Here is a 144,179-nt window from a genome sequence, read left to right on the forward strand (position 1 = left end):
CGTTTATCCCAGGGCGTAGCATTGGGGACAATATTTTGTTGGCACAGGAACTGCTCACGGGATACAATCAGGTGAGCCTCCCACCTCGTTGTACCTGAAAGTCGATATCAGGAAGGCATATGATACTGTAGAGTGGGATTTCCTACTTGCGGTCTTGCAATTATTTGGATTCCCCCAAACGTTCACCAGGTGGATTGAGGAGTGTGTAACGACGGCGGCATTCTCGATTGGTCTTAATGGAAACCCTCACGGTTTCTTTGCAGGAGCACGTGGATTAAGATAGGGAGACCCTCTATCTCTCTATCTTTTTGTTCTCGTTATGGAAGTCTTGCATTTGGGATTATTGCAACTTATTGAGCAGGATTTGCAATTCTCTTATCACTGGAAATGTGAGCTGGCCAAAGTCTTCCAGTTGGGATTCGCAGACAATCTCCTGCTTTTCTATAAAGCTGACTTGAATTCACTCAGGATCCTCAAAAGGGGGTTGGACCGATTTGCAGAATGGTTGGGACTTCGGCTGAATGTACAAAAAAGCCATGTCATTATCTCTCGATCCGCACAAGGTTGGAAGGATCAGATTTTAACAATTATGGGCTTCCAGGAGGGCCAACTACCAATGAGGTACTTGGGCCTCCCTCTACTGTCTTCCAGATTATCTATATCCGATTGTCAGCCACATTTATTGAAAATTGATGCTCGCATTAATGGCTGGGAAGGAATTTCATTATCGTATGCTGGACGTATACAAATCATTAAATCTGTACTTTTAGCAATGAGCATTTATTGGGCGTCTGCATTCATCTTACCGAAGGCTATTAATCAAATTGAGAAACGTCTCAGAACTTTTCTTTGGAAAGGCACTTCTACGTCGGGATACGCCAAGGTAGCGCGGAAGGATGTGTGTAAACCAATTAAAGAAGGAGGCCAAGGAATTAAGGATATCGGTATCCTTAACCGTTCCTTAATAGCAAAGAAGTTATGTGATGTTATTAGATGTGACCGAACATCTATATGGGTTGAGTGGTTGAAGCAGACACGATTGCACAACACTTCAATTTGGACAATTAATGAGAAGGGAGGATCATGGGGATGGCGAAAACTGCTCCGACTTCGCAGCTCTATCCTACCTATGACGGAGTTTCTTATTGGAGAGGGGAGGTCATTCTACTTGTGGAAGGACCCGTGGCACCACTTGGGCCCACTTATTGCTAGATTCCCACGAGGACCGAGCCTCTTAGGACTTGATGAATCTGCCAAACTACAAGTAGTCATTAATGAGGGGCAATGGCAGTGGCCTTTCATTACTGATTTGGAATGTATGGAGATCATTTACATGTTACCCCAGATTCATGGAGGGGATGACAGGATCAAGTGGCGGTTTTCAGAGGGACGACCCACTACATAATCCCTATACAGACTTTTCTGTCCACCTGGACCGAAAGTAGGATGGTCTTCACTTCTTTCAGGTTCTTTGAATATTCCCCGACATAACTTCATTCTTTGGTTAGCAATTCAGGAGAAGCTACCGACAACTGATAAACCATGGATGACTCATCTAGGGGGATGTATTCTCTGTGACGAGAGTACAGTGGAGACACACACTCACATGTTCTTCCGATGTCGATTTAGCAGAGGATGCCTTGCAGCTATACGACAACATATTCGATTTGCTTGGCCCAATCGTGAGTGGACAAGAGACGTGGAATGGGCATCGAGGAAGTGGAAGGGGAAGCATATTGTTAATGTTGCTTATCGAGCATTACTTGGTGCATGCATATACCATATATGGCGAGAGAGGAACTTGAGACGATTTGAGCACACCCATCGGCCGGAAACTGTATTAGCTACTTGTTTTTTTTTTTTTTTTGGTAAATGTAAGTTCATTAAGTAAAATAAAATAGTAGTATAGTACAACCTGTATTAGCTACTTGCATCATAGAAGACGTTAGACAGAGGATAATTAGTGTTAATCTTTCCAGTTCTATTAGTACATGTGCACTCTATAGACTTTGGCGTATCCCTTGGTCTGTTGGGGGACTCACCACTTGATTGTTGTATTTTACCTCTTTATTTTTTAATGAAACTTATATTTACCCAAAAAAAAATTGTGCAAAACAGCTAACTTTTGAACGTTCTCAGAATTCGACGAAACTTTACCCAAACGTAGATCTAGACCCAAGCATATGTGTTGTATATTTGCAAAGCGTAATAATAACTACAAGTTAGTATAAAAGGGAAATAAACTTGCTTTAATAAAACAGTGCAAAACAACCAAATTTTGAACGTTCTCAGAATTCGACGAAACTTGTCCCAAACATTGGTCTAGATCCAAGCATTTGTGTTGTATATTTGCTAAGCTTAATAATAACTACAAGTTAGTGTAAAAGGAAAATGAATTTGCTTTAATAAAAACCGTGCAAAACAGCTAAATTTTGAGCGTTCTCAAAATTCGACGAAACTTGACCCAAACGTTCGTCTAGATCCAAGCATTTTTGTGGTAATTTTGCAAAGCCTAATAACAACTACAAGTTAGTACAAAAGGGAAACAAACTTGCTTTAATAAAATCGTGCAAAACAGCTAAATTTTAACGTTCACAGAATTCGACGAAACTTGACCCAAACGTTGGTCTAGAGCTGAGAATTTGTGCGGTAATTTGGCTAAGCCGAATAATAACTACAAGTTAGTATAAAAGGGAAATAAACTTGCTTTAATAAAATCGTGCAAAAGAGCTTACTTTTGAACGTTGTCAGAATTCGACGAAACATGACCCAACCGTTGGTCTAGACCCAAGAATTTGTGGGGTAAATTTGCTAAGCGTAATATTACCTACAAGTTAGTATAAAAGGGAAACAAACTTGCTTTAATAAAACCATGCAAAACAGCTAAATTTTGAACATTCATAGAATTCGACGAAACTTGACCCAGCCGTAGGTCTAGACCCAAGAATTTGTGTGGTAAATTTTCTAAGCGTAATAATAACTACAAGTTAGTATAAAAGGGAAACAAACTTGCTTTAATAAAACCGTGCAGAATAGCTAAATTTTGAACGTTCTCAGAATTCGACGAAACTTAACCCAACTGTATGTCTAGACCAAAGAATTTATGTGGTAAATTTTGTAAGCGTAATAATACCTATAAGTTAGTGTAAAAAGAAAACAAATTTGCTTTAATAAAATTGTGCAAAACAGCTAACTTTTGAACGTTCTCAGAATTCGATGAAACTTTACCCAAACGTAGATCTAGACCCAAGCATATGTGTTGTATATTTGCAAAGCGTAATAATAACTACAAGTTAGTATAAAAGGGAAATAAACTTGCTTTAATAAAACAGTGCAAAACAACCAAATTTTGAACGTTGTCAGAATTCGACGAAACTTGTCCCAAACATTGGTCTAGATCCAAGCATTTGTGTTGTATAATTTCTAAGGTTAATAATAACTACAAGTTAGTGTAAAAGGAAAATGAATTTACTTTAATAAAACCATGCAAAACACCTAAATTTTGAGCATTCTCAAAATTCGACGAAACTTTACCCAAATGTTCGTCTAGGTCCAAGCATTTGTGTGGTAATTTTGCAAAGCCTAATAACAACTACAAGTTAGTATAAAAGGGAAACAAACTTGCTTTAATAAAATCGTGCAAAACAGCTAAATTTTAACGTTCATAGATTTCGGCGAAACTTGACCCAAACATTGGTAGCTGAGAATTTGTGCGGTAAATTGGCTAAGTGTAAAAATTCTCTCTCCAACACACACTAGCACACCTTCGATTTCACACAGAAGAACCTAATCTACAATTTTTCGGCCGGCGACGACGGAAAAACGACCGGCCATATGAAGGACGACGGTGGCTTCCTGGCGGAAGGGGACGTGGATGACTAGGATGGTTTGGATGGCTCTGGTGAGGAAAATAAATCGCGATTTTCCGGTGAGGAATTTGAAGAGACGGGTTTGGGGATTTTGACCGGAAAAGACACTATTTCGCCGGCTGTTGAGACGAAAATCATTGGGGAGATGAGCAGTGATGATTCTACAACGTTTGGGCGTGTTTTGGAGTTGGAAACGATGACTGGTTCGTCACCGCCATTACTAGGGTTTCTAGGAGACGAAGGGTCACGTCGGAAAAAATCGATGGAAACCTGCGTTTTCACGGCCGATGAAGGTAACCAAGGGTCTGTGGAGATGGCAGCATAGGAGAGAATTTGGCATCTGAATCGACTCGTTCAAAGGCGCCGCAAAAACTAGGGTTTGACGAAGCTTCCATTAATGGCGGATGACTGGAAGAACCTTTCAACCTTGACGAATTTCTGAGATTAGCCAACGCTGTCATTGACAAAGGCGACGAACAAACAGTTGCAGCCCTCAGAGATCTGAAAATTAGATGGAGAATGCGATTTAGAAGCTCACCATCGCTGCGTTCGCTGGTCGAGTTACATGGAGGAGGCGCGCCACCACGTCGTCAGGCTCGGAGGTGTCTTTTGCCGTCCGGAAAGAGCAATACGACGTCGAAAATGGCTAGTAAACGGACTGGTTCAGACGTACAGGCGCCGGCGAACTTGATTCCTCGGGAAAACAAAACGTAGGTCTAGACCCAAGCATTTGTGTTGTAAAAAATCACTAACCGTAAGTTTGCACGGTTTGTCTGATGGACACCCACAATTCTCTCTCTTCTCTCTCACACACTAGCACATCAAAACTTTCACACACTAATGTCTCTTCCACCATGCAAATCGCTGGCGAGATGGAGGAGGAAGATGAAACGCCGGCTGATGTTGACGGTGGTAAACTGGCCGGCTGTGGTGAGAAGCGCAGCCATGAAAAACGGCGACATTCCGGCGAGGAAGTTGAAGCATCGTTGGACGGTTTTCCGGCGGAAAAACTCAGTTTTTTGCCGGCAGTTGACGGCCCAAGCGTCGTGGATATGAGTTGTGATGAACTACCGGCGTTACAGCGTGATTTGAGGCGTGGGGAAGTTGCTGTAGTGAAACCGCCATTTTTAGGGTTTCTTGAAACTGAAACGTCACGCAGCGAAAAGGTGCCGGAAAATTGCATTTTTCCGGCCAAGGATGGCAACCAAGGGTCTGTAATGGAGGGGACAAGGATTCCGAACACTAAAGGAGGCGTCTTGGGCACTGGTTCACCGAAAAACGTAGCGTCGCCATTATTAGGGTTTTTTGAAGTTGAAGAGTCGCGATGTGAGAAGACGGTAAACAATGAGTTCCAGACCAACAATGGCTGTACTAGCCTCGTCGATGGTATTCCCATGGCAAAATCTGCAACCTTGATGACTGAATGTGAGGTTTCAAAACTAGGGTTTCATGGCGGCGCACCTAAAAAACCTGTCAATGGAGGTTGTGAACATAACCTTTCACCGGAGGACTTCAACATCGATGAATTTTTTAGGCTAGCCAACAGGGTTGTGGATGGATCAGCCTTAGCTGCGCTCAAGGATTTGAAAAAACGATGGGAAATCAAGTTCAACCGAGGCATTTCACAAACAGCAAAAGGCGCCGGTGGCTGGAGGTGTTCGCAAACCTTGGAGAAACCTGTTACCGGTGCCTAGGATCAGTCTTGCCGGAAATCCGACGGGGGAGATGATGAATGTTACTCCTCCACCAGCGACAACTGTTGGGAACGTAACAGCAACTAGATCTCCGTCGCTTACAATTCTCCCGGTGGACAAAACGCCACGGCGACGAGAGGCAGGCGTGCAGCGGTTATGGAGGTTTTCCGACCAACTTGCCGGTGAACATAGGTGCTGACGTGGAGACGGTTGGAGAAGAAGGTGATGACATGGCTGCTGAATCACGTGTTGACTTTTTTTTGGGTAAATGTAAGTTTCATTAAGTAAAAAATGGTACAGTACAGCAAAGTGATCATCAGGTGGTTTCTCCCTCTACAGGCCAAGGGATACGCCATAGTCTATACAAAGCTCGTGTACTGACAGAACTAGCGAATAAAATACTAATGATCCGTTGCTTGACATCATCAACTATCAATAGCGCCATAGTGTTCGGAGTCCTCTCAACGTGCTCAAAACGTCTCAGGTTTCTCTCCTTCCAAATGTGGTAAACAGAAGATGCTAGTAGTGCTCGATAAGCTATGTTAACGATGTGCTTACCCCTCCATCTGCAAGAAGCCCACTCAATGTCGTTCGCCCAGTCTCTATTGGGCCAATGAAATCATACCTTTCTTCGTATTGCTGTGAGATATTGTCGGCTAAATCTGCACTGGAAGAAAAGGTGTGAATGTGTCTTTGTTGCCCCCTCATTACAAAGTATGCAATCGCCAAAGTGAGATAACCATGGTTTGTCTGTCGTAGGCAGCTTGCCAAGAATAGCAAGCCATAGGATGAATAAGTGACGTGGAATCTTTAGCGAGCCCGAAAGTAGTGAAGCCCAACCTACTTTCGGTCCTGGGGGATCAAATAAGCTGTAGAGAGCCTGTGCTGTGGGTCGACCCTATCAAATCTCCATATGACCTGGTCATCCCCTCCACGGATTGTGGGTAATACATGTGTGATCTCCAAGCACTCGAAATCTGTGATAAGCGGCCACTGCCATTCCCCTCCAATAATCACCGTGCTGAGCTTAGCTGTCTCCTCAATTCCAAGGAGCCTCGGTCCACGTGGAAATATCTCAATAAGTGGTCCGAGGTAATGCCACGGGTCCTGCCAAAGATGAAACTTTTGCCCATCTCCGATTTGGTAGTCCACCATAGGACGGAGAAAAATCCGTAGACGTAGGAGTTTCCTCCAACTCCATGAACCTCCTTGCTCTTGTATTGTCCATATGGAAGTGTCTCATAACCGGCCATTGTATAGCCATTCAACCCAAATAGAGGTTCGATCACACCGAATGATATCACAAAGTTTTTTAGTCATTAAGGCTCGATTCAAGGTAGTAATGTCCTTGAACCCAAAACCTCCCTCGTCCATCGGCCGACACAATTCTTTCCATGCTACCTTAGCATAGCCACTATTTGTTGAGCCCTTCCATAAGAAGTTTCGCAGCCTCTTCTCAATTTCGTTCGTAACTCTCTTTGGTAAAATGAACGCTGAAGTCCAATATAAGCTCAATGACATGAGTACAGATTGAAAAATTTATACCCTACCGGCATATGATAGCTCCATACCCTCCCAACCAGCAATACGTTTATCGATTTTCACCAATAATGGTTGACAATCAGCATTAGTTAATCTGGAGGATAGTAGAGGTAGACCTAAATACCTCAGTGGCAGGAGTCCCTCTTGGAATCTAACTGTTTCCAGCATCTCCTCACGTAAACCTTGTGCTGACCGCGAAATAATAAGATTACTTTTCTGTACGTTCAATCAGAGGCCCGACCAGACGGCAAATCGATCCAGCCCTCTCTTAAGGACCCCAATAGAGTCCATATCAGCACGGCAGAATAACAACAAGTCATCAGCAAATCCCAGCTGAAAAATCCGAGCTGAATCACACTTCCAATGATAAGAAAAGAGTCCATCCTGGTCAATCATCTGTAGGTATCCCAAGTGTAACACCTCCATGACGAGGACAAAGAGGTACGACAATAGAGGATAACCCTGTCAAAGTCCTCTTGCACCCGAAAAGAATCCATGTGGCTTTTCATTCAATCCCACTGAGAAGGATGGTGTAGTGACACATTCCTCAATCCACCTGATGAATGTGGGTGGAAACCCAAAAAGTTCCAAAGCCGCAACTAGGAAGTCCCATTCAACTGAGTCATACGCCTTTCTAATGTCAACTTTTAACGCGCATCTGGGAGGTAGGCGTGACTGACTCACGTGTTGACTTTGCTACTGCCGCTGACGTCACTGATGACATCATTACGCCTGCTGACATCACTGGTGACATCATTTCTCCTACTGACATCACTGGTGACATCATTTCTCCTGCTGACATCACTGGTGACATCATTGCTCCTGCTGACATCACTGGTGACATCATTGCTCCTGCTGACATCACTGATGATGCTGGTGCTGACATCACTGTTGATGCAAGTGCTGATGTCAGCAGATTCATAGAAAAAAACAGCCATTTTGTTGCAAAAGAGACTCCGTTTCCTACTGGATTATTTGTCGGGAATATTCCACTGAACGCAAATTCAAATGTGATCGTTGACGATAAAATTGCCCGTGTTTTTAATAATTCGTCTCGCAAAACTCTATCATACATTGCTCCAACGGTTCAAAATGGGGAAGTAGTGGTTCGTTCGTCATTGGAAACTATGCGTGATGGGTCCAAACGTTGGAAATCTACGGCTGTTGGATATTTTTTGGGAAAACGACCGTATTATCACCACCTCAAGCAATATGCTCACTCGGTCTGGCTGGCATTACGAGAGGTCACAGCGACCAATAATGGATTTTTCTTCTTTCAGTTTAAGATGGTTATTGATATGGAAGATGTGATTGAAGGGGGCCTGTGGCTGTTCCAAGGGCAGCCGATAGTACTTCAAAAGTGGGAACTGGGGATGACCATGAGAAAGTTGCAGCATACACAAGTGCCTGTTTGGATCAAATTACGGCATCTTCCGATGGAATTCTTGATGAGGCACAACATTTGGTGAGCTCGGATAGACAGAATGAGCTCTATTTACTTCTAGAACATTGTTGTCGAATCGTTTATGCTAAAGCAGCAAAGCTTGAACAAATTATGTTGCAACAGAGAGCCAAGATGCAGTGGATGAAAGACGGAGACCAATGTTCCAGGGTTTTCTTTCATAAGATTGCACAGAGACGAGTAATGAGAAGAATCCTGTAGATCAATGATGAGAATGGTACCACACTCAGATCAAGAAGAGATCGCTCATGAGTTTGTTTCATACTGTCAGAACCTCTTAGGAGGTACCAAACGACGATGGACAGTGAATATTCAATACCTTAGACCATGGGCGAGACACTGTATTACTGATGAGGAAGCCAATCATTTACTCCTACCTTTCTCACCGGATGATGTGAAGAAAGCTGTGTTTGATATTGCTGAAGACAAGGCACCCGAACTTGATGGATACTCGTCAGGGTTCTTCAAAGCAGCCTGGCCAGTAGTGGGGGAAGAAGTTAAGAGGGCGTACTAGATTTCTTTTCTAACGGAAAACTTCTGAAGCAGATGAACTCCACGATCTTGGCTCTGATCCCAAAGGTACACACTCCTATGTCGGTTAATAACTTTAGACCGATTTCATGCTGTAATGTTTTATACAAGATCATTGCGAAACTAGTTGTCCAAAGAATTAGTGTGTTACAGGACAAGATAGTTAGCCCCTGCCAGACAGCATTTATTCCGGGAAGAATCATCGGGGACAACATTATGCTAGCCCAGGAATTATTCGCGAAATATAACCAGATGCACCTACCTCCCAGATGCGCACTTAAAGTGGATATCAGGAAGGCCTATGATACGGTGGAGTGGGACTTCTTATTAGCTATTTTGCAGTTATTCGGGTTTCCACCTACATTCACAAGGTGGATTGAGGAGTGTGTCTCCACGACATCTTTCTCGATTGGGCTCAATGGAAAACCTCATGGGTTCTTTTCTAGAGCGAGAGGATTACAACAGGGAGACCCACTTTCTCCTTATCTATTTGTTCTTGTTATGTCAGCGTTACATTTGGGATTCTTGCAACGAATTGAACAGGACATGGAATTCACTTATCATTGGAAGTGTGAAAGTTCCAAGGTTTTCCGGTTGGGATTTGTAGACGACCTTCTCCTCTTTTGTAGAGCTGACTTTGACTCCATCAGAGTCTTCAAGGAGGGATTGGACTAGTTTGCGGAGTTGTCGGGCCTTTAGCTGAATGTTCATAAAAGTCACTTAATCATTTCACGTTCGGCTCAAGATTTGAAAGACCATATGTTGGAGATTTTGGGCTTTCAGGAGGGACACCTTCCAATGAGGTATCTGGGTCTTCCCTTAATCTCCTCTAGACTATCTATCTCTGATTGCCAACCGCTCATTTCAAAAATTGATGCACGTATTAATGGATGGGAAGGGATTTCGTTATCATATGCTGGGCGGGTACAAATCATAAAATTTGTGCTTTCAGCATTGAGTTTATATTGGGCATCTGCGTTCATATTACCTAAGAAAGTCATCAATGAAATTGAGAAGAGGTTGAGGACTTTCCTATGGAAGGGTACGACATCTAGTGGTTACGCCAAGGTAGCCTGGAAAGATGTGTGTCGACCAACGGATGAGGGGGGACTTGGATTCAAGGACATCTCTACTTTGAATTGCGCATTAATGAGCAAGAAATTATGTGATGTTATCCGGTGTGACAGGACATCCATATGGGTCCCGTGGCTTTACCAAGACCGGTTACATGACACATCGATTTGGACTGTTCGTGAACATAGAGGTTCTTGGGGATGGCGGAAAATGCTCAAACTCTATCCTTTCCTTCGCTCTATCGTGAACTACCAGATTGGAGATGGAGGGAGATTCTATGTATGGCAGGACCCATGGCATCACTTGGGACCACTTATCGAGCAGTTCCCATGGGGTCCAAACAATCTTGGTATTGAAAAATCAGCAAAACTCAGTTCGGTGATTTCAGCAGGAGAGAATGGCAATGGCCTCCCATCACGGACTTTGAATGTTTGGAGATTACATATAACTTGCCGTTTATTTTTGGAGGTGAGGATCGAGTGGTGTGGAGATTTAACGGAGGGCAGCCTACTACACAGGCCCTCTACCAACTATTTGACTCCCATGAGCCGAAAGTAGGATGGTCTTTGCTACTTTCAGGCTCTTTGAAGATCCCTCGTCATTCATTCATTTTATGGCTTGCAATCCTTGGCAAATTACCATCCACGGACAAACCATGGTTATCTCATCTTGGAGCGTGCATCTTGTGCGATGAGGGAGCTACGGAAACTCATTCACACTTATTCTTCCGATGCAGATATAGTCGTTAGTGCCTGCGTGAGATTCGCAGACGGATTCGATTTCACTGGCCTAACAGGGATTGGACAATAGATATAGAGTGGGCAACGCGAAAATGGAGAGGTAAGCACATTGTTAATATAGCTTACCGCACACTACTTGCAGCATGTGTCTACCACATATGGAGGGAAAGGAACTTGAGGAGATTTGAACACTCCGAGAGGACACCAACCACTTTGAGTATCCTGATCACTGATGATGTCAAACAGAGGATTCTTAGTGCCAATTTAACTTCATCAGTCAGCACACGAGCATTGTATAGATTATGGCGTATCCCTTGGATTGAGGGAGAAACCAATTGATGAACACATGTTGTACTATACCATTACTTTATTAATGAAATTTACCTTTACCAAAAAAAAAAGGATTGAGTACTGTGGCGAGTGGTGTGGGAAAGCCCCTTTACCCAGACGCGATTACAAGAGCATGCACGAGACTGGACTTTGCTCGTGTATGTGTTATGATTGACGTCACACATAAGATGACTAAACATATTATTGTCATGGCACCTGATGAAGATGGAGGGGAGACTCCTTACAAAGTCGATGTTGAGAATGAATGGCTCCCGCCAAAGTGCACTACGTGCATGTCATTGGGACACGCGGCAAAGGAATGTGCACTGAACAAACCCCACAAACCGACAGAGCCACCAGTGAATGTGTACGTACCAAAAGTTAATGTACCACCACCAAAATCACCGGCTAAGGAACAAAGGAAGACGAAACCAGTGGCTGTTGATTTACCCAGAGCAAATGCGGGTGATATGCATGTCGAACGGAATTCCTCAAAACAAAATGAGAGGGGTAAGGCAATTGTCATTTCTAATGCCTTTGATGCTTTGCACTTAATTGATGACGCAGATGAGCATTCGTGGGGTCCTAATACAAGCAACCCCATGTGCAATGATCCATGTTGAACATCGCTGTGTGGAACGTCCGTGGGCTGAATAAACGAGACCATCAGCTCGCTTTAAAGGACATTGTCTCTGAATACAGGTTACATTTCCTGGGCATTCTTGAAACTCGTGTTCGCTTGAGTAATGTAGTGCATATACAATCTTCTTTACTTCCGCAATGGAAATGGTTTGTTGATTATACTTATGTTGGAAATCGTATTTGGCTTGCTTGGGATTAAAATTATATTGATGTCCATATCTTAGACTTGGGAGATCAATTTATTCTTTTTTGGGTAAATGTAATTTTCATTAAGTAAAAATGGTACAGTACAACAAAGTGATCATTAGGTGGTTTCTCCCTCGACAGGCTAAGGGATACGCCATAGTCTATGCAAAGCTCGTGTACTGACAGAACTAGCTAATGAAATACTAATGATCCGTTGCCTGACATCATCAACTATCAATAACGCCATGGTGCTCGGAGTCCTCTCTCTTTACTCAAAACGTCTCAGGTTTCTCTCCCTCCAAATGTGGTAAACAGAAGATGCTAGTAGTGCTCGATAAGCTATGTTAACGATGTGCTTACCCCTCCATCTGCGAGAAGCCCACTCAATGTCGTTCGCCCAGTCTCTATTGGGCCAGTGAAATCGTATCTTTCTCCGGATTGCTGTGAGACACTGTCGGCTAAATCTGCACTGGAAGAAGAGGTGTGAATGTGTCTCTGTTGCCCCCTCGTTACAAAGTATGCAATCGCCAAAGTGAGATAACCATAGTTTGTCTGTCGTAGGCAGCTTGCCAAGAATAGCAAGCCATAAGATGAATAAGTGACGTGGAATCTTTAGCGAGCCCGAAAGTAGTGAAGCCCAACCTACTTTCGGTCTTGGGGGATCAAATAAATTGTAGAGAGCCTGTGTTGTAGGTTGACCCTGATCAAATCTCCATACGATCCGGTCATGAGATCAATTTATTCACTGTCGGGTTACTACTATGGCTGTCAATGAACCTGTTATTATCACGGTTGTTTATGGTGCATCTGAGGTTATCGACCGTCGAAATTTATGGACTGCACTAGAGACATTCGCCCAGCAATGCGCTGACATCCCATGGATGGTGGGAGGGGACTTTAATGCAGTACGAGACCTTAATGAGGTATGTGGCATTTCAGGAGATATAAGGATGCCCACCGAAGAATTCAATGCCGGTATTCTAGAGGAAGGACTAATTCCACTTCCTATGCAAGGCGAATGGTTCACGTGGCATAATTGCAGTACATCCGCGAGGAGTTTATGGAAGCGGTTAGATCGGATTCTTATTAATGACCGTTGGCTGGCAAGGTTCCCTAACTCAATCTATCACAGCCTTACTCCACGGACATTTGACCACTCGCCACTGGTTTTACATGGGGATACACAACAATATAATGGAGGTATGTTTCGATTTGATAACTATCTTGCCCTTTCATCCGAGTTTATCCCCACTGTTTAGAACATTTGGCACCATGATGTTGTGGGTGTGCCTATGTATGCCGTGACTCGTAAACTGAAGGCTCTAAAACCGGTATTCAGACTACAGAGGAGGAATAAGGGAGATCTGACGCTGAATGTCCAATTAGCCAAAGGTTTTCTTGATGAGGCACAACAGCTGGTGAGCTCTGACAGATAGAATGAGCTCTACTTACTTTTGGAGCATTGCTGTCAAATCGTTTATGCGAAAGCGGCAAAACTCGAACAAATTATGTTGCAGCAGAGAGCTAAAATGCAGTGGATGAAAGACGGCGACCAATGTTCCCGAGTTTTCTATCGTAAGATCGCTTAGAGACGTGTTATGAGGAGAATTATGCAAATCAATGATGAAAATGGTACCACACACATGGATCAAGGGGAGGTCGCCCAAGAGTTTCTCTCATACTATTAGAACCTCTTAGGAGGCACCAGACGACGGTCGACTGTGGATATTCGATATCTTAGACCATGGGCAAGACACTGTATTACTGATGAGGAAGCTAACCACTTACTCCTACCATTCTCGCCGAATGATGTAAAGCAAGCAGTGTTTGATATCGCTGAAGACAAGGCGCCGGGACCTAATGGTTACTCGTCAGGGTTTTTCAAGGCGGCTTGGCCTGTGGTGGGGGAAGAAGTTACAAGGGCGGTTCTGGATATCTTTTCTACTGAAAAAATTCTAAAGCAGGTCAACTCCACGATTCTAGCTCTGATCCCAAAGGTACACACTCCTATGTCGGTCAATGATTTTAGACCGATTTCATGTTGCAATGTTTTATACAAGATCATTGCAAAACTTCTTGTTCAAAGACTTGGTGTGCTACTGGACAAGATTGTTAGCCCCTGTCAGACAGCTTTTATTTCGGGAAGAATCATTGGGGACAACATAATGTTAGCCCAGGAACTATTCTCGGGCTACAACCAGAAGCGACTACCTCCAAGATGCGCTCTTAAGGTGGATATTAGGAAGGCCTATGATACGGTGGAGTCGGACTTCCTGTTAGTAGTTCTGTAGATGTTCGGCTTCCCATCTACGTTCACAAGGTGGATTGAGGAGTGTGTATCCACGACATCATTTTCGATTGGGCTCAATGGCAAACCTCATGGGTTCTTTACTGGAGCGAGAGGACTACGACAGGGAGACCCACTATCTCCGGCGGGTACAAATCATAAAATCTGTGCTTTCAGCATTGAGTTTATATTGGGCATCCGCATTCATATTACCTAAGAAAGTCATCAATGAAATTGAGAAGAGGTTGAGGACTTTCCTATGGAAGGGTACGACGTCTAGTGGTTACGCCAAGGTAGCCTGGAAAGATGTGTGTCGACCAACGGATGAGGGGGGACTTGGATTCAAGGACATCTCTACTTTGAATCGCGCATTAATGAGCAAGAAATTATGTGATGTTATCCGGTGTGACAGGACATCCATATGGGTTCAGTGGCTTTACCAAGACCGGTTACGTGACACATCGATTTGGACTGTCCGTGAACATGGAGGTTCTTGGGGATGGCGGAAAATGCTCAGACTCCGTCCTTTCCTTCGCTCTATCGTGAACTACCAGATTGGAGATGGAGGGAGATTCTATGTTTGGCAGGACCCATGGCATCACTTGGGACCACTTATCGAGCAGTTTCCACGAGGTCCAAACAATCTTGGTATTGAAAAATCAGCAAAACTCAGTTCGGTGATTTCAGCAAGAGAATGGCAATGGCCTCCCATCACAGACTTCGAAAGTTTGGAGATTCTACATAACTTGCCGTTTATTTTTGGAGGTGAGGATCGAGTGGTATGGAGATTTAACGGAGGGCAGCCTACTACTCAGGCCCTCTACCAACTATTTGACCCCCCTGAGCCGAAAGTAGGATGGTCTTTGCTACTTTCGGGCTCTTTGAAGATCCCTCGTCATTCGTTCATTTTATGGCTTGCAATCCTTGGCAAATTACCATCCACGGACAAACCATGGTTATCTCATCTTGGAGCGTGCATCTTGTGCGATGAGGGAGCTACGGAAACTCATTCACACTTATTCTTCCGATGCAGATATAGTCGTCAGTGCCTGCGTGAGATTCGCAGACGGATTCGATTTCACTGGCCTAACAGGGATTGGACAATAGATATAGAGTGGGCAACGCGGAAATGGAGAGGTAAGCACATTGTTAATATCGCTTACCGCACACTACTTGTAGCATGTGTCTACCACATATGGAGGGAAAGGAACTTGAGGAGATTTGAACACTCCGAGAGGACACCAGCCACTTTGAGTATCCTGATCACTGATGATGTCAAACAAAAGATTCTTAGTGTCAATTTAACTTCATCAGTCAGCACACGAGCATTGTATAGATTATGGCGAATCCCTTGGATTGAGGGAGAAACCAATTGATGAACACATGTTGTACTATACCATTACGTTATTAATGAAATTTATCTTTACCCAAAAAGAGACTCACTATCTCCTTATCTATTTGAACTTGTTATGGAAGTTTTACATCTGGGATTCCTGCAACGAATTGAACAGGACATGCAATTCACTTATCATTGGAAGTGTGAGAATTCCAAGAGTTTCCAGTTGGGATTTGCAGACGATCTCCTTCTCTTCTGTAGAGCTGAAGGTGACTCCATCAGAGTATTCAAGGAGGGATTGGACAAATTTGCGGAGTTGTCGGGTCTTCGGCTGAATGTTCATAAAAGCCACTTAATCATCTCCCGTTCGGCTCAAGAATTAAAAGATTAGATGTTGGAGATTTTGGGTTTCCAGGAGGGACACCTTCCAATGAGGTATCTAGGACTACCCTTACTCTCTTCTAGATTCTCTATCTCTGACTGTCAACCACTTATTTCAAAAATAGATGCACGTATTACTGGATGGGAAGGGATTTCGCTATCATATGCTGGGCGAGTACAAATCATCAAATCCGTACTATCGGCAATGAGTTTATATTGGGCATCTGCGTTCATATTACCTAAGAAAGTCATTAACGAAATTGAGAAGAGACTGCGGAATTTTCTATGGAAGGGTACGACATCTATTGGCTATGCCAAGGTAGCTTGGAAAGATGTGTGTCGATCAGAGGATGAGGGAGGACTTGGATTCAAGAACATCTCTACCTTGAATTGCGCACTAATGAGCAAGAAATTATGTGATGTTATTCGGTGCGATAGGACATCCATTTCGGTTCAGTGGCTTTATGAAGACCGGTTACGGAACACATCGATTTGGACTGTGCGTGAGCATGGAGGTTCTTGGGGATGGCGAAAAATGCTCAGACTCCGACCATTTCTTCGCTCTATCGTGGACTACCAGATTGGAAATGGAGAAAGATTCTTCATTTGGCAGGACCCGTGGCATCACTTGGGACCACTTATCGAACGATTCCCTCGTGCTCCACACCATCTTGGAATTGAAAAATCAGCAAAACTCAGCTCGGTGATCTCAGCAGGAGAGTGGCAATGGCCTCCTATCACGGACTTCGAATGTTTGGAGATCACTCATAACCTACCGGTTATTTCTGGAGGTGAGGATCGGGTTGTGTGGAGATGTGACGGAGGGCTGCCTACTACCCAGGCCCTCTACCGAGTATTTGATCCCCTTGAGCCAAAAGTAGGTTGGGTTTCACTACTTTCGGGCTCGCTAAAGATTCCACGCCACTCATTCATCCTATGGCTTGCTATTCTTGGCAAGCTGCCTACGACAGACAAACCATGGTTATCTCACTTTGGCGATTGCATACTTTGTAACGAGGGGGCAATAGAGACACATTCACACCTTTTGTTCCAGTGCAGATTTAGCCGACAGTGTCTCACAGCAATCCGGAGAAAGGTACGATTTCATTGGCCCAATAGAGACTGGGCGAACGACATTGAGTGAGCTTCTCGCAGATGGAGGGGTAAGCACATCGTTAACATAGCTTATCGAGCACTATTAGCACCTTCTGTTTACCACATTTGGAGGAAGAGAAACTTGAGACGTTTTGAGCACATTGACAGGACTCCGAGCACCATGGCGTTATTGATAGTTGATGATGTCAGGCAGCGGATCATTAGTATTTCATTAGCTAGTTCTGTCAGTACATGAGCTTTGTATTATGGCGTATCCCTTGGTCTGTCAAGGGAGAAACCACCTGATGATCACTTTGTTGTACTGTACCATTTTTACTTAATGAAAATTACATTTACCCAAAAAAAAAAAAGAACTTGATTCCTCAGATTTTTGCCGGAAACGCGTCAGATGTACTAACGTCGGCGATGGAAATTCCGGCGATAGGCGACCGGCCATCAGATCCGGTGACTGTTACATAAACGGCTGACGTGGCACATGGGTGTGACGTGGAAGATGATGTGGCAGATAGGGTGGCAGTTGACAAGGATGATGAAGTCATTGATGATGTAGGCATGACCTATGCTGCTGACATCACTGCTGAGGCAAGCATGACCTATACTGCTGACATCACTGCGATGCAATCATGATACCATCAGTTGCTGATGTCATAGATGACATCACTCTGCACAAGAAGACAAAAAATCTGCATTCTAACCTTAATTCTAGTGCTCCAATGGGATTGTTCGTCGGAAACATACCTTTGCATGCATGCTCGGACACAATTATCGATGACAAAATCGATGACAAAATAGCTCATGCATTTCATAATTCAACTCGCAAGACACTATCTTATGTGGCTCCATCGGTACAAAATGGAGAGGTGATAGTCCGACCAACATTGGATATTATACGAAACGGATCCAAACGATGGAAGACTACCGCGGTGGGATATTTCCTAGGAAAAAGTCCATATTTTCACCATCTGAAAGAGTTTGCAATGTCGGTATGGCCGGAATTGAAGAAGGTCACAGGAACAAATAATGGATTTTTTTCCTCCAATTCAAATCAATTGCTGCTATGGAAGATGTCATTGAAGGAGGACCGTGGCTATTTCAGGGGCAGCCGATTGTTCTTCAAAAATGGGAACCAGGGATGGTATTAAGGAAACTTTAGCATACACAGGTTCCTGTGTGGATCAAACTACGTCACCTTCCATTCTGGACAGAGGAAGGCCTTAGTACGGTGGCCAGTGGAGTGGGTAAACCACTTTACCAACCAACAAGGCCTGAACAGAATCGGAACCATCCTAGGAAGGATGATGATACTACTAATATACCATCCCGGCCACCACATATGCCTGATCGGAACAAGAGCAGACCACCACCAGCCCCAGTGGTAGAAAAGCAGAGGGAGGGACGTGAGTACACTAGAGATACAACCGGCCCAAGTCGTGAGGAAAGGGGTAAGGCGCTTGTTATATATAATACTTTTGATGCACTTCACCTACTAGATGATACAGATGAGTCGTCTCGGGGTCCTACGCATAGCAGCCCCATACCTAGTGATCCATGTTGAATGCAGCAATATGGAATGTTCGTGGCCTGAAAAAACGAGACCATCAATATGGAATGTTCGTGGCTTGAATGCAGTCAAAGACATCGTTGCTGAGTTCAGGTTACAATTCCTCGGTCTCCTTGAAACTCGTGTTCGTATTAATAATGCAGCTCAAATTCAATCTTTTCTATTACCCCAATGGAAATGGTATGTGGATTATGGATCTTCTGGTAATCGTGTGTTGATTGCATAGAATGATAGTTTTATTGATGTTGCTGTGGTTGAATGTGGAACGCAATTTATACATTGTCTTGTTACTGTCCGTGCAATACATGAGTCAGTTGCTGTTACTGTCGCTTATGGAGCTACTGAGGTGGTTGATAGGAGAGAATTATGGAGTGCCCTAGAAAATTTAGCTATACAATGTGGTGATATCCCATGGTTGATTGGAAGGGATTTTAATGCAGTTCGCGACCTCAGCGAAGTATGTGGCACATCAGGGGATATCCGAACAGCTATGGAAGACTTTAATACATCCATTCAGAATATAGAATTACTACCACTACCCATGCAGGGAGAGTGGTACACATGGCACAACCACAGTGCGACACCTCGGAACCTCTGGAAAAGACTGGACCGCATGTTGATAAATGATAGATGGATGGCACGGTTCCCTAACACATTCTACTCGGTCCTTACACCACGCACTTCAGGACACTCACCGATGGTACTATATGGGGACCGACAGCAGCAATATGGAGGTATGTTTCGATTCGATAACTACCTCGCTCGTTCATCTGAGTTCATTTCTAGTGTGCAGAATATATGGCAACATAATATTATTGATACGCCTATATATGCTGTGACACGCAAACTCAAAGCATTGAAACCAATCTTCCGAGAGCAAAGGAGGAATAAGGGGGATCTATCGCACAATGTCCAAATGGCGAAAGGGTTTCTTGAAGCAGCACAATACTTGTAAGCTCAAGAAGGCGAGATGAGCTATACATACAACTAGAACACTGTTGTCGACTCGTACTAGCCAAAGCAACAAAATTGGAGCAGATTATTCTACAACAACGAGCGAAGATGCAGTGGACGAAGGGAGGTGATCAGTGCTCCCGAGTGTTCTTTGGGAAGATTGCCCGACGAAGATCATCAAGAAGGATCTTCCAAATCAACGATGACCAGGGATCCACTCACACTGATCCAGAAGAAGTTATTAATGAGTTTATCACATATTACCAAAACCTGCTAGGGGGAGACAGACGACGAACAGGTATTGACATTCAGTTTCTCAGACCGTGGGCTAGGCACATTTTGAGTAATGAGGAATCTACCGCTTTACTGTTACCGTTCACATCAGCAGATGTCAAACAGGCGGTTTTTGACATTGATGAGGACAAGGCCCCAGGCCCGGACGGATACTCATCGGGCTTCTTCAAAGCAGCATGGCCTATTATAGGATAGGAGGTGACTTCGGCAGTACTGGACTTCTTTAGTACAGGCTGACTTCTGAAGCAGATAAATACTACACTTTTGGCGCTCATACCAAAAGTACATTCCCCTATGACAGTTAGTGATTTTCAGCCCATAGCACGCTGTAATATGATTTATAAGATCATTGCAAAGCTCATTGTCCAAAGGCTGAGTGTGCTAATGGACAAACTGATCAGCCCATGCCAAGCGGCATTTGTGCCGGGACGCTGCATTGGAGATAACATCATGCTAGCACAGAAAATCTTTACGGGATACAACCAGACTCGTCTACCTCCTAGATGTGCCTGAAAGTTGACATTCGGAAGGCATATGACACAGTGGATTGGGATTTCTTGATAGCAGTTATGGAGATGTTTGGGTTCCCTATTACTTTTGTGAAGTCGATTGAGGAGTGTGTGACAACACCTTCATTCTCTGTTGGGCTAAATGGGAAGCCCCACAGATTCTTTCGAGGAGCCAGAGGACTTAGGCAGGGTGACCCTTTTTTTTTGGTAAATGTAAATTTCATTAATATCAGTAATGGTACAGTACAACATGTGTTCTTCAATTGGTTTCTCCCTCAACCCAAGGGATACGCCATAATCTATACAATGCTCGTGTACTGAGCCATAAAATGAACTCGCACAGGGTGACCCTTTATCACCCTACCTATTTGTGCTTGTGATGGAAGTCCTACACTTGGGCTTCCTACAGTTGATTGATCAGGAGGAGATATTTTCCTATCATTGGAAATGCGAGGCAGCCAGAATTTTTCAGTTGGGGTTTGCTGATGATGTGATATTATTTTGCCGTGCTGATATGGACTCTCTAGGAATCTTTAAAGCAGGTCTGGATCGTTTTGCTGAATGGTCGGGTCTTAGACTGAACATGCAGAAAAGCCACTTGATTATCTCACGCTCTGCGCAAGCATTGCGTGAGGAGATGTTGGCACTACTCAGATTTCAGGAAGGGGTTCTTCCAATGAGATATCTGGGGTTACCACTTATATCATCTCGACTAACTATTGCAGATTGCCACCCACTATTACTAAAGATTGACAAACGGATCGCTGGATGGGAAGGTACCACTATATCTTATGCTGGTAGAGTACAAATTATTAAATCTGTACTTATAGCACTGAGTCTTTATTGGGCATCGGCATTTATATTACCGAAGAAAGTTATTAATGAAATTGAGAAAAGGTTGCGAGCTTTCTTGTGGAAGGGAACGACGAATAGTGGCTATGCCAAGGTTGCATGGAAAGATATATGCCAACCTAAGGAGGAGGGAGGACTTGGATTCAAGGATATCAGTACCTTGAACCGTGCATTGATGACAAAAAAAACTATGTGATGTCATTAGATGCGACAGGACATCGATTTGGGTTGAATGGTTGTACCAGGGACGCCTACAACACACATCTATATGGACGATTACGGACCATGGCGGCTCATGGGGATGGAGGAAAATCCTCCGATTACGGATGTTTCTCCGAACCATGGTAGACTACCGGATTGGAGATGGGAGGAATTTCTTCTTGTGGCAGGATCTGTGGCATCACCTTGGCCCTCTTTGTAACTCCTTCCCACGAGGACCGAGACTACTTGGACTAGATGAGTCATCCAGACTAAGCACGGTGATTCATGAAGGAATATGGCAGTGGCCCCCTATCACGGATCTTGAGTGTTTGGAGATCACACATGTACTACCCACTATTTTTGGAGGGGAAGACCGTATAATTTGGAGATTTGAGAATGGTCGACCAACAGCACAGGCTATTTATGAGTTATTTGACCCACCAGGACCGAAAGTAGGCTGGTCTTCACTACTTTCGGGATCACTTAAAATTCCACGTCACATCTTTATTCTATGGCTTGCCATCCAAGGCAAGTTGGCTACGGCAGATAAACCATGGCTTGCTCACCTTGGCCCATGTATCCTATGCAATGAACGAATGAAGAGACACATGCACATTTATTCTTCCAATGTAGATTTAGTAGAAGATGTCTCACGGAAATCCGAAGAATGATACGATTCTTGTGGCCCAATAGAGAGTGGAAAGATGACATTACATGGGCTTCACAGAGATGGAGGGGTAAACACATCATCAACATGTCTTATAGAGCACTACTTGCAGCATATGTATACCACATTTGGAAGGAAAGAAACCTGAGACGATTCGATCACACCGAGAGGACGCCTACTACCATAGCATTACTGATCATTGAGGACATTAGACAGCGAATCCATAGCATCCCACTATCTAGATCAGTCAGTACACGTGCTTTATTTCGATTATGGCGAATCCCTTGGCCTGTCGAGGGATAAACCATTTGGGGACCATATTGTTGTACCAATTTTACTCAATGAAACTTACTTTTACAAAAAAAAAAAAAAAATTGGCTAAGTATAATAATAACTACAAGTTAGTATAAAAGGGAAATAAACTTGCCTTAATAAAATCGTGCAAAAGAGCTTACTTTTGAACGTTGTCAGAATTCGACGAAACATGACCCAACCGTCGATCTAGACCCAAGAATTTGTGGGGTAAATTTGCTAAGCGTAATATTACCTACAAGTTAGTATAAAAGGAAAACAAACTTGCTTTAATAAAACCGTACAAAACAGCTAAATTTTGAACGTTCTCAGAATTCGACGAAACTTAACCCAACCGTAGGTCTAGACCCAAGAATTTGTGTGCTTAATTTTGTAAGCGTAATAATACCTACAAGTTAGTGTAAAAGGAAAACAAATTTGCTTTAGTAAAATTGTGCAAAACAACTAACTTTTGAACGTTCTCAGAATTCGACGAAACTTTTACCCAAACGTAGATCTAGACCCAAGCATATGTGTTGTATATTGGCAAAGCATAATAATAACTGCAAGTTAGTATAAAAGGGAAACAAACTTGCTTTAATAAAACTGTGCAAAACAACTATATTTTGAATGTTTTCAGAATTCGATGAAACTTGACCCAAACGTTGGTCTAGACCAAAGGATTTGTGTGGTAAATTTGGTAAGCGTAATAATAACTATAAGTTTGTATAAAAGTAAAACAAACTTATTTTAATAAAACCGTGCAAAATAGCTATATTTTGAACGTTTTTAGAATTCGACGAAACTTGATCCAAGCGTTGGTCTAGACCAAAGAATTTCTGTGGTAAATTTACTAAGCGTAATAATAACTACAAGTTTGTATAAAAGGAAAACAAACTTGCTTTAATAAACCGTGCAAAACAGCTATATTTTGAATATTTTCAGAATTCGACGAAACTTAACCCATATACAAAATTGCTTTATAAAAACCGTGCAAAACAGCTATATTTTGAATGTTTTTAGAATTCGACGAAACTTGACCCAATCGTTGGTCTAGACCAAATAATTTGAGTGGTAAAATTTTCTAAGTGTAATAATAACTACAAGTTTGAATAAAAGGGAAACAAACTTGCTCTTATAAAACCATGCAAAACAGCCAAATATTGAATATTCTATGAATTTGACGAAACTTGACCCAAACGTTGGTCTAGACCCAAGAATTTGTGTGGTAGATTTGCTAACCGTGATAATAACTACAAGTTTGTATAAATGGGTAACAAACTTGCTATAATAAAATCGTGCAAAACAACTAAATTTTGAACGTTCTCAGAATTCGATGAAACTTGACCCAAATGTCGGTCTAGACCAAACAATTTGTGTGGTAAGTTTGCTAAGCATAATATTTACTACAAGTTTGTATAAACGGGAAACAAACTAGATTTGATAAAACTGTGCAAAACAGCTATATTTTGAACGTTTTCAGAATTCGACGAAACTTGACCCAAACGTTGGTCTACACCAAAGAATTTGTGTGGTAAATTTGCTAAGCATAATAATAACTACAAGTTTGTATTAAAAAGGAAACAAACTTGCTTTAATAAAACTGTGCAAAACAACTATATTTTGAACGTTTTCAGAATTCGACGAAACTTGACCCAAACGTTGGTCTAGACCAAAGGATTTATGTGGTAAATTTGCTAAGCGTAATAATAACTACAAGTTTGTATAAAAGGAAAACAAACTTGTTTTAATAAAAGCGTGCAAAACAGCTATATTTTGAGCGTTTTTAGAATTCGACGAAACTTGATCCAAATGTTGGTCTAGACCAAAGAATTTCTGTGGTAAATTTGCTAAGCGTAATAATAACTACAAGTTTGTATAAAAGGAAAACAAACTTGCTTTAATAAACCGTGCAAAACAGCTATATTTTGAATATTTTCAGAATTCGACGAAACTTAACCCAAACAGCTATAAAAGGAAAACAAACTTGCTTTAATAAACCGTGCAAAACAGCTATATTTTGAATATTTTCAGAATTCGACGAAACTTAACCCAAACGTTGGTCTAGACCAAAGAATTTTTGTGGTAAATTTGCTAAGGGTAATAATAACTACAAGTTTGTATAAGAGGGAAACAAACTTGTTTTAATAAAACCGTGCAAAACAGCTATATTAGAGGGGCCAGAGGGCTTCAACAATGTAATCTCTATCGCCATACCTGTTCGTGCTTGTGATGGAAGTCCTACACTTGGGTTTTCTACAGTTGATTAACCAGGACGAATTATTTTCCTTCCATTGGAAGTGTGATACAGCCAGGGTTTTTCAGTTGGGATTTGCTGATGATTTGTTGCTATTCTGTCGTGCTGATATGGACTCTATTGGAGTATTTAAGACAGGATTGGATTGCTTTGCTGAATGGTCAGGGCTCAGGCTGAATGTGCAGAAAAGCCATCTTATTATCTCACGTTCAGCACAAGGATTACGCGAAGAGATGCTGACAGCACTCGGGTTTCAAGAGGGAGTCTTAGCGATGAGGTATTTGGGGCTACCTCTATTATCTTCTCGATTAACGATTGCTGATTGTCGTCCATTATTGCTGAAAATTGATAAACGTATTGCGAGTTGGGAGGGTATGGTTATTTCATATGCTGGTAGGGTACAAATTATAAAATCTCTACTCATGTCGCTGAGTTTATATTGGGCTTCGGCGTTCATCCTGCCAAAGAAACACTACAAGAAAAACAGGTATCAGAGACAGAAATTTCCGTCTTTGAAAGTAGGATTTCCGTCTCTAAAGCAAATTAGCGACGGAAAAATCCGTCGCCGAAGTCCGTGGCTGGAAGCCCCGTGGCTAAACTATTAGTGACGGAAACATTCTGTCTCTAATTCTGAGACGGAAAATTCCGTAGCTAATTCCGTCGACAAAGGAGAAGAAAGTTGAAGTGTAATCCGTCTCTGATTTCCGTAGGCAATCCGTCTCTGATTCCGTCGATAAATAAAAGAACTTTCCGTCTCTAATCCGTCTCTAAAGGTAAAGTATTTGTTTGCTATTTTCCGTCTCTAAAACGCAGAAAATGTTCCGTCTCTAAAACATTACAAATTTCCGTCTCTAATTCGGCCTCTAATTTTTCAAATTTTTCGTCTCAAATTCGTCTCTAATTTTTTTTGTTTTTTTTTTTGGATATATTTTTTAATTTCTGTACCCAAATTAATATCCTGGTCATATATCATCAAATACATTCCATCAATACCAAAAATTTGAATTTCCCAAACAAGAACAACAAATATTAACAAAAAAGATACTCATAATACAACAACACTAATATAATTGATGTCATCATTCAAATACTACCAAATAATATCAATGTCTGCACTTACAAGTCAACAAACATAAGTCAAAGTACAACCGAAAGCAACATACACTAAGTCATAAACAACGAATAGAAAAAATAAACTAATTATCTTTCCTGGAATGTTGTTGCTCCTGTTGTCCAGACCCACCAGCAAATTAATGGTTTGTGTATCCCACATCTTGAATTAGTTTTCGAACTAATTCTTGTAGGTCTGCCTCCCTCTTCCGAGCCTCTTCCTCCCTCTTTCGAGCTTCTTCAAGAGCACTTTCAAAAAACTTTCTATTTTCTTCTTCTCGTCTTGAAAATTCCTCCACAGCTTTTATTAACTCATTAATCTTTTGGTCAGATGCTTTAACAGTAGAACTAACTGAACTTGAACTTGTAGATGAGGAGCTACATCCAAATCCATATAAGCGTCCTTTATAAGGACCTCCAGTGATATCATACCAAGTTGAGATATCGAAAGAAGACTGTGAAGAAACATCAGTACAACCCGTTTTTGCAAGGTATTCTTCCTGTAAAAGTACATTAGATACAAAGGAAGTGATTGTGCGTCCAACTCTGAAACTTGACCCAAACGCAGAAACAAAATTTGTAGATCAGTAGGAATACTCAAAAAAATTCTCTCTCTAAAAAAATGCTCTCTTCACTAGCACACACTAACACACCAACAAACGCACACACTAATGCAATGTCCATGCAAACTCCGACCGGTGACTTGGGAGACGGAGAGGACGGTCAGGCCGATGAAGGGGCAGTGGGGGAGAGTGGTGGTTGCCGGCAGAGAGACGGCGGTGGTGGAAATTCGGCAAAAAACCAGATCTCGCGCAAGGAAGATGAAGGGACGGAGTTTTCAAATGTAGCGATTCTCGTCGGTGTTTCGATGGGAAATGGACGGGAAGGAAGCATGGAGGATAGTGGTAACGTTTCTGTGCTGGAAAAACGAAGGTTGAGTGTTGTTACAGGTTCAAAAATGGCGCCGCCATTTTTAGGGTTTTTGGAACCTGAAACGTCGTTGCCTGAAAAGTCGTCGGAATCTGATGTTTTCCAAGGCATCGTTAGGGGTGTAGGAGAATCACCCATGGAGAAAGATGCAACCTTGCAGCTATTGGAAGGAAAAAAAAATTAGGGTTTGGAAGCTCCAAAGGCACCGTCAATGGAGGACGCGATTCTTCTTTGCCGGTGACAGAGTTTAACTTTGAGGAATTTCTGAAGCTAGCCAACCGTGTTGTCGATGGAGATGAAGCCTCCATGGCTGCCCTCAAAAAACTCCAGAAACGATGGAAAGACAAGTATGGTAAGGGCGATTCAAAAATGGAAGCAGCAGCGGCGAAACTTCGCCCGTTATTGCGCTGCTCTGTACCTGTTTCGCTGACCAGAAATCAAACGGGGGAGATCCACCTTCCACCAGAAAATAGGACTGCAGTTCCTGGTTTCGCGAAGAAGACAACAGATCGAGTTTCCGGCGACTGTGCAGCTTGGAAAGCAAACGCGACGATGGACAAACGGGCTGAGGAGAAAGCTGTCGTTTTTCCGGCCAGTTCGCCGGCGAACGGGCTGGATGAAGCTGGTGATGATGTGTCAATGGATGCAGGTGATGTGGCGCTGTGTGGAGGTGATGTGGATGATTACATGGAGGATGACATGTATGATGATGTCACTGATGATGCTGTCAATGATGATGTCATTGCTGATTATGTTGAGATCACTAATGACATCACTACTGATGTCACTCCTGACATCACTGCTGATGTCAATGCTGACATCACACTTGGTCAAAAAGTTGAAAAAACAAGCCTTCTAATTCAACAACCGGTTGCCATTCCTACGGAATTATTTGTCGGGAATATTCCATTACACGCATATTCATCAAGAACAGTTGATGACAAAATTGCCCAAGCATTCAATAACTCAACTCGTAAGACACTTTCCTATATAGCTCCTACGGTACAAAACGGAAAAGTGATTGTGCGTCCAACATTGAAAATTGTTCGGGATGGTTCCAAAAGATGGAAATCTACGGCAGTCGGATACTTTTTGGGGAAAAGGCCGTATTACTACAACTTGAAGGAATATGCGCATTCGGTTTGGCCGGCATTACATGAGGTTACGGCGACAGTAAATGGTTTTTATTTTTTCCAATTCAAAACAGTTATCGACATGGAGGAAGTAATAGAAGGGGGCCCGTGGCTATTCCAAGGACAGCCGATTGTACTGCAAAAGTGGGAACCGGGTATGGCTATGAGAAAGCTTAAGCATACATAGGTGCCCGTCTGGATTAGACTTCGCCACCTTCCAATGGAATATTGGACGACGGAAGGATTGAGTACTGTTGCAAGTGGAGTGGGTAAACCTCTATCCAGATGCGATAACGAGAGCATGCACGAGACTGGACTTCGCTCGTGTTTGCGTGATGATTGATGTTGCACATGAGTTGAAAAAACATATCATTATCATGACACCGGATGAAGAAGGAGGTGAAACACCGTGTAAGGTGGACATTGAATATGAATGGCTCCCCCCAAAATGCACAGGCTGCATTACATTGGGACACACGACGAAGGATTGTTCACTGAACAAAACCCAGAAACAATTGAAGCCACCGGTTACGATATACGTGCCAAAAGTTAACGTCACCACCACTACCGCACCTGAAAAGAGACATGGTGCAAGGAATTCAAAACGTATGAATGCTGCTGTACAAGAACAAGGGGCAGACACCGAGCATGCTGAACACAACATTCCCAAACACAGCGATAAGGGTAAGGTAATAGTTATATATAATGCCTTTGATGCTTTGCATTTAATTGACGACGCAGATAAGCCTACTGGGGGTCCTAACACAAGCAGCCCCGTTAACATTGATCCATGTTGAACATAGCTATGTGGAATGTCCGTGGGCTGAATAAACGAGACCATCAACTCGCGTTGAAGGACCTTGTCTCTGAATACAGGTTACACTTCCTGGGCATTCTCGAAACTCGTGTGTGCTTGAATAATGTTATGCATATTCAATCTTCTTTACTTCCGCAATGGAAATGGTTTGTAGACTATACTTATGTTGGTAATCGTATTTGGTTAGCCTGGGATGAGAATGTTGTTGATGTCCATATATTAGATTTGGGAGATCAGTTTATTCACTATCGGGTTACTAATATGGTTGTCAATGAACCTGTTATTATCACTGTTGTTTATGGTGCATTTGAGGTGATTGACCGACGGAATCTGTGGATTACACTGGGAACACTCGCTCAGCAATGCTCTGATGTCCCGTGGATGGTGGGAGGGGACTTTAACGCAGTACGTGACCTAAACGAGGTATGTGGCATTTCAGGAGACATAAGGATGGCCACTGAAGAATTTAATGCCGGTATTCTAGAGGCGGGGCTCCTTCCACTGCCTTGCAAGGTGAATGGTTCACATGGCATAATTGCAGCTCATCCACGCGGAGTTTATGGAAGCGATTGGACCGAATTCTTATTAATGATCGTTGGTTGGCACGGTTCCCTACCTCATCCTATCACAGCCTCACACCACGGACATCTGACCACTCTCCACTTGTGTTACATGGGGATACACAGCAACATAATGGAGGTATGTTTCGCTTCGACAACTATCTTACCCGATCACCTGAGTTTATCCCCAATGTGCAGAACATTTGGCATCATGAGATTGTTGGTGTACCGATGTTTGCTGTGACACGTAAATTGAAGGCTCTCAAACCAATCTTCAGACTACAGAGGAGAAATAAGGGGGATTTGACACTGAATGTCCAACTAGCCAAAGATTTTCTTGATGAGGCACAACAGTTGGTGAGCTCGGATAGACAAAATGAGCTATATTTACTTTTGGAGCATTGTTGTCGAATCGTTTATGCTAAAGCGGCAAAACTCGAACAAATTATGCTGCAACAGAGAGCCAAGATGCAGTGGATAAAAGAAGGAGACCAATGTTCCCGGGTTTTCTTTCTTAAAATTGCACAGAGACGAGTAATGAGAAGAATCTTACAGATCAATGATGAGAATGGTAACACACACACGGATCTAGGGGAGGTCGCCCATGAGTTTGTCTCATACTATCAGAACCTCTTAGGAGGTACCAGAAGATGGCTGTCAATGGATATTCGTTATCTTAGACCGTGGGAAAGGCACTGTATCACTGATGAGGAAGCTAATCAATTACTCCTTCCACTCCGGCGGATGATGTGAAGCAAGCAGTGTTTGATATTGCTGATGACAAGGCACCGGGACCTGATGGTTACTCGTCAGGGTTTTTCAAAGCGGCTTGGCCTGTGGTGGGGGAAGAAGTTACGAGGGCGGTACTAGAATTCTTTACTATCGGAAAACTTCTGAAGCAGATCAACTCCACGATCTTGGCTCTGATCCCAAAGGTACATACTCCTATGTCGGTTAATGATTTTAGACCAATTTTATGCTGCAATGTTTTATACAAGATCATTGCGAAACTACTTGTCCAAAAAATTAGTGTGCTGCTGGACAAGATAGTTAGCCCCTGTCAGACAGCTTTTATTCCGGGAAGAAGCATTGGGGACAACATTATGTTAGCCCAGGAATTATTCTCGAGATATAACCAGATGCGCCTACCCCCGAGATGCGCACTTAAAGTGGATATCAGGAAGGCCTATGATACGGTGGAGTGGGACTTCCTGTTAGCAGTTTTGCAGTTGTTCGGGTTTCCACCTACATTTACAAGGTGGATTGAGGAGTGTGTTTCCATAACATCATTCTCGATTGGGCTCAATGGAAAACCTCATGGGTTCTTTTCTGGAGCGAGAGGACTACGATAGGGAGACCCACTTTCTCCTTATCTGTTTGTTCTTGTTATGGAAGCTTTACATCTGGGATTCTTACAACAAATTGAACAGGACGTCCAATTCACTTATCATTGGAAGTGTGAGAGCTCTAAGGTTTTTCAGATGGGATTTGCAGATGACCTCTTCTTATTGTGCAGAGCTGACTTAGACTCCATCAGAGTCTTCAAGGAGGGATTGGACTGGTTTGCGGAGTTGTCAGGTCTTCGGTTGAATGTTCAAAAAACTCACTTAATCATTTCACGTTCGGCTCAAAATTTGAAGGACCAGATGTTGGAGATCTTGGGCTTTCAGGAGGGCCACCTTCCAATGAGGTATCTAGGTCTTCCCTTAATCTCGTCTAGGTCGTCCATCTCTGATTGCCAACCGCTTATCTCAAAAATTGATGCATGTATTAATGGATGGGAAGGGATTTCATTATCATATGCTGGGCGGGTAGAAATCATCAAATCTGTGCTCTCAGCATTGAGTTTATATTGGGCTTCTGCATTCATATTACCTAAGAAAGTCATCAATGAAATCGAGAAGAGGTTGAGGAATTTCCTATGGAAGGGTACGACGTCTAGTGGTTACGCCAAGGTAGCCTGGAAAGATGTGTGTCAACCGATGGATGAGGGGGGACTTGGGTTCAAGGACATCTCCACCTTGAATCGCGCATTAATGAGCAAGAAACTATGTGATGTTATCCAGTGTGACAGGACATCCATATGGGTTCAGTGGCTCTACCAAGAACGATTACGTGAAAGATCGATTTGGACTATCCGTGAACATGGAGGTTCTTGGGGATGGCGGAAAATACTCAGGCTTCGTCCTTTCCTTCGCTCTATCGTGGATTACCAAATTGGAAATGGAGATAGATTCTTTGTTTGGCAGGACCCGTGGCATCACTTGGGTCCACTTATCGAGCGGTTCCCTCAAGGTCCTCGCCATCTTAGACTTGAAGAATCAGCAAAACTCAGTTCGATGATTTCAGCAGGAGAATGGCAATGGCCTACCATCACAGACTTTGAATGTTTGGAGATCACACATAACCTACCGCTTATTTTTGGAGGTGAGGATCGGGTGGTGTGGAGATGTGACGCAGGGCAACCTACTACTCAGGCCCTCTACCGATTATTTGATCACTCTGAGCCGAAAGTAGGATGGGCTTCACTACTTTTGGGCTCCTTGAAGATTCCTCGTCATTCGTTCATCTTATGGCTCGCAATCCTTGGCAAACTACCTACCACGGACAAATCATGGCTATCTCACTGGGGGTGTGCATATTGTGCGATGAGGGAGCTACGGAATCTCATCCACATTTATTCTTCCGATGCAGATTTAGTCGTCAGTGCCTTTATGAGATTCGCAGAAGGATTCGCTTTCACTGGCCCAATAGAGATTGGGCAACAGATATTGAATGGGCGACACGGAAATGGAGAGGTAAGCACATTATTAATAGCTTACCGTACACTACTTGCATCGTGTGTCTACCACATATGGAGGGAGAGGAACTTGAGGAGATTTGAACATACTGAGCGGATACAGGCCACTTTGAGTACCCTAATCATCGATGACGTCAGGCAGAGGATTCTTAGTGTTGATTTAGCAGCGTCAGTCAGTACACGAGCATTGTATAGATTATGACGTATCCCTTGGGTAGAGGGAGAAACCATTTGATGATCACATGTTGTACTGTACCATTACTCTTTATTAATGAAATTTACATTTACCAAAATACTCCAATTCTATAATTTCTTTCAAAATTCCATAATAATCCACTTCATATTCATTGTAGGTACCCCCCAAAACACATACACCATAATTTGATGTTGCTTTAGAATGCCCGTACTCCAAAGTGTGGAACTTGAATCCATTCACAAAGTATCCTTTATAGCAAGAAACACGTCGACTGGGACCATAAGCCAACTTTTTTATGAGGTCGTCAACTTCGTTACGGGTATCTCGAATATAAGAAAAAAAAATTATAAAATAACATAATTTTCAATATGGTAATATATACATTGTTAGAAAGTAATCCATTACTTACATGAGCAAGTAGCCACCGAGAAAAATTTGTGTCCCGCAATGTTTCAAGTTCCATATCAGTTATTCTTGGAAATTGTTTTCTATTTTCTTCATCAAATTTCCTACAGAATTTGTGATGATCATATGTTAATTATAGACACAAGTCATAAGAAACATTTGTGAGGACATAATGCATGAGTTAGATCACTCACTGCAAGAATGGATCAATCTTCTCATAATTCATCAAGACATATCTATGTGCAGCCTTCATCTCATCCTCATCCAGATATCTAACTGCAATTCTAAAACCAAGTGGTCGTCCAGGATGTGTAGAAAATAGACTTTCACAAGAATCTATCATTCCTCCATCATCATTTCGTGGAACCTGATTTAATTTGGATTTTACATGTGGTTCAAAATATGAAGAGCAAAATGTTGAGACTTCTTCAATCATATACGCTTCAACAATTGATGCTTCAACTCGAGCTCGATTTCCAACCTTTTTCTTCAAATGGTATAGAAACCTAAAATTTGTTAAACTTTTAATTTACACAAGATAACTTATATTTTCTAATTATATAAGATAATTGAACTTAAAAAAATTACCTCTCAAATGGACACATCCATCGATACTGTACAGGTCCACCAACCTTAGCTTCATACGCAAGGTGAACTGGTAGATGTTCCATAGAATCAAATAAGCTTGGGGGAAAATTTTTCTCAAACTTACACAATATCTCAACAATGTCCTTCTCAAGTTTTTGCATGTGCTCCACACGCAATATAGTTGCGCATAGATCCTTAAAGAAACTGCTGAGTTCAGTCAGTGCTTCCCAAATAGGTTTCGATAGTAGATCTCTAAATGCAATTGGGAGTAATTTTTGCATGAACAAATGACAGTCATGACTCTTCATTCCATAAAATTTGCATTCCTCTTCATTCACACAACGAGCAATGTTTGAGGAATACCCATTAGGTAACTTTAATGATTTTACCCAAGAGCACAATTTTTTCTTCTGTGTTTTAGTTAAAGTATATGGTGCCTTGGGTTTGTAGATTTTTCCATTTGCACCTTCAAACAAATGCATCTCAGTACGACTACAATACAACTCCAAATCTTTTCGAGATCTGACATTATCTTTTGTTTTATCTTTAACGTCCATAATGGTGTTAAAGATATTATCAAAGACGTTTTTTTCGATATGCATGACATCCAGATTATGTCGGATAAGATTTGTGTGCCAATATGGTAACTCCCAGAATATGCTCCTTTTAACCCAATTATGTGTCCTGCCAAATCCATCAATTGGGTGTGTACCACCTGGTAGTTTTCCAAAGATGGTTTCAGGAAGCTTATCCACCCTTTGTCGCATGTCTTCTCCAGTTAAGCGCATAGGTGGAGAATCATTTTCATATTTTCCCTTCCGAAACATGTAGGCTTGTCTTCTATAAGGATGGTCAGGAGGCAAGAACTGAAGATGACAATCAAACCAACATGCCTTCCTTCCATAACGAAGTCTGAAAGATTTTGTCATTTCCATATAATAAGGACATGCCAACAACCCATGAGTGCTCCATCCAAATACCATCGCATTTGCAGGGAAATCACTGATCGTCCATAAAAGAGCAGCTCTCATGTTGAAATTTTGTTTTTTGCACACGTCATAAGCTTGCACCCCAATTGTCCATAATATTTTCAACTCATCTATTAATGGACGTAAAAATATATCAAGATTTTTTCCTAGACTTTTTGGGCCCGGTATAACCATATTCAGGAATAAGAAAGGCTTTTGCATGCACATCAATGGGGGAAGATTATATACAGCAATAATAACAGGCTAACAACTATAAGGAGTAATAGAATTCCCAAATGGACTGAAACCATCTGTGCATAACCCAAGGCGCACATTTCGTGCATTTGAGGCAAATGATGGATGAGTGCGATCGAAATGTTTCCATGCCTCTCCATGAGATGGATGTGCCATACTTTCCTGGCTCAAAGGATTATTTGCATGCCATGTCATGTGCTCACAGGTGTAGTTAGATGCATATAGCCTTTTGAGCCTAGGTATCAAAGGCAAATAACGCAACACCTTGAAAGGTACTTTTTTCCGTGATCCTGCCTTGATTGGCTTATGTCGAGGATGATAACATATAGGGCATTCTTGAAGGCCATTGTTCTCTTTGTAATACAATACACAATTGTTTACACAAGAATCAATTTTTTCGTAACCTAGACCAAGTTTACCTAGGTGTTTTTTGGTCGTGTAGAAGTTATCTGGCAACTTTTCATCTTCAGGCAGCATGCTTTTAATTGTTGACACAAGTCGATCATAGCAAGCTTCAGGTAAATTGTACTCTGATTTGATACTTAATAGTTGCGCCACAACAGAGAGTTTTGTGTGATTTTTGCAGCCATCCCATAATGGTTTGTCAGCATCTTTTAATAAGTTAAAAAACTTTTGTGCTTCTGGATTAGGCAATTGTTCAGCACACGTGAAGTTTGAGCTGAACTCATGGCCTATTGCATCCATCACCATTGTTCTATAACGAGACGTTTCTACCTGAGGAGCGGTTGAAGAACCCCCCACATCATCTCTTATGTTCAAGGATTCACCATGTGCGTACCAGATATTATAACCCCGAGTAAATCCATTTTTTACTATGTGTAAATGCGCATCACTTCGATTCAAAAATCTTATGTTGCCGCATTTACAGCATGGACATTTGATTTGTCCATTATTCAGAAATCGTGGATTATTAAAGGCAAAGTTCAAGAACTCCTGATCAACCCTTGTTACGAATTCATCTAAAAGAAACCCATTATCATCCAAGCGCCTCCACATCCAACTATGGTCAATATTCATTAGTCTGCAATTTTTAGAGAAAGGAGGCTAGATGAATTAACCATTATTTTGAAGATCAAGATTTTTTTTCTACTGATATAAGAAATAGGAATAAATGATCTCAGATTAGGCCTAATTATAACATTTAAATACATGTGTATTAAAGTATCTCAATCTTAATGAAGAATAAGATAGTCATTTAATGAAAGGTTTTATCATCATCAGTTCTAGATCTTCTTCACCAATTGCCCCACATACAGAAAAATGCAATCAAGAAACTCACAGGCCAACCCATCAACTAAATGGCCACCACGTTTCAGCATAAACCCCCAAAAACTATATTAGCTTAAGCTCAGAATTCACAGCAATTCGCTCCAACAACTAAAATAGGAAAGAAAAGAACGCTTAGAACCAAAAGAAATTGTATTCAAGAAATTTGCAAGTCGAAAAACTAAAAAAAGAACAAACTTTCCAGCTCTCTTCAGATCTTAGTATCACACAACCCGCGAACCAACACTGGTAATAAAGTTTCAGCCCAAAGCTTGCAGCACCAAGATTCTTCAACAAGCAAAAACCTGGCAACTAAAAACCGATTTTTCCTTAACGAAATTCAACTGTTTTGCCTCAAAATTAAGCATATACTAAGCCATTTATCCACTCAACCAGCACAAAGAGTGTTGTACTCCAGCTCCAAGCACAGATTTTCACACAAGACTAGAATTTTTCAGAAATTGCAGAAATTTTCCAGAAATTCCAGAAATTACAACATTAGATACAAAAATTTTCAAAAATTTTGCTAAAAACAAGATGCTAAAAACACATCCAAACCCAAAAAAAAAAAAGAAGAATAAGTAAAATGCAACAAAGAAATAAGGATTACCTGGAGAATCCGTACTCGTCGCCTTCCTCGTTGCCGATTTACCGTCCTTGTTCCCGTGAGTTTGGGGCTAGGGTTCTAAGAGATGGGTTTGTAGAAAAAATGAGAGGAGAAAGATGGAAGCCGTACTCGTCCCCGTCCTCGTTGTCGACCTGCTGTCCTTGTTGCCGTGAGTTTGGAGTTAGGGTTCTACGAGATGGATTTGGGGAAGAAATGAGAGAGGAGAAGGAATGGAAAAGAAACACAAGTGAGAAAGAAGGAGGAAGAAAAACGATAACAAGAGAGAGAAAGAGATGACTTTTTGATTTTTGACTTTTTGTATAATAATAATAATAATTATTATAATTATTATTATTATTATTACTGTTATTATTATTAGTATTTGTATTATTATTATTGTTACTATTATTATTATTATTGTTAGTATTACTATAAATTATTATTATTATTGTTATTATATTATTATTGTTGTTGTTATTATTATTATTGTTAGTATTATTATTATTATTATTATTATTATTATTATTATTATTATTATTTTAAATCATGAGATCGAATCATAAAATTTTTACATAGATATAGTTGAAATTAATATATGTTCACAATCTGCAAAATTTATATATTTATAAATGTTAGTATAACATTGATATAACTATCATCATATATTGTTGAACAACATAGATTAATCTGGCCATCAAAATTTAGATCAGACCGTTAGATATGATAAAACTTACAAAAAAATACATTTGGTAAAGTTTTAGACTTATTGGATATACGGATGTCGAGATATCGTACTCAAAACATAAGAGTAAACATTCAAGAAGGTGTATCGTTGAATCAGACCATGTGATTTTAAATCATACCGCCCGATATGATCTAATGGACATAGTCTTGTATATATTTAAATTTCGTATGAATCAGGTGCCCGAATTTTAAGATATCGTAATTATTGATTAAACTTTTTAATCTCATTATATAAAATAAAATAATAATTAGAATTATTCAACTATCATCATCATCATCATTATTATTGTTGTTGTTATTATTATTATTATTATTATTATTATTATTTTTAGATTAATTCATAGGAATTACTAAATTTTGACATAAATTTATAAATAATAAAAAATTATAAATGAATTACTTGTCAATTTAAGAAAAATAAAAAGTTTACTTTTAGTTTTATTATTATCCAAATATGATATTGATTAATAATCACAATATTATTATTCTCCAAATATGATATTGATTAATAATTATAATATATGGTCAATTTTGATTATAAAATTTATCAAATATTAAATATAAAATAATATATATAAAAAATTCAAAATAAAAATATATATAAAAAAATTAAAAAAATTAATAAAAAGTTTACTTTTAGTTTTATTGTAATTAATTAAAACTAAAAATACATTATAATTATACAAATATATATATTATCATGTCATATAATTACAACTTAATTATTATTACATAAATAAAAAAATTCTTATTTTTGTGTTTTAATATTTTAATAAATTAAAAAATTCCTATTTAGACCATGAGAGACGGAAATTTCCGTGCTAAATTAAAGAAAAAATTAGCTACGGAAACAGAGACGGAAATAACCAATTCTCAGCCATCTCGGTTTTTAAGCAATCATTTAACAGTATCAGAGACGGAAATAGAGACGAAATTTAGTGAAATTATAAATCCGTCTCTAAATCCGTCTCTAAAATAAAAGTTATTAATAATTTATCATAAATAAGAGTTCCATCTCTAAATCCGTCTCTGATAAAGACGGATTTTGTTCCGTCTCTAAATTTTGGTATCTGATACCCTGTTTTCTTGTAGTGAAAGTTACTAACGAAATTGAGAAGAGACTGCGTACTTCTTGTGCACGGGGGACAACAACCAGTGGTTATGCCAAGGTAGCCTGGAGAGATCTATGCCAGCCAAAGGATGAGGGAGGATTAGGATTCATGGATATTTCGATCTTGAATCGTGCATTAATGACTAAGAAACTCTGTGATATCATCTGGTGCGATAGGACCTCGATTTGGGTCGAGTGGCTATACAAGGGTCGATTACGAAACACATCCATCTGGACGATTCAATTGCATGGGGGTTCATGGGGTTGACGGAAAATCCTCCGTCTACGGGTTTTTCTCCGACCTATGGTGCAATATCATATCGGAGATGGGAAGAGATTCGATGAAACTTGACATAAATATCGGTCTAGATCAAAGAATTTATATGGTAAATTTGCTAAGGGTAATAATGACTACAAGTTTGTATAAAAGGGAAACAAACTTGCTTTAATAAAACCGTGCAAAACAGCTATATTTTGAACGTTGTCAGAATTCGACGAAACCTGACCCAGACGTTGGTCTAGACCAAAGAATTTGTGCGGTAAATTTGCTAAGCGTAATAATAACTACAAAAAATTTGTATAAAAGGGAAACAAACTTGCTCTTACAAAACCGTGCAAAACAGCTAAATATTGAACTTTCTATGAATTCGACGAAACTTGACCCAAATGTTGGTCTAGACCCAAGAATTTGTGTGGTAAATTTGCTAAGCATGATAATAACTACAAGTTTGTATAAATGGGTAACAGACTTGCTCTAAGAAAACCGTGCAAAACAACTAAATCTTGAACGTTCTCAGAATTCGACGAAATTTGACCCAAATGTCGGTCTAGACCAAAGAATTTATGTGGTAAATTTGCTATGGGTAATAATAACTACAAGTTTGTATAAAAGGGAAACAAACTTGCTTTAATAAAATCGTGCAAAACATCTATATTTTGAACGTTCTCAGAATTCGACGAAACTTGACACAAACGTTGGTCTAGACCCAAGAATATTTGTGTGTAAATTTGCTAAGCGTAATAATAAGTACAAGTTTGTATAAGAGGGAAACAAACTTGTTTTAATAAAACCGTACAAAACAGCTATATTTTGAACGTTTTCAGAATTCGACGAAACTTGACCCAAACGTTGGTCTAAATCAAAGAATTTGTGTGGTAAATTTGCTAAGGATAATAATAACTACAAATTTGTATAAAAGGGAAACAAACTTGCTTTAATAAAACCGTGCAAAACAGCTATATTTTGAACGTTCTCAGAATTCGACGAAACTTGACCCAAACGTTGGTCTAGACCAAAAAATTTGTGTGGTAAATTTGCTAAGCGTAATAATAACTACAAGTTTGTATAAGAGGGAGACAAACTTGTTTTAATAAAACCGTGCAAAACAGCTATATTTTGAACGTTTTTAGAATTCGACGAAACTTGACCCAAACGTTGGTCTAAACCAAAGAATTTGTGTGGTAAATCTGCTAATAGTAATAATAACTACAAGTTTGTATAAAAGGAAAACAAACTTCGGGAAAGGTAAGTTGCATTAAGTAAAAATAAAGAAAGAAAATAAAACAATTCGATCAACCAGCGGTGTTTCCCTTGACAGGCCAAGGGACACGCCTCAGTCTAAATAAAGCACGTGTACTGATCTATCTAGGCAAAATGATGCTATGCATTCGCTGTCTAGTATCCTCGACTATTACTAACGCTATGGTGGTAGGTGTTCATTCCGTGTGTTGAAGTTGTCTGAGATTGCTCTCCTTCCAAATGAGGTTAACACATGATGTAATGTCTGTATTTCAGTCTCCGGTCTCAGTATATGACCACAAGGTGTATCTTCTGCATCATCTAGCAATTAGAGCATCAAACCTATTATACACGACAATTGCCTTACCCTTTTCCTCACGACTCAACCTTCTTTCACGAGGACGCTTTCGTCCCTCTCTTTGGTTGTCCTCCTCTTGGGTCGGCGGCTCATGCTCTCGTTCCTTTCGCTGGTTGTCCACCCCTTGAGTCGGCGGTATTCTCTCTTGGTCTTCCCCGTGAGGAAGCTCTCGTCCCTCTCTCTGTTTGTCCATCCCTTGAGTCGGCTGCATGGGTGGTGGCCTTGCAGGTATCGTTTTAGGAACATAGACAAAGACTGGTGGTTTAGCTGGGTTGGACGGCTTGGTGAACGCACAACCTGTATATTTAGGAGGTAGCCACTCATATTCAACCTGTACATTCCCCTATGTCCATTGGTGACTTTCGACCTATTTCTTGTTGCAATGTCCTCTACAAGATTATTGCCAAACTTATAGTCAAAAGATTGAGTGTGGTATTGGACAAAGTCATTAGCCCTTGCCAAGCAGCATTCGTTCCTGGCAGAAGTGTCGGAGACAATATCATGCTAGCTCAGGAAATTTTCTCGGGATATAATCAGTCACGCCTACCTCCCAGATGTGCACACCACACCATCCTTCTTAGTGAGATTGAATGGAAAGCCACATGGATTCTTTTCGGGTGCAAGAGGACTTCGACAGGGGGATCCTCTATCGCCGTACCTTTTTGTCCTCGTCATGGAGGTGTTACACTTGGGATACCTACAGATGATTGACTAGGATGGGCACTTTTCTTTTCATTGGAAGTGTGATTCAGCTCAGATTTTTCAGCTGGGATTTGCTGATGACTTGTTGTTATTCTGCCGTGCGGATGTGGACTCTATTGGGGTCCTTAAGAGAGGGCTGGATCGATTTGCCGTTTGGTCGGGCCTTCGACTGAACATGCAGAAAAGTCATCTTATTATCTCGCGGTCAGCACATGGTTTACGTGAGGAGATGCTGGAAGCACTTGGATTCCAGGAGGGACTCTTGCCACTGAGGTACTTAGGTCTACCTTTATTAGCCACCAGATTAACTATTGCTGATTGTCAACCATTATTGGTGAAAATTGATAAACGTATTACTGGTTGGGAGGGTATGGCGCTTTCATATGCCGGTAGGGTACAAATTATTAAATCTGTACTCATGTCGTTGAGCTTAATTGGGCTTCAGCGTTCATTTTACCAAAGAGAGTTACGAACGAAATTGAGAAGAGGCTGCGAAACTTCTTATGGAAGGGCTCAACAAATAGTGGCTATGCTAAGGTAGCATGGAAAGAATTGTGTAGGCCGATGGACGAGGGAGGTCTTGGGTTCAAGGACATTACTACCTTGAATCGAACCTTAATGACTAAGAAACTCTGTGATATCATTCAGTGTGATCGAACCTCTATTTGGGTTGAATGGCTATACCATGACCGGTTACGAGACACTTCCATATGGACAATACAAGAGCATGGAGGTTCATGGAGTTGGAGGAAACTCCTACGACTGCGGATTTTTCTTCGCCCTATGGTGGACTACCAAATCGGAGATGGGCGGAAATTTCACCTTTGGCATGACCCGTGGCATTACCTCGGACCTCTTATTGAGACATTTCCACGTGGACCGAGGCTCCTTGGACTTGAGGAATCAGCAAAGCTCAGCACGGTGATTAGTGGAGGAGAATGGCAGTGGCCGCTTATTACGGATTTCGAGTGCTTGGAGATCACACATGTATTACCCACAATCCGTGGAGGAGATGACCGGACCGTATGGAGATTTGATCAGGGGCAACCCACAACACAGGCTCTCTACAGTTTATTTGATCCCCCAGGACCGAAAGTAGGTTGGGCTTCACTACTTTCGGGCTCGCTAAAGATTCCACGTCACTTATTCATCCTATGGCTTGCTATTCTTGGCAAGCTGCCTACGACAGACAAACCATGGTTATCTCACTTTGGCGATTGCATACTTTGTAACGAGGGGGCAACAGAGACACATTCACACCTCTTCTTCCAGTGCAGATTTAGCCAACAGTGTCTCACAGCAATCCGGAGAAAGATAAGATTTCACTGGCCCAATAGAGACTGGGCGAAACACATTGAGTGGGCTTCTCGTAGATGGAGGGGTAAGCACATCATCAACATAGCTTATCGAGCACTACTAGCATCTTCTGTTTACCACATTTGGAGGGAGAGAAACCTGAGACGTTTTGAGCAAAGAGAGAGGACTCCGAGCACCATGGCGCTATTGATAGTTGATGATGTCAGGCAACGGATCATAAGTATTTCATTAGCTAGTTCTGTCAGTACACGAGCTTTGTATAGACTATGGCGTATCCCTTGGCCTGTCGAGGGAGAAACCACCTGATGATCACTTTGTTGTACTGTACCATTTTTTACTTAATGAAAATTACATTTACCCAAAAAAAAAAAAAAATTGCATGGTATTTCTCCTCCTTCCTCTTTAGGCATCATGATAATAATATGCTTTAGTAAGTTGGAACTCACATCTAGCATCACGCATACACGCGCGAAGTCCAATCTCGTGCATGCTCTCGTGATCGCATCCGGATATAGGGGTCTGCCTATTCCACTCGCCACCGTGCTAAGACCTTCAACCGTCCACAGTTCAACCGGCAAATATCTCAATCTTATCCAAACTGGGACTTGTGTATGTTTGAGTTTTCGCATTGCCATTCCCGGTTCCCACTTTTGGAGTACAATCGGTTGCCCCTGGAACAACCACGGTCCTCCTTCAATTGCTTCTTCCATATATGCAATTGTCTTGAATTGGAAGAAGTAAAATCCATTTGAGGTGGCCTTAACCTCCCGTAAACCAAGCCAAGCTGACAAGGCGAACTTTTGGACATGATAAAAATATGGTCTCTTTCCCAGAAAGTAACCAACCGCAATGGATTCCCATCGCCTAGCTCCATTTTGTATAGATTCTATCGTACGTCGGACAATAATTTCATCATTTTGTATTGTAGGGGGGACGAATGAGAGAGTCTTACAAGATGAATTGTTGAACGATAAAACCGTGCAAAACAGCTAAATTTTGAACGTTCTCAGAATTCGACAAAACCTGACCCAAACGTTGGACTAGACCCAAGAATTTGTGTGGTAAATTTGCTAAGCGTAATAATAACTACAAGTTTGTATAAAAGGGAAACAAACTTGCTTTAATAAAACCGTGCAAAACAGCTAAATATTGAACTTTCTATGAATTCGACTAAACTTGACCCAAATGTTGGTCTAGACCCAAGAATTTGTGTGGTAAATTTGTTAAGCATGATAATAACTACAAGTTTGTATAAATGGGTAACAAACTTGCTCTAAGAAAACCGTGCAAAACAACTAAATTTTGAACGTTCTCAGAATTCGATGAAACTTGACCCAAATGTTGGTTTAGACCAAAGAATTTGTGTGGTAAATTTGCTAAGTGTAATAATAACTACAAGTTTGTATAAAGGGAAACAAATTTGCTTTAATAAAACCGTGCAAAACAGCTATATTTTGAATGTTTTCAGAATTCGACGAAACTTGACCCAAATGTTTGTCTAGACAAAAGAATTTGTGAGGTAAATTTGCTAAGTATAATAATAACTACAAGTTTGTATTAAAAGGAAACAAACTTGCTCGAATAAAACCTTGATAAACAGCCAAATTTTGAACGTTCTCATAATTCAACGAAACTTGACCCAAATGTTGGTCTGGAACCAAGAATTTGTGTGGTAAATTTGCTAATCATAATAATAACTACAACTTTTTATAAAAGGAAAACAAACTTGCATTAGTAAAACGGTGCAAAACAGCTAAAATTTGAACGATCTTAGAATTCAACGAAACTTGACCCAAACATTGGTCTAGACCAAAGAATTTGTGTGGTAAATTTTCTAATCGTAATAATAACTACAAGTTTGTATAAAGGGAAACAAACTTGCTTTAATAAAATCGTGCAAAACAGCTAAATTTCCAACATTCTCAGAATTCGACGAAACTTGACCCAAACATTGGTCTACACCCAAGAATTTATTTGGTAAACGTAATAATAACTACAAGTTTGTATAAAAGAGAAACAAACATGCTCTAATAAAACCGTGCAAAACAGCAAAATTTTGAACGTTTTCAGAATTCGACGAAACTTGACCCAAATGTTGGTCTAGACCCAAGAATCTATGAGGAAAATTTGATAAGCGTAATAATAATTACAAGTTTATATAAAAGGGAAATAAACTTGCTTTAATAACACGGTGCAAAACCGCTAAATTTTAAACGTTATCAGAATTTGACGAAACCTGACCCAAATGTTGGTATAGACCCAAGAATCTGTGTGGTGAATTTGCTAAGCGTAATAATAACTACAAGTTTGTATAAAAGGAAAACAAAGTTAGTTTAATAAAATCGTGCAAAACAGCTAAATTTTGAACGTTCTAATAATTCGACGAAACTTGACCTAACCGTTGGTCTAGACCCAAGAATTTGTATGGTTAATTTGCTAAGCATACTAATAACTACATGTTTGTATAAAAGGGAAACAAACTTGCTCTAATAGGCGGCCGACGACGCCCAAATGCACGGTGGGGGGAGGGAATGGGAGGGGGGAGGAAAGGTCACCGGGAGGAAGGGGGAGGGAGGGAAGAAGATATTGGGAGGCGGGGGGGTTATAATTGTTATTTTGAATTTTTTTTACAAATTATAATTATATATATTATAAACATATTTTAATAATTATAAATTATATATTATGAATTTAAATAATTATATATGAATAAGCCTAGTTTACCCATTGACTAGAAGGGGTATTTTAGTCATTCTTTTTAAAAAAATAGACTCAAATTGACCAGGGAGCGGTGTGATTATTTATTCGTAACATATGGGTGATTTTCTACATTAAAAATTTCATAGGGGGATTTTTGATATTTTGTTATATCACAGGGGTCAAAATGGATTTAACCTTATATTTTTATTTTTATAAGTGTAAAATTAAAATTTTATCAATATTTTTGGACAATTCCTAATGGATTAAGTGTGAAAGTTTGAATGGTGTGTGTAATTTTATAACTTTTTGGAAGAAAGTGTAATGTCTCATTTTTAAGTTAATGTTGCTTATTATTATGTGGTTAATTACTATGTAATTTATTAGACATAGGGGGTGTTTTGCCTATTTTCAAATCAGAAGGGGGGCTTTTGCTGAGTTTTTTAATCACATGGGGGTTTTATGCAATTTGGCCCAAATAATTACACTGTCTTTCCCTGAGATCTGGTATAATTACACGTGGATCTCCTGTGGTTTGGAAATTTACATTTAGTACTTATGAGGTTTGCTTCCATCTAATAAATTTACCTATCCGTCACTTAAGATTCATAAAAATTGCTGATATTTTTTTAAAAAAAGGATGACAATTCATATTTATGCCCAATTGACTTATTATTGACTTATTTCAAGTAAAATTATACTTTCTGACTAAACTAGAAAATATACTTCCTTACATGCATTAACATGTGAAGATGCAGGGTAGTTTGGCTATAAAAAGATTTGTTTAACCTGCAATAAGTTAATAATAAGTGAACTGGGGGTAATAATGGATTTTCATTCAATTTTTTATTCATATTAGCAAATTTTGTGAACTTTGAGTAACATAAACAAACTTTAGGAATACTAGATTTAATTTTTTTAAATTACATAAAATTTACGTGTAGTTACACCAAACCTTAAAAATGGGAGGTGTAACTATCCCATAAAATATATGTTATCACACATAACTTTGTATCAAACATTAAGAATGGCCAATGTAATTATCCCCATAAAATATATGTTATCACACTTATTTTGTGTATACATATATAACTAAAGATTTAGGCGTTATGCAATTATCGAGATAGTCACCCCAATAATTTATAGTGGTTTGCATGCAATTTTGTGAGGACTATGTTTTGAGGGTGTTTGCTTGTGGAATAATGCATTCGTTATGTTGAAAATTTAAATATGGTGTTTGGATTCATTTTTAAAGTGTTTTATTGTACTTGTGGAGATAAAAAGAGAAAATAGAAATAAATAAGTATATATTGGAAATAGTGTGTATGTGTTATCAGCTTATTATTGAAAATAAATTTAAAAAAATATTTTATTTTATAAATTTTATTTTTAAATTAAATTTTTTCAAAGTTAAAAATTATAAGCAATTTTGTATCATAAAATAATAAATATTAAACTGTTTTTTGGAAATACTCAAATTTTTATAATTTTAATAGACTCTATTACAATTAATTTTTTCTTCTCTCTCACATTCTCTATATTTATTTTTCTTACAAACTTTCATATTTTTAATAAACCAACAATTATAATTTTTTTCCCTTTTTTATCTGAACCCACATTTCTTTTTTCTCACATACTTCTTTCTTTATGAGGCAAATAATATAAATTAAACCTACAAAGTAAAATTCAGTCACACAATGGTCAGAATAGTTAGAACATTGATGATGGGCTTTCATAGTAAACCCCAACCAGTACCCCACGTTTAGGGTTTGAAAAATACATCATTTCATAAAAAAAAAAACAGAAAAGAAATTGAGAAAAATATATTTCATATTATTTTGTAAAAAAAATTATTTAATTACCTCTTTGCTCTTTATTCGCCATAGCAGTAAAAGCCAGAGTAGAGTAATGTTCGTTTAGTCTTCACAATAATAAGAAGGGAAAAGATCCTTTAAAATCATTCCTTCATTTATTCCCAATTTTCAAAAATCCTAAACCGCTATTTCTTCTTCTCCTCTCTGCTCTCTCTCTCTCAACTCACTGCTGCCACAATGACACCGGCGACGTCTTTGGATGAAGAAACTGCGAAGAAAGTCATTCGTCAGGTGATTTGCAAGACGTGTTTTTCTTTTTTTAGATGATGAACAATATTCATTGTGTTTGGATTTGTGTTTTAGTTTTTCTGTTTTGTGTTTTGAAACTAGAGAGAAAAAATAGAGATAAGTAATTGTGTGTTGAAAATAGATGATATGTTTGGATTTATGTTTTGGGGTAATTTAAAATATTTTAAAATAAGTGATGTAGGTTTGATGTTGGGATTTAAGAGACAAAAATTACTGTTCATTGTCAAATCATATATTTTTATATATAAATATGTATATATAAATATTTTATTTTAATGTGTATTTTTTGGAGACAAAAATTATTGTTTATTGTCAAATCATGTCTGTTTTATATTATGTATATAAATAAATGTAATATATATATATATATATTATCTATAGAAAATTGAAAAATAGAAAGACATACATATATTTGGTACAATAATATTAGAGATTTTCTTTGCTTCAACAAAAATATCAACATACACATATTTATTCACCAAAGTGAAAAAAATTGCACATCCCGATCTATCTTAATTGGCAACACTATTTTCCGTCTTCAACAACTTATATGTTTTATATTTAAAATATATCTGTAACTTAAAATTAATCCTAAAAAAACCAAGTTTTTCATACAAAATCGACTCTAGTTCAACAAACGTAGTACTATAATATATTTTCATAAATATAACTAAAGAGTGATCATAACTCACACAATCATATGAATCAATTTGTTGACCTCTAAAATAAATAACAATAGCAATATAGTTTTGCTATGCCATATTTTCACAACAAAATAATATATATATATATATATATATATATATAAACTTGAGTTAATAACATTTATAACAAAAACAACCAAATGTATAAATATAAAAAAAATTTAGTAAAAAGGAACTTAATATACTAGTTTTGATTGTAAAAATTCTCGATTGAAAATGTCAAATAAAATAAAATAAAATTTTGGGTCAAATGCACTTTCCACCCCTAAAGTATACATAAAATCGTCATATATACCCCTTTAAACTATAAAATATAACAAACTCCCTCATAATATGGACCAAAAACTTTATAACAAAAATACCCTTATTGTTTGCACCCTCTAAAAAATATGTTTATTATAGTCATCACCAAAAAACGTAATCTGAATTATTATAATTTTTATTTAAAATAAATATTATCCAAAATTTATAATTTTTGTAATTAGTATGAAAATTTGAATAAGCTCTATAAATTTTCAATTCATTTATTTTATATAATTTCTAAAAGATTTACATAATTTTTATTTTGTATTGTTATATATAGTGAACTTTTTTTCTAGAGGAATTGTCAACATCATCTAAAAAATTATTTTGAACATTTATATATACGTACTATAAAATATGCAAATCTATTGATATAATTAATCTATAATATTTTATTATTTTATGAGTGATGATATGCTATTTTTAAATATTTGTGCATGTAATTTAATATAAAAATATATAAGTTATATAATATTTTATTATTTTATGAGTGATGATATGCTATATTTTAAATATTTTTGCATGTAATTTAATATAAAAATATATAAGTTATATATAACATACTTTTTTATAAAATTAAATTGAGCTTGTAAATATTTTTCTTTGTAAAACATATTTTCATGAACTTGTAAATTTTTTTTCATGTATTATATAGTTTATATAAAGCTATACATTTTGGACAATTGAGTAAAAATTTTAAAATTACTAAAAGTAGTTTTGAGAGAGATTTTTTAGTTAAATATACTTAGGAAGTGAAAAATATAAAAATATATAAGTTATATATAACATACTTTTTTATAAAATTAAATTGAGCTTGTAAATATTTTTCTTTGTAAAACATATTTTCATGAACTTGTAAATTTTTTTTCATGTATTATATAGTTTATATAAAGCTATACATTTTGGACAATTGAGTAAAAATTTTAAAATTACTAAAAGTAGTTTTGAGAGAGATTTTTTAGTTAAATATACTTAGGAAGTGAAAAAAAAATATAAAAGCAATTTACAAAGTTAAAAATTATAAGCAATTTTGTATCATAAAATAATAAATATTAAACTATTTTTTGAAAATACTCAAATTTTTATAATTTTAATAAACTCTATTACAATTAATTTTTTCTTCTCTCCCACATTCTCTATATTTATTTTTCTTACAAACTTTCATATTTTTAATAAACCAACAATAATAATTTTTTTTCCTTTTTTATCTGAACTCACATTTCTTTTTTCTCACATACTTCTTTCTTTATGAGGCAAATAATATAAATTAAACCTACAAAGCAAAATTCAGTCCCACAATGGTCAGAATAGTTAGAACATTGATGATGGGCTTTCATAGTAAACCCCAACCCGTACCCCACGTTTCGGGTTTGAAAAATACATTATTTCATAAAAAAAAAACAGAAAAGAAATTGAGAAAAATATATTTCATATTATTTTGTAAAAGAATTATTTAATTACCTCTTTGCTCTTTATTCGCCATAGCAGTAAAAGCCAGAGTAGAGTAATGTTCGTTTAGTCTTCACAATAATAAGAAGGAAAAAGATCCTTTGAAATCATTCCTTCATTTATTTCCAATTTTCAAAAACCCTAAACCGTTATTTCTTCTTCTCCTCTCTGCTCTCTCTCTCTCAACTCACTGCTGCCACAATGGCACCGGCGACGTCTTTGGATGAAGAAACCGCGAAGAAAGTCATTCGTCAAGTGATTTGCAAGACGTGTTTTTCATTTTTTAGATGATGAAGAATATTCATTGTGTTTGGATTTGTGTTTTAGTTGTTCTGTTTTATGTTTTGAAACTAGAGAGAAAAAATAGAGATAAGTAAGTGTGTGTCGAAAATAGATGATATGTTTGGATTTATGTTTTAGGGTAATTTAAAATAAGTGATGTATGTTTGATGTTGGGATTTAAGAGATAAAAATTACTGTTCATTATAATTTTTATTTAAAATAAATATTATCCAAAATTTATAATTTTTGTAATTAGTATGAAAATTTGAATAAACTCTATAAATTTTCAATTCATTTATTTTATATAATTTCTAAAAGATTTACATAATTTTTATTTTGTATTGTTATATATAGTGAACTTTTTTTCTAGAGGAATTGTCAACATCATCTAAAAAATTATTTTGAACATTTATATATACGTACTATAAAATATGCAAATCTATTGATATAATTAATCTATAATATTTTATTATTTTATGAGTGATGATATGCTATATTTTAAATATTTGTGCATGTAATTTAATATAAAAATATATAAGTTATATAATATTTTATTATTTTATGAGTGATGATATGCTATATTTTAAATATTTGTGCATGTATTTTAATAAAAAATATATAAGTTATATAACATACTTTTTTATAAAATTAAATTGAGCTTGTAAATATTTTTCTTTGTAAAACATATTTTCATATTGAACTTGTAAATTTTTTTTATGTATTATATAGTTTATATAAAGCTATACATTTTGAACAATTGAGTAAAAATTTTAAAATTACTAAAAGTAGTTTTGAGAGAGATTTTTTAATTAAATATACTTAGGAAGTGAAACAAAAAATATAAAAGTAAGTTGAAAGGGTGTTTTTGTTCAGCCAACACTAAATTATTTTTTTAGGGGGACTTTTGTTATAATAAACATAATTTAGGGGTCAAAATGTATAATAAAAATTTTATAGTTTTGTAATAGGTTTATTAGCTGTAAGATGGTCGCATGGTAAAACATATTTCAACTCTCTCCTCTTTCTCTCTCTCTAGGGTTTTGTTTTTCATCGATTGCACGAAAAATTCCCCAATTGTTCGTATCTATTCGATCGAAATGGTAAGCAAATGCGCGATCCTGATTTCCAATTGGTTTATACGCTATTGTTGGCTTCCCCATTTTGTATCTCGTGCTGTGATTTATCGAATGTTTTGGTTTAATTTTGTAGGAAAATGGAGGCGGAGATTTGGAGGCGAAAATTGAGATGTTGATGAATGTGGAGAGCAGATGAGGCAAGTGGGTGATGTTGCAGGTACGAGGAAGGCCGTCACACCTCTTGCAATTCTTCTTCTCACACCTCAAACAATACCCCTCATTTTCTCCCTCCAAGAAAGCCAAAGCCGGCGAAGGAGAGACGCCGCAGTTCCCTCCTCCCACCGCCAAAATACCCTCACCCAACCCCACAATCAAACCATTTCCCTTCTCCTCTGGTCACTTCTCCGAGGAAAAAAGTTAAAGAAAGCAGGTGAAGTCATTTCTTTTTTCTTGTGTTCATTTCTCACCCAAAAGACAGAGTAAAGAAAACCAAGAAAAGCAGGGGGAGAGACAGAGCGCGAAGGAGGCCTCAAATTATGGTATTGCGAAATGTTACTGCTGTTTGAACAATCCTTCTTGGCCCAATATTTTCTCATTGTTCATATATTGATAGATAAAGAAGGAATACTGGAATACCCTCTGTTGATGTCCTAAGTTTGCTCTCACTGTAATGTAAAATATGAGCAAGAGTGGAAACATAATTTTTCAATATGCAGGCCTTTCCCTCTTTTTTTTTTTTTTTTCTTTTTTTCATAATACCCAAACCTGAGGGTACATGTCTGTATAATTATCCCGTAATCTTCCTTTGTTATTCCAGCTCTTAAGATGTGACAATTTGTAGGATGTGAACATTTATCTAAATCATGAGTGTTCCATGGTTGCTCAGGTGTCATTGCTAAGAGGATATGAATCAGACAGGAGACCTGCAAACTTGACAATGATGGCTTTCAGAAGGCATATTCCGTTGATTTCAGACCACTCAATGTACTGCCCGCTGCTGCATTCCAAGGGGCTCATTATATTTCACCATTGAAAAGGCAAATAATCTCGTATGCATCTGGTGAGCAGAGATTTCCGCTTTTCTTATGACTTGTAACAGTTAATTTTCAGAACCATGAATGATGGCTTCCATTACATGAAGTTTTAATGGAAGCCACTTTTTTTTTTATGATGTTTGGTCCCCTTGACCTGTCCAAATCCAATTTTCATCCCTCTTTATCTTCTAATTCAAGAACCAGCTTCAATTTCTGATGGTTTTAAGGGCCTTCACAGTTTATCATTGTTGGTTATTACCACGAACAGTTCAGTCTCCTTTCCAAGTGGAATACATTCATCATCTAATACCATATTGTGAGTGAGAGGGTGTTTCTGCTGTTTGAACAATCCTCAAATTAGGATTTTCTGTACAGTTTGGTCTGATGTAGACGTTATTCGTGATATTCCTGTATTTAGTCAGTTTGGGTAATATTGAAGCTGATGAGCTTCTGCTCAAATATTGTTTCATTTGGTAATTTACTGAGTTGTGGAGCTTTGTGAGTACATGTATCATGAATGATTATGCTACTCAAGATTGATTTATGATCAGCTACCCCCAAAGCACTTTTATTGTATTTGTTCTCGAAAATGTGTAACTTGTTAATAGATCTGAAACTTATGCAAACCAATTCATTAGTTCATTGGTAGTGCTAGCTATTCTTTTGAGTGGATGGGTGGGCTGGTCCTCGTCCTACATTTATCTTTTTGATGTTGTTCAAGGGTTGAAGGAGTATAATATTTGGGCATGGAGATTGGGTGGTATTAAGTTAAGCACTAGTAGCACAATGACATTGGGAGGAGATAAATGGAACATAAGTATTGTCAAAATCTTTTAGATACCTTTGAGGACTTACCATGTTGGCGATCAACATAACAAAGCACGACGGTCTTGTATATAAGAGTGTCATTTTTTCTGTGTTTATGCGTATGTAATGAATCATGTTGTTCTTAGTTGTATGATGCCCTTATAAGTCCATGATTGATGGTTGGTTAAGGCTTCGTCTTAACAACTACTTATCTTTTTAAGCAATGCATTGGTTGTTCATATGTGTATATATATATGTGTGTGTAGACATTTGCCACATCTAATGCATTTGTCAATGTCTTTGTGTTTCAATGTTTCTGGACCACATAGGTAACCAAGCTTGTACACTCGTTTAAGGAAGGTTCGGAGGAATGGTCCAAGAAGGCGGTAGAGCTTGAGGAGTCATGAAGACTTTAGAAGTAAGTTCTATTTGTAATTTATTTATCCAACAATGGCGAATGATGCACAGTACACTAATTCCTCTTGTGAACATGCAGTTTGGTTGTGGAATTTCAAAATTATCTGTTTGTCTTATGTCTTAATGCATGCTGGATCCGAATGGAAGGTGTATGAGGTGGCTAAGACGGTCTTTGAAAACAATGACACAAAAACTAGAAAGTCTTTGCAAAGTGATAATGGTGGTAAAAAGTCGATCATTTTCTTCGCTTTCACTCTTCATTTCATCCATCAAGCATTCCTTCCTTTATATGTTTGCATTGTTATCTTGAGTTCTTGATATTTATCATCTACATTATGGGGTTGTGATTTTCTTTTTATCTATGGCAAGTTTGTTCCTTTGATAAATAGTGTTGGATGCTTTTTAAGTGGTTTTCAATTACTTTACTACTGTGGTGTGGGTGTTTCTCATCTTGTTTTATTTGGTTGTGCTTTTATGTTATCTCATTCAAGTAAACGATGTGTATTGTTCTTTGTGGTATATGAAGCTCTGTGAGACATATTTTGTTGTCGGGATGTCTGTAATTGTTTAGCATTTTAGTAAACGATGTGTATTGTTTAGCATTTTAGGATTACATGAAACTTCTCATATTCTAATTTTGATTTGAACAGCCCAATTCACCTTCCAAATGAGATAAAACCATTTCGAAAGTAAAGAATTCCATGACATATATGTAGTGTTAATTAACACATAGGAACCAGAGGGTAACTTCTTTTTAAGTTTTCATTTATCTTTTGTTATCCTATCAAACTACTTTTGTTTTGTTTTCTTTTGCCAGTTACTATCAAGCTACTTCTGTTTATATTATTTTTTAGTAATTTGACAAATAAATGTGATTTAGGAAGTCATAAGATTGAGACATGAATGTGCACTAGCGTTATGTGATTGTTGCTTTGATTAACTGTTGAGTCGTTGAGGCATAATTTCATGCATTTTGAATTGCTTTGAAACAGAGTTGGAATATCTTTGCTTCTACTAAATCTTAGGATTCTTGTGAGATCGTATTTATTTGCTAAAACTCTACCCGATTGATCCTTATATCCCTAACATGGGACATGCATCCATTTTGAAAAATTCAAAGGCCCTTCCCCTTCCGGAAAAAAATAAAGAAAGAAAGAAAAGTAAGAAAAAGGAAATTACATCTACTCCGCTGGTTTAGGTCACTTAGTAACTGGGTAACTTCATCACAAATGTTGTTATTCACGTAAAACGGTGGCCGGAGCTATGAGTATGCAAAGCACTTTAGGTAAAACGTGTTTTGGTTGAGTAACCGGGTGCCTTCACCACAAGTGTTGTCATTCGCGTCAAAAGGCCAGAATGCGATGTTTTTTGGTTGAGTAACCGAGTGCCTTCACCACAAGTGTTGTCATTCGCGTCAAAAGACTGGAAAACAGCCTAAAGAACACAAGTCGCGGGCAAAAACAAATGAAAAAAAAGAAAATAAAAGCCGTGACTAAAGCAGAAGGGGAAGAAAAAAGGAAAAAAATTCATTAGTGGCCAAAGAAAAGAAAGAAAAGCGAAATCCGTCCCGACTAGGTAGATGTAAGGAGATAAAAGGGTACTGTGTTAGCATCGAGGATGATAACATTTTGAAACCCATAGATTTTGTGGAAGCTTGATTGTCCTCCTCTATACTTGGCAAAACGAAGTGTTGTGATGTGATTGGCCTCTTACCCTCGTTATGATAAGTTAGCATTTGCATAATGTATTGCGGCGTTTGTGTTTTGAGATTATGTGCACATAGTATTTCATTCTGTTGGAGGCAATAACTTTAAAGACATTGCGGCAATCCTTTCTTTTCTTTATTGATTTATTAAAAAATTGTCACATTTCTTGGTGCTGAAAATTTTTGTGTGTAAAATCCTCTACTTTGGCATGCCTTTTCTTATGTGACTACTATTTTTGGTTGGGAGGAGGAGGAGATAGATTCTGGCCTTGTATTTATTGTAACGATATTTAAATTCTATATTATTATAGTTTTCTTTAATCTTATGAATTATTCCCTTTAGATTGCCATCCCAGCAGGGTGAGGGTGCAAGTTCAGTATATAGGCAGTAGTGCATCTTACATGACCGCCCCTTAAAAGGAAAATGTATGTGCTTGCATGTAAGAGTTAAAGAAGTCTACCATGCTGCACATAGACAAGTATTATAAATTTTTCACTTCTAATCTTTACTGGCCCATGAATGTGGTTTATCTAGGTATGTGAGGTTGGGAATCATTGTTAACTAATAATTGAAGATAAAATCAGATTCCTTTTTTGTGTTCCATCTTTCTGTTAAACTCTTTAATGAAGTTCATCAAATATCTTTCAGTTACATTTGCTACACTTGGTGAGAACACCAGATGATGTCCCTGGATGTGCTTCTTAGTGCCGGTGTTCTGTGGTGCAGGTGACTATTTATATGCTATCATATCATGTTTATCATTTGTCCCCTACACTCTTATGCAGAACCCATTCATTAGTTCATTGGTAGTGCGAGCTATTCTTTTGAGGGGCTAGGTGTGTTAGTGCTCTCCTGCATTTACCTTTTTATGCTCTTGAAGTGTTGAAGGAGTAAAATTCAAGTCCATACTCGACAATAGATATTGGGTGGTATTAAGTTATGAGCTTGCAGCAAGGTGTTTTAAATGAAAAAAAGATTACATCATGAGAAGAATATATGGAACATAAGTACTGTAAAAATCTTTTAGGTACCTTTGAGGACTTAGCATTTTGCTAGGGATTTTCTTATCTATTTGTTGTTCTGCATCTTTAGTGATTTAATCTTTGGTTGCATTGTAAGTCACTCTCTTAAATCAATGTTTTTCTTGACTACTGGTGCAAAAAGCTCGAGAATTTGTTGTCACTTCCAAAGAGCTTATCATTCGGGGTTCAGTCCTGGTAAGTCACTTGTACTGGCTTAATTCCTATCGATATTTATGTTGATCTATCTAGAGAAGTTATTTAATATCAATATCTGAAATTAAAGTGCTTATTCTGTTTATTCGATCTTATTGTTTTAGGATATTATTGTGGAGATGCTGCTGATATGGCTAATACTGAATCGTCGAGTGTTGCAAGAGAAGCTGCAATACATAGTGCCGCTATTAGGTGTCCTCCAATGGTGTCTCGCTTCCAGTTATCATATGATCTTGCAGTCTTGTTATGTTCTAGGTTTGTTTTCTTTTCTTATGTTCCTCTTCTGGTATCACGCAGAAATGGTCTCTTGGAAATTTTGTATTTTACCGGCATTCCTTTTCTTGTTATGCCCCTGTGTAGAAACCTATGGTAAGATAATAATTATTATTTAAAATTGAAATATATGCAAATAATTGCATCATTTATGTAATATATGACTTTTGATCACAATTGGAATGTGTCGCGCTGTAGAATGATGCATGTTAGTTGGAGCTAAATGAAGGTAATTTGGTGGATATCTCTAAGTCATAAAGTATCAGTGCATTTTAGAGGATGCTTGATGGTTTTGATTTTTTGAGTGGAATAATGGCAATATACTAAAATTGTCTACAACAGTAGACATACTGTCCCCCCATATTCTTTTACTATTCCTTTCTCGAATTATGATATGCCTGTTGCTATGTAAATTGTTGAACTTATGTACATGAGCATGCAATTGCAATCTCTGGGATTTTGGCATCTAACTATTTGGACAATGCTCTGGTCCGTTGTTGTGGGATGGGATGTTTGATGCTACATTTAGGATATTCTATATAGTTTGGTCTTATGTAGACGTTATTGGTGATATTCCTTTTTTTTAGTCAGTTTGCGTAAGATTGAAAGTGATGAGCTCCTGCTCAAGTATTGTTTCATTTGGTAATTTACTGAGTTGTGAAGCTATGTGAGTACATGTATCATCAATGATTATGCTACTTAAGATTGGTTTATGATCAGCTACCCCCAAAACCCTTCTATTGTATTTGGTCTCTGAAATATCCAACTTGTTAATAGATCTAGATCTGAAACTTTGAAATAATTAAGCAGGCTGTTCAATTTGAGAATTGGAGTTCATTGGGTTTAGGCCTTGAATTGGTATTCCTTTGTCTATACCTGTATCATCCAGAATGGTACCGTGATGCCAATCAGGATCACCATGAACTCTGTGCTTCCTGTTTCCATCATGTCTGCTGACTTGTATTGAACTACTCTGGCTCTTTGCGGATCTTGGGGATCTTCAATATCACTGAAGTGTTGTTTATATATCAAACTACTGCTGAACTGATGGAGTTTTTAGCGACAGAATATGAAATAAAGTAATTTCTACTGTGATAACGAAGAATTTTTTCGCTCTTATGATCATCTACATTTCTTAGACTAAATATATTATAAATTAGTTACTGAACGAGGTTCTTTCTTATTTACTTTGTTATTTAAATAGGATATTTATGGTAGAGAAATTTCTGTTTTTCCTGCTCCAAAGGGACAAATAATGACATGGAGGGAGTCTTTACTTGATACACCTACCTATGGTTGGGTATGCTTGTTTTACAATGTTCCTAAAACGGGCGTGTTCTTTTTCAGGTAGGAGATGTAGCATTGTCCATATTTCACAGTATGGTAGCCGCTCATTCAGATATAGATGATGCTGGAGAGATTGTTGCACCAACCCCCAGAGTAAAGAGGATCTTGTCAAGCTCACGTTGTCTTCCACATATTGCACAAGTAATATTTTTAAGTGCCTGTCCTTCTATTGGTTATGTGTGCTCTTGTCCCAATTTGGCCAACTGAAAAATCTACTCAGACTTATTAGAATAAAAAATTGCTAAAAAAGCAGAAAGTTATGCTTATTATTGTATCTTTTGTTTATTTACCTGGAGAGCCTGAAAAATGTAAAGGTTGATATGTGGTTTCAAATAAGTTCCATCAACCTTTTTCCTCAAATATTTGAGATTTTCAATCTGGCAGTTCTATGATTTGTATTTGCTTAGGATCGTAAGTCGAGGATTATGTTGATGGATATGCGAGGGTGGGGTACAGCATTTCCGACTTCTGTTAAAAGAGTTCTAAATTTTGCTTGTACGTAGATCTGGTACAAGTTGGTTCAAAAGAATTATGAAGGGCTGTTCATTTTGTTTTTCCCTTCCCTCAATCTTTACTCACTTCAACGAGCAGGCCATTCTTTCACGTACATAAAGCACTGGGCCCCTTAAAGCATTCCTTTGGTTATGAGCTTGGTTACATAAAAGATTGATGTGTGGCACGTAGAGTAAAATAGGATCAGAGCTTTATCCTACAATAAACCGGTTTCCTTGCAAGCCATTTAAAATGGGAGTTAGTTGTCTGGTATTTATGCTTATCATCACATGAGATGCACATTGGAGACTGATTGTGCAAACAACTGTAGAAGGGTCACTGGAACTATTGCACCTCCTTAAACTAAGATACAGTTTTCGTGTAATATGCACTTAGGATATCCACGTGTACTAGTATCCTTAAACTCCTGGTGTTTTAAAGATGCAACTTTTCATATTCTCTTGTGCCTTTTCATGGTAATTATATTATAACACTTTCACTTTGGAAGTGGGGTGTTCCTTTCTTTGCCTTCCAGAGAGGTTTGAGATGTTTTCGTTATTTTTTCTTTTGTTTTTAAGCTGAACTAGGCAGTGGCTGGATGGTGGCTCCATCAATATGCACATTGTTTCTCAATTTCAGAGCTTTGGTTAATGAAGCAAACTCTTTCCTCTATTTCTTATGTGCAGGGAATGCTTTCTGGTGAACCGACTATTGTTGATGCTGCTGCTGCTCGCTGAAAGCTACAGTTACTAAGAACCCAAAAGCAATAATCCGATTATACAGTACAGGCGCATTTTATTTTGCTGTGGCTTACCCTGGATCTAATCTTCTTTCAATTGCCCAACTCTTCTCAGTGACTCATGTATATCAAGCTTTTCATGGTGGTGAGGACTCTGCAGTTTCCTCTTCTCTACCTTTGGCGAAACGAAGTGTTTTGGGCGGCCTCTTACCTGAGTCATTGCTTTATGTACTGGAACGTAGCGGCCCAGTTGCTTTTGCCGCAGCAATGGTTTCTGATTCTGACACTCCTGAGATTATTTGGACACAAGATGCGAGCAGAAAATCTGATCCGTCAGGTAGCCTGAATCTGCAACTGGAGTTTGCTACTTGTCTTTCACCCCAAGCATCTTTTGTTAACATTTAGTATTTACATTCTAAAACATGGTGGTAGTTGAGTCATCCTCAATGCAAATAAGTGCTGCATTTAACTCTCAGTTTTATTTGATTTGGTTCTTCAGCATCTTGGTGATTTCCCCAGAAATTGTCACAGCATTTTCATTCCTTATATGACTATGCTCCAATGCTACCAGTGACATATCCAGAGCTGAAAGATGAAATGTGGTGTCATCGTTATTATCTCGAAACTTATGTGATGAAATTAGATTTCCTAATTGGCCTATTGTTGAACATGTTGAGTTTTTTGCAATCATTGCTAGTAATGTGGAGAGAAGAGTTAACTCGAAGGCCAATGGACCTTTCTGAAGAAGAAGCTTGCAAGATACTAGAGATTTCCATTGATGAAGTATCCAGAGACGACGCCCCTAAGAAATCAAGTTTTGAGTCAGTTGAGGAGATACCTAATATATCAAAGCAGATTGAGTATATTGATGAGGAAAAGCTCAAGAGACAGTATAGGAAACTTGCAATGAAGTATCATCCAAACAAAAATCCTGAAGGGAGGGAGAAGTTTCTGGCAGTGCAGAAAGCTTATGAGTGCTTGCAGGTATGCCAAATTCCTTGATCCTGTGTGAGGATCTGTCGTTACTCATAAAAAACGGAGACTATATGATTAAGCTTGAGAAAAAAATAAGATCATATAGACAAGGGATCTTATAAGCTGCCATATCTTATTTCAAATGAATTAGTCGACTTGTTTAGACGCCGTTTTCACAATTAAGCTGTTTATTTGACTGATAGAGAGTGCTCTAAAGGTATTTATGCTGTCAAGATGAGCCAAATGCTTTTTTACACATATAAATGGATATCAGTATTGGTTTTAAATTATATCTTGGAACTAGGAAGGACACGGGACTATATATATATATATTTTCTTCTTAGATATGATACTACCTCAATTTAAGGTGTGAACCAAGAAATAAATTTAAATATATAAATTTAAGTGGCTTTTGCGGAAGAGTGAAAATGTAAATCATAGGGCTTTCCTATGAGGTTTGGACTACTTACATATGTTTCCCTTTGGTTTTGTTGCCTCCATCTAGTATTTCATTCTGCAATCAGTAACCTTCTTGGAATATGATCAGCAAAGTTGGACAAAATTCCTAAGTTGAACCCTCATATGAGGGTTTTTATGAGGCATGTCTTTGGCCTTAATGCAATCCTCTTTAATTGGTTGTATTTCTTCATATTTGAGTTCCATGTTTCATATTTTCTTTTTAGTGATCTACTGCTTTCTTAATCCTCTTCCTTAGGTGACCATGCAAGGATTGCAAGGTCCCCAGACTTGGAGGTTGTTGCTTCTCTTAAAGGGCCAGTGTATTCTATATAGGCGATATGGGAATGTATTGATGCCATTCAAATATGCTGGATATCCTATGCTCTTAAGTGCCATTACAGTGGACAAGGATGATAACAATTTTCTTTCCTCTGATCAGCACATCTTCTAGTTGCATCCTTGGAGCTTGTTTGGTTGATGTAAATTCATCATCTGTAATTTCCATATCATTCTTCTTTAGATAAGTACTTTGTAGATGTACTTTTGCTTATGCTATTTCCACATATTTAACTTTCAGGTGCGAGTCTTCACCATTCAATGGTGAAGAGCTTGTGAGAGATGGTGGAATACCTCTTCTTGCAACCCTCCTTTCCCGTTGCATGTGTGTGGTCCAACCAACAACTCCTGCCACTGAACCGTCCGCTACTATTGTTGCTAGCATAATGCGAACCTTTTCAGTTTTGGGTCAGTTTGAAAGTGCGAGAACTGAGATGCTCGAATTTTCAGGATTAGTTGATGACATTGTTCATTGCACTGAACTTGAGCTTGTTCCTGCTGCTATTGATGCTGCCCTGCAGACCATTGCTCACCTTTCTATCTCCTCTGAAATTCAAAATTCCCTTTTGAAGGCTGGTGTACTGTGGTAAGATAGATCATTATATTGTTATGATTATGCTTTCATCAGTTTTCTAGCATGAGATTCTAGTTTCTGGAAGTTTGCAGAACACTACTGTTTCTGTTATGGATTTCTTGACCGTCCTTTTATATTTATCGCTTAACCTGGCTCCAAGTCACATATTGCTCAGTGACTTAGCTTCTATTCGTTCATTACTTTTCACTCTTTTGCCCATATAATTCTTCGTAGCTCATATATGGATATTGAATAATGAAATTACCCATATTGGTCTATTTATAATGCTCTTTGTGCTCATGTGGATGACTTTGTTGCTGGCATTTTCTCTGTGTCTGTCTGAGCTTGTATAGAAAACTTATTTGCTTGTGAAGGTGGTCATATTTTTATTTTTTTAAATTGAACAAAATGTTGGAACTCTAGTGTTGAAGATGCTTTGTGGTGACTATTCTTTGAATGGCAGTAATGTACTTTTTCTATGTGAAGTGTGAAAACTTAAGCTTTATGAACAACATGAATTTTGAAGCCACTGCATCATCTGGCACATGACTGTTACATCTTACAAAAACCACTCCGATGTTTCTCAAAAAACTGCCGTACCTTGATGTTATAGTTTTCTCTTGTGGTCTGTTACTTGAGTCGAGGTCCATTTACAAACTTGAGGGCTCATAGAGTTAATGTTTATTTGTTCGGTACCTTTTGTCGAGTCAATTTGCTTGCAAAGAGAGTCCAACTTCTATATTAAAACTGAACAAAATCTTGGAACTATTGTGTTGAAGGTACTTTATGGTGACTATTCTTTGAAAGACAAAATTTCTTTATTCTACGGCACTGTGGAAGTTTATGGTTTATGAACATTGTGAACTTTTGAAGGCCTCTGCATCAGCTGCCATGTGCCTGTTATATCTTAAAAACCACTCCACTGTTGCAAACTGCTTTATGGTCTTTCTCAGGTGGATTATTTGTTTGAATCCAGGTCCATTTCAGAAACTTGTGGTTTTATAGGGTCACTTTTTGTTTGTTCAGGTACCTTATACCATTGTCGCTCCAATATGATTCGACGACAGAGGAATCAGATAAGACAGATGCACATGGTGTTGGAACTAGCGTTCAAATAGCAAAAAACATACATGCTGTAAAAGCATCTCATGCCTTGTCAAGGCTTAGTGGTTTGGTTGACGAGGAGATCCCGACACCCTACATTCAGGCTGCAGTTGATGCCCTTAGAGCTTTACTAACCAATAAACTTGCAAGCATGCTGAAAATAAATTAGCAAAAGACCTCCTATTCACATTAAACTCAAACTTGGAGTCCCCTGAGGTAAATGCTGCAGATTTTGCATTTTAACAAAGAAAAAACATATTGGGTGCTACTTGAGCATTGCCTCATCTTCTTGCATCAGTATCTGCATATTTTCTTTGAATGTTGTGAAACTCTAGAGCACTATAATAGGGCAGGCTTCTTAGCATATCTTTTCTGATATGTAGGCAATACTTGCTTCTTCTTCTTTTGTAAGTACTTTGTTGGTTCTATTAGATGTAGATAACTGAGGGAAAAAAGCGAGGAAAGCAATATGTTCTTCATATTTGTGTTAATAAAAGGTTTCAAATTTACGTCTTTGGATCTTCTTGGCTTTAACTACTTGGTATGTAGTTGTCATGAAGATTCTATAACTGATTCAAGTTTCATTTCTTTTTCTTTTCCCGATTTACTTTTTTACTAGCAAATCCGGGTGTGGTGGTGGAGCATGGATGTTTTCTGGACGTTCTGCATTTAAATCTAGAGAACTTAATTATCCTTTGAACTGTCTTTTGCACTGGACATAGTATTTAATTCAAAGAATCTCTTGTGGTTTCTCATCTAACATATGTTATGGTACCCGTCGCATGTGCAACTTCTTCAAATTTGTCGTGTAGCCCTCTAATTTATAGTTCTTTCTTTTTCTTTCTTTTAAACTCTTCTAATGAAGTTCATCACTTAATTTTCTTTCAGTTACATTTGCTATACATGGTGAGAAGACCACGGTGATGTTCCCGGAAGTGCTTTAGTATTGGTGTTCCGTGGTGCAGGTAGCTATTCATATGCTATCATATCATTTTTATTATTTGTCCCCCGATGTTTTGTGTTGCTGGGTTCTCATTTTCTTGGATTTTTGACTAATTGGAGCGTATTTCTTCATTGTTTTTGCTGCTCTGATTTAATTTATTTAGTAATAATAATAGCATTTGTGTTCTACCATCATGCTTCTTTGTTGTTGAAACTCTGTTGTTCTCCATTTTCAACTTTCTTTTTTCACAGCATATATAGTCAACTAACATATTGTAGAATTCTTGTAAAGTTGTGGTAGAGATTGTGTTCTTGCTTGAGTGCTTAGACTCACGTTGAAGTAACTTTCTCCTTGCTTGTACAACTCTTTGACAGCATAAGAATTGGCGGGTGATGAATACAGTTGTTGAACAAAACCTTCCAGCCAAAAGGGTAAGAATAGATCCATCCTCATACACTCTCATTTATTATTTAAAAGGGTATATAATTGAAATAATACATAAGTGGTGTTCACACTTTTATTATAGATAATATAATAATATATATAACTGTAAATGAAAAGCATATTAAGTTATTGTGTGTATTATAAATTTGTGAATGATTAGCTATTATATTTCTTCATTTATGACTGTCGTTAAATAATTTTATAATTAATTTTTTTAGTTTTTAATTTATTTGCATAGGATAATGGAGATAGTATTTCTCATTTTTTATATTTCTTCTTTTTTGTGATGACAATTATATCTCTTTCTTATAATAATAGATTGTTAAATTATGTATAGTAACTTTGTAATTAGTTAATTTATGTAAAATCAAGTTAGTAGTTAAATTCTAACTTGGATGTTATATGATAATTAGATTCCAACGGAAATGATGCAAATTATATTGCATAATAAGAATTATTTATGATTTATTATATATTAAAAATTATATGTAATGATTCTTTCATTTATTTTATATTTGTTTCACTTATTAATTAAATTTTTTATTTTATTTGTGTGTTGTGGAAAAAAAATATTTTAAAATTGATGGAACGAATTGGAGTGCTACAAATTAAAATTTTAATTGATTATTTAATTTAAAGATTAATTAAGAATTTAATGATTTAGAAATTAAGTGGACCAAATATTTTAATGCAGTATATATGTTAAGTAGTAAGACATCAATTATTTATAGGCTTGTTACACACACACACATATGTATATATATAATTATATTTGTTGTCATTTTTTATGGTTTAATGATTTTGAATTTTAATGTTTATAAATTTTTACAAGTTTGGGTTGAAATTTGATCAAATTGGTAAGAATTTGTAAACGTTAAAGATAAACAATGACATCAATTGCTAAATAAGTCAAAATTAATTTTATATGTAAATATTTGGAATCACGTGATTAAGACACTTATTTGTACTTTTTGATCTAAAATAATTATTTTTAAAGAAATTATCTACACGCATATTATATTATACAATTATATTTTTTTATATTATGTATAATTTACTGTAGATAAAAAAATATTTATTTGTGTATTTAGAATAAGAAAATTGAATTAATTGTACATAAATTGTTTATAATTATGTTAGTATTTTGTGATTTATTATATATTACTAATAATATTTTCATATTATTATATTGTTATATATAGGGTCCATTATATTTATGGTCTCTTTTTGTTTTATTTTTTGTGTACCAATGTTATAATAGGGCAAATTACATATTTTTGGTTTTTTAATGTTGTCGTATAATAGGACTTTTAAAAAATCTACATGCCTTATATAACTATATTTGTCATATCATTTATGAATTACTTTTATTCCATATTATTAGATAGATATTTATTCGCTTTATTAGGCAATAAAAAAAGAAAAAAATTGAATTTATTGTACAAAATAAATAAATAGTCCATATGGTTATTATATTTGTAATTATAATTGAATTGATTGTATTTATAGTTCTCATGTAGGGTTAGGAGTTAGGATATAATATGATGGTCTTATAACTGATAGTAGAAAATTAAAATTACGTTATTTAATTATATTTTTAATTAATTTTTTGGGGATATGTCATATATATATATAGGATGATGTTAATATATTATATTTTTATTTTTATAAGCGTAAAATTTTTTATCAGTATTTTTGGACCAATTCCTAACGAAAAAGGGTTAAGCCTAAAACAATGAAAGTTTCAGTGTGTAATTTAGAACTTTTTGGAGGAAAATATAATTTTTTATTTGAAGTTAATCCTAAATTTATTCATTAATTATGTCAAGTTAGTTGCTTATTTTGTTAATAAAGTTTTAATGGCAACTTAGCTATTTCTTTAATTAATTTTGTTAATTTATAGTAATAACTAGTTAATTTTTATGGACTAGTCTTCATATACATAATTAACATTAATATTAATGTTTATAAATTTTTATAGATTTGGTTTGAAATTTGACCAAATCCGTAAGAATTTGTAAACATTAGAGATCAAAATCATATTAGATAAAACACAGTAGCTTGTGGAAAATATATAATAAAAAAAGTCAAAATAATTCTATATGTAAATATTTGGATCACATGACCATGACACTTATTTTTACTTCTTGTACTCTAAAAAAAATTAAATTTAAGATAGGATTTTTAAAAAAATTATTTACATGCATATTATATTAAAGGCTAAAATAATGAAATAACAAAATAACTTTTTTTTTCTTTTTGCACTTTCTGTACTAAAAGAAGTAATTAGTTAGACTAAGAATAATTTATGTACTAAAATTGTCTACATACATATTATATAATTATATATGTTATATTGTTTATGAATTACTATTATAATCATATTGTTCATATTATTATATATTTATTCACTTTATTAGATGAAGATTGAATTTGCTAAACAAAATTAAATAAATTGTTTATATGTGGGTTGTTCCTTGTTTTGTCATTTTTCGTTTAATTGATTTTGTTAAATTATTATGTGGGTAGTTATTTTTTTGTACTTGTTGTGGTATTTCTACGTGTATATAATAAATAAATTTTATAATTTAAAAAATTATAATTTGTGAGGTAGTGGTTTTAATAATTAAATGATATCTTTGTGTAAAAATATCTTTGTGTTAATTTTTAATAGAAAAAAAGTTAGATTGATAAGTCTGTTTTCTAATTTTATATGTAAGCTAATATTGATTTAAATTTATTATTTATTGATTTAAATACTCCCCCTATTACTTTAAATTTTGATTTTGAATAACATCAAAATAAAATAAAAAACTAATTTATTATTTATATCAAAATAAAACTTCAATTTATTAAAAAATTATAATATATGGTCACTTATTAATGTATATAACCAAATATTACGAACATATCCTTGCTTTGAATTTTTCACAATACAATTAGTAAATAAAAATTAATTTTTAATTCATTTGAAGATAAAATTCTTATTTTATTTATTAGAATTTATGGTAAATACTTATTAAAATTACAAGTTCTCTAATTTTTTATTTCTTAATTGTCAAAGTTCATTAAATATTTTCAATAATAATTTAATTCAAGTAAAAGTTTTATCTATTCTATTTAAAAGTTTATTTATTTCATATTAAAATAAATAATTTGAAAATAGGAGAAAGAATATTCCATGTCTTTCAGTTTTTTATTAAATTATGGGCAAAAAGAATATTTATCTGGCTGGGCAGTGGTCTTAAAAATTAAACTTTATGAAACATAATTTTACTTGTAAGGCAAATAAGAATATATAAATTTTGAATTTCGTCAGTCATTGAATATTTCTATGTATATTTTTGTACTTAGGACGAATATAGGTTATGTATATGGAATGGAGTAAATATTATCATATATTCTTTTATAAGTACAAACATTATTACATGTAAATGTGATTGAGGGGGTAAAATTAAAAATTTGTGTAACATTTTTGCTATCGTCAATATTTTTCATCCAATCCTTAACAAAGAGGGTCAGATTAGAATTTTTTTTTTTTTTAAAAAAAGTGTAATTCCCATTTTTAAAAGCGATATAAGTATAATGAACCTTAGATTAATTATTTCTCAATTATCTTCTTGAATCATATTATATTATATTATTTGAAATGTTGAGGTGGATAAGTTATTTGTTCCTTATTTTGTATTATATTTAGATTTAATGGTGATTTATTGTTTTCATGAGTAGATTTGAATGTAGTCTAATTATTCATAATTTCTTTAATATTATGCTTATATATTTCTATTTGTATTGTAGGTATTAATTAATTTTGTTAAATTTATAATTATAATCATATTATTAATCCAACGATGGGACTGCATACATAACTTAATTTTTCTTTTCGTTTTTCACTTTATGTACTCTGAAAAATAAAATTAAATTAAACTTAAAATTAAATGATAAATAGAACTTATAAAGAATCTACATGTATTTTATAATTATATTTGTTGTATTATTTATCAATTACCATTATAATTATTTTATATTATTAGATATATATTCATTCGCTTTATTAGGCAATAAAAAAAGGAACAAAATTGAATTTATTGTATGAAAATAGTCCATTTTTAGTATATCTGTAATTATATATCATATTTGTGTTTATATATTTTTATGTATATTTATAGTTTTCATGTAAAATTAGGAGTTTGGACATAAAATTCTCACCTTAGAAGTGATCTTAAAAATTAGAATTACATCACTCAATTAACATTTTTAGTCACATATAGAATGAGGTTTATATTATATAATTTTAGGAAAAAATCCAGAGATACCCCTGTAATAATAGGAATGTTAAAAAAACTCCCTATGAAAATTAAAGTATCAAATACTCCCCCTATGATATAAAATAAAGTTAAAAAAATCCCTCCATACAAAAATTGGACCGCACGTGTTTAGACTGTGATTTTTCTATGAAAGTATTTTTTTTTATATATATTTTTGCCATTCTTTCACTTGTAATATATATAATATTATATATGAATTTAATAATTAAATATTATTTATATAATAATTATTTAATTAAAAATATTATTCATTTTTAATAATAATAAAATGTTCTTTTATATACAAATTAGTTAATTATTTATACAATAAAATATTATTTTAATTAAATTAAAATTAATTATATATAATTAAAAAATAAGCGGTAGTTGTCGCCCAAGAGGACGATGTCGATCGGCCAGATCTGGGCAGCCGACGATGCCCAAATGGACTGTGGGGGGAGGAAAGGTAGGTCACCGGGAGGAGGGGGGGTTTAATTGTTATTTTAATTTTTTTTATAAATTATAATTATATATATTATAAATATATTTTAATAATTATAAATTATATATCTTATGAATTAAAAAAATTATATATTAATAAGCCTAATTTGACCGGTTAACTAGAAGGGGTGTTTTAGTCATTATTTTTAAAAAAATAGACTCAAATTGATCAGGGGCGGTATGGGAGGCGGTCTGATTATTTATTCGCAACATAGGGTTAATTTTTTATATTAAAAAATTTCATGGGGGAGGATTTTTGATATTTTGTTATATCACAGGGATCAAAATGAATTTAACACTATATTTTTCTTTTTATAATGTAAAATTAAAATTTTATCAATATTTTTGGACAATTCCTAATGGATTAAGTTGAAAGTTTGAATGGTGTGTAATTTTAGAACTTTCTGAAAAATGTGTAATTTCGCATTTTTAAGTTAATGTTGCTTATTATTATATTACTATGTAATTTATTAGACATAGGGAGTGTTTTGCCTATTTTCAAATCAGAAGAGGGGGCTTTTGCTGAGTTTTTAGATCACATGGGGGTTTATGCAATTTGGCTCAAATAATTACAGTCTTCACCGGGAGGGAGGGGGGGTTAATTGTTATTTTAAATATTTTTTATAAATTATAATTATATATATTATAAATATATCTTAATAATTATAAATTATATATATTATGAATTAAAATAATTATATATTAATAAGCCTAGTTTGACCGGTTGACTAGAAGGGGTGTTTTAGTTATTATTTCTAAAAAAATTGATCATGGGGTGGTCTGATTATTTATTCGTAATATAGAGGTAATTTTTTATATTAAAAATTTCATGGGGAGGGGGGATTTTTGATATTTTGTTATATCGCAGGGATCAAAATGAATTTAATACTATGTTTTTATTTTATAAGTGAAAAATTAAAATTTTATCAATATTTTTGGACAATTCCTAATGGATTAAGTGTGAAAGTTTAAATGGTGTGTAATTATAGAACTTTTTGAAAAAAGTGTAATTTCTCATTATTAAGTTAATATTGCTTATTATTATATTACTATGTAATTTATTAGACATAGTGAGTGTTTTGCCTATTTTCAAATCAGAAGGGGGATTTTGCTGAGTTATTAAATCACATGGGGGTTTTATGCAATTTGGCTCAAATAATTACACTGTCTTTCCTTGAGATCTGGTATAATTACACGTAGATTTCCTGCGGTTTGAAAATTTACATTTACTACTCATAAGGTTTGCTTCTGACTAATAAATTTATCCATCCGTCACTTAAAATTTATAAAAATTGCTAATATTTTTTTAAAAAAAGGATGACAATTCATAGTGGTCCTGATAAACATTATAATCATAAACACAAAAACGTAATAATTATTTGGATTATATAAACATAGTTCTATCTGATAAAATTTAGTAATGTCAAAGTGTAAGTATGAAAAAGTATGACCATAAAACAAATAAATTTATAGTTTATTTTGAATAGAAATAAAGAAGAGAGGGATGATTAGTTTTCTAATTTTATAAATTTTAATTTTTATTATATTTTATATTATTTGTATTATATTAGAAATTTATAAATTAATTTATTATTTATATTAAAATATATTTTGGCAAAAAATTTCACTTTTGGTCCTACTAAATAGGGTCATTCTCACTTTTAGTCTCGCGCTTTAGGTGCTCAACACTTATAGTCCCAAAATCCTAATTTTTTAACACTTTTAGTCCTACACCGTTAAAAACTGACGGAAACGGCACGTGACACGCACGTGCCGTTAGTCAGCTGGTATGGTCCATGTTGGTCAACGGCAAAATATCACTTTTGGTCCCACTAGATAGCGTTATTCTCACTTTTGGTCCCACGCTTTACGTGTTCAACACTTGTAGTCCCAAAATCCTAGGGCCCGTTTGGTTGTGTTTTCATTTTCATTTTCAATTTCCAACATTTGGAAATAGGTAGAAATGCTTTATTGGTTTTTGTGCAAAAATTGATAATATATTTGGATTAGTTGTTTCCAAATATAGGTATATAGGTGTGAAAATGTTGAATATATGTATATGTATTTTTGATGTTACAGAAATTGGTTATAAGGGTTGACCAAATTGATTGAACATTTGTGTCTTTTTCTATTCATATTTATGTATAGATATATATACATATATATTGTGAATGCCAAATAAAAATGTGAAGAATATACTTTATTCAATACTTTATTTAAATAAGTTAGGTCTAAATTAAATAAATAATTTAATATGACCAAGACATCAACAATATAATTCTGTTTATATTTTCAATTTCAATTAAAATATTTTTTTTGATTTTATATATATCAATAAAATAGTATTTTATATTAAGGTGCAATATAAATTTTTTAACACCTTTAGACCCACTCCGTTAAAAACTAACAGAAACGGCATGTGACAAGTCACGTGCCATTAGTCATAGGGTGGCAGATGAGTCGAGCCGACTCGACTGTGAGCTCGAGCTCATGTTTACTTGTTCACCGCTTGCGAGCTGGTGAATTTTTTTTTTTATATATTGTTTTTAATTTTTTTATATATTTAATTTTATATCTAATATTTGATCAGTTTTATAATCTAAATTGATCGTATATTATAATTATTAATCAATATCATCTATTTTATTTTGTATAATAATAAATTATGATACTTTTATCTATATATTTAATCTTTATACAAAAATAAATCTAATCAACAACTTAGCAAATTATAATATTTTTTATAATTAAAATTATTATTTAATATGATATATAGAAATTTATGTTATATTTTAATATATATTTGTATTACGTTAATATTTTTTAAATTGACAAGTAATTCACTTATGATTCTTTATTATTTATAAATTTATGTCAAAATTTAGTAATTCTTATGAATTAATCTAAAAATAATAATAATAATAATAATAACAAAAATAATAATAATGATGATGATGATGGTTGAACAATTCAAATTATTATTTTTATTAGATATATAATGAGATTAAAAAGTTTAATCAATAATTAAGATATCTTAAAATTTGGGCACCTGATTCATACGAAATTTAAATATATACAAGATTGTGTCTATTAGATCATATCAGACGGTATGACTTAAAATCACATGGCCTGATTCAACGATACACCGTCTTGAATGATTACTCTTATATTTCGATATCAGATGGTTTAGGTGTGTTTTTAGCATCTTGTTTAATTTTTTTTCTTGGGTTTGAGTGTGTTTTCAGGGGACAATGATTTGTTTATTTCTTGTTGTTGTTGTTTGGTTTTATAAAAGAGTTGTAATGTTGTATGGAAGATCATTATCGATTAGCAAAATTTCTGAAAAATTTTGTATGTAATGTTGTAAAATTCCTCTCCTTCCCACCTCTATTCTTCTGCAATTTCTGGAACAAAATCGAGCTCGAGCTCGAGCTCGAACTAAATAATGTATCGAGCTCGAGCTCGAGCTCAACCTCGGTGAGCTCGTCGAGCTCGAGCTCAAACAAAGAACCCTCTCACACTCAGTTTCTTTTTCCTTCCCAACCTCATTCATGGCGGCTCATAGGCCTCTCTGTCTCTCTACATTTTACCATACCAGTGGTATTTGACTGAGAAGTTGCAAGATTTGGTCTAGAGGATGACTCAATGAACACAGCTCAAACAAAGAACCCTCTCACACTTAGTTTCTTTTTCCTTCCCAGCCTCATTCATGGCAGCTCTTAGGCCTCTCCGTCGCTCTGCATTTGCATTCTTCTCACTCTCACTCACTCTGCTTCAGATGTTGAGTTGCTTTTGATGAAGATTAAGCTTTCACTGCAAGGAACCGTCGAGAACTTGCCGTTGTTGTGCTGGAATGTCTCAGTCCCACTCTCCATTAGGGTTTTGGGACTACAAGTGTTGAAAACGTAAAGCGTGGGACCAAAAGTGAGAATGACTCTATCTAGTGGGACCAAAAGTGATATTTTGCCGTTGACCAACATGTACCATACTAGTTGACTAACGGCACGTGACAAGTCACGTGCTGTTTTCGTCAGTTTTTAACGGCGCGAGACTAAAAGTGTTAAAAAATTAGGGTTTTGGGACTACAAGTGTTGAGCACCTAAAGCGCGGGACCAAAAGTGTGAATGGCCCTATTTAGTGGGACCAAAAGTGAAATTTTGCCATATATTTTTTACATTTAAAAATTATAATGTGGTTAAAATATATTGAAATATTTAATGAAAATTAATTTTGATTTTTGATTCATTTGAAGATAATAGTTTTCTAATTTTATTTTTAAAAAATTGTTTTTATTTAGTAGAATGTGGTAAATATTTATTAAATTAATTTCAAGCCAATTATTAATTCAATTTCAAATAGTTACTGATATATTAATAATTAACTAAAAATAAATTGGTAAAATTCTCTTATTTTTTATTTTGAAAAATCATAATTTCATCTGTTTTAATATGTAACACAAGAGTCATATCAGATCCAATTATTTTAGGTATAAAATGACTTGAAAAGTAATTGATTTTATTTAGTAGAATGTGGTAAATATTTATTAAATTTATTTCAAGCCAAATTAATAATTCAATTTCAAATAGTTACTGATATATTAATAATTAACTAAAAATAAATTTGTAAAATTCTCTTATTTTTTATTTTGAAAAATCATAATTTCATCTATTTTAATATGTAACACAAGAGTCATATCAGATCCAATTATTTTAGGTATAGAATGACTTAAAACACAATAAATATTTTACGGGTAGAGTTTGGATAAAACATATAAATAATATCAATGAACATTTAAGGAGTCTAAATTTGAATAAAATAATACCCACATATTGACAGATTTACGAACTAGACTTAAGTAATAATAATAGTGGCCACGCTTGGGCCACAAGCCCAAGCCCTAACACTCAAAGTAAACAAGAAACAAACTTTTATTGAATTAGGCTATTTATCATAACCCCAAGTGAACGGCCTTAAGTCGAATGACAAAGTGAGAAATTCCAAAATTTTAGAAAGCAAATTGTGATAATATAATTTGACCATTTAAAATAAAATACTTGTTTCGGAAGAAAATGAGTATTTTTTAATTAATTTGAAGAGTAAGCACAATAGAGCAGCAACCACATTTATTTCTATGACGGCACAGTTCTGAGCAATAGGATTCCAACAGTGGAGACAACCAAAGAGTCCTGAGCTATGTGTTCGTCCTTGATGAGACCTTTTTCCCCATAATTTGACACCCATGGAGGAGCTTGCTCAGATTATCGTTGATGCATGATTTGACGTTGTCCTCGAGCAATACCTGTTTACAAATGAAGAATTGATTGATGAAAATCAATAAGAAGGAACATAATTTGACCTGTCTAGTATTTGATGGAAGAGGTTAAACTACTAGAACCAATACACTTATGTAGCCAGTGCTCGTTGGGATCATTAAAGTGAATCTTTTGGATGCTACAAGATAAATGAAATTTAATTATTTAATTTATGAGATTATAAAATAAATGAAATAGTTATAACTTTCTCATTACAAATAATGATTTTTGAAATATAATAAATTATAACTAATGAGAATATAATATAAGTAAATTGTTAGAATCCTATTATCATAAGACATCTAGTTGAAATCCAACTAATAATTTGAACATAAATAATTAAATTACTACACATAATAATCTAGTATCACACGAAAAAGGTATAATTGTTAAAAAAAAACATGAAATATAATAAATTATTCTATTATAATTTTATCTCAATTAACCTATGTAAATAAATTAATTACAAAATACTTATCCATGAACATTTATAAAGAAGCAATATAAAATATATCTTCCACATTTTTATTGTACTACCAAGTATCTCGAGGTGAATATAAAATTTATAAGATTTGAAGTAATACAAATTTTTCAAATACAAAATTATTAAATTTCAATTTAAAACAATAATTAACTTAATTAATTTTATTTTGAATATTATTATTGTTGGTACATATAAAATTAAAATATGCTAATTGTAATCTAAAACATAATTACAAGTTAAGTACAAATATATAAAGAAATTCAATACTGGAATATAAGATAGAGAAAATTAATTTGTACATCTCATCTTTATTTTTATATTAATTATAAACTTATTTTACTTTTATACTTTATTTTTAGAAGGATTCCAATCATGATTTTTTCTCTTTTTGTAGTTAATCTTAGAATTAATAAATTTTATATTTTGTAAATATAATTATATCTTTTATAAAGATATAATAAATTTATAAAAGATGTAATTATAATAACATATATCTATTTTTTAAATAAAATTAGTGATTTTAATTTATATTTAATACTAAATTTTACATATAATTTAGCTGAGGTAGTTTTTTTTTTCAAAAAGAAACTTGACCAAAATTATAATAAATGGGGGTTGAGAAGATAATAAATGCAGAATTGGTGAGTGCTTTTAATTTCGTTGATTTTTTTTTAATTTTTCCATCTTCCATGATCTAATTTTAGTAAAGTTAATATCAGGTGAATGTAAAAAATAATTAGTAGAAAAAAAAACAACAACGATGACATTACTTTTTTATCATTCCAATTTATTTATAAAAAAATATAATAAAATTAATCTGACTCCACATATGTAGATTGTATTTCATTTTTATAAGTACAAAAATATATCTAAAAATATTAAATCAATGACAAAACTAAAAATTTATGTAATTTTTATTTGCTAAAGTCAGCTTTTTGTATTTAAACCATGAACCGAATCAAATGTTAATAAAAAATTTATAATATCACCGACTAACCAAGGAACATGTTGTTTTCACCCATAAGAAAAAAAAAATCACAAATACTACTAAATAAAATCAATTTTCTAAAATAAAAATTAGAGAACTATTATCTTCAAATGAATTAAAAATCAAAATCAATTTTCACTAAATATTTTAACATATTTGACCACATTATAATTTTTAAATGTTAAAACTTTATCGTAATATAAATAATAAATTAATTTATAAACTTCTAATAAAATACAAATAACATTAAATATAATAAAAATTAAAATTAATAAAATTATAAAACTAATGTATCCCTCATCTTTATTTCTATTTAATATAAACTATAAATTGATTAGTTTTTATGGTCATATTTTTTCACACTTACATTTTGGTATTACTAAATTTTATCATATAGATCTATGTTTATATAATCAAAATAATTATTATGTTTCTGTGTTTATGATTATAATGTTTAATTATTAGAACCACATCTAGATATTCAAACAAAATATTATTTTAATTCAATTTTATAATGTTTACTATGTACACAACGACTAGTTCTTAAAAATTAAATAGTAATTAATCATATAATAATAAGTAACATCAACTTAAAAATGAAAAATTACACTTTCTTCCAAAAAATTTTAAAATTACACACACCATTCAAAATTTCACACTTAATCCATTAGGAATTGTCCAACAATATTGACAAAATTTTAATTTTACACTTATAAAAATAAAAATATATAGTACATATAAGACTAAAAATGTTAACTGGGTGATGTAATTCTAATTTTTAAGATCAATTCTAAAGTCAGCATTTTATGTCCAGACTCCTAATTTTACATGATAATTATAAATATACACAAAAATATATAAACACAACACTAAAACATGGACTATTTATTTTTTTGTACAATAAATTCAATTTTCTTCTTCTTTTTTATTGCCTAATAAAGCAAATAAATATATATCTAATAGTATGAAATGACTATAATGACAATTCATAAATAATACAACAAATATAATTATAAAATGCATGTAAATTCTTTAAAGTCCTATTATTATTTAATTTTAAGTTTAATTTTGTACACAAATTATTCTTAATTCTAAATAATTAATTATATTTTTTAGAGTACATAAAATGAAAAAAAAAAAAACTAAGTTAGGTATGCAGTCCCGTTTTTTATACTTTTTTTTTTTTCCTAAATATTTGAAAAATCTTCCAAATTTGGCTATACTATCAATTTTAAAATAAATCCATATAATATTCATCAATACCTCCTAAATAATCATTTGTTGGTATACTTTGTTTTCAAAAGAATTTCATAAGCTATATTTTTTGTTTAGTAGTTAACTAAGCATTATTTTAAATTTCACATTTGTTGATATAATTATGAATTTTATAATCATCTATTTATAAATTTAATATTAATAGTGTGAAAAAGATAATTTTTTAATTTATGAAGATAATGTTTAATTTTAGTAGTTATTCAAACAAAATATTATTTTAGAGTTCAAGACATTTATACAAAAAATAAAACAAAAGGACAAAAAAAATTCTACAATAAACTTAATGGCAGGACTTACCTGAATAGCAAAACACCCAATATAAAATTATCCCATTTTCAAATTATTAATATTAATATAAATAATAAAGTAACAATAAACTACAAAGACATAAAAATGATTTTTAGTTACTTCTTCTTATTATTTTTTTTTAATTTAATTATTATTTGTTTTGAAAATATCTTAATAAATTACTATTATACATAAATAATAAAATTATTTAATAGATATGTACGACAAATAATAATAAGTAACTTTTTAAAATAAAATTATATAATTTAGTTAACATTATTTTTTTAATAAACTTGAACAAAATTATAATAAATAAATTTAGTTTTTAAAAATGATCTTTCTTAAGAGCTTATTTAATATAAATAATAAGTTAACTTTTTAAAATTATTATTTTTGTTTGACATAATACAAAATAAAATAAATTATAATAAAAAATTTGAAACCAAAATAATAATTTTGACTAAATGCCCATTGAGAATATTATTAATATTGAGGTTGTAAAAAATTCAAAAGTATTATATCCATGGTTTTTATCATAGTAGGAGGAGCGATGAGAAATAATAAATATAATTAAAATTCTCTGATTTTTCATATTTGATAGAAGCATTTTTAGTAAATATTAAAAAATAATTAGTAAAAAAATATTAAAAAAAAGATAAAGAACAATGATTTTAATCGTTTGTTGAATTATAAAATATTATTTGTTATGTGCACATAAGAAAAACGTGCAACAATAACTAACTAATAAAATAATTAAATTGACAAAATTAATTGATACCTACAATATAAATAAGAATATATTAACGACAGTCATAAATGAAGAAATAAAATAGCAAATCATTCAAAAATTTATAATATACACAATAGCTTAGTATGCTTTTCATTTACAGTTATATATATTATTATATTATACTATAATAAAAGTGTGAACACCACTTATGTATTATTGATACCCTTTCAAATAATAAATGAGTGTATGAGGATGAATCTATTCTCACCTTTTTGGCTGGAAGGTTTTGTTACAACTGTATTAATCACCCGCCAATTCTTATGTTGTCAAAGAGTTGTATAAGCGAAGAGTCCAACGTGAGTTCTACAAGCACTCAAGCAAGAACGCAATCTCTACCACAAGAGCAGATCAACTTTACAAGAGTTCTACAATATGTTAGTTGACTATATATGCTATGAACAAGAATGTTGAAAATAGAGAACAACAACATAGTTTCAGCAGCAAAGAAGCCAATATGCAAGGTGGTAGAACACACACACTATTATTACTATATAAATTAAATCAGAGCAGCAAAAACAATGAAGAAATACGCTCCAATTAATCAAAAATTCAAGAAAATGAGAACCCAGGAACACAAAACATTGGGGGACAAATGATAAAAATGATATGATAGCATATGAATAGTTCACCTGCACCACGGAACACCAATACTAAAGCACTTTCGAGAACACACCGTGATCTTCTCACCAAGTATAGCAAATGTAACTGAAAGAAAATTATGTTATAAACTTCATTGGAAGAGTTTAAAAGAAAGATGGAAGACAAAAAAGAAAGAACTATAAATTAGAGAGTGACAGGACAAATTTGATGAAGTTGCACATGCGACGGGTACCATAACATATGTTGGATGAGAAACCACAAATGCGAGTACTTTTACAAAGTTACAAACACTATGTATAGTCTGCAAATAATGAATCTCATTTCAATTTCATGCTAAACCAAATTTACAATGGCCTGTTGATGAAAAGATGGTTTATTATATGTTTGACATTTTCAAATTACATTTACCACAAATGTTAAAATTTCTTAATTGGTGTACCTCCTAGATTCACAAGATGAGCTAACTGTTTCGGACTCTTATGTGCACTTATATCAGCATTGCCAGCCGAGTAGCTGCAGGAAATAGTAGTTTCAAAATCTAAGCCACAACCCAACAATATAGTTTCACATAGAAAGTGGTATGAGGTTACGTAAATGGTCCACCAGTCAATGCAAATTTCACAAACTATAAAGTATTGTCCATAGTTTTGCCATTATCGAAACCACAAACAGAAGAAAATTCCAGAGTTGAACTCATTTGGATAGCATCCTATCCCATAGGATAGCTTAAGTTTAGCTGATGTGTCCTTCACCTTCACCAACTGTGCAATATGTAGCCAAGTTTTAAGCCTGGATTGAGTAAAACCAGCGAAAACCTCCAACAATTTTTATTACAAGATGATGAGCAACTGCCTATAGAAATTGAATAATGTATTAATTCAGATCCCCAATATCCTCAAAGAGCTAGAGTACTTCAATACAAGTCAGCACAAAGTACATATGAATTAAGACATGATGGAGACAGGAAGCACAGAGTTCATGGTGATCCTGATTGGCATCACAGTACCATTCTAGATGATACACAGGTATAGACAAAAGGATACCAATTCAAGGCCTAAACCCAATGAACTCCAATTCTCAAATTGAATAGCCTGCCTAATTATTTCAAAGTTTCAGATCTAGATCTATTAACATGTTGCATATTTCAGAGACCAAATACAATAGAAGGGTTTTGGGGGTAGCTGATCATAAACCAATCTTGAGTAGCATAATCATTCATGATACATGTACTCTCACAGAGCTTCACAATAAATTACCAAATGAAACTATATTTGAGCAGGAGCTCATCACTTTCAATCTTACCCAAACTGACTGAAAAAAAGGAATATCACCAATAACGTCTGTTGAAAGATTCGTTACAACAAAATATGACATTTTTTCTGAATATTAAATTACTAAAAGATCCATTGAATTCTAAAAACCATCATATCTGTCAATTGTGTTTCACATATACTTGGTGTGCAAATTAGTTCTAAAAAAAAAATATGCTTTTCAATATTTAATTCATGTATCACATACATTTAGCATGTAAATTATTTCAGAACAATTCATGCTTTTCAAAAATTCATTTACACTCCATGTTTCCTGATAATCTGCAGTGTCACAACATTACCCACTAAATGTATTAAAACTCATGCATTATGCCTGATCCACCCACAAATTCAGAGCATATGATCTATTTATCGTGGCGGTTCTATTACCTAGATCCAAACTAAACCCCACTATTAGCTGACCTTATCCTGCCCATCCTATGCGAGAGTATGGACGAACTCCTTAATAAGCCTGCATCTAGAGTGCAAAGCAGATCAAAGATACATGTCAAATGAAGATACAGAAATCTTCTCAGCAGCTTTAATTTTCTTAAGCCTAAATAAATCACTATTCACTTAGTATTCTCGCATGCTAATAAAAAAACTCACGAAACAATCACAATACCTCAAGAAAAGCTTTTAACAAGGACTTGTAAACTACTAATCCTTTTAGAGCTTTTCATTTTGGTGTACATATTGTTTTTCCTTGTCCTTTTAAAGGAAACATGGAAGATCCCATGGCTGGAAGTCATCTTTGTTGAAAGACTGACTGCTTAATTTTTTAAACATGGAAGACCCCTTGGCCTATTTTTTAAAAAGTAACAAGATTTGATGCAACTAAATCTGATGGAAAGCAAAACCATGATTAAGCAGGGGATGGGTCATGCTGACCAACCACATAAAGCTGCCAGCCGTTGACCAATTCATGCAAAAAACACGAACACAAGGGTTTTAGCTACTGGTTGTTCTAAAAATTCCAGGAAAAACTCACTCAAGAATAATAGGTCAGATAAAATGCAACACTGATTAAGGAGTCATGACTTACATCAAAGGCACTCAGTATGTCGCGTACTTTGGTACAATAGGCCCCTTCTGTTGCAAATGCATGCAACGAACCATCCTCAGATACATAGGTTTCTGAAGCCATTGTTTCTCTGCTTGCTCCATGGGCTACTGCAGACACAAGTTTGGGCACATAACCAAGATATCCAACATGATCTGCAAGAGCGGGGTACATCCTAAGTAAAGAGACCGGGGCAGCAGAAAGAAGTAGAGGAAGTTCAGTGTCAACAGCTTGGCCATCATATTGTGAGGTGGCAACAGATGTAAGGTACTGATCCAGCAGCCCTTCAAGAAATCTCTGGAAATTTGGTATATTTCAGGAATAACCTAACATAGATCGCTCCAACCTCGACAATACATGATGTAAGTCATCAAACAGAATTAGCATTCTTTAGAACATCCATGTAATCAATCAAAAACAAAAGAGTACATCTGCAGCACACAGCAGTTATACCTGAGGTTCATTTCTCATCTCCTGTTGGCCAGAGGCCTGCTCAGGTACATCCCAATCAACAACACGTCCTTTCACCTGTTCACGGTACAGATCCGAAGCCATAGTTGCTATTTGTGCAGACAACGATGCAGCCATTGCTGGAGTCCAGACAAGTTCAGGAGCTTCTGTTGTTTGTTCAAGAGCAGTCACAACTGCTTCACCAGGACCATCCCTGATTACCGAGACAAGGCCATCAGGCAGAAATCTTGCCAGAGTTATCGCCACTCTAGGCCCATGCATAGTCTGGCCAACAAGCTTCCCTAATAGCGAAGCTGCTGCGGCTCTTTGCTGCAACGGAATCTCTTCTACACAAAATTCATTTTAGAGCGCAAGATAGAATCCTTAAGAAACCGCTATCTATGAGATCAGCATACCTTGTATTGGCAAGAGAACTTCAAGAATGAAAACCACCCCTCCATGCTTTGCAGCTGCCCAAGCTAGCTCCGGCATGCTTGCCAAGGCATAGAGAACATGCAAAGCTCCTTCACGGCAGCTGGGAGATGAGTGAAGCAACTGTAATAAAATAAGCAGACCAGAGCTATCTGCGACCATTGCTTCCACACAAGGTGCATATGTTGTCAACCGTGACAAAACAAGTAGACATAGCTGAGGAATGTTGCTTGATGAAGAACAGGAAGAGAAAAGCATTCAAAGAGGGGCAATAGCTTCTCCTTTGTGGAGACCACTGAAGCTAAATTCATATTCTTTGTCAACAAGAGCTGAAATTACAGAAATTACAGAAAAGAAGGTGTCAAGGGTGACTAAAAAAGTGTCAGACGAAAAACCACCAGACTTCTACCTGAAGGGATAGCAGACCGTATTGAAGATTTTTTACTAGTTCCAAATCCTCCCTCTCCAAGCTTTTCCCATCAAGTGATGCTGAAGAATCATCAGAAGAATGCTGCTCGGCAGATCCATCAGTGGTTACATCACTATTAACATGAGTATCCATGCTTGCAGCGGGTGCATTATGGACTAGATGTGATATAAAATCAACAAGGGCAAGACATAAGTCCTCAGGCTTAGTAATTTCAAAATCTGGTTGATCATTATAGACTCTCAAGTATACGTTGCCAATATAGAGCTCCTTAGATAATGCTTCATAAACAAAGGAATGCGAATCTTTAAGGTCATATGAACCATGATGACTAAGGCTTGCACGCTGCTCTTCCACAAATTTCAAAAGTTCTACTCGAGTGGAGGAATTCCAGATTATCTGTAAATGAAAGATCAAGTGAAACTATGTCATGATATCTGATAGTCCCACAAGGTCATCAACTATGGCATAGAGCACTAGAAATGGCCATCACTTGGAACTACAGTATATGTGTTTAAAACATTTTCAATCTAGATAGTTAAAGTAACACCTACACCCCAATTATTATCAGAAAGACAACCTATATATAGATTAGAATTATAGCTTGCACAAAACAGATACCTTTTTCTTAATCATTATGCAAAAAATAAAACCTTCAGGCTCGTGAAAAGAACTTCTGGTGCTAAAGCTTTCTTTTTTTGTGTTTTTGTTATTTTTTTATGGGGTGGGGAGGAGGAAAATGTGCAAATAGGTTTGCATATCAAACAAAAGAAATGTATGGAAACTTCACAACTAGTCATAGATAGGAAGGGCATAGATTTTAAGGCCCAAGACCAAATTTCTTTGATCTGACAAGATAGATATACGGAAGAAGATACTCTATTAGATGCAAACAAATAACCTCTTCCCTTAAAGAACCAATAGTTGACCTGAAAGAGATTCTTTGAATTAAATACTATGTCCAGTGCAAAAGACAGTTCAAAGGAAAATTAAGTTCTCTAGATTTAAATGCAGAACGTCCAGAAAACATCCACACCACCACTATACCCGAATTTGCTAGTAAAAAAGTAAATCGGGAAAAGAAAAAAAAAAGAAACTTGAATCAGTTATAGAATCTTCATGACAACTACATACCAAGTAGTTAAAGCCAATTTGAAACCTTTTAATAACACAAACATGTAGAACATATTGCTTTCCTCTCTTTTTTCCCTCAGTTATCTACTTCTAATAGAACCAACAAAGTACTTACAAAAGAAGAAGAAGCAAGTATTGCCTACATATCAGAAAAGGTATGTTAAGAAGCCTGCCCTGTTATAGTGCTCTGAGTTTCACAACATTCAAAGAAAATATGCAGATACTAATGCAAGGAGATGAGGCAATGCTCAAGTAGCACCCAATATGTTTTTTCTTTGTCAAAATGCAAAATCTGCAGCATTTACCTCAGGGGACTCCAAGTTTGAGTTTAATGTGAATAGGAGGTCTTTTGCAAATTTATTTTTCAGCATGCTTGCAAGTTTAGGGGTTAGTAAAGCTCTAAGGGCATCAGCTGCAGCCTGATTGTAGGGTGTCGGGATCGCCTCGTCAACCAAACCACTAAGCCTTGACAAGGCATGAGATGCTTTTACAGCATGTATGTTTTTTGCTATTTGAACGCTAGTTCCAACACCATGTGCATCTGTCTTATCTGATTCCTCCGCCGTCGAATCATATTGGAGCAACAATGGTATAAGGTACCTGAACAAACAAAAAGTGACTCTATAGAACCACAAGTTTCTGAAATGGACCTGGATTCAAACAAAATAATCCACCTGAGAAAGACCATAACATCACGATAAAGCAGTTTGCAACAGTGGAGTGGTTTTTAAGATATAACAGGCACATAGCAGCTGATGCAGAGGCCTTCAAGTTCACAATGTTCATAAACCATAAACTTCCACGGTGCCGTAGAATAAAGAAATTTCGTCTTTCAAAAAATAGTCACCATAAAGTACCTTCAACACAATAGTTCCAAGATTTTGTTCAATTTTAAAATAAAAGTTGGACTCTCTTCGCAAGCAAATTGACTCAACAAAAGGTACCAAACAAATAAACATTACTCTATGAACCCTCAAGTTTGTAAATGGACCTGGATTCAAGTAACAGACCACAAGAGAAAACTATAACATCAAGGTACGGCAGTTTTTTGAGAAACATCGGAGTGGTTTTTGTAACATGTAACAGTCATGTACCAGCTGATGCAGTGGCTTCAAAATTCATATTGTTCATAAAGCTTAAGTTTTCACACTTCACGTAGAAAAAGTACATTCTGGCATTCAAAGAATAGTCACCACAAAGCATCTTCAACACTAGAGTTCCAACATTTTGTTCAATTTAAAAAAATAACAATATGACCACCTTCACAAGCAAATAAATTTTCTATACAAGCTCAGACAGACACAGAGAAAATGCCAGCAACAAAGTCATCCACATGAGCACAAAGAGCATTATAAATAGACCAATATGGGTAATTTCATTATTCAACATCCATATATGAGCTGCAAAGAATTATATGGGCAAAACAGTGTAAAGTAATGAACGAATATAAGCTAAGTCACTGAGCAATATGTCACTTGGAGCCAGGTTAAGCGATAAATACAAAAGGACAGTCAAGAAATCCATAACAGAAACAGTAGTGTTCTGCAAACTTCCAGAAACTAGAATCTCATGCTAGAAAACTGATGAAAGCATAATCATAACAATATAATGATCTATCTTACCACAGCACACCAGCCTTCAGAAGGGAATTTTGAATTTCAGAGGAGATAGAAAGGTGAGCAATGGTCTGCAGGGCAGCATCAATAGCAGCAGGAACAAGCTCAAGTTCAGTGCAATGAACAATGTCATCAACTAATCCTGAAAATTCGAGCATCTCAGTTCTCGCACTTTCAAACTGACTCAAAACAGAAAAGGTTCGCATTATGCTAGCAACAATAGTAGCGGACGGTTCAGTGGCAGGAGTTGTTGGCTGGACCACACACATGCAACGGGAAAGGAGGGTTGCAAGAAGAGGTATTCCACCAACTCTCACAAGCTCTTCACCATTGAATGGTGAAGACTCGCACCTGAAAGTTAAATATGTGGAAATAGCATAAGCAAAAGTACATTTACAAAGTACTTATCTAAAGAAGAATGATATGGAAATTAAAGGCAGATGATGAATTTACATCAACCAAACAAGCTCCGAGGATGCAACTAGAAGATGTGCTCGATCAGAGGAAAGAAAATTGTTATCATCCTTGTCCACTGTAATGGCACTTAGGAGCATAGGATATCCAGCATATTTGAATGGCATCAATACATTCCCATATCGCCTATATAGAATACACTGGCCCTTTAAGAGAAGCAACAACCTCCAAGTCTGGGGACCTTGCAATCCTTGCATGGTCACCTAAGGAAGAGGAATAAGAAAGCAGTAGATCACTAAAAAGAAAATATGAAACATGGAACTCAAATGTGAAGAAATACAACCAATTAAAGAGGATTGCATTCCGGCCAAAGACATGCCTCATAAAAACCCTCATATGTAGGGTTCAACTTAGGAATTTTGTCCAACTTTGCTGATCATATTCAAAGAAGTTTACTGATTGCAGAATGAAATATTAGATGGAGGCAACAAAACCAAAGGGAAACATATGTAAGTAGTCCAAACCTCATAGGAAAGCCCTATGATTTACATTTTCACTCTTCCGCAAATGCCACTTAAATTTATATATTTAAATTTATTTCTTGGTCCACACCTTAAATTTAGGTAGTATCATATCTAAGAATTAAATATACATATAGTCCCGTGTCCTTCCTAGTTCCAAGATATATTTAAAACCAACACTGATATCCATTTATATGTGTAAAAAAGCATTTGGCTCATCTTGACAGCATAAATACCTTTAGAGCACTTTCTACCAGTCAAATAAACAGCATAATTGTGATAACGGCGTCTAAACAAGTCGACTAATTCATTTGAAATAAGATCTGGCAGCTTATAAGATCCCTTGTCTATATGATCTTTTTTTTTTCTCAAGCTTAATCATATAGTCTCCGTTTGTTATGAGTAACGACAGATCCTCACACAGGATGAAGGAATTTGGCATACCTGCAAGCACTCATAAGCTTTCTGCACTGCCGGAAAATTCTCCCTCCCTTCAGGATTTTTGTTTGGATGATACTTCATTGCAAGTTTCCTATACTGTCTCTTGAGCTTTTCCTCATCAATATACTCAATCTGCTTTGATATATTAGGTATCTCCTCAACTGACTCAAAACTTGGTTTCGCAGGGGCGTCGTCTCTGGATACTTCATCAATGGAAATCTCTAGTATCTTGCAAGCTTCTTCTTCAGAAAGGTCCATTGGCCTTCGAGTTAACTCTTCTCTCCACATTAATAGCAATGATTGCAAAAACTCAACATGTTCAACAATAGGCCAATTAGGAAATCTAATTTCATCACATAAGTTTCGAGATAATAACGATGACACCACATTTCATCATTCAGCTCTGGATATGTCACTGGTGGCATTGGAGCATAGTCATATAAGGAATGACAATGCTGTGACAATTTCTGGGGAAATCACCAAGATGCTGACGAACCAAATCAAATAAAACTGAGAGTTAAATGCAGCACTTATTTGCATTGAGGATGACTCAACTACCACCATGTTTTAGAATGTAAATACTAAATGTTAACAAAAGATGCTTGGGGTGAAAGACAAGTAGCAAACTCTAATTGCAGATTCAGGGCTACCTGACGGATCAGATTTTCTGCTCGCATCTTGTGTGTCCAAATAATCTCAGGAGTGTCAGAATCAGAAACCATTGCTGCGGCAAAAGCAACTGGGCCGCTACGTTCCAGTACATAAAGCAATGACTCAGGTAAGAGGCTGCCCAAAACACTTTGTTTCGCCAAAGGTAGAGAAGAGGAAACTGCAGCGTCCTCACCACCATGAAAAGCTTGATAAACATGAGTCACTGAGAAGAGTTGGGCAATTGAAAGAAGATTAGACCCAGGGTAAGCCAGAGCAAAATAAAATGCGCCTGTACAGTATAATCGGATTATTGCTTTTGGGTTCCTAGTAACTGTAGCTTTCAGCAGAGCAGCAGCAGCATCAACAATAGTCGGTTCACCAGAAAGCATTCCCTGCACATAAGAAATAGAGGAAAGAGTTTGGTTCATTAACCAAAGCTCTGAAATTGAGAAACAACGTGCATATTGATGGAGCCACCATCCAGCCACTGCCTAGTTCAGCTTAAAAACAAAAGAAAAAATAACGAAAACATCTCAAACCTCTCTAGAAGGCAAAGAAAGGAACAAAAGTTACCCCACTTCCAAGGTGAAAGTGTTATAATATAATTACCATGAAAAGGCACAAGAGAATATGAAAAGTTGCATCTTTAAAACACCAGGAGTTTAAGGATACTAGTACACGTGGATATCCTAAGTGCATATTACACGGAAACTGTATCTTAGTTTAAGGAGGTGCAATAGTTCCAGTGACCCTTCTACAGTTGTTTGCTCAATCAGTCTCCAATGTGCATCTCATGTGATGATAAGCACAAATACCGGACAACTAACTCCCATTTTAAATGGCTTGCAAGGCAACCGGTTTATTGTAGGATAAAGCTCTGATCCTATTTTACTCTACGTGCCACACATCAATCTTTTATGTAACCAAGCTCATAACCAAAGGAATACTTAAAGGGGCCCAGTGCTTTATGTACGTGAAAGAATGGCCTGCTCGTTGAAGTGAGTAAAGATTGAGGGAAGGGAAAAACAAAATGAACAGCCCTTCATAATTCTTTTGAACCAACTTGTACCAGATCCACATACAAGCAAAATTTAGAACTCTTTGAACAGAAGTCGGAAATGCTGTACCCCACCCTCGCATATCCATCAACATAATCCTCGACTTACTATCCCTAAGCAAATACAAATCATAGAACTTCCAGATTGAAAATCTCAAATATTTGAGGACAAAGGTTGATGGAACTTATTTGAAACCACATATCAACCTTTACATTTTTCAGGCTCTCCAGGTAAATAAACAAAAGATACAATAACAAGCATAACTTTCTGCGTTTTTAGCAATTTTTTATTCTAATAAGTCTGAGTAGATTTTTCAGTTGCCCAAATTGGGACAAGAGCACACACAACCAATAGAAGGACAGGCACTTAAAAATATTACTTGTGCAATATGTGGAAGACAACGTGAGCTTGACAAGATCCTCTTTACTCTGGGGGTTGGTGTAACAATCTCTCCAGCATCATCTAGATCTGAATGAGCGGCTACCATACTGTGCAATATGGACAATGCCACATCTCCTACCTGAACACGCCCGTCTTAGGAACATTGTAAAACAAGCATACCCAACTATAGGTAGGTGTATCAAGTAAAGACTCCTTCCATGTCATTATTTGTCCCTTTGGCGCAGGAAAAACAGAAATTTCTCTACCATAGATATCCTATTTAATTAACAAAGTAAATAAGAAAGAACCTCGTTCAGTAACTAATTTATAATATATTTAGTCTAAGAAATGTAGATGATCATAAGAGCGAAAAAATTCTTCGTTATTACAGTAGAAATTACTTTATTTCATATTCTGTCGCTAAAAACTGCAACAGAATGATCATGATCATAGTCTGTAGTCCAGTAATTAGTCTCTATAGAAACTAGATACTAATTCAACTCCATCAGTTCAGCAGTAGTTTGATATATAAACAACACTTCAGTGCTATTGAAGATCCCCAAGATCCGCAAAGAGCTAGAGTAGTTCAATACAAGTCAGCAGACATGATGGAAACAGGAAGTACAGAGTTCATGGTGATCCTGATTGGCATCAAGGTACCATTCTGGATGATACAGGAATAGACAAAGGAATACCAATTCAAGGCCTAAACCCAATGAACATCAATTCTCAAATTGAACAGCCTGCTTAATTATTTCAAAGTTTCAGATCTAGATCTATTAACAAGTTGCATATTTCAGAGACCAAATACAATAGAAGGGTTTTGGGGGTAGCTGATCATAAACCAATCTTGAGTAGCATAATCATTCATGATACATGTACTCACATAGCTTCACAACTCAGTAAATTACCAAATGAAACAATACTTGAGCAGGAGCTCATCACTTTCAATCTCACCCAAACTGACTAAAAAGAAGGAATATCACCAATAACGTCTACATAAGACCAAACTGTGTAGAATATCCTAAATGTAGCATCAAACATCCCATCCCACAACAACGGACCAGAGCATTGTCCAAATAGTTAGATGCCAAAAACCTAGAGATTGCAATTGCATGCTTATGTACATAAGTTCAACAATTTACATAGCAACAGGCAGAAAGGAATAGTAAAAGAATATGGGGACAGTATGTCTACTGTTGTAGACAATTTTAGTATATTGCCATTATTGCACTCAAAAAATCAAAACCATCAAGCACCCTCTAAAATGCTCTGATACTTTATGACTTAGAGATATACACCAAATTACCTTCATTTAGCTTCAACTAACATGCATCATTCTACAGCGCGACACATTCCAATTGTGATCAAAAGTCATATATTACATAAATGAAGCAATTATTTGCATATATTTCAATTTTAAATAACAATTATTATCTTACCATAGGTTTCTGCACAGGGGCATAACAAGAAAAGGAATGCCGGTAAAATACTAACCTTATGTTTGGTTTCAGTTTTGGGCCATCTCAGAGATGGCCCAAAACAGAAGCAATGTTTGCCATTGCTTATTTTGCCATGTTTTTGTCTTGTTTCTAAGTATTTTATCTTGTTTCTAAGTATTTGATTTTTAAATACAAATATATTTTATTTTAACCACTTAATATTTTATACGTAATATTTTCTACATCATTGGAATAATTAAAAATTTTAAAAAATATAAAATAATATAATTATTCTACGCGGTTAATTCATATATTACATTATTTGAATAATGTATTTAAATTTATCACCTCGAATAGAACAACTAACAAAAATATTGTTAATCCATTATTAGAGTGCATTTAATTATTTTTAAAAGTGTATTTACATAAATTATTTTTTTTCATTTCCATACATATATAATTAGGAAATAATATTTATTTTAATCCACTCACAACTAAATAAATTATATATATTTTTATACATATATATATAAATATATATAAAAGAGACATGATTTGACAATGAACAGTATTTTTTGTCTCCCCACTACCCAACATCAAACATAACATACTTATTTTATATTATCTCCAAAAATAAATCCAAACATACACACTATTTCTAACTTATTTTTATTTATCTTTGTTTTTCTCTCTCTATCTCCACAAAATACCCAAAAACAAGTTAAAAACAAAACCAAACATAATGTAAGTTTCCAAGAGACCATTTCTGCGTGATACCAGAAGAGGATCATACATAAGAAAAGAAAACAAACCTAGAACATAACGAGACTGCAAGATCATATGATAACTGGAAGCGAGACACCGTTGGAGGACACCTAATAGCTGCACTATGTATTGCAGCTTCTCTTGCAACACTCGACGATTCAGTATTAGCCATATCAGCAGCATCTCCACAATAATTTCCTAAAACAATAAGATCGAATAAACAGAATAAGCACTTTAATTTCAGATATTGATATTAAATAACTTCTCTAGATAGATCAACATAAATATCGATAGGAATTAAGCCAGTACAAGTGACTTACCAGGACTGAACCCCTAGTGATAAGCTCTTGGGAAGTGACAACAAATTCTCGAGCTTTTTGCACCAGTAGTCAAGAAAAACATTAATTTAAGAGAGTGACTTGCAATGCAACCAAAGATTAAATCACTATAGATGCAGAACAACAAAAAGTAGCACAGACCTAATATTAACAAATGATGGTATCTAATTGTATCTGTTGATTTTCAGTGGATAAGAAAATCCCTAGCAGAATGCTAAGTCCTCAAAGGTACCTAAAAGATTTTACAGTACTTATGTTCCATATATTCTTCTCATGATGTAATCTTTTTTTCATTTAAAACACCTTGCTGCGAGCTCATAACTCAATACCACCCAATATCTATTGTCGAGTATGGACTTGAATTTTACTCCTTCAACACTTCAAGAGCATAAAAAGATAAATGCAGGAGAGCACTAACACACCTAGCCCCTCAAAAGAATAGCTCGCACTACCAATGAACTAATGAATGGGTTCTGCATAAGAGTGTAGGGGACAAATGATAAACATGATATGATAGCATATAAATAGTCACCTGCACCACGGAACACCAGCACTAAGAAGCACATCCAGGGACATCATCTGGTTATCACCAAGTGTAGCAAATGTAACTGAAAGATATTTGATGAACTTCATTAAAGAGTTTAACAAAAAGATGGAACACAAAAAAGGAATCTGATTTTATTTTCAATTATTAGTTAACAATGATTCCCAACCTCACATACCTGGATAAATTCACGAGCCAGTAAAGATTAGAAGTGAAAAATTTATAATACTTGTCTATATGCAGCATGGTAGACTTCTTTAACTCTTACATGCAAGCACATACATTTTCCTTTTAAGGGGCGGTCATGTAAGATGCACTACTGCCTATATACTGAACTTGCACCCTCACCCTGCTGGGATGGCAATCTAAAGGGAATAATTCATAAGATTAAAGAAAATTATAATAATATAGAATTTAAATATTGTTACAATAAATACAAGGCCAGAATCTATCTCCTCCTCCTCCCAACCAAAAATAGTAGTAACATAAGAAAAGGCATGCCAAAGTAGAGGATTTTACACACAAAAATTTTCAGCACCAAGAAATGTGACAATTTTTTAATAAATCAATAAAGAAAAGAAAGGACTGCCGCAATGTCTTTAAAGTTATTGCCTCCAACAGAATGAAATACTATGTGCACATAATCTCAAAACACAAACGCCGCAATACATTATGCAAATGCTAACTTATCATAACGAGGGTAAGAGGCCAATCACATCACAACACTTCGTTTTGCCAAGTATAGAGGAGGACAATCAAGCTTCCACAAAATCTATGGGTTTCAAAATGTTATCATCCTCGATGCTAACACAATACCCTTTTATCTCCTTACATCTACCTAGTCGGGACGGATTTCGCTTTTCTTTCTTTTCTTTGGCCACTAATGAATTTTTTTTCTTTTTTCTTCCCCTTCTGCTTTAGTCACGGCTTTTATTTTCTTTTTTTTCCTTTGTTTTTGCCCGCGACTTGTGTTCTTTAGCCCGTTTTCCGGTCTTTTGACGCGAATGACAACACTTGTGGTGAAGGCACCCGGTTACTCAACCAAAAAACGTCGCATTCTGGCCTTTTGACGCGAATGACAACACTTGTGGTGAAGGCACCCGGTTACTCAACCAAAACACGTTTTACCTAAAGTGCTTTGCATACTCATAGCTCCGGCCACCGTTTTACGTGAATAACAACATTTGTGATGAAGTTACCCAGTTACTAAGTGACCTAAACCAGCGGAGTAGATGTAATTTCCTTTTTCTTACTTTTCTTTCTTTCTTTCTTTTTTTTCCGGAAGGGGAAGGGCCTTTGAATTTTTCAAAATGGATGCATGTCCCATGTTAGGGATATAAGGATCAATCGGGTAAAGTTATAGCAAACAAATATGATCTCACAAGAATCCTAAGATTTAGTAGAAGCAAAGATATTCCAACTCTGTTTCAAAGCAATTCAAAATGCATGAAATTATGCTTCAACGACTCCACAGTTAATCAAAGCAACAATCACATAACGCTAGTGCACATTCATGTCTCAATCTTATGACTTCCTAAATCACATTTATTTGTCAAATTACTAAATAATATAAACAGAGGTAGCTTGATAGTAACTGGCAAAAGAAAACAAAACAAAAGAAGTTTGATAGGATAACAAAAGATAAATGATAACTTAAAAAGAAGTTACCCTCTGTTCCTATGTGTTAATTAACACTACATATATGTCATGGAATTCTTTACTTTCAAATGGTTTTATCTCATTTGGAAGGTGAATTGGGCTGTTCAAATCAAAATTAGAATATGAGAAGTTTCATGTAATCCTAAAATGCTAAACAGAACACATCGTTTACTAAAATGCTAAACAATTACAGACATCCCAACAACAAAATATGTCTCACAGAGCTTCATATACCACAAAGAACAATACACATCGTTTACTTGAATGAGATAACATAAAAGCACAACCAAATAAAACAAGATGAGAAACACCCACACCACAGTAGTAAAGTAATTGAAAACCACTTAAAAAGCATCCAACACTATTTATCAAAGGAACAAACTTGCCATAGATAAAAAGAAAATCACAACCCCATAATGTAGATGATAAATATCAAGAACTCAAGATAACAATGCAAACATATAAAGGAAGGAATGCTTGATGGATGAAATGAAGAGTGAAAGCCAAGAAAATGATCGACTTTTTACCACCATTATCACTTTGCAAAGACTTTCTAGTTTCTGTGTCATTGTTTTCAAAGACCGTCTTTGCCACCTCATACACCTTCCATTCGCGTCCAGCATGCATTAAGACATAAGACAAACAGATAATTTTGAAATTCCACAACCAAACTGCATGTTCACAAGAGGAATTAGTGTACTGTGCATCATTCGCCATTGTTGGATAAATAAATTACAAATAGAACTTACTTCTAAAGTCTTCATGACTCCTCAAGCTCTACCGCCTTCTTGGACCATTCCTCCGAACCTTCCTTAAACGAGTGTACAAGCTTGGTTACCTATGTGGTCCAGAAACATTGAAACACAAAGACATTGACAAATGCATTAGATGTGACAAATGTCTACACACACATATATATATATACATATGAACAACCAATGCATTGCTTAAAAAGATAAGTAGTTGTTAAGACGAAGCCTTAACCAACCATCAATCCTGGACTTATAAGGGCATCATACAACTAAGAACAACATGAATATATATACACATAAACACAGAAAAAATGACCCTCTTATATACAAGACCGTCGTGCTTTGTTATGTTGATCGCCAGCATGGTAAGTCCTCAAAGGTATCTAAAAGATTTTGACAATACTTATGTTCCATTTATTCTCCTCCCAATGTCATTGTGCTACTAGTGCTTAACTTAATACCACCCAATCTCCATGCCCAAATATTATACTCCTTCAACCCTTGAACAACATTAAAAAGATAAATGTAGGACGAGGACCAGCCCACCCATCCACTCAAAAGAATAGCTAGCACTACCAATGAACTAATGAATTGGTTCGCATAAGTTTCAGATCTATTAACAAGTTCCATATTTTCGAGAACAAATACAATAAAAGTGCTTTGGGGGTAGCTGATCATAAATCAATCTTGAGTAGCATAATCATTCATGATACATGTACTCACAAAGCTCCACAACTCAGTAAATTACCAAATGAAACAATATTTGAGCAGAAGCTCATCAGCTTCAATATTACCCAAACTGACTAAATACAGGAATATCACGAATAACGTCTACATCAGACCAAACTGTACAGAAAATCCTAATATGAGGATTGTTCAAACAGCAGAAACTCCCTCTCACTCACAATATGGTATTAGATGATGAATGTATTCAACTTGGAAAGGAGACTGAACTGTTCGTGGTAATAACCAACAATGATAAACTGTGAAGGCCCTTAAAACCATCAGAAATTGAAGCTGGTTCTTGAATTAGAAGATAAAGAGGGATGAAAATTGGATTTGGACAGGTCAAGGGGACCAAACATCATAAAAGAAAAAGTGGCTTCCATTAAAACTTCATGTCATAGAATTCATCATTCACAAAAAAACTAGCATGGTTCTGAAAATTAACTGTTACAAGTCATAAGAAAAGCGGAAATCTCTGCTCACCAGATGCATACGAGATTATTTGCCTTTTCAAGTGAAATATAATGAGCCCCTTGGAATGCAGCAGCGGGCGGTACATTGAGTGGTCTGAAATCAACGGAATATGCCTTCTGAAAGCCATCATTGTCAAGTTTGCAGGTCTCCTGTCTGATTCACATCCTCTTGGCAATGACACCTGAGCAACCATGGAACACTCATGATTTAGATAAATGTTCACGTCCTACAAATTGTCACATCTTAAGAGCTGGAATAACAAAGGAAGATTACGGGATAATTATACAGACATGTACCCTCAGGTTTGGGTATTATGAAAAAAAGAAAAAAAAAAAAAAGAGGGAAAGGCCTGCGTATTGAAAAATTATGTTTCCACTCTTGCTCATATTTTACATTACAGTGAGAGCAAACTTAGGACATCAACAGAGAGTATTCCAGTATTCCTTCTTTATCTATCAATATATGAACAATGAGAAAATATTGGGCCAAGAAGGATTGTTCAAACAGCAGTAACATTTCGCAATACCATAATTTGAGGCCTCCTTCGCGCTCTGTCTCTCCCCCTGCTTTTCTTGGTTTTCTTTACTCTGTCTTTTGGGTGAGAAATGAACACAAGAAAAAAGAAATGACTTCACCTGCTTTCTTTAACTTTTTTCCTCGGAGAAGTGACCAGAGGAGAAGGGAAATGGTTTGATTGTGGGGTTGGGTGAGGGTATTTTGGCGGTGGGAGGACGGAACTGCGGCGTCTCTCCTTCGCCGGCTTTGGCTTTCTTGGAGGGAGAAAATGAGGGGTATTGTTTGAGGTGTGAGAAGAAGAATTGCAAAGAGGTGTGACGGCCTTCCTCGTACCTGCAACATCACCCACTTGCCTCATCTGCTTCTCCACATTCAGCAACATCTCAATTTTTGCCTCCAAATCTCCGCCTCCATTTTCCTACAAAATTAAACCAAAACATTCGATAAATCACAGCACGAGATACAAAATGGGGAAGCCAACAATAGCGTATAAGCCAATTGGAAATCAGGAACGCGCATTTGCTTACCATTTCGATCGAATAGATACGAACAATTGGGGAATTTTTCGTGCAATCGATGAAAAACAAAACCCTAGAGAGAGAGAAAGAGGAGAGTTGAAATATGTTTTACCATGCGACCATCTCACAGCTAATAAACCTATTACAAAACTATAAAATTTTTATTATACATTTTGACCCCTAAATTATTTTTATTATAACAAAAGTCCCCCTACAAAAAATAATTTAGTGTTGGCTGAACAAAGACACCCTTTCAACTTACTTTTATATTTTTTGTTTCACTTCCTAAGTATTTTTAATTAAAAAATCTCTCTCAAAACTACTTTTAGTAATTTTAAAATTTTTACTCAATTGTTAATAATAATAATAATAATAATAATAATAATAATAATACAAAAAGTCAAACCCATCTCTTTTTATCGTTCTTTTCTTCTTCCCTCTTCTTTCTCTCTTTCTCTTTTCAAGTTTTAACTCCATTTTTTTCCCAAATCATTCTCCGGAAACCCTAACCCCCAAATTCACGGCGAAGCGGATTGACAGCCGGCAACAAGTACAGCGACGAGTGCGGCTTCCAGGTAATCCTTCTTTCTCTGTTGACTTGAGACACGGTTGCTTTTACGACTATTTTGTATGTTGGACATGTATTACGCATGATAAGGAGTCATGTTCGGATTTTAGTTATACAAAGAAAAGAACAAACACAGACTTATATTGGCTGGAGTTATGGCAACATATAAAGTAGATGTTGAGTTGGATTTTTATTGCATATATAGCAGATATAGCTCGAGCTGGGTTTTTTCATTGCTTTATCTCAACATCTACTTCAAGAAAGTGACCTTGAAATTGAGTTTGTAGATTCTCAAAGTCATGTTTGGCATTTATGTTATTGGATTCTTGTTGTTGGAATTTTGGAATTTTGTTGTTATTGAAATTATGTTTATTGGATTCTTGTTGTTCAAAGTCACTTAACCAATATTTGGAATTTTGTTGTTGTTGGATTCTTGTTTAATACTAATCGGATTCTTTATTTATTTAATTCTTGTTCGAATTGTTGAATGTCGAGTTGTAGTGTTATGGACATTTGGAAGTTTTAGAATGTTATGTTAATTGATTACCAGTCTAGATATGCATTTATGGTTATCTTTTAATTGATAATAATTTCTCTAGCAAGGCAATAAGTATTTCCTCCTCAATGTTCAGATATGAATATTTCGGCAAGTACTTCTTTTTCTATAGCCGATTCAACAAGTCAAGTAATGCAAAGTGAGGAGGAAATACTTGAACGAACTAATAGAGTTGATACAGATACTATTGGCACAGAGAAGAACATTGAGGAGACTAGTAAAGATGATGAAATTTTAGGATCAAAACCCAAACGTAAAAAAAAATCAGCAATTTGGTCAGATTTCACAGAAATAAAGGATGCAGATGGAGTAATGAAAATCTCTTGTATACATTGTAAGAAGATGTATAGAAAAACCAAAATTACTCCAACAACTCAATTGCATCGACACTTGCAAAGTTGTGCTATTAAAGCAAAAGCTGACAAGTCTAAAGATGGACTTTCGCAAACACAACTTGGTTTTGTCACCAGTAGTGTAGATCCAACTTTGTGTTCAAGTCTGTATGTCGGGAAATTTGATATGGAGAAGATGAAAGAATCAGTGGCTCATTGGATCATGATGCATGAGCATCCTTTTTCTATTGTGGAAGAAGAGGGATTCAATTTGATGCAAAGAAGAGAAATGCCTGAGTGGCGAGGAATTACAAGAAATACATCAAAAACTTATTGCATCAACGTTTATGAGGCAGAAAAGAAGCAACTGAAAAGTTTTTTGAAAAATGTGAACAAAATCAGTCTCACAACGGATTGTTGGAAATCAAAGAACCAAAAGATCGAGTACATGGTCATTACAGGTCATTGGATTGATGAAAGTTGGCATAGCGTGTACTTAACTTTGTTCACATTCCACCTCCACGTCGAGGCCTTGAAATTGCAAATGTCATTTGGCGCTGCTTGGAGGATTGGGGCATCGATGGTAAGATCCACACCATATCTGTGGATAATGCGTCTGCCAATGATTCAGCTATTGAAAATCTGAAGATTTATGTGAGAAACAAAAGAAGACTACTTTGTGAGGGAAAACTATTCCACGTAAGATGTTGCGGCCATATACTTAATCTCATTGCTCAAGATGGACTTTCTGAGATTAAAAATATTGTTGATGTTATACGTGATAGTGTAGAGTATGTCCGACGATCCGATGCAAGACTTAAAATATTTTCTGAGATAGTGAAGCAATTGAATTTACCAGACAAGAAGTTAGTTGATGATTGTCGGACAAGGTGGAACTCAACATATGAAATGTTGGCTGCTGCAATCAAATTCAAAGATGTCTTCCCAAGGTTTGCTGATCGGGAACCACATTATGATATTTGTCTAAGTGCAGAGGATTGGACAAAAGCAGAGAAAGTGTGCTCGATATTAGAGCTATTTTGGACAGTTGCGCACATTGTTTCCGGAAGTGATTATCCTACTTCAAATTTGTTCCTTAATGAGGTGAGCAGAGTGAAAGTTTTGTTAGATAAGAAGTCATTGGAGAATGATATATTCATTCAGGACATGGTTGCAAGAATGAAGAAGAAGTTTGACAAATATTGGTGAGATACTAATTTGCTGATGTCTATAGCAGCTGCTTTGGATCCCAGGTGTAAGTTGAGAGCGCTTAATTCTGCTTTCCAAGACTATATTCTTCAGAGAATGTTGAGAGGCAAATTACTTTTGTTCGGAAGACATTGTATGAGCTCTATTCTAGTATGTGGCTATTTCCAAATTGAAGACGAGTCAATTGGAGAAGGGCAAAGAAACAAACTATCGAACCGAGATCTTGCAAATGTTGAAACTCAAAGTGGTTGGTCTGAGTATGGTGAATATCTGAAGTCAGTGGAATCTATTCAGCCTCAAAAGTCTGAACTTGATTTATATCTTGAGGAAAACTGTTATATATTTGAGAAGGACAAGAAGGATGGGAAAGACTTTGATGTTTTGGAATGGTGGAGAGTTGATGCATTGAAATACAAGATTTTATCGATAATGGCAAGAGATATTTTAGCTATCCCAATCACCACTGTTGATTCTGAGGCTACATTTAGTGCGGGAAGTAGAGTAATAGACAAATATCGTGCATCATTGACTTCAGATACGGTTCAAGTGTTGATGTGCGGAGGAGATTGGCTGAGAAAACGCTTTGAAGTGAAGAAAAAATGTTTGGTAAGCTCTTTTGTATTTAAAAGTTTTGAACATATCGCTATTGTTTCTAACTTATTATAAGTGTATTGAATTTCATTCATTAATTTGCAGTGCGACAAAAAAGCAATATATGTAAATTTGCCTCTTGATGGTGATGTGCCAAAGGTAACTTCATGTAACTCAACTGCCGATAATTGTCTCGATTGTTGCTTTTAAATTGCATCATGTTGTGACATCTTTGAGATGACTTAATGTGGTGGATTTGAGGTTTGAAGTTTGAGATTTGAGGTTTGAAGTTTGAAGTTTGAGATTTGAGGGTTGAGATCGGAAGTTGGAGTTGATACTTCAATTGGTTTTGATATCAAATTACGTGGTAATTTTTTTATCTTTTATGTTGGGTTTGCTAATTTTCTAGCAAATTATATCGATAATCTTGTGCTATTCTCATTTACTTGTAAAGAGATATATACATATTAGTTGCATTGTGTTATACGGTTCTAATTTAATTTATTATCATTTATTTTATGTAGGTTTGAGAGGAAAGCAACAAGAACGACTTCGTTACGTGGACTTTGTCACTTTTGAACAAACATGGGTTTAGAAAGATTTTTGGATTTTGATAAATTGTAACTAATTTATTTTTATTTAAATGGTTTATTGACAAATTTAATCTTTATATATTGTGGTTTCTATTTGGTTTTATGAATGTGGTTGGCTTGTTTGTTTTTTTAAATGATTAGTCGATTAAAAGTAAATTATTCTACAAATGTGTTCAAACTCATAATTCAAAACAGGATAAATCGAGCTCGAGCTGGGGGGCTCGAGCTGGGGAGCTCGAGCTGAAATCGGCTCGAGCTCGAGCCCGAGCTCCATCTCGGCGAGCTCAAGCTCGAAGTTCTAGAGTCGAGCTCGAGCTCGACAAAAATGGTCGAGAACATTGGAGGGGACAAAACTATTTTTTCCACCTTGGAGCTTGGATGTTTCATGAAACTGGTTAAAAACATCAATTTTCACCATTTTTGTTCAAGCTTGAAGGTTTACTTGAGAGAAAATTGGAAAAAAGTTCTCTTTCTCAAAACTCCTCAGAAGCCTAGTTTCCCTTCTTTTGCAATTATGGATTTAATCTACCATTTTTAACATCATAGACTCATATCAATCTGGGTAGAAAAATTTATACTTGTCCAAATCATGAATAAGATTTAAGGTTCTACACTTTGGGATTTGGGCCTAAAAACTAAAAAATTTTCAAATGGGTTTTGAAGAAAAACGAGAAACAATTGGTTTAATTTAGTGAGTGACAGAAAATTATCCATGAATTTTAGAAAATCAAGTGAAAATTGAGCTAAGGTTCCTTTGGAAAGAATGGGAGTTGGGAAAAAAAATAAAAGAATGAAGCACAAATTATTAAAAAATAGTTAGATTGAGGACTAATATTGTCAAGCTCGATAATTTGAGGATCAAAATTGAATAAGTGGTTTAGTTTAGAGGCCAAAATCGTAATTCTCCTCATTTTTTTTCTAGCATTTTTGCCTTACATGTACATCACATGACATTTCTCCGTCAATTCTAACACCAAATCTAACGGAAGGGACCAAAATTGTTAAAAAAATAAAAGTATCTATTTAAGGACTAATATTGTCAAGCCTGAAAGTATGGGGACCAAAACTAAAAAAGTGGTTAAGTGTAGGGACTAAAATCATAATTGTCCCTAAGTTGCAATAAAAAAAAATTAGAAGACAAAGTGTAAAAACGAGTACAGTTCGAGTGGTAAAATATAATTTACCCTTAAAGATAATAAGAATATATTTTGAGGGTATACCAAAAGTGTTTAGTTATTTTTCCAAATAGGGAGTTTGCATTGAAGCATTTTTTTCCTGTTTTAACTATAATTACATAATTACGTCTAATGCGTCAAAAATAGTAAGGGTCCAATGGTCTTGGACTATCGCTCAAGATTTAGGCTAGAGTATTTATGATCCTAGGAGAAGTGCAAAAAAATACGTTAGTACTTAGACGCCCAAGTTAGTACTTGGTTTAAGAAGAAATAAGACAAGAAAGTAATAAACGTAATAAGGGATCGAGATATGATAATCAAATTGGAAAAAAAATGTGCAAGTTCATGAGAGAATTCTTGATGAGTGCTAAAAAGAATGCTAAGAGTATATAAAGATATGTATTGCGCATGGATCAAACTTGTATATATAGGGGATGCCCCCACCTACTGCGGGTCCACCCCTTATCCTCCATTTTCGGGGAGAAGAGTTAGGGTGGTTGGATAAGTAGCAGATTTTTCTTATCCACAACTCGATATTCCAATGTAAGTATCCATAGGTCGTGGGAGACCCTTCACCTGCACGGAGTCTTAGCCGCCTAGGAATCCTAGACTCCAAGGTGACCTTCCTCATTCGAACTATTTTTCTAAGGCTATCGTGGCTCAAGGTGGTGGTAGTTGGTGGTCCAGCTGTACGCCACGTGAGTTTAGAGATGTCTTAGGCCTCCATCCTCCATCTTGGGTTGTTTGGTCCATTCGGCTGCTAGGGCAGGCTTATTAAGTGTTAAAGGTCAGGCTACCCCAGGCTTCTTCAGGCATACATATCATTTAGTCTCCCCCACTCTAAGGAGGAGGGTGCCATTCAGCTCATTCTTAGAGTATGAGACTTTCTTATTTAAGGGAGCTCCTCCTCAACGTCTCGGTAAGGCCTTTTCGATGGGTGTCCCTCGCTTTACCTTTTCCCACCTTCTCTCAATGCCTAGGGCTCCACATGTTGCTCCCTGTCAGAGCTATTATGATGGCTAGGGCTAGGCCTAGCCATCATGACTACTGCTTTAGGGGGCGTTCGATAACCGCCCCCTTCCATGCACCTGTTTTTGTTGGTAACCGACCAATGAGGGGCGGTTATGAGAGTGAACATAGGCTTAACCTTCCCACGTTCCTTCATTCAAGGCTTAATCTCCATCTTTCTCTTCTCATTATTTTGCGTACATGTTGAAGAAATATGAGTTTCTCCTTCCAAACTTGTAAGTTTTATCTCCTCCTACTCCTTTAGTTTTCTTTTATCCGCATCTTTTCCTTTCTTTGTACTCTTTCCGCACGTCCATGGTGTCATCAGACGAATCAGTGAGGTTTGTGAGAGAGATCTACCCAAGTGATGTTCCTTCCGAGGCTACTTCGAGGAGGATGGGCCCTGACTCATCTGAACCTGAAAGTGGTCGGAGGTGGAGCTTAAGGCAAGCGACAGTGGTAGCCCGCAGTCTACTGGATGAGTCCTCCAATGAGGAGGGAGTTGGGGAAACAAAGAGGAGGGATCCTCCTCCGGTGTCATGGGCGGACTCTTTTATCTCCCAGCAGAATGTATTTTTTAGGGTTACACCCAACCTTCTACCAGCCTTCACACATCTCAGAGTCTACCAACTATCCATCGTGTGTCTTCGACACTGAAGCTCGCTAACACGACATCTGAATGCCTCCCTGCGGTACCGTGTGCCTGTGCGCTCGTCTATCCAAAATACCCGTGTTCGTTGAGGCTCTCGGCACGCACACCTTAGCATCTCCTTGCGGATTGGGGTCCCTCCTGCCTTAAGCTTCCCGCCATTCGCCAGTTGGTGGAGGAATTCTATATTCTCTTCTTTTACTATTTATGTTTCCTCTCCCGATAGTCACCCCCATTCTCTTCCGCTAACTTCTTATACTTTTTTTCTTCCCAATTAAGGGCAGGTTCCCGCTTCCCTATTCCCCTTTTTTACTCAAAGGTTTCTTGTTCTTTTCCAGTTCCCTTGAACCAGCTAGTTCCAAATTCTTTTCGTATTTTAGCAGCTTATGTCATAGTTTCTCGTTATCACGGAGCCCTTGTGACAGAAAAGGCATTTCCTTAATGTTTCCAATCGAAGTGTAGAGATTGGTGTCTTCCATTTTTCCCCTCGTTGAGGGGTATCCTTCCTTCATTTAAGGAGGATGTCCTTCGGGAGGACTTATTCACTTAGAAGGATGCCCTCTGATAGAGGCTTATCTATTGATAAGGATGTCCTTCGAGATGACTTATTTGTTGAGAAAGATGTCATTCTAGAGGACTTATTCATTGAGAAGGATGTTCTTCGGGAGGACTTATCTATTGAGCAGGATATCCTTCAGCCATGCATAAAAAGTTTGAGGTTATGTACGTTACATGGGTGATGCAGGGGATGTCCTTCACTATATTTTAGATAAGCCCCTCGACCTATTACCTCCATAACTTTGTAAGGCCCCTCCCAGTTAGGGTCTAGCTTCCCTACTGGTTTTAGGGCGTCAACCTTTTGTAAGGCTAAGTCTCTAACTTGGAAACCTCTAGCTTTTAATCTTTTATTGTGGACACTGATCATAGTATTCTTGTATCATTATATGCGGAGGAACACCTTCTCCCGTAATTCCTCAATAAAGTGTATATTTCCTTAAGGAGTTTTGTATTATCTTCCTTAGAAAAGTGTAAAATTCTATGAGAGAGCATCCCCAGTTTCGCAGGAATTATGGCCTCCGTCCCATATACTAGGGTGAAGGGACTCTCCCCCGTGGAACCTCTAGAAGTGGTCTAGTAAGCCCATAATACACTAATCAATTCTTCCACCCAATTTCCACCAACTCATTTTAGCCTTCTTTTGATCCCCTTTACTAATATATAATTGGTTGCTCTCACCTGCCTGTTAGACTAGGGGTGTCCCACCAAAGTGAATCTTTGATTGATGTGCAGATCTTCACACCACTCCTATATTTTTCGTCTTTCAAATTTTCGGTCATTGTCTAAGATTATTTCTTGGGGGAGCCCGAAATGACAAATGATATTTTTCTATATGAACATAATTACTTCTCCTTCCATAATTCAGGCAAGTGGTTTCGCTTCTACCCACTTCATAAAATAATCAATGGCTACAAAGAGGAATTTCCTCCATCTCGGAGATAAGGAAAAAGGTCCCACTATGTCCATGCTCCATTGTGAGAAATGACAAGGTGACAACATGGTAGTGAGAGGCTCTGTCTGGTGGTGTATAAGAGTGGTATGCTTTTGACATTTGTCACATTTACTCACTAATTCGTGTGCGTCCTGTTTCATGGTACGCCAGAAGTATGCAGCTCGTAATGCTTTGTTAGCTAAAATCCAAGTTCATGAATGTGCTCCACAACAACCACTATGTATCTCCTTGAGTACATGTATTCCTTCTTGTTGAGATAAGCATCGGAGCAGGGGATGTGTGAATGATTTTTTATAGAGGATCCCTCCCTATTAGAAGAAGTAGCTTAAGCTTTGAGCCTGGCAGTGTACCATCTATTCTAGGGAAAGTGTCCCCCCTTCCAGCCATATTACGAGGGTGTTCGCCAATCCTCCGTTGGGCAGACGACTTGGATGTCCAAGAGAGCCCGTGGTTCTGGGAGATGTTGTACAGTTATATGCTTGGTTTGGCAATCTTCCAAGGGGCTTGTTAATTTGGAGAGGCAATCAGCCTTAACATTCTCTTCCCTTGGGATTTGTATGAGCTGGAAACTTTCAAATCTCATTTTTTACTCCGCTATCTATTGCAAGTATTGAACCATGCATTCTTCTTTGGCCTCATAGGTATATTCTACTTATTTAACTATCAATTGGGAGTTTGAGTAAGCCACAAGGTATCGAGCCCCAACTTCGTGGGCCATCCTCATGCTTACTACGAGTGCTTCATACTCAGCTTCATTGTTGGAGGCTTTAAATTTGATTCGAGTGGCAAACTCCATATCTTCTCCTTAAGGCAAAGTAATGATTATTCCTGCTCCACTTCCTTGTGTCGTGGCTGATCCATCCACATAGAGTAACTACACCTCTTTATTGGTAGTTCCCTCCGGGGGTATCCTCGTCATCTCAGAGACAAAGTCTGTGAAGGCCTGGGCTTTAGTAGTTGTTCATGGCAAATAAGAAATGTCGTATTCGCTTAATTCCACGATCAGTTTCACCAATCACCTGAAGTATCTGGCTTATCTAAGGTTTGTTTCGATGGCAGTTTAGTTCTACCCCGATAGGGTATGAGAGAAAAGAAGGACGTAGCCTCCTCGTAGTGACCACTATTGTAAGGGCCATTTTTATGAGGGGGTATATCGTCCTTCGGCTCCATTAAGCACTTTACTGACATAATAAATAGGCATTTATTTTCCTCCATCTTCTCGAATGAGAACGGAACTAATTGCCTGGGGGTGGCAGAAAGGTGAAGGTAGAGGGTATCTCCTAGTCAGGGTTTGACCAATAGGGGGAATCCCACCAAGTACTTCTTAAGTTCCTCGAATGCCTGCTAACAACCTGATATGGTATTGACCATGGGTGGTCCGATCTTTACGGCGTAGGCTTGAAATGAATAAAGTGGTCTGTGACTTGAGGAATGTAAATACCAACCACGTTATACGAACGTGACCTACTACTTAGAACATTCAACCAACCACGTGCACGAGTAAACCAATCCACACAAGGACACACTTGGGTCGAGCACGAATTGGGGGCTTTGTGAATTTGAATCACCAATCTAATAGACTAGATTGACAAAGCAAATGTTTCACAAAAGCTAAAACAAGTATATGACTCTCCAAACTAAGAGAACACTCAATATTTTATAAACTTAGATCAATTCTTGAATATTTCGATTGTATCCCGCATGCATGGCTGGTATTTGCCTTTTATAGGCCTAAAATACTTCCAAATTAACCTTTCATATCCCAAGTGACTCCTTGGTGGACGTACATTCAATACTTGGTCAAAAATAACTAAAAACTATGCATTCTTGGTCAAAAACGAGTAAAACCCATGCATGACCATGTGAATCCGAAAATTGGTGTATAAATGCACTTTGAATGTAGTTGAAAGGTCTCTTTTGACCACATGGCTGCACTTGGACGAGTTGGGCTCCTATTGTGGGCTTCCTTGGGCTTGAATTAATGAAATTAAGCTCGCATGTTGGGCCTCCGATTGTGACTTGATCCCATTAGCAAAGACTAAGTTGGATTGGGCTTGAATTACTTCTTGCATTCTCTTCAACCTTTCTCTTGTCATTGGCCCACTTCCAATGGTTAACTCTCGGTCCATTGGATCTTGAATTTCTTTTGCTTGTTGAACGCCCTCGAATGGGTGGAAAACCTGGTGGCATCTCATTCGGAAAGACATCTTCATAATCCTGTAAAAGAGATGCAACAACACTAGGCAAAGAAGAGGTTAGATCGTGAGAACTCAACATAGCCTCTTTGTACACAAGTACTATGAGGTTTTGTCGAAAAAACAAAGCTTCCTTGATTTCACTCTTCTTAGTAACTAGTAAACTCTCTTTTCCTTCTTTTTCCCTCTCCTTTTTCTTTCCTCTCGTAACTTTGCTTTCTTTTTCTCCCTCTTTTGAATCCTTCATTCTTTTTTCACTCTCATTTTCACTTTCTTCTTTTCCTTTCTCTTTCCTTTTCTCACACTCTCTTTTCTTTTCTCTCAAGATTTGATCTTGCAAAATCTGTTTTGGTGTCATCGGATTGATAGTTATTAATTCTCCTCGAAGCAAAAAAGAGTAACGATTTTGGAATCCATCATGTGTTACATGCCTATCAAACTGCCATGGTCTTCCCAACAGTGTGTGGCATGCTTTCATTGGTACAACATCACATAAAACCTCATCCTTATATCTTCCAATTGAAAACAATACCTTTACTTGCTTGGTCACCTTCAGCTCTCCACACTCATTCAACCATTGAAGCTTGTATGGGCGGTGGTGTTTGAAAGTAGGTAGACTTAATTTTTGAACCAATTCAGTACTTGCCACATTGCAACAACTTCTACCATCAATAATCATACTACATACCTTTCCATGAACTCGACAGTGTGTATGGAACAAGTTTTCTCTTTGGCAATTTTCTTCCTCCAACATCTGGGCACTAAGGGTTCTTCTAGTAACAAGCAATTCTCCTTCTTCGGCATACTCTCCATCACCATCTTCTTTTGATGATTCCTCTTTGTCGGTGATTTCTTCCTCAGTTTCCAACTCTCCATGATTGTTGAAGATCATTGTACGTCGGTTAGGACACTCACTTGCTATGTGTCATTTTTCTTGGCACTTGAAACACTTTATATTATGATTTCTTGAAGAATTGGGTTCAGGTTGTACCTTTTTGCCAGCAACTTTGTCATCATGTTTAGGATCTGCCTGCTTGAATCTTGATGTAGTAGGGGTGTCTTTCTTGGGGTTGTTCTTCCATGGACCGAATGCTGACGAGTTAGAAGTCTTCCTCAAATGTCGTCTTCGCTTGAGTTGTTGTTCCACCTTAATGGCTTGGTGTACCATCTCTTCAAGTTCTACATAGTGGTGCATCTCCACAACATCGGCGATATCCCGATTGAGCCCATGCAAGAAACGAGCCATAGTTGCTTCATTGTCCTCTATAATGTTAGTTCGAATCATGGCAATCTCCATCTCCTTGTAGTACTCATCAACGCTTTTAGAACTTTGAGTAAGACGTTGGAGATGGTTGTGAAGCTCACGACGATAATAGGATGGAACAAATCTTCTCCTCATGATTGCTCTCATCTCTTCCCATGTTGTGATGGGACGTTCACCATTCCTAACCTGTTCCTTTTGCATCTGATCCCACCAAACAAGAGCATAATCAGTAAACTCAAGGGCTGCGAGTTTTACCTTTTTACTCTCCGGGTAGTTGTGGCATGCAAAGATTTGCTCGACACTCATCTCCCACTCTAAATACACTTTGGGATCACTCTTTCCTTTAAATGAAGGAATGGTCACCTTAACTCCTCCTAGGCCACCGTCTTCTTCTCTGGGTCGTCTCGGTCTATCTCTTGGCCGATTCACTCTTCTTGGCCGAATGTCCTCATATTCTTCTGCATCGCTTGAATCCTCCAAATACTCATTATAAATAGGGGGTTGAGGACGTGGATTTAGAGCATGTCTTTGATTTGTAGCTCTTGGACCGGCTAATTGATTCTCTACTTGATCTAATCTTTCATGAAGTCCTTCTAGTTTACGGTCAAGCAACTTCTCAAAGTGGCTTACTAAAGCTTGCATATGGAATGCATCGACCCCACCTTGCATCGTTTGTCCCGAGTTGTTGTCATCACTTGCTTGAGCAACTCCTTTATCTCGATTTTCTGCCATTTAGTAAAATATATGTATATATTTTTTTATATAGGAACCTCACCAAATTCTTGCCACACTTTTTTTTCTCTCCTTATTTTTCCCCTCGTGTTTCACTCCTCACCTAATAGGCTCACACTTTTGGCCCTCAATGATAGTCTCACTTTACTCAACACTCTCTAATCTAAGCTCCTGTGAAACTCAATGCTTTATCTAGTGACTCAAAAGCAAATGCCAAATTCTTTTCTCAACCAAGTATGTGTATGTGGATGCTTCACAGTCACCCGTAGCTAGAGAATGGTCTAAAGAAGTTCGGTACAAATGGAAAAATGAAGACCAATTGGCTTACAAAGATAATAGCAAAGTAAAGTGATGAACGATTTTTTTTTTGTTTCTTTCTTTTTTTTTTTTGCTGCTCTCCTTTTTTTTGAGCTTTTATTTTTTTTTGTTTTTTTTAATATATAACAATGGGGGGGAGGTACGGAAGATTGTGGTGGTAGATAAAAGATCCAAGGTAAATCAAACGAAATAAAGAAAGCCTACCGTATCAACTTAGGCTCTGATACCACATGATATGGTATTGACCATGGGTGGCCCGATCTTTACAGCGTAGGCTAGAAATGAATAAAGTGGTCCGTGACTTGAGGAATGTAAATAGCCAACCACGTTATACGAACGTGACCTACTACTTAGAACATTCAACCAACCACGAGCACGAGTAAACCAATCCACACAACGTCACACTTGGGTCGAGCACGAATTAGGGGCTTTGTAAATTTGAATCACCAATCTAATAGACTAGATTGACAAAGCAAAGGTTTCACAAAAGCTAAAACAAGTATATGACTCCAAACTAAGAGAACACTCAATATTTTATAAACTTAGATCAATTCTTGAATATTTCGATTGTATCCCGCATGCATGGCTGGTATGTGCCTTTTATAGGCCTAAAACACTTCCAAATTAACCTTTCATATCCCCAAGTGACACCTTGGTGGACGTACATTCAATACTTGATCAAAAATAACTAAAAACTATGCATTCTTGGTCAAAAACGAGTAAAACCCATGCATGACCATGTGAATCCAAAAATTGGTGTATAAATGCACTTTGAATGTAGTTGAAAGGTCTCTTTTGACCACATGGCTGCACTTGGACAAGTTGGGCTCCTATTGTGGGCTTCCTTGGGCTTGAATTAATGAAATTAAGCTCACATGTTGGGCCTCCGATTGTGACTTGATCCCATTAGCAAAGACTAAGTTGGATTGGGCTTGAATTACTTCTTGTATTCTCTTCAACCTTTCTCTTGTCATTGGCCCACTTCCAATGGTTAAATCTCGATCCATTGGATTTTGAATTTCTTTTGCTTGTTGAACGCCCTCGGTGTTCCTATCACAACCAGTGTCCCACTAAAAATTCTTTGCTTTCCTCAACGTTTCAAAGAAAGGTAAGCTTTTTCTAGGAATTTGGAGAAGAAACAATTGAGTGCGGCTATCCTCCCAATCAACTATTGTACTTCATTAACATTGGCCAGGGCCTTCATGTTAAAGATAGCCTGATCTTGAGGGGGCTAGCCTCGAAGCCTCTTTGAGTCATCACCAATCCCTCCTTGTACTCCAAATACACATTTTTCTGGATTAAGTTTCAACCTATACTTTCTTAGGATCGAGAATGTTGCCTCTAAGTTTAGAATGTGATCCTCGGCCTTTTTGCTATTCACTAGCATATCGTCTATGTAGACTTTGATATTTTTCACTAAGTGGGATCAAAATATCTTATCTACTAGACGCTGATAGGTGGTTCTCGCATTCTTTAAGCTAAATGGCATGGTGATATAGCAAAATGTACTATCAGAGCTGATGAAACTGCCTCTCTTGTGCGGGAGCCAACATAATTTGATGGTATTCTTGTGAAGCGTCCATCATGCTCAGCAATTCGTATCCAAATGTAGAATCCACCAATTGGTTGATTTTGGGTAAGGGATAGAAATCCTTGGGACATGCTTTGTTAGGATCCCTGAAGTCTATATACATCCTCCACTTTTCTCCTGGCTTAGTTACCAAAACGACGTTAGACAACCATTCAGGGAACTGTATTTCCCTGATATGTCCTATTGCTAATAGTTTATCCACCTCAGCCTGGATAATCTTATCCTTTTCCTGTCTAAAGTGTCTTTTCTTCTATTTCACCGATTTGATACTGGGGACAAGTCTTGGGGGCTCCAAGAGAAAATGTAGATATTTCGTCGTAGACACTGAATTACATCCTCTCGAATTGTATCTTCCATTTGGGAACCAATTTGGGTAGTTTTTTCTGGATTCCTGGGTATAAGTTCTATAATTAGTAACTCCTCAGCTGGTTGAACCTTGGCAAGTGTCTCTCCTTCCTCTTTAGTTTTTTCCTCCAACACTAGATCTTGCTCTTGCTTGCTTTGAGGGTTCCTTCTTAGGCACTTCGTCTGAACTCCAGTATCGGGCTTTTTGAACGGCTTCTATGTAACATTTTTCAGACTACAAGGGTTCCCCTGCACTTCTCCCATACTTCCAAGTGCGTGAAATTTAATTTTCATGTGATAGATAGATATCACGACTTCAAAAGCATTAAGACTAGGCCTTCCCAAGATAACGTTGTAGGCTAAGGGTATATCCACAACCAAAAATTTCAACAAACAAGTTTTTCGAGTAGATCCAATTCCTAGGGTTAAGGGGAGTGACATCATGCTACGAGGGTGCACCACTTCACTCGTAAAACCATACATGGAAGTATTCACCATTTCTAGGGGATGTCCCCTAACTGCATTTGATCGTATGCTTTGCGAATAATATATCCACCGAACTGCCTGAATCTATAAAGATTCATCCCACCTCGTAATTGGCCAGTAATGTTGTGATGACCAAAGCATCATTATGAGAGGTCTTAGGTCCAGACTGCTCAACTCGCCCAAATTGAATGAGGGGGTTGTCCTCTAAAGCTTCCATGTCCACGACCTCCCTCACAATTATGCCATGTGCCTCCCTCACTTGTGTCTTTCTAGTTTGGTGTGAATCACTCCTTATGGGTCCTCCCGCAATCATCCATGTCACCCCCTTACGCGGGGGATTATTGGTCTCCATCCTTCCTCCAAGCATGGACCTAGGCGCCTCCTTAGAGAGAGGCTCTGGGATGGAATACTTTATTGTCTTAGACTCAGCTTCTTGCTTTTGATATGGCTCCGTCCCCATGGCCTTTTCCTAACACACATAGTCCTATAAATATTTTTTTTATAAATATAATTCTCATTAAATAAACAATACAATCGTACAGTACATCAGTGCTCAATGAGTGGCGTCTCCCTCAACAGGCCAAGAGATACGCCAAAGTCTATATAACGCAGAAGAACAAACAGAGCAAGCTAAAAAAGCACTAAGAATTCTCCGTCTAATATCTTCCATAATGAGTCCAGCAAGTACAGTCGGTTCTCGCTCAAAACGTCTTAGGTTCCGTTCCTTCCAAATGTGATACACACATGAAGCCAGTAGCGCTCGATAAGCCAGATTAATAATGTGTTGCCCTCTCCATTTTCATGTACCCCACTCTATGTCCATTGGCCAGTCACGATTAGGCCATTGAAGTGTACGGATTGTTGAATAGCTATAAGGCACCATCGGGTGTAGCGGCATCGGAAGAATAAGTGCATATGCATCTCGGTCGCGCCTTCATTACATAGAACACATGCGCCTAGGTAAAAAAGCCATGGTTTGTCAGCCGTCGAAAGCTTCCCCAATATAACAAGCTATAAAATAAAAAATTATGCCTTGAGATCTTAAGGGAACCCAAGAGTAGTGAAGACCAAGCTACCTTAGATCTTGGAAGGTCCAGCGATCGGTATAGAGATGTGGATGTAGGACTACCATTTTCATACAGCCAAATGATGCGATCAACAAAGCCATGAATCTGAGGCAGTGACTGTAGAATCTCTAAACACTCAATGTCTATAATGAGGGTCATTGCCATTGCCCCCTCCATGATAACGCTGCTAAGCTTGACAGAAATCCCAAGCACAAGGAGTTGCGGTCCATGGAGAAATCTGGCAATGAGGGGTCCAAGATGGTGCCAAGGATCCTGCTAAAGATAGAACATAGCCCCATTACCAATCTGATAGTCCACCATCAGCCGAACAAGAGATCATAGACGAAGTAGTTTCCACCAACCCCACGAACCCCCACGGTCTGAAATCGCCTAAATAGATATATTCTGCAACCGCCCATGATAGAGCCGAATAGACGTCCTATCACATCTTATAACGTCACAGTGCTTCTTACACATTAACGCCCAATTTAAGGTAGCGATATCTCGTAAGCTCTGACCACCTTCCGATAACGGCTTACATACATCTCGCCATACTATCTTGGCATAGCCCTTAGTCATCCCCCCTTTCCACAAGAACGCTCGAAGTCTCTTCTTAAGCTCCCTTGTAACACCTTTAGGCGATAGGAAAGGCCAAATAAATGCTCAACGCCATAAGGACAGATTTGATGATCTGAATCCTCTCAGTATATGATAACGCCAGACCTTCCCATCCTTTAATGCATTGGTCAATTTTCGATATTAATGGCTGACAATCTGTTATCAATAAACGAGATGAGAGGAGGGAAGTCCCAATTATCTCATCGGTAACTACCCTTCCTGGAATTCCAGCATCACCAACAACTCTTCTCAAATCCCATGTGCCGAGCAAGAGATAATAAGGTGGCTCTTATGTACATTAAGCCGTAGACCCGATCATGATGCGAACACATCTAATCCTTGCTTGAAGACCCCTATAGAATCCATATCAGCTTTACAAAATAGCAATAGATCATCTGCAAAACCAAGCTAAAAGAGTCTAGCAGGAGCACATTTCCAACGGAATGAAAAACGCTTATCCTGTTCAATCAACTGTAGGAATAAAAGATGTAACACCTCCATCACAAGAACAAACAGGTAAGGCGACATGGGATCACCTTGCCTCAACCCTCGTGAGCCTGCAAAAAATCCATGGGGTTTCCTATTCAGACCCACCGAGAACGAGGGTGTTGTTACACACTTTTCTATCCACCAAATAAATTGTGTTGGAAATTGAAACATATGCAAAATGCAAGTAGAAAGTCCCCTTCCACTGTGTCATAGGCTTTCCGAATATCTACCTTAAGGGTACATCTAGGTGGGAGACGCACTTGGTTATACCCTGTAAATAGTTCCTATAAAAGCATAATATTATTGCCTATACTGCGACCAAGAACAAAGGCAACCTGACAAGCACTAATTAATTTATCCAACACCGTACTCAACTTTTGAATAAACTTTTGGTAATCACTTTATACAGTACATTACAACAAGATATAGGGCGAAAACCCGTAACCAACTTGGGAATAAGTGCCAGAAGCGTGGTATTGATTTGCTTTATAGAAATTCAATATCGCCGTTGTGACCTCGGGTCCCACAATTGGCTAAGCAGCTTTATAGAAACACGATGAGAACCCGTCAGGCCCAGGTTCTTTGTCCTCAGCAATATCAAACACTGCTTGCTTGACTTCAGCTGTAGTAACCGATTTGAGAAGTACAAGAGACTCCTCCTCTGTGAGCACATGTCTCGCCCATGGTTTCAAGTACTTGATATCTGTCACCTGTCTCCGTCAATCTCCATCCAAGAGAGCCTGGTAGAAGGAGGCAAACTCACGAATAACTACTCCTGGCTCCGAGTGGGTGGTCCCATGTTCATCATTAATTTGTAAGATCCTCCGACTAGTACGTCTTTGAGCTATCTTGCGAAAGAAGACTCGTGAGCATTGATCTCCTCCTTTCATCCATTGTATCTTAGCTCTCTACTGCAATATGATTTGTTCAAGCTTTACCGTCTTGGCATACACCAATCGACAACAATGTTCCACTTGAAGGAAAAGCTCGTTCTGTCTGTCAGTGCTAACGAGGTTCTGGGCTGACTCAAGGAAGCCTTTAGCAAGATTTACATTTAACGAGAGGTCTCCCTTCTGGCGCCTTACTTGAAGGAAGACAGGTTTTAATGCCTTGAGATTTTGGTTAATCGCATACATGGGCACACCTATGACTTCATGCTGTTATACAGTCTGCACACTGGGAATAAAATCTGGTGAAAGAGTAAGGTAGTTATCAAATCTGAACATACCTCTCAGTTGTTGTTGTCTATCCCCATATAAGACCAGTAGCGAATAATCCGAGGTACGTGGCGTGAGGCTTGAATAGTACGAGGTTTGAAACCGCTCAAGCCATGTATCATTAATAAGCATATGATCCAACCTCTTCCACAAGCTACGCGAACTCAAACTATGGTTATGCCACGTAAACCACTCACCCTGCATAGGTAATGGGAGCAACCCCATTTCCTGAATACATGCATTAAATTCTTCCATAACCAACCTTATATCTCCAGAAGTTCCATAAACCTCACTGAGATAATGGACGGCGTTAAAATCTCCCCCTACAAGCCAACGATCATCCGCACACTGACCAGCAAGCAGCCCCAATGATCTCCAAAGCTTCCGTCTCTCAGCAATTTCGTTAGCACCATGAACAATAGTAATAATCACAGTCGCATGAAGTGTTCTCACAGTTACACGACAATGAATAAATTGTGCACCCAGCTCAATCAAGCTAACATTAAGCATGCCATCGTCCCATGCAATCCATATACAATTACCAACAGACACAGAATCGACAAACACTTCCAATGAGGCAATATGAAAGATTGTATACGAGTTATATTATTAATGCGTACCCGTGTTTCAAGAAGCCCACTTAATTGTAACATGAACTCAGCTCCTAGATCTTTCAATGGTAGCTGATGATCTCTCTTGTTCAGACCATGCACATTCCACACAGCAGCGTTCAACATAGATCACCAACTGGGGCTGCTTGTATTAGGAACCCCAGTAATGAGGTCACGTTTACGCTGGCCTGCTGAGGAACTTCTTTTGCACCCATGGAAGGCGACTGCAAAGGAACACCCGTTCTAACTCGATCCACTGCAGTTTGAACCAGTTCAGCTATCGGAGGCTGTATTGTAGGACCGCGTACCTTCTGCACATAAACATTAACAAGTGGTTTCGGCGGTTTCGTAATCGACCAATCCTTAGTGGCATGGCCCAGGCTCATACAAGTAGTGCATTTGGGGGGCAGCCACTCATATTCAACGTCAACCTTGCATGCAATTTTCCTTCCATCCTTGGTCAGCGACATACTTACCTAGTGTTTCGGGAGCTTGGAGTGAATATCCAACATGATACATACAAGAGCGAAATCCAGTCTCGTGCATGCTCTAGTGATCGCATCCGAGTAGAACGGTCTTGCCACTTGTCATCGTACTCAAGCCATCACTAGTCCACAATTCGACTGGCAAGTGTCGAAATTTGACCCAAACTGGAACTTGTGTATGCTTCAATTTTTGAAAGATCATGCCCGGCTCCTATTTTTGTAACACTATTGGTTGTCCTTAGAACAACCACGGTCTGCCTTCAATGACTTCTTCCATAACCACCACCGTTTTAAACAGAAAGAAGAAAAACCCATTAGTCGTGACCATGACATCAATTAACAATGGCCAAATTGATTTAACATAGTCCTTCAAGTGGTGATAATATGGTCTTTTTCCCAATAAGTAACCCACTACCATCGCCGTCCATCGACGGGAACCTTCACGAATAGTTTCTAACGTAGGCCGCACAATAAATTTCCCATTTTTCGTCGTCAGAGGCACATAAGACAAGGTTTTACGTGTAGATTTATGAAAAACATCAGCAATTTTATCATCATTATTCAAGAAATTCGCACACGATTGAAGGGGTACATTACCGACAAAAATTTCGGTGGGTGACATCGTCGGCATGTAGTAAGAACCAACAACTATCATGGTTACTGTAGCAGTAGTAGTTTTCATCACTATAGCAGCGACTACAGCATTATCAGTCGCGGTTGTGGCCAACACTCGACTTCCGGCAGGCAGTGCTGGAATCTGGTATTCAGTAACTGCAGCAGTTTTCAGTTGTGCCAGTGGTTGCAACAAAACTGCAGCAGTTACAACCGCACACGAGTGGGCAGCAATTCTGGCAGCGATTGCAGGCGGTGTAGCTTGCAGTTTCAATGACAGGATGGATGCCTCTGGTAGCAGCGAACACAACAGCGAAGGTACAACCCCAATATATTCAAAATCCGACGTCCTAGTAGTATTTTCCGTCAAGGATGGGACAGGCTAGGGTTCCATGGCGATGAAATCTGGAATGGTGAACAAACCTCCAGTGGCTGAGGCTCTATTTCTATTGAATCATCACCTTCGCACGCGGGCAATAGAGCCAAGGCAGTGGTGCTAGGCGGTGCGTTCTCCACAATCTCCATGGGCGCCTCCACCAACATTGCAGAAACCCTAGGTTCTGCAGAGAAATTCTCGTGTTGCAACGGCGGCTATGGTGTAACAGCCAACTCCTCCGACTGCGCAGGCTGTGGAGGTCACAATGTACGTCTGGGCAAACGCATTACGACGACAACGCGCGCAGGGAAGGTGCAGGATCCTGGGAACAGATTACCATCCTCATCGCCGTATCTCTCAGTCCAACATCGATGGAGATCGTTCAGTGCTTGAACCGACTCTACATCGCCCTTGTCAATAGATTTGTTGCCCAATATCAAGAAATCTGCTATTCAAAAATCAATGGGGGGTCGAGGCTTTGCTGGCGCACCATCATTCACGGCAGCATGGTGATTGCTACCTTGGGCGCCTTCCTCATCATCCAAACTCTCCAAATCTGCAGCAATGTTATTGTCTACAGCCGCTGTATCTCCATCATCCGCCGCACCAATCATTGAATCATCATCGTCATCGTCAGCCGCAAGTTCACCATATTGGCCGTGTGTGTTTTGGAAGGTGTGGGAATGTGTGTGAGAGAAGAGAGAATTTTTTAAGAGTCCATTTTTTCATTCAGGGGACTTTTTACCCTAATACATCTTGTCCTATAAATATTTTATTTTTTAAGTGTCAACATTCATTTGTGACGTGACCATAGTTATTGTGAAATGACATAATTTATCAGACTCAAGGCGATGGATGCCATCCTTGGCCGATTTGGAGCGTGCCAATAAGCCTTTTCCTTTTACCGCCATGAGGGTTTGAGTGATGGGGATCGTTAACGGGGTGTATACAATATTTACTTTTAGAAAGGTAGCTTTTTATCTCGAAATCAATTTGGGGCTTTTAGCGAGGGTCTCCTCATTCATTTCCTTCCTTTTCTCTCCCCAACTCTCCCTCTTGGAGGCTTGAGCATCCTCCATGTTGACATTCTTTGCAGCTCTGGCTAGGAGGACTTCGAACTTGAAGATGGGTTTCTTAGCCAGGGACTTGAAGAGGTCCCCATCGAGGAGTTCTTGGGAGAAGGCACTAGCTTTCACCTCCTGAGTAGCAGAAGGCACCTCCAATGCAGCTGCATTGAATCTTTGCAGGTACTCCTTTGACCTCCTTCTTCCATACGACGAAGAGATTAAGCTCAGACTTTTGAAACTTTTTACTACTAGCAAACTGGTGTAGAAAGAGGGATCCAAACTCCTGGAAACTTCCTACCGCTCCTACAGGTAGCTGATTGAACCATTGTTGGGCCACTCCCGGCGAAGGTGGTGATGAAGACATGATATTTGATCCCATCGGTGTATCGATGTAGGAGAGCCGCGTTCTCAAAACTGAGAGATGTTATTGTGGATCTGTGGTTCCATCATAAACGGCAATAGCCGGAGTACAACAGTTCAGGGGAAGCTCATCCCACATTACTGCTTCTGTGAAGGGGGCACCTTATTGTTCTTCTGAGAACGCCTCTGGAATCTGGTACTGAACATCTTGAAGGCCCTTCTGCAAGCATTTCAAGCGTGCAAGCCACTGGGATGGGGCCTGTGATAGGGGTCCTTAACCACCTGCTTATGGGGGCGTCGTGACAGGGAGACCCTTCTCACCTTCTTCTTCTGGGGCATCCACGCCAGACGGAGCTGCTACATGGGTCGGGGCCATGGTTTCCATTTGTTCTCAGATGGCCTCCGCAATCATTTATTGAATGGTTCACAAGAGCGTTTGGGATAACTCTCCTGAAGAGGTGTTGGAGGAAATACTACGACATGGAGGCTCAGGTAATGGGTCAGCGGGCTTAGGGGGTCCTGGGACTTAGCCCCACTATTAGGTGCCAAGGATATGCCCGACACGACCAGCAGAACCTAAGCGCTGGCAGTCGTCTCCAAGGCATTCGACTTGTTTATGGCGTTACCATGTGTTTCCATTACTACTCCCGTCTTCAACTCTATGTTCCCACATACGACGTCAATTGATGTGTATAAAAATAGCACGGGTCCAATGGACTTGGACTATCGCTCAAATTCTGGGCTAGAGCGTTTATGATCTTAGGAAAAGTAGCTTGCAAAAAAAATATGTTAGCACTCTAACACCTAATTTTTATTGGATTTAAGAAGAAATAAGACAAGAAAGTAAATAAACATAATAAGTGATCGAGATATGATGATCAAATTGAAAGCAAAATGTGGGAGTTCATGAGAGAATGCTTGATGGTACTAAAAAGAGTGCTTAGAGTATATAAAGAGTCGTCCTCTGCATGGAGAATCAAACCTAGGTGCCCTGTTGTGGGTCTACCCCTTATCCTCCATTTTCGAGAGAGGAGGTGCACGCCACGTGGAAAGAGGAGTTGCCAGGTTGTATGCCACGTGGAGGTGGTGCTCCAGCTGTACGCCACGTGGAGAGAGGAGTTGCCAAGCTCATGAGCATCTTGGGCCGGCCATCCTTGTTGGGCTAAGATCAAGAATCGAGTCTAGGGATGTCATGGGCCCCCGTCCTCCATCTTGGGTTGTGTGATACCTTGGGCTGCTGGGCCGGGCTAACCCAAGCCTCCTCAGGCATGCACATCAATGTCAATTATTTTAACTAATTAAATATTATATCACTTTAATATATCAATATAATTAAAAAATAATGAGATAGATTATAATCAACTCATAAACTTATGTAAAAATAGGACAAATACCTACACATTTGATAAAACTCAAAATCATGGCCTTAAATTGATTTATGAAACTCAAACGTTAACCATTGGGTTAAAATATTATATGTAACCATTTGATTTTTCTTGGGGGTGATTAAATCTAAGCTATATTCGCTCATATTCCTACAGTCCCATTCGTTAGGATGACGAGATTATGTACGACAGAATTATGTGGATACAATAATGCATGATAAAATTATTTTGTGATGTTTTATCTTATTTTTAATTGGATATATTGGTTGGTATGATTCTATTTATGATTGAAATTTTGTGTTTAGTTGGAGTAAATAAAGTAAGATAAAAGAAAAAAAGAATACCACAAAGGGTAGTAGTGTAAGGACCGCATCTGAGTCTCTTAAAAAATTAAATTGACATTTATTATATTCCTATATATATTATTGATGAAATTATTATTTAAATAATTGTCGAAGGATAAATTCTTTCAATTAAAACAGTAATATTTTTGAAATTTATGTGCGAGGGATCAAACTACAATTAAAAATGAAAAATAAATGACTGTAATAATTTTCTTTATAAATAAAAATAAGGATAATATGAATAAATCACCTACTAGAAGGACTACTTTTAAATAAGTTAAAAAGGCGGTGTGATGTTAAGATCAAATGTCATGACTAATATGAATTTTACCCCAAACTTGTAAATAAATGTAATTACTGACAAAGTTGAAAAACAATGACTATAATGTTATGAGTTAAAATTTCGTTAATATGCATATGTTCTTCCACCGCGCCACTATGGTTTGCTATTCTTGGCAAGTTGGCCACGACGGATAAACCATGGTTAGCCCACCTTGGCCCTTGTATTCTGTGTAACGAGGGAGCGATGGAGACACATGGACACTTATTCTTTCAGTGCAGATTTAGTCAACAGTGTCTTGCAGCAATCCGGAGAGTAGTACGATTTACTTGGCCCAATAGAGACTGGCAAACAGATGTTGACTGGCTTTCCCAGAGATAGAGGCGTAAGCATATTGTTAACATAATTTATCGAGCACTACTAGCAGCATGTGTTTACCACATTTGGAGGGAGAGAAACTTGAGACGATTCGAGCACAGCCGAGAGGACAGCTAGCACCGTGGCTTTATTGATAGTTGAGGATATTAGACAGCGGATTATTAGCATTAATCTACCTACATCAGTCAGTACACGAGCTTTATATAGATTATGGCGTATCCCTTGGCCTGTCGAGGGAGAAACCAACTGATAATCACATTGTTGTACTGTACTACTATTTTACTTAATGAAACTTACATTTACCCAAAAATACTTGATATTAATTATTTAACATAATTATGATCAATTCATTAAAAAATATACAGGAGATTGGTCTCAAATTTAAGGAATTAAAATTTTATTTACCAAAAATATATTTAATGGATTTGAATTTATTTATTTTCTTGATTATATAGAAATTATTTATTTATTTTTTTTATAATTAGAATATACAGAAATTATTTTATACGGTAATGTGATGGCCATCACTGACTTGGTGAAGTCAATGACTTTTAGATGCTTGATTTGGTTGCATAAACTCAATTTGAGCTATAATTTCTTTATTTGTTAATAATAGATGGCACGATATATGAAAGAAATAGTTTGTAGTTTTAGTATTTGTTGTATATCTATTATACTGTCTTATTACTTTAATTTTAATTTGGACTAGTTAATTTCTAAATTATTTTCTCTGTGATATAATTAAAATATAATTTTCCTTCTAGTTCCTATCAAAAAACAAAAATTCTTATGATGTGGTTGTGATTTTAATGAAGTGATGAAATGAAAATTTTACCTACGACACGATTGCACATTAGATGAAAATGCACGATTTACGAGAGAGTTTTTGGTATGTGAGAAATGTCAAAATCAATTAATAGCGATTCTATTAAAATATAATATTTTTGGTATTGAAAGTTATATAGTGTGGTGGATTGTATGTGGTTAACATGTGCCTCATGTATGTTCTTAATTACCATTGCAGGTAAATATTTATTAGCAATATACATCACCTTCTAATCGAAAATAATTTGATGTTAATTTAGTACGGAAAGTAGTCAAAATACATTAGAAGCAACATAAAATATGTATATATATGACATGAGGACAATTTCGTCCAACTAATTATTCGAGGGGGTAAGTGTCATATTTTATTAGTTTAAGGGGCTGAAAATAGTACTTTAGCATATAGATGAGAGGTAAAGTGTATTTAACCATTAAATAATACTACATCAACCTTATTATTTAACTAAAATCTCGTTTATATAGGAAATAAATAATTGGGGAGATTAAACATAGGGTATATCATATTTGGCTATTTGAATTATGCTTGTTTTTATACTTTATCATCTATTTTTTTTGTTTTTAACTTATCATCTCAACTTTGTGAATTCTTTAAGCTACCTTACATGCTCATTATCCGGTCAAAATTTTTATCGAAAAAACATCACATGCAATGGTCATGTGATATTTAAAGACAATATGATGTTTAGATGAGATGTAAACTGAATGTGAGGTCTTTCTAGCAGAAAATTTGATTGAAAAACGATCACATACAATATCTTGCATATTTTATAAAATTGAAATGGTAGATTGACACAAATAAATTTAAAAGACAAAGTATAAAAATAAATATAAATCGGGTGGTAAAATATAATCTACATTTATAGATAATAAGAATACATGTTGAGGGTAAACCAAAAGTGTTTTCATTGAAGCATTCTTTTCCCAATTTTAATCATAATTATATAATTGCATCAATTATTTTAACTAATTAAATATTATATCACTTTAACATATCAATATAATTAAAAAATAATGAGATAAATTATAATCAACTTATAATCTCATATAAAAATAGGAAAAATAACCACATATCTAATAAAACTCAAAGCTATAACCTTAAATTGATTTATGAAACTTGAGCGTTAACCATTGGGTTAAAATATTATTTGTAACCATTTGAATTTTTCTTGACTGTGATTAAATTTAAGCTATATTTTCTCTGTATCCTATAGTCCCATTTGTTAGGATGATGAGATTATGTATGATAGGATTATGTGGATAGAATAGTGCATGATAAAATTATTTTTGTGATGTTATTTTATTTTTAATTGGATATATTAACCGGTATGAATCTATTTATCATCGAAAATTTTTTAGTTGGGACCGCATTTGAATACTTAAAAGATAAAAAAAAAAAAAAATAACCTCATTATTCTGGTTATATCTTAAACAATCTTAGGTCAGCATGTAAAGCATTTAGGGTGTACCCATCCGACTTATGCATTTAATCTTTAGACAATTTCACTAACTTAAACAACAAACAATTGTAATTGAGGCATTCACAATGTTGTTCTTATTAGTTCTATTTGGTTAAAATGCCTAAAATATAAAAATCCTCGTCTGTCTTAAAAATAAGCTAAAAACCCCTTCTGTATTTTTTTAGATTTAGTTCAATTGCCCCTCTCCGTTAAATCCAACTAACAGCGTTAATTTTTCACAAAATTACCGTTACGCTCTTGCTTAATAATATATATATATATATATATGTTTAATGACCATTGGATCTGTATTGATTATATCACAGTCGTTAGATTTAATAAATTAATTTTAAGCATTGGATCTTAAATTTATAAAAAAATTAAGGGTTCAAATTTTATTGATAAAAAATAGATATTATAAAAAATATTATTTAAAAAAATAAAATTAACACCTGCCCCCACCCCCACCCTACGCCCTAACTCCACCCCCCCCCCCCCAAATCACCCGCCACCCCCCTCCCCTTGTCTCACGAGGCGCCTATCACACAGCGCGTCGTGTGGCTAGTAGTCCGCTGACTACGTCCGCCAATACCTCCGCTCGGCACAAATGCAGCGCGCCGAATATATCAGAGTCGGGAGGAACAAATCACAAAACAGTAAATTGCGCACGTGGATTCAGAAAACCAAATTGCATTGAACTGAAAATGCGTATACAATGATCAACGATGCTAGAGCAAGGGGTTCGCCTTGAGGGGGACTCCAACACGTCACTAAACCAAGCTTCTTGAACTCATTCCCCCCTATAATAGGCTTAAAAAAATAAATCCTATTGTCTACACTAGACACTAGAAAAGCTGAAATTTGCAACTCAAGAGGCATAACGTCCCCTTGAGGAATCTAAACAACAGAAAGCAAATAACAAAGCAGTAACAAAGCAATAAAAGGCCTACACCTAGGACTCTAAGACTAGTTGGTTGTCCAGCGTCTGTCGATGAAGGCTGAGTGGTCGGCCATGTAGAACGGTTGAGTGGCCGAAGTGCGCGTCACGGGGCCTAGTGAATGGGCAACCCGTGACATTCTCCCCCACCTGAGATAGCGACGTCCCTGGCGCTACGGAAGCATGGTACGCTTCGACAAGAGGTAGAAACGCCTTTAGGTTTGTCACTCGCTCCCAAGTGTTCTCCTCGCTGCTGCATCCCCTCCATTTCACCAAGTACTCTGTGTGGTCTTTCTTCGCGGTACTCGTCACTCGGTGATCTAGGATTGCTTCAGCCACCTTCTCCTTCGTCTTCTTCAATTCGAGTTGTGGGCGGCTGGGTTGATTGCGGGTATCGTCTTCCTTGTCTGCTGAATACTTCTTCAATTGGCTGACATGGAAAACGTTGTGGATCTTCCACCACGGCGGCAACTCCACCTTGTACGCCACCGTCCCAATACGCCTCAGGACAGGCAAAGGACCAACATATTTCTGCATCAACCGAGGATCTCTCCACCTTGATGACTTTGACAATTTCGGATTCGAGACCTTCACCAGCACCAGGTCTCCCGCATTGAACTCAATGAAGCGGCGATTCTGATCTGCATACTTCTTCATCCGCTTCTAAGCTGTCTCCAGGCAACTTCTAACGATATCAACATTCTTCTTCCACTCCTGGGAGAAACGTCGAGTAAGAGGGGATCTCACACTTTGGGAGATGTCAAGAGTGTGAGGAAGGAGCGGCTGCTGCCCAGTAACGATTTCAAAAGCGCTCTTGTTGATGGTGGAAGAGCTCTTTTGAACATTGAAATATAGCTGAGCGACATCCAGGAGCTTCACCCAATCCTTCTGCGTACCTCGCACAAAGTGCCGAAGGTAGTCCTTCAACGTAGAATTAAAGCATTTTGTCTGACCATCGGACTATGGATGATAGCTCGAGCTCATGGAACGTGTGGACCCGAGAAGTTTGAACAACTCGGTCCGGAAGACGCCAGTGAATCGGGAGTCACGATCACTGACAATATCTTTTGGCAGTCCCCAATGCTTGACGATGTGCTTGAAAAAGAGATGAGCTGTCCCTTCTGCTGTAACGTGTTTGGGTGCTGCGATAAATGTAGCATATTTTGATGAGCGATCTACCACGACGATGATAGAGCCTAACTTCTCGACCTTAGGCAATCCAGAGATGTAATCCATGGAGACGCTCTCCCATGGACGCTTTGGGATGGGAAGTGGTTGCAGCAGACCGGCCTTCTTCTGATGGTCTGCCTTGTCCTGCTGACAAATCAAACAAGTGCGGACATGCGTCTCGACATCGTCCCGCATCTGTGGCCAATGATAGGCCCTCCACACCGAAGCAAACGTGCGCTCCTGTCCTTGGTGTCCCGCCCAACGTGTGTCGTGGCATTCGGAAAGAAGTGATTTCCGTAGGTCCCCGCCTCTCGGAACGTATACGCGGTTTCCCTTGGTCATCAGCAATCCATCCTCGATCCAAAAGTGTCGAGCCTTGCCCTGCTCGACAAGCCGAATTAGGCGTCGCGCCGCGGGATCTCTCGGTAGTAACTCCCGCACCTGATCCTTCGTAGGGATAGCAGCCGCGCTAGAAGAGAACGCTGCTACCGACTCCAAGTTCGCCAAGTCCGCCCTGCGGCTCAAGGCGTCTGCTGACTGCTTCCTAAGCTCCACAAGCTTAGGTTGCGGCATTTTGTACGGTGCCCTAGCGGGCGGTCTCGTGCCAGGCACCAACTCGATTTCGTGATCCACTGCCCTTTTCGGTGGTAGCTTCCGAGGCAGCTCGTCTGGCATCACGTCTTCAGACTCCCCCAACAGTTCCTTACTACCGCCCGGGGTGGGCCCTGACACCTCTTCCATCTCTTCAAAACAAAGGGTACCCAAGTAGGAGATCTCGTCCTGCTTGTGCCCCTTCTCAAACTGCATGGCCGACAAGTTCTTTTCTCCAGTACGTCCGGCCAAGGTAGGAATGACACACGGCTTCGCCCCCAACATCATCAGCGAATCGGCATGAGGTAAGACAGCAGTGCGTGTATCCCGTAGAAATTCAAGCCCAAGGATAAGCTTGAAGTCGTCCATTGCCACAACAGAAAGATTGGTCTTGCCCTCATAAGCGCCAACCTTAATCAGCACAGACTTGGCTACACCGGCAATGGGTTGTGCAGCCGAGTTGATCGCCTTCACACGCCCAACTCCCTTCTCCAGCACGAGCCCGAGTCTCGCCACTTCGGCGCTCGCAAGGTAGTTGTGAGAGGCTCCAGTGTCGATCATGGCTCGAATCGGCTTGCCATGAATCTTCACATCAACGAATATCAACCCTTTCTTCCTAGGAATCCGGGGCTGAACATCTTCTTCTTTCTTCTCCGGCTGCTCCACAGTAAGAGCCGGGATGGTCTTTTTCGCAAGGGGTGGCACAACTCTCTTTGCCGCCACCGTAGAGAATGTGTTGCACCATTGGTTTACGGCCCCCAAGTTGTCCTCATACTCCTCCGTGTCATTCTCGCCACCTGCCTCTGCTTGTGGCTCCACACCCTTCGAGGATGACACCTTGTCGGTAAAGGTCGTCGCCAATGCGTTCAACACCTGTCTCTTCGGGCAATCTCGATACATATGCGGACCATCGCAGATCAAACACCCTCTCCTCCTCTCGGGTGCTCCCTGCTTGTTCTCCTGGGGCTTGTTCCTGTCTGAACCGCCCTGTGAGCCATTCTGAGAGTGGGGCCTCTGGTCTCCCCCACCTCTGTTGAAGTTATTCCTGAACCATCTCGTCCCATTCGACTTCTCCCGCTCAGGACTAGGCGTCGCCTGCCTATCCTTTTGAGTCTCTAGGTTGAAATCGGCCAGGCGTTCGGCCGCAATGATAGCCGAACTCAAATCAGTCACTCGTTGCCTCTACAACTCGTTTCTCGCCCACTGTTTCAAGCCTTCCATGAAAGTGAACAGCTTGTCTGCCTCCGACATGTCTCGGATGTTCAGCATCAGCGCTGAGAAAGCTTTGACATATTCCCGCACGGAACCTGTATGTTCAAGCTTTCGCAATGCCCTCCTGGCATTGTACTCCACATTCTCGGGGAAGAACTGCTCTCTGATCGCCTCCCGTAGAAGAGCCCACGTATCGAGCTGTATTTGATGAGCCTGGATTTCCGCAAACTTGGTCCGCCACCACAGCTTTGCGTCACCAGTCAGGTACATGGTCGCAGTCGCAACCTTCCTTGCCTCGTCCCGCACGTCTGCCGCAAGGAAGTACTGCTCCATGTCGAAGAGGAAGTTCTCGACCTCCTTCGCATCACGCTCACCGCTATAGGCCTTCGGTTCTGGTATCCGAAGCCTAGCACCGGGGTCGTGAGCAACCATAGGCGTGCTACCCACTGCATGCTGGAGCAACCCAATCTGAATGGACATTTGCTCCATGTCACGCCGCATATCGGCAATGCTGTCGTTTCCGAATACGCCCGCCATCTCCTGAATCACCTGCCGACATTCGTCCAACTTCGAATTCAGCACCGTGATCTCAGATTCTAGGGAAGAGACCTTCGTCTCCAATTCCACCAACCGGGAGTGTCCGTCCTCCGGGTTCTCAGCTCTCTCGCTGGATGAAGCTGCGGCATGTCGCGGGCTTTCCGGATCTTGCCCCGATACCTTCGCAGCAGTAGCGGTGCGCCTCGGCCCCATCGTGGCACGAGGCTCTGATACCACCTCTCACGAGGCGCCTATCACACAGCGCGTCGTGTGGCTAGTAGTCCGCTGACTACGTCCGCCAATACCTCCGCTCGGCACAAATGCAGCGCGCCGAATATATCAGAGTCGGGAGGAACAAATCACAAAACAGTAAATTGCGCACGTGGATTCAGAAAACCAAATTGCATTGAACTGAAAATGCGTATACAATGATCAACGATGCTAGAGCAAGGGGTTCGCCTTGAGGGGGACTCCAACACGTCACTAAACCAAGCTTCTTGAACTCATTCCCCCCTATAATAGGCTTAAAAAAATAAATCCTATTGTCTACACTAGACACTAGAAAAGCTGAAATTTGCAACTCAAGAGGCATAACGTCCCCTTGAGGAATCTAAACAACAGAAAGCAAATAACAAAGCAGTAACAAAGCAATAAAAGGCCTACACCTAGGACTCTAAGACTAGTTGGTTGTCCAGCGTCTGTCGATGAAGGCTGAGTGGTCGGCCATGTAGAACGGTTGAGTGGCCGAAGTGCGCGTCACGGGGCCTAGTGAATGGGCAACCCTTGACACCTTGGCTTCCCAGCCCCCGCCTTCGCTCTTTCCTACAAATGGGGGCGACGGTCATGCTTGCCATTGCCACCCAAATCTAGACGATGTCGAATCGCCTAAATCAACAAAGACAGCAACCTTGCTATCACCCTCCTGTGTAGGGTGGCGACAGTTGTTGCTGCTCCTATTTTTCTTTTTATACTATTTTTTATTAATTTTAATTATATTAATTAAATATATTGTAATTAATTGAAAATAATTTTAAATAATTATAATAATTATTGTACTTAAAATATATTTTTTAATTAATTAAAAATAATTTTAACAATTATAGTTTTTAAATTTTAATTTCAATAATTACAAAATTATTTAAATTTAAATATAATTTAATTTAATATTTGATATTTAATATTAATTAAATTAAATATAATTTAGTTTAATATTTTAATTTAAATTATAAAAATTAAAAAAATATATAAATAATTATATTTTTAAGTAAATATATTTAAAAAATAAAATGAAAATACAAAAAACACTCAAAATAAGTAAAAAAAATATACATGTGAAATATATAAATATCATAAGGGCATTTTAGTAAAAAAGACCCAAAAAAGTGCCAAAATAGTTAAAAAAAGAAAAGAAAATAAAAGAAATATCCCCTAAGGCACAAAGAGTGTGTTTAATGCACCTTTCATTACTAATAGAAAAGATATTTTTTGTTGAGTTTTACAAAATATGAAAGTAATTTTTAGCAGACAAAATGCATAAAATCCCCCTGTATTTTAAAAGTCTACAAAAAGCACCTCCCTATTTTCAGAATAGGCTAAAAACTCCCATGTGTTTTGTAAAACTCGGCTCAATCGCCCCCTCTCCGTTAAATCCAACTAACGGTGTTAATTTTTTTAGAAAATGACCGTTATACCCTTACTTAATATATATTATTTTTTATTTTAATGACCGTTGGATCTTTTTTGATCAAATATTGATTGTTAGATCTAATCAATTAATCTCAACCGTTAGATTTTGAAAAAATAAAAGGTTTAGATTCAACATATTATTTAATTTATATTATATATAAATAAATAAAATTTTAAAAATATATTATTATTATATATTAAAAAAATAACTAACTACCCCACTCACCCCCCACCCCCTTTACCCCGGCTCCCCCCCCCCCCCCACCACATCTCGTCGCTGGTGACGAGATTTCGATTAAATCATCATATCTCCATAAATTTTTTACCAAATTGAGTGAGGCTGGTCTCATTAGAATCGTCTTGAAGAAACGAGTCTGATAGTGCTAGTTTGAGACCGAGATTCGATTGGACGGAGACGAATCGATGACAAATATGTTCGGCAATCGTTGCTTGAGCCCACTCTCTATAATAGACGAAAACTCAAATTGAAGGTATGAAAATGTTCGTCTTGAAGAGAGGATTCTAATGGTACCATTAGGCGTCGAAAATTCGTCCGGACGGCGCCGGAAAATTGTTTCGAAGTTTTCAGCGAAAATGGGCGAAATACCAGATTTTCTTTTTTTTTTTTAATTTTTAATTAATTTTAATTATATTAGTTAAAATATATTTTAGTAAATTAAGATATTTTAGATAATTATAATAATTAAATATTTTGGCTAATTAATAATAATAATAATAATTATTGTAATTAAATATATATTTTAATTAATTAAAAATAATAGTTAGATTTAATAATTAACAATTACAAAATTATTTGAATTGAAATATAATTTAATTTAATATTTCAATTTAAATTTAATATGCCAAAATTTAATTTATTTTTTAAGGTGAGAAATGACAAAATGAATACACAAAACAAGCAAAAAACTCCTTTGTGTGTATATAGACCCATAGAGGGGTATTTTGGTCCAAAAAATCATTAAATATCAACCTAAATCGCAGAAAAAAACTACCAAACGCAGCAGACGTGCGTCTTCTCCACTTCCCGTTAGTTGCTAACAGAATGGGGGTTTTTCGCTGACTAAAACAAAACATGAGGGGGGTTTTAGCCTATTCTGAAAATAGGGAGGTGCTTTTTGCCGACCTTTTAAAATACAGGAGGATTTTATGCATTTTGTCCAATTTTTAGCCTATTTCAAAAATACAATCAGGTTTTTAACTTTTGTCAACAAGATATAGGGGGTAAAATGCATCTTAGTCGTTGTATTTTGTAGGTTTACTTGAAGATTGTGGGAGGATTTTTGGACCTGATCCAAAATTCTAAAAGATTTTATACTAAAAGAATTTAAATATATATATATATATATACGAAAAATAATACAAAATGGAGTGTAGAGGATTCTGAAAGCATGACGTTATACAAATAAATTCAACAAAGTTAATATTAAAAAATCTAAATTTTGTATTTTAAATTCAATAAATTTAATCATGATATAAAAATCTAAATATCAGTATTTATACATATTTCTCGAGACAAGATAAAATACACTCAATGTTTGTTCTTGTATTTTTATACCTTATCTGCGTATTTTTCTATTTTTCAACTTTCTATATATAATATATATATACATAATATAAAACAAACATGATTTGACAATAAACAGTAATTTTTGTCTCCCAAAAGTACAACATTAAACATAAAATACTTATATATATACATATTTATATATAAAAATATATGATTTAACAATGAACAGTAATTTTTGTCTCCCAAATCCCAATATCAAATCTACACCACTTATTTTAAAATATTTTAAATTTTCTCAAAACACAAATCCAAACATATAATCTATTTTCAACACATACTCACTTATCTCTATTTTTTTCTCTCTATTTCCAAAACACAAAACAAAACAACTAAAACACAAATCCAAACATAATGTAAATCACCCATCTTATTTATTTATTTGATAAGTAATTTTAGTAGAATTAAAATTAGATGTGATCTAGCCAGCCTTCATCATCATGACTCAGTTTCCTCTAAGGTTCTTCTCAAACCTGGCTATCCTAAAGTGCGTCAGAGCGACGCCCTCCGCCGTCCCACTAGCCACCAGCTCCGCCGCAACCCGCCCCACCACTGGCGCCATCTTAAACCCATGCCCGGAAAATCCTCCTGCAACCAGCGCGTCCTCGCCGAACTCCCCTCCCAGAAAATCAATCACATAATCCTTATCGGGGGTCACTGAATACATGCAAGATTGGGTTATCACCGGCCCATTACTATCCACCAGCCCCCCGAATCGTTCTCTAATACATTCACGCAATGAATCCAACATGTCCGGTGGAGCTGCCCATGTCCTCTCTTCTGGCTCGCAGGCGCCGCCTTCGTCAATAGGGATCTTGATCAGCCCCGGGAATTCCAACGACGGGGTGCCGTATATGTGCGGATCCCCGTGGCTTCCAAAAGTTGGGAAGCCGTTCTCGATGGTGAATTTGTCTTCATGGCCGTTTTTAATCTTCCAGTAATAGGCGGCGATTTCCACTGGTTGAATCGGGAGGGTGATTCCTCTTACTGTTTTGATCAATCTTCTCGTCCATGCCCCTACTGTAATTACGCACTTTTTGGCCCGGAATTTTTCATCAGCCCTTGTGAAGACAACGATCTCACCTGTGGATTGATCTTTCTTAATATCCACCACTTCTGTGTTGTCTTTAAGCACGGCGCCACTTTGCACTCCAAGTGTTTGAAACATGGCCACAGCCTTGGTTGCTTTAATGACTCCTCCTTGTGGAGTCACCATACCAATCCAGCCTTCAGGGGGCTGAAATTTACCAGAAAACTCCTCAAACACTTCACTACGATCGAGAACCCTGACAGGGATGGAGTTCGTTTGGCAGCTAGCAATGGCTTCCTGCAGAAATTCGCTGTCTGATGGCCCCATGTCGAGATGACTGGTCTTGAAATAGACTTTGTATCCAATTTCAGCCTCAGCTTCTTCCCAAAGGCGAGATGATTCTAAAGCCATGCTGCAGTAGTAGTCTTTCTTGTAGGTAGCTCGGATGGTTCTGGATTCGCCATGAGACGAGCCTCGGGGGTGGAGGAAGTCAAATTGCTCTAGGAGGAGCGTTTTCAGGCCGCGTCTTGCAGTCTGATAAGCTGTGGAGCTGCCCATGACCCCTGCTCCAATCACTATAACATCAAACAGTTGGTTGTATTTTTCCATCTCTCTCTGTCTCTTGGGAGATGTTTTGGAGTGGAATCTATTGTTGTTGGTTTAGCATTTCCATTCATACAAGAAAATGGCTAATTATATTTAAAGATGACTAAGGATTCATTAATAGCAAAATCTATGGGTCATAATCATGTCTATATAAGCTAGGATTAACAATGTTTCAAAAAGATTACTGCAACTTTGACTAGAAGACTTCTATAGGCATATTGTAATATTTTATGTTAATTCTTGGATTATAGTATAAGATTTCTTGTATGCCCATTCGACAATAGTGTTTGACACTTTCTATAACCTTTCATTGTGGGGTAGTTATCTTTTGGCAAAATTTCACTTTTGGTCCCACTAAATAGGGTCATTCTCACTTTTGGTCCCGCGCTTTAAGTGCCAACACTTGTAGTCCCAAAACCCTAATTTTTTAACACTTTTAGTCCCGCGCCGTTAAAAATTGACGGAAACAGCATATGACTTGTCACGTGCCGTTAGCCAACTAGTATGGTACATGTTGGTCAACGACAAAATATCACTTTTGGTCCCACTAGATAGGGTCATTCTCACTTTTTGTCCCACGCTTTACGTTTTCAACACTTGTAGTCCCAAAACCCTAATGGAGAGTAGGACTGAGACATTCCAGGACAACAACGGCAAGTTCTCGACGGTTCCTTGCAGTGAAAGCTTAATCTTCATCAAAAGCAACTCAACATCTGAAGCAGAGTGAGTGAGAGTGAGAAGAATGCAAATGCAGAGAGACAGAGAGGCCTAAGAGCCTCTATGAATGAGGCTGGGAAGGAAAAATAAATTGAGTGTGAGAGGGTTCTTTGTTTGAGCTGTGTTCATTGAGTTATCCTCTGGACCAAATCTTGCAACTTCTCAGTCAAATACCACTGGTATGGTAAAATGCAGAGAGACAGAGAGGCCTAAGAGCCACCATGAATGAGGCTGGGAAGGAAAAAGAAACTGAGTGTAAGAGGGTTCTTTGTTTGAGCTCGAGCTCGAGCTTGACGAGCTCGAGCTTGATTTTGTTCTAGAAATTGCAGAAGAATAGAGGTGGGAAGGAGAGGAATTTTACAACATTACATACAAAATTTTTCAGAAATTTTGCTAATCGATAATGGTCTTCCATACAACATTACAACTCTTTTATAAAACCAAACAACAACAACAAGAAATAAACAAATCATTGTCCCCTGAAAACACACCCAAACCCAAGAAAAAAATTAAACAAGATGTTAAAAACACACCCAAACCATCTGATATCGAAACATAAGAGTAATTATTCAAGACGGTGCATCGTTGAATCAGGCCATGTGATTTTACATTATACCGTCTGATATGATCTAATAGACACAATCTTGTATATATTTAAATTTCGTATGAATCAGGTGCCCAAATTTTAAGATATCGTAATTATTGATTAAACTTTTTAATCTTATTATATATCTAATAAAAATAATAATCAGAATTGTTCAACCATCATCATCATCATCATTATTATTTTTGTTATTATTATTATTATTATTATTATTATTATTATTATGATTTTTAGATTAATTCATAAAAAATACTAAATTTTGACATAAATTTATAAATAATAAAGAATCATAAGTGAATTACTTGTCAATTTAAAAAATATTAACGTAATACAAATATATATTAAAATATAACATAAAGTTCTATATATCATATTAAATAATAATTTTAATTATAAAAAAATATTATAATTTGCTAAGTTGTTGATTAGATTTATTTTTGTATAAAGATTAAATATATAAATAAAAGTATCATAATTTATTATTATACAAAATAGAATGTATGATATTGATTAATAATTATAATATACGATCAATTTAGATTATAAAACTGATCAAATATTAAATATAAAATTAAATATATAAAAAAATTAAAAAAAATATATATAAAAAAAATTCACCAGCTCGCGAGCGGTGAACAAGTAAACATGAGCTCGAGCTCAAAGTCGAGCCGGCTCGCGAGCTCGACTCATCTGCCACCCCTATGACTAATGGCACGTGACTTGTCACATGCCGTTTCTGTCAATTTTTAACAGAGTGGGTCTAAAGGTGTTAAATTGAAATTGAAAATATAAACAGAATTATATTGTTGATGTCTTGGTCATATTAAATTATTTATTTAATTTAGACCTAACTTATTTAAATAAAGTATTGAATAAAGTATATTCTTCACATTTTTATTTGGCATTCACAATATATATGTATATATCTATACATAAATATGAATAGAAAAAGACACAAATGTTCAATCAATTTGGTCAACCCTTGTAACCAATTTCTGTCACATCAAAAATACATATACATATATTCAACATTCTCACACTTATATACCTACATTTGGAAACAACTAATCCAAATATATTATCAGTTTTCGCACAAAAACCAATAAAGCATTTCTACCTATTTCCAAATGTTGGAAACTAAAAATGAAAATGAAAACACAATCAAACGGGCCCTAGGATTTTGGGACTACAAGTGTTGAACACGTAAAACGTGGGACCAAAAGTGAGAATAACGCTATTTAGTGGGACCAAAAGTGATATTTTGCTGTTGATTAATATGGACCATACCAGCTGACTAGCGGCACGTGACGTGTCACGTGCCGTTTCCGTCAGTTTTTAACGGTGTGGGACTAAAAGTATTAGGGTTTTGGGACTACAAGTGTTGAGCACCTAAAGCGCGAGACCAAAAGTGAGAATGACCCTATTTAGTGGGACCAAAAGTGAAATTTTGCCTTATCTTTTTATTAGATGAAACCTTTTCACTAATGCAGGTTGTAAGAAAGGAGAATTGGAGTCAATGGGGGTAATCCGTGCAAATGCTCAAGTGAACTAGCACAGGTAAAACTGAACAAGTATTCAAACAAAGGATGACAATTTTTAATAGACTTCTTCGTCGGGTTCAGTTGTAATAGTTTTTGGTAACCTTTTCAGAATAGTGAAAGATTTTGTGTATAACTATTCAATTATAGTAGTTGAAACTTCTCTATAGGAAAAAACATTTAATTGGTAAAGGTTGTAAATAAGAGTTGTGGAAATTGGTGCTGTAGTTCAACTTATCTTCTTGTTTGGGACGACATTTACAAGCTTGGCACGAAGGAAATTGTTTCAGAAAACATAGTGGTGAAGTTTGATTAGACTACTTGTATGGATATAGTCATATTATTTTATGTTGATTCTTGGATTATAGTGAAATAATTGTTGTTTAACTATTCAACTATAGTATTTGACACTTTCTCCAATCGTTACTTGTTGGCTAATTTACTTATTCTCCTTCTCCAGATAAAACCTTTTCTCAGTGCATGCTATGTAAGGATAACTGATCTCTATATGGAGGGAATTGGTGCAGCAATCTGCCACCGGTCCACATCCATACTTAAGAGAAATGGTTAATATAGAAGAGAGATACCACACTATATGAGGAGGTTCAAGAACCTTTCACCAATCGATTAGAGGTGAGAGTCTCTCATATCGCTCAAGTTAACTCGTAAAAGATAAAAAAATACAATGTGTGATTTGTTGTGGTCTGTTTGGAGACTGGTGATGGAGGGCTTAATTTGTTTTTTATTGTAAAAAAAAAGAAAAATTACACAAATAATATTTTTTCAAATACTATTACAACTTTGTCTCGACACACAATTTTGTTTTAAAAAAATAAGTAACCTCGAGTCCTGGATAGCATCCACAACTCAAATTTATTTATTTATTATTATTATTATTTTGCCTTTTGTTCTTGACTCAAGGCTTGACAGTCTTGACACTGTCAACTCAACCTTGTTTTATATATATATATATATATATATATATATATATTATATATTATAATTATTTAATTTTAAATTTATATATTTTTAATTATAATTAATATTTAATTTTAAATTTATATATTTTTAATTATAATTAATGTTAAAAATTATTATAATTATAATAAATACAAATATTATTTATAATTTTGATGTAAAAAGTAGTAAATAAATTACAATAATTTATCTCAATATACAAAATAATAACTCAATTAAACAAATATATCGATATAACAACCATAGTTAAATTTCAATAACTTATATAAAGTGAGATAAAATTTAATTATATTATAATATTTTTATTCATTGTAATATTCGTAACAATTAATTGTAATTTTTTAATTAATAACTTTTCAACATTGATTATAATTAGAAAAATATGTAAATTTATAATCAAATAATTATAACATATAATATTAATAATATATATAATAATTTAAAAAATTCACATAATAACGATAATTAACTTACATCAGTGTATCAGTGCGGAGTTGCATATCATAAATAATATTTATATTTATCATTTTTAGTGAATGTTTCAAGTCTTTTTAGTGAATAAGTTAAAATTATATCATAAATTTGAATTATCAATATGTCAAGGCCGATGTCAGTGTATGAGTTCACGCGCGTCAGTCTAATTTATATATAATAATCATATATGGGTATTTGTCTCACTTTATACAAGTTATTATAATTTGATTACTGTTGTTATATTGATGATGTATTTGTTGAATTAATTATTGTTTTGTATCTTGAGATAAGTTATTATAATTTATATACCGCTATTTATATTGAAATTATAAATAATATTATATTTAGTGTAATATTTATAATACTTAATTGTAATTTTTATTTAATAATTTTTTAACATTAATCATAATGAAAAAGTATTTAAATTGATAATTAAATAATTATAGTGTATAATAATAATATATAATATTTATAAAAATGAAAAAACCAAAAGAAAAAACAAATTAAAAAGTATTTAAATATTATTATATACATTATAAATAACAATAATAATAATAATATATAATATTTATATATATAAAAGAAAAAAAACAACAGCAAGCGTGTTAGCCTTGACTTGTCAAAGGCTTGACAGTGTCAAGGCTGTCAAGCCATGAGTTAAGAACAAAAAGAAATAAATACATAAATAAATAAATTCCCACGACTTGAAGTGGTGGACTGCGTCCATGTGTCCGAGTCGTGGACACTCTTATTCTTTTTATAAAAAAAATTGTGTGTCGTCCACCACTCGACAAAAAATAATTATAGTATTTAAAAAAATATTATTTGTATCTATTTTTTTAATAATAAAAAAATAATTAAGCCGATGATGGAGTTATACCTGTTGGAGGATTGCATCTGGTTCTTGGACACAATCCATTCACCACATAATCAATATTACAATCAACAATTAGCACTAGAAATTTCAACATAGATAAATGATGTGATATTTCATAAATTACTTTTATTCTTAATTACCTTATGCATTTGCTACTTAACTATCCCCTCCTACTTGGAACTAAATTATAAACCTTCAAATCATATTCTTTTTGCCTAACAGGCCTATGTTAGCAGACAAATTAAAACAAACTCAACTCTGAGTGCCCATTGGACTAACTACCCTAAACCCAGCGACATGGCATCAAAAGGTGGAGGTTCTCTAAGGCATAGAGGCACCCATTGAATTACAACTCAGCTTTTGCACCATGCACATCTTCTAAACTTCTCATTGATATCAAGAAATGAGATGGCAATGGGTTGTGTTTGTCAAAATTTGGGTGTCGGCCTTGTCAAGAAAATTTTTGATCTGAACTCAGACATACTGGGTTGAATTCGGTGGACTTGATAATATTTTAAAATATTAAAAAAAATAGTTTTTAAAAAGTAATACTATCATAATTTTATAAATATAAGACAACAATATTATGGGATAATTTCCTAAAGTTTGGTATAATTACACATAAGCTTCCTATAGTTTAGGAAAATTACATCTAGCACCCTAAAGTTTGCTTCCGTCTAATAAATAAGTTCCTTTATTAGTTAAAATTCACCAAATTTGTTAATATCAACAAAAAAATTGAAAAAAGATCTGTTTTATTATCCTCGATTGACTTATTACTGATTTATTACAGATCAAGTAAATTTTTTTTATGATCAAATTGCCCTCATATGTTTTCACACTTAATCCATATGAGGAGATATATTTTCACAGTTATAAGGGTAGTTTAGTTTGAAAAAATTATTTGATCTGCTATAAGTTAGTAATAAGTAAATCGAGAATACATATAAATTTTTATTCAGTTTTTTTTATTAGTATCAGTAATTTCAGTGAATTTTGACTAACGGAGGGACTTATTTGTTAGACGGAAGCAAATCTTAAGGGTGCTAGATGTAACTTCCCAAATTACAGGGGATTTATGTGTAATTCACTAAATCTCAAGGAAGGGGAGTGTAATTATTCCTAATATTACTGAAAGGTAATATTTTGTTTGTAAATTTATATGTGCATGTTTTAGGCATTAAAATATTAAAAATTTTAGATATGTGTTACTTATATGAACATTAAAACGATTTCAACTATTTATATTGTTATTTTAAATTATAAACATATTAAGTTTATGATTTATATGTAAGTATAAGTAAATTATATGTATTTTTTGTATATGTACAAATATATTTCATATAAGTGTTTATAAAATATACCAAAAAATTTATTAAAAAATAATTGGGATAGGTCGGGCCCAAATCACTAATACCCGGACCCATCCCAATACCTGTTTATGGCTTCAAGCTTACCCCAATCGGACTGGATTCTACCCAAATTTATTATTGTTCTTAAGTTCAAGAGTCAATCAATCTAAGAATTGGCGCAATGGCATAAGGTCTCATTGCAGTCACATGTATGAAGTCGATCTATTCATTGGATCGAATTCCATCATGTACAGAATTTTTTTGGATCAACGACAACCACAAACTACGAATTACTCTTGAGCCTAATAAACTTAGATTATACCTCACAAAACCCAAAAAAAAATGATCTAATTCACAATTTTCACCAATCACAATAAAAGATTTAAATACAAAGTACAGTTATAAAGTTTGACACCTTCATCATCACTAATCCACCTAAACTATGAAAAATCTTCATTTAACCCCAATACAATAAGCAAAGAATCAACTTAAATTTTAATATTAGACGAACAAAGCATTTTGTGCAAGCTAATCCAATTAGAGCTCCTGTTCAAAATACTCTCTGATGTTTATAACTATAAAAAAAAATTGACTTAGAAATATTTGCACAATTTCTGTGTAGTAAGGTCGAAATATGTCATTGATTATTTGATGAGAGTATGCTAATTATTTCATAACAATTAAGATTTTAATTTTGCCACGTTTCACTAAAATTTCCTTTTTGTTTTTAATTCTTGATTATGAGGGACACGTGTGTTTCTTTGTTTGACAAAAGGCAAAATATGATGGATATAGTTGTTGACTCAAAGTAGATTAGGATGCACATACTTTCAGACGGGGTAGTGGTCGGCAATTGGTCTTGTTTGGTTCTATTTTCAAAATTTTATTTTTAATCTTATATATTTTAAAATTGTAATATGATGTTTGATTAAGTCTTTTTTGAATGACTGAATTGTAAATTTTAAAAAAATCATTATATCACGTCTTTTCTTACTAATTATTATTATGAAATATTATATTTATTTGTATAGAAAACACATATCTAAATAGACTTTTATTTTACGTCATCTCTTCTGAGACGTAAGAAATTATATAATAAGATATACTGATCCAAACATATTCCTTTATCACACCAAATTCAACATAAGAAAATAATAAAAATAAAAAGTTCACTTGGAAATAATGAAAAATAAAATAAAACCAAAAATGCCAAAGCTTTTGGAGTGAGGTATTATATGGTCTAGTCTGAATTAAACAATCTTACTTTTAAAAGTCAACTTGTTTATGAAACTTACATCCAACTCAAAATTATGTTCTCATTTAATATACGAGACATGAGTGACGCGTTGTAAAGGGAAAATTTTAAAATTGGATTAAATTAATTTTGATCCCAATGTGATGGATCAAAATATCGAAATATCAAAAATTCCCTTATGAAATTTTTGATATAAAAAATCGTTCATATATTATGAATAAATAATCACACCGCCCATTGGTCAATTTGAACCTATTTTTTCAGAAACAATGACTAAAATACCCTTTTTAGTCAACCAATCAAACTAAATGCATTAATATATAATTATTTTGATTTATAATATATATAATTTATAACTATTAAAATATATTTATAATATATGTAATTATAATTTATAAAAACATCAAAATAAGAATTATAACTCCCCCTCCCGTTCCCTTGCCCCATCGCCCGTCTGGGCAACATCGGTCGCCCAAATCGGGCGACGGGCATCGCCCAGGGGTTAGGAGGAGGGCGCGTGCCCTCCTCTTCAATAGTGGCGGCAGCAGCGGAGTCCTTGTCGCCGTCGTTGTGTTTTTTCTTAAAAAATATATAATTTTTGATTAATTGTAAAATGGCGTAAAAGAGCAAGAAAGAAAATTGATTTCATTCAGAGCAAATCTTGAATTGATATTCTTGAATCAAGAAGACAAAGTTTCAGTAGTTTTCAGGGTTTTGTTTTCTATATTGAATAAGAACTCAGCAGGGGTCTTATATAAACCTCTAAAACCAGAAATCTCACTTTTCCCTCTCTCTAAGTTGTGTTTTTCATTAAAAAAAAACGTGGGTGCGCTTCTAATACTTGTGTGGAGAGTGAACTAATAAAATCGTGGATACATAATAAAAGTGCAGAAGTTGAATGACACGATTTTATCTGTTTCTTCCTCTTTTTTCTTCTTCATAAGCTGATGCTCCAGGTTGCTTTGTTTCTGCTGCACTTCTTTACACCCCCTCCTCAAGTAAGAGTTGGTTGAATATTAACAAGTCCTAACTTGGAGATAGCTTTCAAGAACTTGGGACCTGATAGAATTTTTGTAAAGACATCCGCAGGCTAATTAAGTATGGAAATGTGCAAAGGATTAATGAAACCTTCTTTGAACTTGTCTCGTACCATATGACCAATCAATTTCTAGGTGTTTGGTTCTCTCATGGAACACCGGATTATCAGTGTTATAGAGCGCTGCCTGATTGTCACAATGTAATGGAATAGGAGTTGGAACTGTAACTCTCAAATCCGTAAGTAGATTGAAAATCCAGATTAATTCACAAGTGGTGGACGCCAAACTTCTGTATTTTGCCTCCGCGGAAGAACGCGACATTTTCGTTTGTTTCTTGGTCTTCCAAGATATTAAGTTGTTACCAAGGAAGACACAATATCCAGTTAGTGATCTCCTCGTATCCTTGCTTGATGCCCAATCGGCGTCACAATAAGATGTCAAATTGAAATCTTCATCTGCAGCAAAAAATAGTCCTCTATCTTGTGTACCCTTGAGGTATTTGACTAAGTGTAGTGCCGCTTGCCAATGTTGCTTGCACGGATGTTGCATGAATTGACTGAGTTATTGTGTGGAGTGGCAGATGTCAGGTCTAGTTAGTCCCAAATATAACAATTTTCCCAACAATCTTCTATAAGAATCTGGACTAGACAGTTGCTCTTTTGCATATTCTGTCAGATTGATGCCTAGAGGCAAAGGGGTAGTTGTGGCCTTAGCTTCCATCATCTTCACTGATGTCCCTTGTATATTTTCTTTGTGTGACAATGATTCCTTCTTCTGATCTCCCAATTTCCAGCCCCAAGAAAAACCTTGCAGGGCCTAAATCTTTTATATTAAACATCTTGTGGAGATACTTCTTAATTTCCGTAATTGTCTTCTCCAAAGGTCCTGCAATTAACACATCGTCTACATACACAAGGAGACAATAGAAACCAGTTAATGAGTCCATTGTAAACAAGCAGTGATCATGCTTGGACTGGACAAAGCCATATCTCTCAAGCTTTGAAGTGAATTCTTGATTCCATTGCCTAGAGGCTTGTTTAAGGCCGTATAGTGACCTTTTCAACCTGCAAACATGTCCCTTTGGGACTATATATCCCTCTGGAGGCTGCATATAAATCTCTTCATCGAGATAATCATGCAAAAATGCATTATTGATATCAACTTGATGCAAGTGCCAGTTCAGTTGGCAGAAACAGCAATTATAGCTCTAACAGTGACAATTTTGGCACAGGAGAAAAACAATCAAAGTAATCTATTCCTTCAATTTGGTTATATCCTTTCGCTACTAATCGTGCTTTATATCTATCTATAGTTCCATTAGGGTTAAGTTTAATTTTAAAGATCCATTTGCACCCTATTGCCTTCTTGTTAGGAGGTAATTGTGTAGCCTATGTTTGTTTTTGTGTTTTGGCCCATCTTAGAGATGGGCCAAAACACAAAATGGTGTTTGTATATATAACTTGCACACCTTCACTAGGTGTGCAAGTTATATTATATATTTTCTTTTTTAATTTTTTTCTCTGTCCTTTCTTTTCTCTCTCTTTCTTGTCGTCTTTCTTCTCTTCTTCTTTTCTCTGCAGCCTTGTCTCTTCTCTCTTTCTTTTCTTTTTTCTTCTTTCTTCTTTCTTCTTTCTTCTCTCTTTCCTTTTCTTCTTCATTTTTGTTTTTCTGATCGCGTTTCTTTTCCTTATTTTCTTTGTTTTCTTTATTCTTCTTGGGTTTAAGATGCTGGGTTGTGTTCAAAGCTTCTAATTCAGATGATTTTAGGTTAAAGTCGCGATCTTTATATGGATTACACCAGTAAAGTTGTGATCTTTTCCTGGATTTGTCTAATTCCTGCATGCGGTGGAGTAGAAGTGTTAAATTTCTAATGGGTTTCATGATCTTTTGTAGTGGTATGATTTGGGAAATTTGTCGGTTTAGTTTATATATGCCAGCTTTTTAGATTTTGGCGTGGGTTGACCAAAGCTAAAGTGTACAGAGCGAGTTCATCTTTATATATTGTTTTATTTGCACCTGGTTTTGGTTGTGATTTCACATGAACTGAGTTCTTGCTTTGATTTATTGCTGAGCGCCTTATATCAATAAGTGTTATTTTTGATTTGTTTCTTCAACATTTCTATACTTTTAGTTTAGTTGCTGTTGTGATTCTTATTCCGATCATTCTGTGAGATAGAGCTTATTTTTCTTTCTTTGCAATGTTCTACATTTTCCTACTAAGTAATTGGTGTAAATCGTCTTTTATTTCATCAAACGGAGACCTCAGCCCTCACAGTCACTTGTTTCAGAAATAAAAGTACCCCAGAAATACACCATCGGAAATTGATTACAGAAGGTAATGTGATTTTTATTCTTGCATTACAAAACTTATTACAAACTAATAATCCTTGTTCCCAAAGTTCTTGCACCAGATCTGGGAGGGAATTGGATGAACTGGAAGATGTGGACGTTGCTCGAGCTCGACAGATTTCATGGCGATGGGAATGCAGATCAAAACGATGCCAGCCATGATGAATGCAGTATTGCGCTTCCAGTGCTTGGTCAGACGGTAGGGTCAGCTGCACTGTTAATCTTTCTTTAAATTTAGGATTTTTCTTTTTTATTATGAAATATTTGTATCAATGTATTCTGTTGATGAACAATTTGTGGGTTATTGAGAAGAATTATCACTGATTTGTACATTGAAGTTCTTTTTTACATATTTTAAGAAATTGATTTGGGCAAGTTGTAGTATATAGTGTCGGTGCACTATACATACATGTTTTGCTGCAGTGTGATGAGTATTTATTGCAATAAGTATTGAAGTGTATATCAATTGTGACTATACACTGCAATTTTCTGCTACTACTATTTTGGATAACATTTCAGTGACAGCTTTATCATTATGTTTACTGAAATTGGACCGTTGTGGCAGTCCATTATTTAACTTTTAAGCTTTAGTGTGTAGTGCATGACTGATATGCATTGTTGTGTCAGCTCTGCTTTTTGCTGCATTGACTGCAGTCCATTATTTTGCAAGTTGTTTGTGAATGCTTCACATGGCAACAGTATGATTTTTGGCCTATTTGAGACTATACCATATATGTTACTTATTTTGTCTATATATATAGCATTCATATCGTTCTCTAAAAAAACTACTGCATCTAAACTTCAAAGTACAAATGCTTGTATTGGTTATTAAGTACGTATAGTGTAGCACTCTTGGAACGGTAGCTTGCATTCCACTTTTGTTGGTGTTCTACTTGTGAACCATCATATTCGTACGTTGATTGAAAAAGGTACTTGTTAATCCCTTTAATAATTCTGATTTTATGTTGTTTGCTATGTCTCACCAAGCCGTGAGGTGGAGTTCGGGTTGTGGTTATTTAAGCTAAAGCTGTCTCATGAAACTTGCATATCT

At 36.6% G+C, this 144,179-nt stretch overlaps 5 protein-coding genes, 2 long non-coding RNA genes and 2 pseudogenes across 15 annotated transcripts in view; 3 read left to right on the top strand and 6 right to left on the bottom strand.

The window, feature by feature from the left end:
* Positions 1-25,801: 25,801 nt before the first annotated feature.
* On the bottom strand, positions 25,802-36,718 carry LOC110011978 (uncharacterized). Of its 2 annotated transcripts, none has more exons than XM_088880199.1 (5): positions 36,436-36,718; positions 33,316-36,130; positions 32,922-33,233; positions 32,732-32,831; positions 25,802-26,386 (listed from the first exon to the last, which is right to left on the bottom strand). In XM_088880199.1, exons 2-5 carry the CDS (start codon positions 34,509-34,511, stop codon positions 26,027-26,029), a joined length of 1,968 nt encoding a protein of 655 aa, XP_088736325.1. In that variant the 5' UTR covers positions 34,512-36,130; positions 36,436-36,718; the 3' UTR covers positions 25,802-26,026. The 2 variants fall into 2 exon arrangements, with proteins under 2 accessions (XP_088736325.1, XP_088736324.1); XM_088880198.1 differs by having other exon boundaries at positions 33,316-36,137.
* LOC105162403 (uncharacterized) lies at positions 34,548-35,576 on the bottom strand. Its single transcript, XM_011080398.2, has one exon. It carries the CDS (start codon positions 35,574-35,576, stop codon positions 34,548-34,550), a length of 1,029 nt encoding a protein of 342 aa, XP_011078700.2.
* Positions 36,719-50,741: 14,023 nt separating the features above from the next.
* On the top strand, positions 50,742-74,180 carry LOC105162395 (dnaJ homolog subfamily C GRV2). Of its 5 annotated transcripts, none has more exons than XM_088880461.1 (16): positions 50,742-50,841; positions 50,951-51,356; positions 51,704-51,877; positions 52,988-53,076; positions 55,430-55,507; positions 55,946-55,998; positions 56,121-56,271; positions 57,637-57,777; positions 58,815-59,204; positions 59,367-59,851; positions 60,558-60,780; positions 60,879-61,223; positions 62,238-62,531; positions 63,204-63,280; positions 63,633-63,689; positions 73,654-74,180. In XM_088880461.1, the coding sequence occupies exons 10-11, from the start codon at positions 59,429-59,431 to the stop codon at positions 60,750-60,752; spliced, it is 618 nt and encodes a 205-aa protein (XP_088736587.1). In that variant the 5' UTR covers positions 50,742-50,841; positions 50,951-51,356; positions 51,704-51,877; positions 52,988-53,076; positions 55,430-55,507; positions 55,946-55,998; positions 56,121-56,271; positions 57,637-57,777; positions 58,815-59,204; positions 59,367-59,428; the 3' UTR covers positions 60,753-60,780; positions 60,879-61,223; positions 62,238-62,531; positions 63,204-63,280; positions 63,633-63,689; positions 73,654-74,180. The 5 variants fall into 5 exon arrangements, with proteins under 5 accessions (XP_088736587.1, XP_088736584.1, XP_088736586.1 ...); XM_088880458.1 differs by lacking the exon at positions 73,654-74,180 and adding an exon at positions 72,289-72,853; XM_088880460.1 differs by lacking the exon at positions 73,654-74,180 and having other exon boundaries at positions 60,558-60,795; positions 63,633-63,886.
* Positions 74,181-78,010: 3,830 nt separating this feature from the next.
* On the bottom strand, positions 78,011-91,323 carry LOC105162402 (dnaJ homolog subfamily C GRV2-like; annotated as a pseudogene). Its single transcript, XR_016065438.1, has 14 exons — positions 91,239-91,323; positions 90,400-90,550; positions 89,210-89,243; positions 88,144-88,284; positions 86,672-87,098; positions 86,059-86,542; positions 85,133-85,356; positions 84,686-85,030; positions 83,369-83,663; positions 81,912-82,328; positions 81,487-81,831; positions 81,074-81,417; positions 80,603-80,966; positions 78,011-78,352 (listed from the first exon to the last, which is right to left on the bottom strand). The product of XR_016065438.1 is annotated as a dnaJ homolog subfamily C GRV2-like (transcript).
* Positions 91,324-92,708: 1,385 nt separating this feature from the next.
* On the bottom strand, positions 92,709-95,968 carry LOC105162391 (uncharacterized). The gene is made up of 4 exons (XR_016065473.1): positions 95,889-95,968; positions 95,372-95,779; positions 94,855-95,026; positions 92,709-93,731 (listed from the first exon to the last, which is right to left on the bottom strand). It is a non-coding gene; the product is annotated as an uncharacterized LOC105162391 (long non-coding RNA).
* A 362-nt stretch (positions 95,969-96,330) lies between these two features.
* LOC148788108 (zinc finger BED domain-containing protein RICESLEEPER 2-like) lies at positions 96,331-99,817 on the top strand (annotated as a pseudogene). Its single transcript, XR_016065561.1, has 4 exons — positions 96,331-96,454; positions 97,080-99,150; positions 99,241-99,294; positions 99,660-99,817. The product of XR_016065561.1 is annotated as a zinc finger BED domain-containing protein RICESLEEPER 2-like (transcript).
* A 24,376-nt stretch (positions 99,818-124,193) lies between these two features.
* LOC148788109 (uncharacterized) lies at positions 124,194-127,253 on the bottom strand. Its single transcript, XM_088880359.1, has 3 exons — positions 126,534-127,253; positions 124,560-126,473; positions 124,194-124,451 (listed from the first exon to the last, which is right to left on the bottom strand). Exons 1-3 carry the CDS (start codon positions 127,251-127,253, stop codon positions 124,194-124,196), a joined length of 2,892 nt encoding a protein of 963 aa, XP_088736485.1.
* A 3,271-nt stretch (positions 127,254-130,524) lies between these two features.
* Positions 130,525-132,013, bottom strand: LOC105162390 (putative sarcosine oxidase). The gene has a single exon (XM_011080390.3). It carries the CDS (start codon positions 131,948-131,950, stop codon positions 130,757-130,759), a length of 1,194 nt encoding a protein of 397 aa, XP_011078692.1. The 5' UTR covers positions 131,951-132,013; the 3' UTR covers positions 130,525-130,756.
* A 10,329-nt stretch (positions 132,014-142,342) lies between these two features.
* LOC105177332 (uncharacterized) overlaps positions 142,343-144,179 on the top strand; it is a 7,973-nt gene continuing 6,136 nt past the window's right edge. The window contains exons 1-2 of one of the 2 annotated variants that reach the window (XR_016065449.1): positions 142,343-143,114; positions 143,179-143,327. This is a non-coding gene — a long non-coding RNA (uncharacterized LOC105177332). The remainder of the gene's footprint in view (positions 143,115-143,178; positions 143,328-144,179) is intronic. The other variant, XR_016065450.1, reaches the window with a different exon arrangement.

Source organism: Sesamum indicum, linkage group LG5 (genome assembly GCF_026168435.1).
Source record: "Sesamum indicum cultivar Baizhima isolate 11 linkage group LG5, ASM2616843v1, whole genome shotgun sequence".
NCBI classification, from domain to species: Eukaryota; Viridiplantae; Streptophyta; class Magnoliopsida; order Lamiales; family Pedaliaceae; genus Sesamum; species Sesamum indicum.

What these genes read in the sequence shown, in the direction of transcription:
- LOC110011978 (XM_088880199.1), bottom strand. Translation starts at nt 34,511, where the DNA reads ATGTGCATGCAAAAGCCTTTCTTATTCCTGAATATGGTTATACCGGGC. An exon ending in AAGATTGATCCATTCTTGCA is followed by an intron (nt 32,832 to 32,921) that starts GTGAGTGATCTA and finishes CAAATTCTGTAG; the next exon opens with GAAATTTGATGAAGAAAATA. An exon ending in CTCGGTGGCTACTTGCTCAT is followed by an intron (nt 26,387 to 32,731) that starts GTAAGTAATGGA and finishes GTACTTTTACAG; the next exon opens with GAAGAATACCTTGCAAAAAC.
- LOC105162403 (XM_011080398.2), bottom strand. Translation starts at nt 35,576, where the DNA reads ATGAATATTGACCATAGTTGGATGTGGAGGCGCTTGGATGATAATGGG.
- LOC105162395 (XM_088880461.1), top strand. Translation starts at nt 59,429, where the DNA reads ATGCTACCAGTGACATATCCAGAGCTGAAAGATGAAATGTGGTGTCAT. An exon ending in AAGCTTATGAGTGCTTGCAG is followed by an intron (nt 59,852 to 60,557) that starts GTATGCCAAATT and finishes CCTCTTCCTTAG; the next exon opens with GTGACCATGCAAGGATTGCA.
- LOC148788109 (XM_088880359.1), bottom strand. Translation starts at nt 127,253, where the DNA reads ATGGGGCCGAGGCGCACCGCTACTGCTGCGAAGGTATCGGGGCAAGAT. An exon ending in ACATCCGAGACATGTCGGAG is followed by an intron (nt 126,474 to 126,533) that starts GCAGACAAGCTG and finishes AACGAGTTGTAG; the next exon opens with AGGCAACGAGTGACTGATTT. An exon ending in GTGACTCCCGATTCACTGGC is followed by an intron (nt 124,452 to 124,559) that starts GTCTTCCGGACC and finishes TCTACGTTGAAG; the next exon opens with GACTACCTTCGGCACTTTGT.
- LOC105162390 (XM_011080390.3), bottom strand. Translation starts at nt 131,950, where the DNA reads ATGGAAAAATACAACCAACTGTTTGATGTTATAGTGATTGGAGCAGGG.